Below are 144,179 nucleotides of genomic sequence, written 5' to 3' on the forward strand. Positions count from 1 at the left end.
CCTGTCAGAAACTAGAAACAAACCAAAACTCCCCACCCCCACAAACTTTACAATAGCCTCTACTTCTAATAGCAGGAGAATAAAACCTTGAGGGATCCTGTTAGGATTAATCCCCATCCTCTCACACAAGTTTCGCTCCAGTGTCAAGTCTCCTGCACAACCAAGGAAGACGTCAGGTCGCGTCAGGAGAAGATGACTTCTCAGAAATGGGGGTTAAAAAAATAACCCCCCTCCCCCCCAAAAAAACCCTAGGATAAACATTATTCCCTGCGACTTTCCTCTAGATGTAACCACTGCAACTGGTCACAAACGGGGAACCATATCCCCGTCTGCACTACATAAAACCATCCTTCCCTTTCTGGTACAAGTCTCGCTTGACCCATCTCTACTGAAGGGATGCTTTTCCAATGAAACTACCAGAAGCAGGGTTGATCCGGCACAGAGCGACCATATCTTTCCTGCACCAAATACGGCCTATGCGTGGAGTGGGAAAAAAAAAAAGAAAAATCTCATTTTATGCAGGGTCCTAACCCAAGGGAAGGCAAGTCTCCTAACCAGGGCTTCATCTTTCAAAAAACAGAAACAAAAACACCACCGTTCTCTGAAGCTATTCGTAAAAAAGGGTGCTTTATCCATTCTTCAACCAAAACATTAAAGCAAAATATTCCATATGAACACTGTCGTTCCGAGCACGAATTTCAGATAAGGGGACCGTATATGCATTGATTTATAATAGTCACAAGCGTGTCATTAGAAAACCATAGTGAAGTACATGGGAAAGGAGATGAACGTGAAATTTCTTTAAAGGTTTCAGAGTAAATACATTACACTGTCGTTCCACTGAACTGATCGTAAAATATTTCTTTGTTAGAGCTGTACAGAGTATTTTAAGTAGAAATAAATACTAGTACACGCTAGAAGAGAAGGTTTAATAATCGATAAAAATGTACAAAAATATTCAAATCAGAAATGCTTCAGAATGTGTACCACAGAAGTCAATATTTCTCACTGAGGAGGGAAAGGTAAAAGTTTTCCTCAATGAAAACCCAAACTGGGGGTGAGGGGAGAGGAAACGAGATTCATTTCTTTTTTTTTTGTCAAGACAGCTTTACCCCTAAAGTGTTTTACGTCAATATTGATTTTCTATTTTTAAGACAAGAATATTGCAACTGTCACTTAAAATGTGGTGTCCCGTTCTTTAGTAGGTCCTTAAGGCAACACTTTCAAAGTAATTTGCGATTTGATTTGATGTTAATATTTTTTTTTAACATCGTCTCAAAACAGGTGTTCAAATAATGCCCTCATCACAGCCCCCTCTCATCATTCAGGTGTTTAAAATTAACAATGGTGGTTATCTCTGCAGCAGCCTCTTGCCAGTGCCACTACAGTTAAGGGTCTGACGGCCTGCCATTGTAAACCCCCAATTTTAGGATGTCTTCGCCATAAAAATTCACATCAGTCTAAACTGGAAGTGCACAAAAAAGCCGTCTCATCTGTTGCTGGTGCTCATTTACCACTAAACATCAAAATTGGTTTCATTATATCCCCAAAATCCATCTTCTGCAAAGCCAATCAAACCGCTGGAAAAAAAAAAAATACCAACCCCCCCCCCCCCCCCCCCCCAAAAAAACCATAGCATTGTTTTGACTTGAGAACACAAAAGGAAGGAACGGGAAGAAGCAGCGAAGCGCTCAGCCACAGGGCCCTCTAAGGGGGACCACGGCAGCTGGGATCTTCTTGTGGTTCTCTGGACAGACACAGAGGGGTTTTCACCTTGGTGTTGGAATTTCCTTTGCCTTTGCAGATTTAAAAGTCAAATCCTTTGCAACGTTCCTGAAATTCACTTCTTCCTGTGATACACTTAAAACCCAGTGTTGCTTCAATGGAACTTAAAACATCAGAATCCCTGTCCTGCACTATGTACGTTTCTCTTTATTTTGTCATTTTGTAAACATATATTTGGTATAATTATTTTATTGATCATCATCCAGCTGTTCCAAGAGGGTCCTTCTCCGCTTTTCTAATTCCCCTTCACTCAGTTCACTGCCAGAAGTATCCCAATTACCCTGGAAAGACATTGAATTAACAGTATTTAATGGTTTTGTACGTGACAGACATTTCCTATGTTTAATCTATTTTCACTCACAAATGGAATTTTGTGCTCCACTGCTGGGTAATAGCAACATTAGAAAATGAAGAGGATACGCTCTAGACTTACGGTCTTCCAAAGCCTCCTTCTTTACTTGAAAGCAATGGAACGACATGAAAAGCTTGAGTATTTTACGATGCGAAAATTCTGAACTAAGTACACGACTTCCTTGCCCTGGAGGCCGCACGTTAACACAGACTGCAGTCCTAAACATTCCTTTAGTTCTATCAAATCGAGGGCTTTTCATTTCCAAGTACCAACTGTAGATATACTCTTCGAAACCAAAGTTAACGAAACTGGACTTACAATCCAGTGCACTCTCCCAAGCGCTCGGCGCAGGGCTGCACGCCATAAGCACTCAATAAATACTAGTGCAAAAGGTATAGCGGACAGTGAATTCCTGTAATATCCCTATCCCCAAACCCAATATTTGCACCTTCGGGGATTGGCCGGTAATGTGAAGCAAATCAGTAATACAAGATGAGGAGGAGGGGTGAGTTTGAAAATTCTCCCCTTTTGGCCGGTAATCATTATCGGTGCCATGCTCTAAAACAGGAGGCTTGTCAAGTGTGGTCATTGTTGTTGTTATTACTAATCGAAGTTAATTATTATTAAAAACAACAACAGTATTTGTTAAGTGCTACGTTTCGAGCACTGTTCTCAGCACTGGGGAAGGTACAAGATGATCAGGCCCAAGCCAGGCCCAGCCCCACATGGGGCTCACAGTCTAAGTAGATGGGAGAACAGGAATTGAATCTCTGTTCTACAGATGAGGAAACTAAGGCACAGAAAAGTTAAGGGACTTACCCGTGATCCCACCGCAGTCCTCTGACCCCCCCCAAAGCCCATGCTCTTTCCATTAGGCTAAACTGTTAAAATGAGGTGCCAAAGAGTTTCCAACTCAGGGTAATTCGAAGTTTCTCCTTTCTGTTCCAATCTCAAGCTAACTGGATTTGACTGCAGAAAACTGTTGTGCTGAGACAGACTACCTCGAAGTAGATAATCGAGTAGTGCAACCCACTACTTGGTTAGGTTTAAGACAGCACTACCTCAAATAAGGAAACCGGACTCACGATTTGGACGGGAATACCTTGGCAACTACAACTCTGGCTCAGTAATGCAGCCCTCAGAACCACGGGTTGCGCAGACCCGTGCACGTCTGCTGAGCACGGTACAAGACAAGTCCGACTGACACAATTCCTTCCCGTTAAAGGTTTGAAATCTGCAACTGTGATGGAACTAACACCGTAAAGTAACAGTGAAGGAGGTGGTGAAGATCCAGCCAGGATCATCACTGCCCGGGGTAGAAAATTGTCTTTGCACATTATCGGTCTCTTATTTCTGCAGCAAACATGCATGGTATCGCAGACTAGTTACTGAATTCGGCACTGGGACGCCCTCCTTCAGGCAGCTATCTGTGAAACGACCCAGTGGATTCGATGGGGCCCAGGCCGGACTCTTCAGCTGGGGGCCAATGCAGGGAGGGGCTCCCCGAAACCGAGGGCTTCTCCTTTACTGATGAGGTTTGTAATCATCATCGATGATATGCTTTCTGTGTGCAGAGCACTGAACTAAGCGCTCGGGAGAGTACAAGAAAATTGGTAGACATATTCCCTATCCAGCACAGAAACAACCCTGTGTCTGCATTTCTGGGCAACACTGAGGCTGAGAACATTTCAGTTCCGACTGTACTTACGCTTAACCTGGGAGATTTAAGACCTTTTCCCCCTAAAGCAGCTGTCACTGATGGCCCCCAAGATGGTAGCCCCGAGGACTCACTATAACGCAGCCAATTTTGGAGGCAAGTCGGGAAACAGGGAGCACATTTCAGGGGATGTGATTCCAGGTGCCTCCTAAGTAGCTGAACGAATCTGTTGGACCCTCAGGAGTCGTTCCTTAAAAATTATTTCAAAGCTCTAAATGTTCATAAGCACCAAGAGAAACCCTAAACATCCTGGAGGGTCCTTGTCCAAAAAGACACCCACCCCAAGAATGCTGGAAACCTTATTTCACTGGCTTTATTCATTAGATGAAAGAATCCTATGACTCTCAACTTCAAATATTTAAAAGGTCACTACTGTTTTTAAGTAGGAAGCCAAAAATCTGAATCTACAATACCCGGAAATTCTGCTTCCTTTTAGGTTTCAATCATTCGGCTGGAATCCACATATTTCATTTGCATTTTTTTTAAGAGGAAGCTCACGTTCTAATACGCTTTCCCGACTCTCGTACCCTGTCTGTGAAAGGTTTTAAGGGCTGCCCTTTTGAAACTCAACAGTTTCCAGTCTCAGGAGAGTAAACATCAGGGGAAAAAGAGCCTTGAAACTTCACTGTCGCTTCGGATTTCTACATTAACTTCCTCACTACAGAATTCCTACTCTCGCTGTCACCGCGATGAAACTCTCCTGGGTACCGCCGCCTAAAGTCTCCCTAGATCTTCACTTTCATCTACTGATCAACCATGGGGAACAGAGAAATATTTCAGAAGAAAAGATTTACAGCATCAATTCATACCTCCTTTAAGCCACTTTCCTATTGGCAGTGTACAGATTTAAGTACACTAATAGTACTTATGGGCAAATAAAAGGGGAAAGTCCAACCGTGGCCTTTGCAATAATTAACCAATCCTATACCTATGTTTCGAGAGACGTAAAACTCAACCAGTGAAACCTTAGAAATACTCACAGAATCCTTTCCGGTCTTTTTTTTAGGTGATTTGTGTTTTGACTCAGACCTCTGTCTAGCTCTATCTTTTTCGTTTTCTCGATCTTTCTCTTTCTTGTCTTTCTCCCGTTCAGCATCAGACTCTGGAGAATCCTGTATAAAGAAAGCACGTTTCCAGTTTTTTTGGGGTAATGATACAAATGGAAATTTCATCACTTAGAAAAAGGGAAGATACGTCTTCCTTGTCATATTTTCACTTGCTTCAAAAGTACAAATGATTGAATGGTTTCTAAACCTGATTACTTCTATCTGCTAAATTCACAACCTAGTAACTTTGTTCACCCAATCACTGCTTCACTGTGAATTTCATCTGCAAATTCAGATAAAATCCAACAGTAATGTTTTGTCAGAACAGAATCAGGAATCAAGAGCTACTTCCATATTGTCCCTGAGGGCGTTGAAGTTAGTGAAGTTAGGCAATGCCCCAAATGAAGACATTTACTTACAGACTTGTGCCTCCTTTTTTTGCTCTTCTTCTTATGCTTTTTTGACTTCTTATAACTTCTCTCTGAGTTACATAAAAACAAGGAGATATTATATATGGGGACCAGCTAGCTATCAGTCATTCAAATGGAGGAAATTATGAAAGCTCACCAGACTCTGCACTTGAAGAACGCTCTGAAGCAGAGCGGGATTCTGAACGCTGCCTCTTTTTCTTTGAATGGCTATCATCATCATCTGACTCTGAACCCTGGAAGAATGAATTAATCAGAGAATCAGGGAAAAATCATAAGAAGTGGTGAAGCAAAAAGCCAGGATCGTTCTATGAATGGGCTTACCGATCGAGAGCGGGAACGCTTTCTGTGATGCTTTTTAGATTTCTTAGAGTGTTTCTTGTTCTTTGAATGGTGATGCTGGCATTCATGCTGTAGTTTGAAAGGGGGGGAAAGCATGAAAAACCATCAGGAATTATGATTTTTTCAACCAGGAAATCTCAATAGATGAAGAGGATTCTTTCCCCCCAGTGGAACACCAATGGGTAAGACATGATCAGAAAAGCCACAAGCACATTAACACAGAACTTACATAAAATTTTATACATACGCCTATACTGACCATAGATTATGCTGACGTCATTTTTACTGTCACTTCCAATTATTGTCCTTAAGGTGATCATTTAACCATTTCCGTCTACTCTGCCCCCCCTTGAACCACCTAATATCATTGATCAAGACTTAGATCCCCAAGTGTGCAGCAGAATGGGGGATGTGGCCAAGGTGAAGATTGCTTTAGGCGAACAAATGTCCTACGCTGGATTAAATGACTCTGCCTCTGAATTTTTGCAATCTATTTAAAATGTGTGATCGACATCTCAATTTACACACATTTCACACACCTAAATTAATTCTCTCCTGAACAAACATGAAGTCAAATTTCCACTGGAACTTTTCTATATTTGAATGAAATAGTCCTTGTATGTTTATAAGTTTTTCTTCACGCTCTGAAGGCCGCTCACCTACCTAAACATGACTGGTTCAACAATACAGTGAGTGAGAATTCAACAAAAATCACCTCGAGCACGTGCATGAAATCTTTAAATATTCTTTTTCTTTCAGACTCTAAAGTGATGTCTTCAAATGCAGGTTCCTTCACAAATCTCTCCCGAATCTGAAATAAGAGCACATAAAACAGATGAAATAAGATCTAGAAGAAACTTCACATACACACAAGCGCTCAACCATGAATCCTATTTACGATCCAAATCCCTTCCTGAATGGAAGATGAAACATTCTACAGAAAGAACCCAGTCTTACCTAATTTTTTGCCTAAAATGGATTCAACTTCCAAACTATTTGGGCTCTAGGTCACTTTATACGTGAACCGTACTACTTTTCTCTACATAAAACGGCTATGAAAAAACCCAGCTGGCCTATCGCTTTTATAACCAACTTCAACAACGACTCTACTCAAATTTTTCCACTGAACAAGCAGTCAAATCGAAAACAATAATTTGTTTTGTAACCTCAGACCTGCTAGCTCACTGACCAATAGGTCTGGTACAAAAACATTACCTATATCTAGAGAGAGTATAAGTGTATTTATACATACATCTTCCCAGACGGCATCTAACTCTATTGGAGGAGCAGCTTGCTTCAACATACTCTTGAACGCAGACTCTTTCCTCTTCATTTTACGAGCCTCTTCTTTTTCCCTTTCACGTTCCCGGGCCTCGGCTTTTTCCAACAACTAAAGAAATGAGAATCCAATTACTCGATAGTGGCAGTTCCTCAGTCAGCTGGCCTGGCTAGTTAACTAGCAGCCCCTAACAATATTCACCAGCCTCTCCAAGTAGAAAAATCACTTCTGTAGCACACAGACTGGAGAGTTTTGGGAAACTCTCCCAAATATTTCTTTGGGTTCTTGAAAATATTCCCAAAAGTCACTACGCTTACTTACAAACTAGTTCTTTTCAAGGTTGAAACTTACACTGTTGAAAGCTAGTTTGATATTTCCAGCATCTAACGTGGTAGATCTTTTAGTTGAACTGATGACTGCAACGAAGTCTTCAAAAGTGGTATTCACTTCAACCACAAATCCTTTATCCTGTAAAATAATTAAATTTCTTGACGTAACTAGGGTTCGATGCGCATTTTAGTTTCTTATATTTGACCGCATTATGGGCAGTTGTGGGCCAGCCGTGTCCCGAAAGTTTCCTTTACCTTTAGAATATCTTTTATTATCTTCTTTTCATCATGATAGCGTGCCTTTAGATCCTCAACATAAAACTTGAAAAGATCAAGTGCAGTTGATCCTAATGAAAAAACTAGAGAAGTCAAAAGCTAGCTCTAACCAAAGAGCTGCGATTACTTTTTCCAATAAAAAAAAAAAAACCAACAAAACACCAACACCACCACAGAACATAAACTCCCCAAAACACAATCACCTTCCCTTTTACCAATTTCACCCATAAACAACTAACTGGGGAAAATAAAAGAATCTTACCCGGCTGACCAAGCATGTTAGTAAATCTAATATCAGAACTTATGGTTGGGTACAACTCCATCCAAGATGACATAGAATGCAATTGGCCGTGTTCATGCAGTTCATCCAAAAATATCTAAAAGACACGTTTAAAAATGTGTGTTTAATCTTACGCCAAGACAGATTGAATGGTCTGCAGCTATTGTGATTTTTTTTCTTTTTCCTGCAGCCTTACTCCTCTTCAGTTTGGATCCAAATCCTGGCTCCTTTTTGGAGAGAGCTCCTCTTTAATGAAATCTCATTTTAGTAAAGGAGCATCCCAAATAATGTTCAATACTTGCTCATAACAGCCAAGGATAAAGTATCAAATGTTGTAGCCCCTGTCTAGAATGAGGATCTCATTTTTGAACAACCTTATTCTAGAGGTCACCTCTGCATCTCTGACACGTCGTGAACTGATGCTGAAGACAGATTTGACACCATAATTTCTAAAAAAACCAATAAGAAAAAAAAATCAAAAGTATAATTTACCTGAAAAGATTCCCTATTTTTACGCTGCCGTCTTCTTTCCCGGAGCAAGCTTTTTTGTTTTTCTTCTTCTTCTTCTTTCTCCAGGGCCCGAATATGTTCTTCAAAACATATCAATGCATCTTCTTTATCCATGTCTATGGGGGAAAAAAAATTGGTCCAAGTCATCTTGCTGTAATTATCGTAACAAGTTATGAAGGAATATGGTAAAACCTTCTTTTAAAAAAGCAACTCAAAGTAAAAGTTAAAATCTGGTAATTAGTCCTGTCTTTCTAAAAATAAAGTAATAGGGTTTGATCAATAAATATTTCTACATCCATAACTACTAGCCTGAAAGTATTTGCTGGCCAACTTCATTACTGCTAATTTTTTTTGGAGCTTTGAGAATTTCCAGTTTAGTCACTTGAAGTTCCGGAGCAACAGAAGCACAGGTTTCTCTCTTTATTTTTTAATCTTACTCTAAGTGCCAAAAATATTTAGTAGGGAGCTCTAGTAGAATCATTAATTTAGAAGGTATTGCTTGACGTTTTGCAATACTTTTGCTGCAATCTTTTAAATTGAATTTAAAACATGAAAAAGGTGATGTAATGCTTGTTCTCTTATGGAAAAGATAACAAAAGGCAAAAATGCAAGTTTCTGCATCCTGGCTATGGTGTCACCAGTGGAGACAAGATCGGACCAGAAATCTCGGACACCTTTCATCTTGAAAGCTTTTTAAGAACGGCCTCGCCTTTCTAGTCGAGGCTAAAAAGACCTGCAGACAGGAATGTACCTAGGGATCCCCATCCAACTGTGCAGCTGGTGTAGAATTTTGGCTAGAATGCTGCTAGGGAGTCGGGTAGCTTTAGGATAAGAGCCTGATATGGATTCAGGACGACGTGATGCCAGAGGAAACAAATGTGTATTATGTGCGCTGCCGAAACCGGCGAGTACTTCAGGGCAGATTTTCCTGAACGCAGCAATTTGCAAGAACACGTTCCTAGCACTAAAGGAGAACCGGGTGTGTTTCAGCCTCTTAATATAAGCAGCTTAAAGGAAAATGTTGTGTAGTCGGAAACCCTGGAGTCCTTGCTGAGAATTAGGCATGCATCTGTCCAACTTGGTTTAATCATTCACCTACATGGAAGCAGGGAGTTGGACCAGTTGATCTGGCAGTCACTTACAACTCTATAATTCTGAATTAAATTTTCCTTACTCTGTAGCTCCTCATCCTCTGCAAAGGTGGGATTATCCATGAGATACTGCTGTGCCTCAGACCAAGTGGTAGAATACGTAACATTCGCCATGTTGTCAAGAATATTTTTCAGCGCTTCCCAATTTCTCTTTCGTAACTGCTTTGCTTGTTCCTGGAATAAAGGAAAATATTATTTTCTCGACAAATCCCACTTCGAGGAATATGCACGCCTTGACTGAATGCTACATGGGGGGGCACAACCATTCCTCCAGCCACAGTGTGCTCTATCCAGATGGACACAGGCTAATTCCCTAATACCATTCCATTTATCCAAAATGCTTAGTGAAAACACGTGTTATGGAAGGACGGGGTGTATGCGAAAGGCGCTCCATCTCTTTTACTTGCCTGGGGCCTGCACTCATACTAATGGTAGTCAGTGACGACTACGCCCTTGGTCGTGTAAGCCTTAAGCACTCTGTTACTCACTACTCAATAAGTCCCACAGCGCTACACATAGCCTTATACACTGCGATTTCCCCTATCTGTAATTTGCTTTCATGCCTGTCTTCTCCCATATACTGTAATCTCCTCGTGGGAAGGGATCATGTCTACTGGCTCTATAGTACTGTACTTTCTCAAAGGCTCACTGTGCTTTGCATAGAGGGACCACTCCGGAAATATTGTTGATAGATTATTAAATCTTTATTGGGTGCCGAATGTTGCTCTTAAGAGACGGCTGTGGCAGAGACATCTTTTGTTTCCTCAGTGCCCCGATGAGACAAATAAGCATGAAGTGCCAATTCTGTTCGATACTCTGCTCTCCTTCAGTTAAAATTAAACCCCCTTATATTTGAAAAAAACTTTTTTTTTTTGTCAAATAGCATGATTTTGATATGGAAATCTGGTCATTTGTCTCAAAGGAAATATACTGATTTTGAAAATTACTGGAAGAAACATCCAAAACACTCTAATTAAAAATGCTAAAGTGCATTTATGCCAGGCTGTAAGAACTGGGTGAATCTTTTTGTTTTTCAAAGCAGCAGTTGAGGGCAAAAATTCCATAAAATTCAGTAACTCCAACTAAACTAAAAATGAGATTCTTTTGGCAAATCACCCGAGTTTTTCTGTACATGCTTGAAATATACCAAAGTTCAACAGTGGAAGACGGAAAGCACTATGCTAATGAAAATGCCTGTACAACTGGAAGAAAAATTGTGTTTGTGTGTTTGGGGGGAGGGAGGGTGGGAGACGATTGTTGAGAATTCAAAACTACCTTTTCTTTTTTTGACAAAAAGAACAAGACATCTTCATAAATTTCCAGCCGGTCCCGCTCTGATATAGCATTCCAGACCTCCATCTCGCCAAACATTTGTTCGGCTTTTCTGTTTGTCAAGAGAAAAAAGAAAAATGATTAGGGAATGACTCACATAGAACGGCTCTGGCCTGAAAATAAGAAAAGCATTCACCTACCCAGTCCCGAGCATACTATATAGAGTGGGAAAAAAAGGGATTAATGGATCAGGGTGACTTTTCAGTCCGTTGCCCCTTCGGGAAAGGAGAGTAAAAATGGAAAGAAGAAGCCCAAGGATCGAGCAAAACAATGACTGACTCTCCTCTCCCCGCCTCAGCTGATCAGGCCGCGGTCCCGGCACTTCAGAAATGTTACAGTGGGTACATACGAAAGAAGCACAAGACACATTCCCAGCCCGCTGAGCTTCATTTTTATGGGGACGCTCTTTATTGTGGTCCCAAAATTGACAATTTGGGCCTGGAGGGTGCAATGGAAAGAGTCACACCAGCAGAGGAACCTAAACTCCCAGGACAATATATTGTGAATGGGACTTCAATTTAAGTCATTAAAGGCTTGGAATAAATGGACAGTACCACCATGTAGCAACCCTTGTTCTAAAGCTAATTAACTCGTTTCAGTTTTTTATTAATAGACACTTGGCTGGCTTTTGTTCTCCCAGTAAAATTACACGCAGAGATGGAGAGTTAAATGACCAACTTCTAATACTAGATTGAATTAAATTTTATACTAAGTCCCTAGTGTCTTTTAGTCAAACGAAAAATTCTATGTTAAAAGACCAAAACAAGATTAAAAGGGAAATAAGGAGGCTAGGGTTTTATATCCATAAATCTTACTTGTATCGAGTTGTGGAGGTCATCTTATCATGGTTCTCAAGGAAACGCTGAAAGGATTCCTTAGCTTCTTTGTATTTTGATCTGGCTTCTTCTTTCTCTTCCTTCTCTGTCTGGACTTTGTAGGCATTAAATGCTTGTTTCTTTTCACTCAGCTTTGCTAGAGCACTGAATAGCAAGAAAAGGAATATTAAATGAAAATTACATTTGAATTGTCAAAGCAAATACGATATTTACAAGCTACAGGCCCGAATAACCAGCTGCAGGAAATCTGTGCCCATTTGGAGGAAAAGATTTGTTTCCTATAAATGTAACGACACTATTAAGTATAACTAATCTACTTTATTAGTACCAAGTAGACTAAAGCATTAAATTTGTGCCAGAAAATGACGTTACCGATATTTTAAGACTATAGAGAGTAATACTCTGAGGGGTGGGTCGCAAACAGGGCACCGGAGTGGGATGTTGAGAATTTATTATATTATGTAATTTTTTTAAAAAAAGATGTGGTAAGTTAATAGCTTCATTAACCTTCCCAGGACTACGAGGGATAGTTTTGATGTCTCAGAAGACCCTCGAGGGGCTAGAAGACCAGCCCGATACTTTTTGTACGATTACATCTGTCAGGCATGTTGTAAATTTACTTTATGTGAATGTGAACAACGAGAGATGAAGACAACTAAGAGGACATGCAAGTTTTAATACCTGTATCTGGGATCATTAATGATCATTTTCATTGCTTGTTCCCAAGAGGCATTGGATGGTACTCTCTGTGAAGACAATGAATGAATATAGTTAATATAGCACAGATGAATACGACTAAGGGCAGCACATTTTACTGTTCCAAAAAACTAGTTTCATGTGACAAAATAACAGGTTACACACTTGAGTTTTTCAAAATGTTCAAAATAAAGTGTTTCGAGATACCATTGTTCTCAAAACCTAACCATCTAAGTTTGCACAGGGTCTCAGATCCCAAATTGGAAAGTCTTCAAGGGAGATGTTACAGATAATCTTGGTCAAATTCAGGTGCGAAAATAATATTAGAGGTCATCTTAACCTAATCATATCACTAAGATGTACCTTCTCTTTCAGCAATTCTTTAAATGCTTGCTTTGCTTCTTCTTTTGTGTTCCAGGTATATGTTTTTTTGGCAGGCTGGTTATCATCTTCTTCCTTTTTGGGAGTATAACTGTAAAGAGTAATGAAAATATTTTCTTTCTGTAGGAAAAAAACTTCATCCAAGTTATAGAAAGAGAATGTATCCACTCTGTTCTCAGTTAAATATATATATTTTTTAATTTGCTAGTTAAATACAAAAGCTTCTTTAAGTTCTAGGGTTCTCAGTACATACGGGTGTATAAGAACACGGTGAAGAGGGGAAGGAGGACAGCTTCAACAACTAGGTTAATCCGTAACATCTTCCCCTTCCGGCAAAGGCAGTGGGAATCCAATGACTGAACTCACAGCCATTTTATATTAGAATCTGAAATACACATCCTCTGTTACAATTACAGTGTAGGACTTGTTACATTCCTAAGGAAGGAGAGAGGTAATATGTTCCCCCCTTGGCCCCCGATACCTCAATGGATATATCTGATTTAGAATAAGTAGTTGGTGACTTAAAAAGACAAACTAAGCCTACAGCAGTAAAGCATGAAACAGCATAGTTACCGTAATTTGCCTCCACTGCAAAATCCCCATCTCCCCCGTTTTTGAGGAAGAAATAAAAGATTATTTGTAAGCACTGATAGGGGCACATGCCAGGGTATAGAGAAAAAAAAAAAAGAAAAAGGAGAGTCAGAACATAGTACCGCTGGACGAATAGGCTGGTGTCATCCTCCAGGCTGGAAATAAAGTTGAAAAGGGAGGTTGCGGGGGAGGGAGGGCTGCAGGCAATACTTGGGAAAATCCAAGAGGGGAAAGAGATGCAATCTCAAATACTCTCTTCCCTCCCTTTTTTTCCTCGTGCTCCCCTTCCGACGGACCTACTTCTTATATGACCCCCGCCCCGTTTTGGAACTGCAAAGGTTAAACCGGAGAGCGGGGGGCAAGCCGTGCCGGGGATACAAGGCGGCTCCTTCCCCCACCGAAGCTTAATTCCTGCACTGGTACTTACTCCGCTGAAGCCTCCTGCTTAGACACTTCTTCCGACACACTACTGGCCGCCTCTACGCTCTGCTCCTGAACGGCGGGAGTACAGAGAATTTGTGCTTGGTCCTCCGTGGAGATTGTTGTGGTGCTCTCATTGTCTATGACGGTGGCGACAATGGAAGTGACCTCCCCCTCGCCGGCCGTTGGAGTCGTGGCGGTGACGATCGTAGCGGGGGCGGAGGAAGAATTGGCGTTGGCGTTGGCGGCGGCCGCGGCCGCGGCAGCGGCGGCCGCGGCGGCGACCACAGCGGCCGCCGCTTCGGCCGCAGCCATCGTACTCATCGTACTTGTGATTTCTGTTGTAGGGACAGGGGCGGATGACGTTGTGGGAGAATCTTCCTGTTTACTATTAGGGGCGTTGACACAGAGGAAAAAAAAAACAAAAAACAAACGATGTGATTCATTCAAAGGCCCCGGCTCGTAAAAGCACACATTACTGGTGGGTCTTCAGGGGTCTGTGGATCGTGAGAAACTCACGCGGGATAAAGTCGGCTTGAGGCCTTTCAGCCTATGTATTATTTGGATGAAGAAAATGGCAGGTGTCAAGGGGAGAAACCATTCCAGCTACTTCGGCCGACAGAATTATGAATAGTGATGGAGTCACCTGTTAATGATGATGGTATTTGCCAAGTTCTTACTACGGGCCAGGCCCTGTACTAAGCGCTGGGGTGGATACGGGCAAATCCGAGTGGGGCATGGAGTCCCCGTCCCATTTGGGGATCGCAGTCTCAATCAGTCTCATTTTGCAGAGAAGTGAAGTGACTTCCCCAAGGCCACACGGAGCCGGAATTAGAACGCATGACCCTCGGTGAACGGACAGGTCTCAGGCCCATGACCCCGCCTGAAGGAACCAGTGCTAGTCACAGAGGGCAATGACGAGCGAGGAGGTGGGAGCTGACGGAGCACACTGAGAAAGTGCCCGCAAAGGTTTTCCCCGGGTGAGCCCTAGATCCAGCCAAAGTGACCAGAGCGCACTGCCGACACCGTGCCACCCGACCATGACCCAGCACGCCCAGATGCCCCGATAGAGGGAGGCGGTCTTCTTCACCCCCATTAGCCGGATATTTTTCCAGGTTCCCGCTAGGCCCGTCCACCTCACACAATACCCCTCAGTCATAAACTTGCACTGCTGATGGCACTGAACAGAACTAGCCTCTAAGCCTCCGGATTCTCAGAGCAGGGCTCTTTCCCTAGACCAACCATCGGGGCTAGGGAACTCTGCGATGGCTCTGCCAAAAGACTCAATCTCTCACCAAGGCCAATGCCTTGTCCATTTCCATTTCCTTCAAAGTGGGAATCTGGCCAAAGGAAAGAGTGTGGGTCGCCACATTAACTATAAATCACGTAGTCTTTAGGAATCCCATTTCGACAGGATGTGGCCAACATCCCTAACCCTAAATGAAATGAAATTTAGTATGCAGAATAAAGATCGTGGCGCAACGGAATCTAAGGACTGAAAGAAATCTCAAGGGGCAGTATGTGGTGATTCACCTCCACTCATTAAACACTGCCGACAGCAGTAGCGGTGGGAATTTCCAATTAATGATAAGTCAATTTTCTCTACAGAAAAGCTCTAGGTAAGTGCCTACGCAGAACATCACACACAGGCAAAATAATACAGAAATATGAGGGACCGATTATTTCACTAAGGGCTCCTGTGTGAGAGCCAGCTATGTATAGAATCGCAAGGAAATTCTCTCTCCACAAAACCACTCCCCAGATAATAACAATTATGGTGTTTAAGTGCCAAGCACCATTCTAAGCGCCGGGGTAGATAGAAGGTAATCAGATTGGACAGCCCCTGATCCACATGGAGCTTACAGTCTTAATCCCATTTTACAGGTGAGGTAACTGAGGCACAGAGAAGTGACTTGGCCCATGGTCACAAGGAAGACTCAGCAAGGGCAAACACACACTAAAAATTACATACCTGGTTTCTTCAGCTTTGATCATAGCTATAAGAAAATAAAGAATATCATTCAAAACAAGGTATTTTATCAAAGAGCAATTAAACAGTGTGTTTCTGAAAAGTTCGAAGAGAGAAAGAAAGGAAATAGCCCCCCAGATTGTACGTTTCAAGATCCCCTGATTTTTCCACCTAGATCTCCGCCCAGAAAATTACAAAGTCTTTCTTAGGAAACTGCCTCAATCACTTCTATTTCTTCAGACTAGAAATCTCTCTCCCAGGCTCAGTCCCTGAGCTAGGAAGCATCCTTGTCATTGTATGACATAAAAACTTTTCCCTAAAGGCAGTTTATACTTAAATGACTTCAAAGTTCATGGGAAGTAGAGAACCACATTAGTAAGGTAACCTTTTAAAACACGAGTTGCAAATTGGTCAGGTGAATGCTACCTTAACAGTAAATTAAAAATCAAGTAAACCCATTTCCTCCTTCATCCTTAAATCTATTCTCTCCCCTTCTAAAAAGGTGCCACAAAACTTCTTTTAGTTCATCTTCCTAAATTCTTGAAAATCATGGCACCTATGCACAGATTTTACCTGAAGAATTAAATGTGCTTTCCCAGCCCACAAAGTTGAACCATCTAATTACTTCTTTGTTCATGCCATTCGAATAAAAAAATGCACTAACACTTTCAATTTACAGTTTAAGGAATGGTTACCTAAGTACATCTCTAACCAATGTCCTCACAAGTACAGTTAATCATCACTCATGGAGTTTTGGTATTACGACAGAGAATGAAAGAGATTCAGAAGAATGACAGGACAGGATATCCTTTTCTGAACAACTTGAGTTTAAGATGAGACTTATATTATCAGAACGTCTCCAGCAATCTAGGAAGTGGAGTAAATGCCAGCTTGTCAGTATGGACAAGTGGAAAATACATCTTTTCCTGGCTTAACTGTGAAACAAAATTTCAAGCCCAATTCCATTTTAATTAATTCTAACATGATTTGTTTGAACGTTATTGTAAGAATGCCCAATCATGGTTAGTATAGATTATTGAAATACTATAAGAAGTAAAATGACAGAAAATGAATTATCAAAGCAGCTCACCATGCAGGTTTGATTTTGTAATAAGACTTCCAGCAACAATGGTATTCTGGTATCCTAGTTTCAGTGGAATCAAATCAAATAAAAATCTATTTAATCTAGAGAATCGGGATCTATAGCAATAACAAGAAATAATAACCCACCAAACGTTTCAGCATTTATAAAATCTTGCAAGCACTTGATTTTTAACAAAAAGGATTTTTGTAAAGTCCTAGCCATGATGGTTAACTGCTTCAATATGAATGGTTTACATCTGTCAAGGCTTCTGAAGAGTAATTTCCCTAAATTACCTTCGAGATCCTCGAGTTCCTTGGGTTTTGCCCAACGTGATTCTTTTGTTTGAGAATTATAGTAGTAAGGCTTTCCAGAGTCAGACTTATACTCCTTCCAGGGACATTTAGACAATAATTGCTGATGGGAGGGACAAAATGAATTGGGTTAGTTTTTCTAATACAGAGAAATACTCAGCAAAAGCTTCAAATACAATTAAAATCAATATAAACCCAGCTATGTAATTAAAGACGAAGCTATAAGAGAGATGTGTGAGTTTCGGAACTGGATAGAATATAAACTTTTAAAACTTTGCCTCATCAAAGGAAATGGGAGTTTAGCTATATGAACTAGCCCATCCCAACTAGTTCAGATAATCAGATTTTGACATCACATGACTTGCCAATAATCAGTGAGGCAGTAAAGGAGTCATGGACTAAAGAATGTCAAAAACGAGAAGTCCCATTTTAGTACAGTTGTGACTGCACTGTTATGTGTTTTAGCATAAACAGGATCAGGAAGACTAAGCTATTTATAAAAGCAAACAGACTATAGAGTGTAAAGTGATCCCTTAAAATAACCGCTTGAAAGCAAAGTCTCAAACTACCATGAAATATGAGACTCTTTCCTGAATTTGGGGGATATGGGGGGACGACGACCGAAGGCTGAACCAGTAAGGACTGTGGCTGCAGAACTAAGTAACCTGGATTGTTGTCCTAATGAACTTTAAGCCAAATTGAAATGAAATTTAGTATGCAGAATAAAGATCGTGGCGCAACGGAATCTAAGGACTGAAAGAAATCTCAAGGGGCAGTATATGGTGATTCACCTCCACTGGAGCCTTTGCCGAATAACACAAACAGATTATTACAAACAGACAAGCATATATCTTATTTTAATTGCCACAAAAGATTCCTCAGCCCACTGCCCTATGCACTTCACACCCCAGAACCATGTTGACTCACAGTCAACTTCTTGGACACCCAAACCCCTGGAAACTTTGGCACATTGCACCAAAGGTGCAGCAACTGTACAGTTTATCTCCCTCCCTAATGCAGCATATTTTCCATGTATAAACTGAACTATGTTTCTAATTTTATCCATTTTAAATTCTGATTCCATCTTTAGAAGTACCAGCACCTTTAGAAGTACCAGCATTACCTTTCAATCTCCTATTTACAAGGTGTCCTCCCCTCCCTTACCAACTTTTGTTAGTGTCATTCACAAACGCTTCAAACCGTTTTCTGGCAAATATGAACATACTTCCAGGAGCCTGCAAATGCCCTCTCACTTCTCCTAGCACAAAGGAAATGAGCATCTGCACACCTCCAACGCAAATTTTCAAATTGCATGATACAAATGAGGGCGGAGTCATGGTGTGAAATGGGAGATATGGACAGAAGCTGGGTAAACGAAGGCATCACGTCTACTAAAATATGCTTTCTAAATAAATTCAGTCACCTGAATCACTGATTTCTCCCCTTCACCTCCATGGAATTCTGATTTTTTTCCTGAAAGATACCTCCACCCTCTGGTCAAGTAACTGCCCTTATGTAAGCTACTTACCAATGAAGTAACACTTGAGAAAATTTGGAGATTTAAGACCACATGGTATTTCATATTTGCTCAACTAGTCAACATCTAATTAAGCAACATTTAGAAACCTTAGTTCAGTCTGCAAGTCCTAATCAAGTAAGGTTGTAAGGTGGCAAACAGTATACTATAAAGTTACTAGTGCCTTTGACAAAAATTTTCAAAATTTACCTCAGCAGGTGTTTTAAGATCATCAGGCTTCTCCCATGTAGACTGCTTTGTTTCAGTATTGTAATAATATGTCCTTCCATCTGGTGATTTATGCTCAGTCCACATTGATTTCTTAAAAAAAAATAAGAAAAGAGTCAAAATGAAGGAATTTAAAATCAATAAAGAATACTGGGCAAAAATGTCAACATAAAATAGAATGGAAAATGCTAAAGCATGAAGAAAACGCTTTTCATTAAGTGGGACTTAGATTTCAAGCAACGAGCACCATTCGGAAGTCGAAATTTACAAAAAGAAGTTTTCTAAAATATCTAACTAAAGATTTTAATCATCTCGCTGATTTATACAGTTTGTCTATAAGTCCAGATACTACCAGAGAGAGCAAGCCTGCTTTCCATTCTAAGGCTGGAGCAGGTGTTTCGTGAGACCGGGGTTGGATAAATTCCATGCAAGGTTATGAGACTACAGAGTTTTAAAAGATAAGGATGGTTGTGACAGGTAACCGCCACATTGGTCCTCTTATTTATTTTTAATATCCACTACCTGAACCGAATTTTGGGCTGGAGTGCTTCACTGGTGTAACCCAGTATGCAACTGCTTATATTTCTGTAAACGCGTCTATCTAGGACCACGATGCAATGTCAGACACCAACAGTCACGGGTACCTGAGCAGCAGTAGACCTTACTTATCACGCCATTCATTCGATAGTATTTATTGAGCGCTTACTATGTGCAGAGCACTGTACTAAGCGCTTGGAATGTACAATTCGGCAACAGATAGAGACAATTCCTGCCCAATGACGGGTTTACAGTCTAATTGAGCCTGTGTACAGGCTCGGCACACAGTAAGCCCTCAATTAATACCACCGTGGGGCATAGGATCTCTGCCGCTAAATTCTAAGAGATATTTAGGTCTCTCTCCAGAGCGCACCCAGGTTCTCTACCACCTATCTCGATGAGTGCCACCGGGCATCGGGGAGACTGGACAGATGGTATGGGGAGCTCGTCGTGAACCACCAATGCTACTGCAAAAGGAAAACTAGCACCTGGACTGCTGAAAGTGACCACTGGAGTAAAGCTCCCAGAGTGTCAAGGGACAGAAAAGGTGCACTACTGAATTTTCACGGCCACAGCGTGCAAGCAAGTCTCAGCCTAACATTTTCCACCCACGGATACAATCGTTTCATTAGTACCACCGTCCTCAAATGGAAGGACAGCTCTGCTTGAAGGGGGGGGGGGGGGCTACTGATTAATTATTCAGAAGGAAAGTGAATCCATCTACAGTGCTGGGTATAGGGGAAAAGTAGTTTGCTTTAGTTTTTTTCCTGACGCTGGCAGGTGACAAAATGCCCTGAAAACTAAAAAGCCACAGGAACTGAAAATCAAGTTGAAACTGAAAATTTAAATTATGTCACAATTTTACATCAATCTACCTAAAGTGCCCATAGGATTTTAAAACTGACAAAAGCCTCCAACACTGGTGGTATAAACTCTATTTGATGCAGCAAATGCATAACTGAGGGAAACGTAAGGCACCTGAGACTTCTTCATTGGGGAACCAATTAAAACTAACACTGACTGGTATATGTTTCATATTGGGGAAATATCCAATGAAGCCTGAATATTACTTGCTAAAAGGAGCAGGGTGGCCCAGTGGAGAGTACACGGGCCTGAAAATCGAGAGGACCTGGTTCCGATCCTGACTCCATCTCTTGTCTGCTGTGTGACCTTGGCCAAATCACTTTCGCTGTGCCTCAGTTACCTCATCTGTAAAATGGGGATTAAAACTGTGAGCCCCAAGCGGGACAGGAACTGCAGCCATCCTGATTTGCTTGCATCTCCCCTAGTGCTTAATACACAGCCTGCTGCAAAGTGCTTAACAAATACCACAATTATGATGCAAAAATCAAGAGAGGCCCTATAGGAGAAGCTAAGTATCTGAAGCAAATCCAAAGTGAATCCTCTGAGTTTAAAAGAAATAAACAAAAAATAATGAAAGTGCAAACAGTTGCATTTTCTTTTGAAAATTCTCAGAAGTTACTCAAATATTATCGGCTCTGTTCCTAACATAGCCATCTGTGGTATGGGCCAACATTATTTTCCAATTAGCATCTTTTGGGAATTAGCGATGCTTAACATGACTAAATGCTAATCACACTAGATATTCTGTGAACAGAGGTCTTCAAAAGTCTGTGGCATTTGCCACTGTACCCATAAGGCAGAATTAAACAAAAAAAAAAAAAACCACACCAAATCTACAACTACTAGATTTACTAAAACGTTACCAGAAACTATAGTTTTCTTTCTTTTTTTTTTTTTTAAAGAACCCATATGAGTGGTGTTTGTTTTTTTTAAAGAAGTCATATGAATGTTTTCAAAGAGCATCAGTGCAGAAAACACAGACCACTGCCAGTATGGATTAAGATAAAGGAAAAGACACTCAAGGATCAGTAATAATTTAGGCCCAGCATTTTAAAAAATCCCCCCATACTGGAATTTAAGCAAATCAAACATGAATCCTGCAACCTCCATTTTCAAAGTCAAATGCATTTGTTTCATTTCCATTGTTAGCAGAATTGTTGAAGACAGAATTCTGGGCTGATGGACCATTAGCCTGGCCTAGAAGGGCATAGCTTATGTTCTTAATTACCTCTTGGAAGGCACTTCCCTTCCCAACTCTAGCCTATTTAAATTAGACCCTAAGGGCTAAGAAATCATCTACTCAAACAAATCACATAAACTGCAATTCCAAAGCTCTATTTCGGAAATCTCTTCATGAGTCAATGAGGTAGATATGGGCTAATGATCAGAAAAGGCGGTTTAGCACACGTAGTTTTAAAAATACCGAGGAAGCCAAACTTAAGTTTTAACAGGTTGCATCTTATTTATCTGTGTGCCTGTCACACCTAAAAACAAAAATAAAGGGAGGTGTGAGAATCGTTTTTTATTTAGGGGCTCAAATGGCCCAAACTGTCTCATGTCCCATGGATTATGACATTTCAGTTTATTGACATCATCCCCAACCTGTGCATAGAGCCTAGTACTAGGTGCTGCGGAATGGACTTGTCCCTGCCCTCAAGAAGCTTAAAATCTAATTTAATGGAGGAGAGGTGTTTCGCCTACAAGAAACCAGTCTCCTGTTCCCTTCCCTCCTAAGTCTGGGGATCAGATTGATCTGATCCAAAACGAGCTCTTCACGTGTGGCCCCGCCTGGCCCAAATCCCCACGAAGAACCGTTCAGTCTTCTGGATATGGGCTGAGCCCGTCAAGCAAGGCTGTCCAAGTGAACTGCCGATTGCTTGTATCTGCCCCTGTCCTTAGTACAGTGCCTGGCACTCAGTGAGCGTTTAACAAATACCATCACTATTATTATCTCCTGAAACGTTTCATTTTTTTTGCTTGTAGTAAGGAAAAATGAACTTGGTCAAATTATTTTTTCTGTCTTGGTGAATGCTTTCATGCATACCTTGCTACATCCCTATTGCTTACTTCTAGTTGTAAGAAAAAATTGATAACATTCAGTTCTGATATTGTGCTAGAAATTTTATTGGGGGAAGCCAGGCATACAGGAGTTGCACGACTTAAGAGTCCACAGCCTAACGTGGTGACTTCCGTGGGAAGAAGGCACAGCTCGTAGGGACGATCTCAGTTTAAACCTGGCGTGAGGCTCACAACCTGAGGGTACGGATGTCTAAGCTTGTATTCTCTGCTACTTCCTCGAACGACTGGCAACATTTTCCCAAATTCCCACGAACACACCATTTCCAAGACTGGATTGGTAGGTGGTTCTCCTAGAGAACGTGCATAACTATTGCACTCTAGTCCCTTTTACGTGGATGGGTTAGGAAGTCGAGTATTAACCCAGGATGCTAAATTCCTCCCAGAGCAAAAAATGAAGCGGTACCCAGTCAAAATATTGGTAGAACTGTAAATACGTGTCTACAGTTCAAGGAAAAAAGAAAAATTTCCACATAACATTTAACTCTCAATTATTGCCCGAGTAGACGAGAACGAATAATACAATGGAAGCGACGAAATTAGAACCCAAAGCCATCAGCTATGCAATTCTATATGCACAGTGCAACGTCCATTCAGCCCAGAATTTTGTCCTAAAAGGGTTGTGTAGAGAACCAGTGATGACAGCTAAAAGAGACGGCGGATGGGCCCTGGCTGGGAAGCAATCTGGGACAATGAAGCTGGAGAAGGAGACAGCTGAAACTTAGGCGCATTTCAGGGTGGAATAGAAGTGGGCGGTAGATGGTGAACTCATGAATAAAAAGTTGATTTTAAATTCCCTAACAAAATGACAGCAGAACCCCCATTCAAAAGAATCAAAAAAAGAGTTCCATCAATCTTCGTTTTCTGAGCTCGTGTATGCAACTACTCTCCAAGTGTTCTCAAAAACATCATTCAGGTGAAACCAAATTAGCCGACTTAACGAAAACCATCCAGAGATCAAAAATTGCTTTCAAAACATTACCGGTAAGGCGGACTGCATAGAAGTCTGGGACATATGAGACATCATCATTCCAGGCATGACTGAAGACATCATTCCGGACATCTACAATAAAAGTGTGGAAATGTTATCAAAAAGTAATGTCATTTTAACATGAAAAAAATGGAAATGTTAACACCGACACTAAAGAAAAACTAAATCAGTATGAAGCACTAAGATGGCAGCAGTCACCTACATTAATATCTCTAACTGAATCCCTATTCAAATACTCTCTGGAGTCATCTTGGTTCTTTTCTTTTTGGGTGGAATAGGAAAAGGAAAAGGTGGAACTGCGGCAACTAAGCATTCGCTTAAGGATTTTAAGGTGAGGGTGGAGGGGAAGAAAACAAACAACTAATAAGAGTGACAGAAAAGAAAAAGAAAAACACGATTACCGAAAAGGCAACATGTGGACAAGCCAAAGATTTATATTCTCTACTACAGGAACAGAGGGGCATCTTAACTCAGGGGCAGAAGATAGATTCTAGTCTCTGTTCCTCTAGACTGTAAGCTCCTTCATGGAGAGGGAATTTGTCTACCAACTCTGTTGTATCGCACGTTGTACCGTGCTCCGCATACAGTAAGCACTCAATTAAAAAAACCACTGATTGCTTGTTTGTCCCATGTCAGTCTCACCAGGCATTTTAATTTCATAAGCGTCAGTTCTGCCCTTCCCCATTAGGACTTTGAAATTATGAAATTAAAAGTGCCCCGAACTATTTCACAGAACTTTCTTCAGCCTAGCATCAAAAGGGGGAAAGAGAAGAATAAGTTTTTCAAACCTCGATCCTAATTCAGTCAGGAATTTGGGACCTACGGGACTGACCAGATGAGTAGAGGATGTATGCGATCTGAATTTGTAAATTCACCTAGCTACTAAAAATATGAAACCCAAATTGAAAAGTGGGAATTTTCAGAGGAAAAGTAAACCTACTGCCCAATTTATGACTGGGTGAGTTGAGGTCAGTATTATTTTAACCTGACTTTTTATGAAATTTGCTGTAAGTAAGAAAAGGAGGGCTGGTAAAACATTCTGGGTAAGTTTTTTTTTTTTATTTACTTAAAACACTCTCTAATTCAGGAAGTGTCAACAACTTGAATATCTGAATAATAAATAGAAGAATAAATGCAGGCAAAATAAATTCCCAAGGGAGTCTGCTCTCTGCTTATACCCAAAAAGAAGACCTCTAAAGACAATCAAGAGGGGCTTCAAAGCTTTTAGCATGTTAAATACACATTCAGTCCACACAGTTCCTAAGAGTTCAAAGCAGAGATCTAAAGGAATTGTTACCCATTAAAAACAGGAGCTGAAACAATATACCGTAAGGCCATCCATCAAAAAAACAAACATATTTACTTGATATGTCTACATAGCAACAGTCTGACACTGCATTCGGATGCAACGGATCCCATATTGAACACTCTAGTGTCTTTTAAAAAACAGACAGCAGACTTATAATTTTAGTCTCTGTAGATTCCAATGATCAAAATACAAGCTGGGAAAATTTTTTTTCCAATCTTACAGCACATAAAAAGTATAAATACAGAGGACTTATGAAGAGGGATTAACTCCAAACAACTTTTGGGAAAAGCACACATTTAACTGGAAAACGGTCTTTGAAAAAGTTTACTTATCCTCAAGCTGTTGGGAAACTTTCATGTTGCGGACCATCAGTCATTTTTTTCTTTAACAAAACAGAAGGTGGCCATTATTAACTTAATATTAATAAATCACACAAGATCAACATGCAATACGCAGCCTATATTTCCTCTAACAAGCCTATTTTTAATTGTCAACTAAAAGTACCGTTGAAAAATAATCAAGACCTAGGAAAAATGAATGTGAGAATTTCACGGTATCTGCAACAACTAAAATTCTTGGAATACTACTAAATAACCTAACTTTGTGCAGAAATCACTACATCAACTACCTTTAAAAATTGTTCAAACATGCTGACTTTCAAGATACGATGTAATCTACTCATAGATGATTCCAAATTTTTGCTCTACTGAATTACAGAACTCACTGTGAAAGTTATAAAATTTGATTATTATTTTCGTATTCAACACAAATCTGAAAAAAGAAAATGTTTCGTATTTCTAGGCTATCTTCTAAAATATTCCACCTGGCTAATATAGAAAATTCAGAAGGATCCTATTTCCTCTTAGGATCGACAGTTTTCATCATAGACGATGAGAAAACAAAAGCAGATGAGTGGTCGATATTTAGTGCCTAACGTTTGACATTCAATAAATACGCTAAATAAAAAAAGTCACCAAACTAGTTCAGTGAACATAAAACTCCTGAAAAAATTTAGACCATTTCAAGGAAGGGAAACGTAAAGGTAGGCCGGAAAATTTCACCGAATCTTCATGTCTTACTGGCCACAGATGCACATCTCATCCATCCGTTCTTCAGCTCCATGGATTTAATGTTCTCCCTAGTCATTACATAAATAATTAAAAAGCATTGGGTTGAGGAGGCAGAGACAGGTTATCACTGGGGAGAGATTGTTCTCACACATGCCTTCTCACTGGCTGATAACTGAGCTGCCTTGACTCCTCTTCCTCCCTCTAAAAAGAAAACAAAAAAAATCCTAACCCGCCCCCTGCAAAAAAAAAAAAAAAACAAGAAGAAAAGAAATGACGTTGACATATCACCAGACTGTCCGAGCTGCTTGGAACTGACCTGAAGACCCCAAGACAGTAGGACAGTGATGGGGAATAGTCTCTGCTCACTGAATAGATATGCAGATCTGTGATTTCACAGAAATCAAAGTAGGACTAGAAGTATAAAGCTTTATATGGTGTTGCCTGTAAGATGAAATCCTTGTTAAATTTGGGCTGGGGCCAAATGTCAGGTCTGGGCTAAGTTAGGCCCCAAAAGTTCTAAAGGAGTTAAAAAAAACAAAACACCAACCCCCATCCCTTCCCCCCAAAAACCACACTCTCTCCAAAGAGATATGACCTATATTGTCACGAACTGGGAATTAATTTCGTAATTTTTGCCCTATTTCATAATGCTATGATATACCTGAGATTTTAAGTGCTATTTTTTCCTTGGGAAATACATTTTTCACATTAAAAGAATCACAATCCTATTTTTGTTCAGATGCCATTTATAGAAAAACCACAATTTCATCAGCAAATATCATTCCATTTAAAGAGCCGCAACCGATTTTGGTGAAAATTTCTTTAAACTAGGAAGCTCCGGAGCCTCCGGAGCCTGAACAAATTCACGGCCTTTAGCTGCCTTCCTTTTGTTTCTTTCAAGTGCAAAATCTGAGAAACAAACACACCCAAGCCACAAAACCCCGTGATGTTTTTTAATGAAAATTAACGATGCTTTTGGCCAATTGACCTGAAAAAACAAGCACCGGTCACAGGTCTTGTTGTACGTGATTTCATAAATACTAAGAAGTTGGTATTTTCAAAATATGACTGGAATTGACACCGTGTGACTGTGACCTCAAGCGAGTCGCTTAACTTCTCTGTGCCTCAGTTTCCTCAGCTGTAAAATGGGGGTTAAATTCTCCCTCCCAGTTATACTGTGAGCCCCACGCGGGACAGGGACAGCGAACACCTGATTGACTTGTAACTACTCTGTTTGACAGATAGTAAGTGCTTAAATACCATTAAAACCGCTTTATTTTATTTTCTAAAAAAGGAGAAAAAAGAAATCTCATCGCTCAAGAACTAAGCTGGCATGTGTAAGTCTGGCTACCAGCAGTCCAGAAGGGATTTTTTCCAGTGGCGTCACAATTTACAGCCGAATACGAATGCACTGGCAAATCTGGCTGGAGACGGTCGCCGCTCTTTCAGTCTTCACTTTCTAGACCGAGAAACTGGGCATATACTAGGGGATCGAGATACCTTTCCTTGATGGGGTGTGGTACCACATCAAAACCAGGGGAAAATGATCAAGACAAAGGCTTTTCCACCGCAAGAACTGAGGCCAGCAAGCTTGGAAAGAGGTTGGACTAAGGAAGGTGAACCCGTGTGATTCACAGAAATGTCTTGGAGCTTAACTGGAGTTACCGTCACCATCTAAAATCATAAAATCATAGAGCGAAGATCTTGAGAAATCACCACCCATCAGTTTCAGCCTCCTGTCACCAGAGATATACTTAGAACCGTTCTGATAAGGGAACTAGCTCAGTCTAAAACCCCAGGTATCACCAATCCCGCCAAGAATCTGTCTACTCTAAATCCCTCCTACTGCAGAGACACCACTGTCTTCGTGCTCGGTGGGGTTTTGGAACAGATGGACGCCGTCCTCGAACAATCATCCTTCGTAGACCTGCGAGATTCCAAAGCCTGCCTTTTTTTTTCCCGGAAGCAACCGGTGCGCCCTAAAACTAGGCCACTCGGGCGTCTCAGCGGCGTCTAAATGAAGATGTATTCATAAAGCCGTGAGAAAGTCACCCTCGGAGAAAAGTTATACTCACACCACCTTTTGGTTCAGAAAACAAAATGCGGATAACCTACCTTATTTGAGACTCTCCTTCTGGGGGATGAATAAACTGATCTGAGCACATACTGCCGACTCGCTCAGGCAGGGGATCTGGGAGTTCATCAGGTTTCGATGGATTGGACCTGGGTCAGACAGGCCGGCCAGATTTCTAAGACTCCATCGACCAAAAACTCCTCCCCACTGGCTCTGAAGCACTCAATCCCCTTGCCCGCTCCTACCTCACTCTTCTCCTACTACAACCCAGCCCGCATACTTCATTTCTCCAATGCTGACCTTCACGCTGCGCTTCGATCTCGTCTATTTCGCTGCCGACCTCTTGCCCGCATCCTCCCTTTGGCCTGGAGAGCCCTCCCTCCTCGTATCCGACAGATTATTGCTCTCCCCCATTTCGAAACCTTATTGAAGGCCCATCTCCTGCAAGAGGCCTTCCCTAAGCCCTCCTCTCTTTTTCTCCCACTTCCCTTCTGGGTCGCCCTGACTTGCTCCCTTCGTTCACCCTCCCTCCCAGTCCCACCGCACAAACATATATATCTATTTACTTATACGTTCGTCTCCTCTAGACTGTGAGATCGTTCTGGGCAAGGAATGTGTCTGTCTGTTGTTTGTACTGTTTTCTCTCAAGCGCTCAGAATAGTGCTTTGCAATCAATAAGCACTCAATAAATACGAAAATGCATGAACTGCCGTCTTTCCACTTCCCAATTTCTTTTCATCAAGATCTCTTTCGTCCAGTTAGTTTCTTATTCAACTTATACTTTTCTCCTTAAAATCAGCACTTTTTTTTACCCTTTGGTTGCTCCCCCTCCCCCACGTCAAACAGCAATTCCTTATCGAGGGCTTTATAGTAATCACCTCTCCATCTCCTGTTGACCTTTTTGATTCAGGACACCTCCTTCCTCAACTTACTGTACCTCGACCTCATCTATCACACGACCGACCCCTTGCCCGAGTTCTCCCTCTGGCCTAGAATTCCCTCCCCTTTCACATATAAAAGCCCACCATTCTCCCCACCTTCAAGGCCTTATTAAAATCACATCTCCAAGGTCTTTCTCGACTAAGCCCTCCCCTGTACTCCCGCTCCCTTCAGAGTCACCTACATACTTGGGTCTGTATCTTCTAAGCCCCTGATATTCACCCCACCCTCAACCTCACAGCACTGATGTACAGACCCACGGTTTATTTTAATCTTGCTCCCCTTCTAGACTATAAGCTCCTTGCGGGCAGGGAGTATCTGTCGCACTGCTTGGCATAGTTTGAGCTCAAAACATGTCCACTCTGTCCTATCCTCATCATAAACTTGTGTTCAATCTGCGTAGCAGAAACAAGAGAATAAATAAAATCACGTTTATAACAGTCCTTTAGGTGTGTTCCAGGCCTCGTTCTGATGCTCTCAAGTTTGGCATTTCACATGGCCTTCCGACCCCCAAGTAGCTGCCCCACGCGGAGTCACAGAGGATTAAATTGGGCTCCTACATCACAGAACCTATCTGAAAGGAAATGTAATTAGAAAGAAAATAAAAATGGGGGGGGGGGGGGGAGAACGCTGTCATGGATCACTGCTCAAACTAAGCTGCTGACTTCCCCTCGCATCTTCCGTACTTCTTGGCAAAGTAGGGGCAGAAAACCTCTTTGGAGCATAAAATAGAGCTAACATTCCCAACACAAAAGCCTATAACTATCAAAAAATTAACATCAAGTATTTCTGCCAACCTCCCACATACTTTAATCGGTTCTAGCTCAGTGAGTGTGGGCATTCATCGATACAAAAACCCCAAAGTTCCGAAACTTCAGGCTCTGCAGAAACATTTCAGACAACAGAATGGCATCTGCTGGGAGTTGACACCGATTTCCTGATTAAGGACGATCCAGGTCTGGCTTCCCTCTGACCTCTGGCTTTCTGGACAGTCCACTGCTCGTTAGCCTCTCCACCAAAAGGCGGGTAGAAAAGAAATTCACGGAGACGAAAAACCAGCCATAGCCGACCGTACCTGCGGCTCGAGAACGGTACTTATGGTCACTGATGGAGAGCCCGGGGAGGGTGTGAAGCGCGACTTTTCTGTTGGCTGGAGAAGTGCGGGGCTCCGGGGTGTTGCCCGCGATATTTACAAGAGCCAAGAAGAAGGCCCCCAAAATCGCAGGGCCGAATGACTCGCCATTGACCTTGCACTTGGAAGCGAACATAGGAAGAAACCACAAAGCACGACTAGAGTGTCTGAATGGAAATGCTCTCTGGTGGGAAGTAATGCTACATGGAAAACGGTTACTGCAGCACCAGCACAGATTAAAAGCCCTCGAGGCAAATGTGACCAGCATCACAAAGGTTATATCCATCACCGTGAGGGTTACTTCAAAATACTTGAAAAAAAAGATTAAAAAAAAAAATATTCACATACGAAATGACTAGCCGGTGGCTTGGTTTGGAGGGAAGGGGGGGTGGGAAACAGTGCTGCGGCATCGGATAGCAAGGGGAAGCAGGTCAATCCCTTGCAAAACTTACCTCGATCGGCCCAATGGAAACAGAAGGCCCCAGAAAAGAGAGAAGCAGCTGGCAGTAGCAAATTGTTTTATTTTATCTTTCTGTGGAAAGAAACTAATTTTAAATAAGAACCAGAGCATGTAGAGAGAGAATAAATATATATTTTTAAAAGCCCAATATCTAGTTTGAGCAGCTCTACAAAGCAAGCAAGAGCTCCCCGCGGCTCAGTCGCCGCAGAGAACGGGAGAGACATCAGAGGACCCCCTCCTCCACCGCTAAGGGAATGACATTATGAAGGCACAGGGAGTCACTCTTTCAAGTCAACCGCCTCCGAGGGAAGACCGCCTTTCCAATTATTCTTCCGGCGTTGCCAGGGGAGGCACGGGGGGGGAACTACTCAACGTAGACGCAATCCTCTCCTATCCTGGGGATGCCCGGAAAGACGACCTCTTCCTCCGCCCGCTGGCCGGACGGTCCGCAGATCGACTTGAAATCGGAGCTTGAACAGACTCGAACGAAAGAGCACCAAGCTCAGTCCTTGAAATCTGGACAGCTTCAGTATCCAGAGTAACCCAGCGACTTTCGGGGTATCGCATACAGCACCTAGCACCCTGAGGGCACCCGAGTACAAGCCACCGATGCTGCCTCAGTTTTGGCTCTCTCTCCTACTTCACAGTCTAGGCTCTGAACTCCAGCACGAGTCCCCGAGCCGCCTCAGCGACACTTCAGACCGAACTCGAGATTTTTCAACGGAGACCCTACACTCAAGACGGAAGGGACTGACAGCTCTGAAGCCGGAGTGGAGGAGAGCACAACAGTGTACAATCTAAATAATGCCGTTTCAGTTAGCCCGTGTAGGAGAAACATGAACGATGAATGACCTACTTGTCCCTTTTCTTACGGAAAACCTGGGTTGGAGAAAGGAAGATGGAGGGACACGTCTTAAGGGATTCTAGGTGACACTTGCCTAAATTTCAGCGCAAACTGTTAACTGTTGACTTGGGAAGATCCACAAAATATAATGTGAACAGACTAGATTTCTAGCTCTGAGATGAGATCGACATGCTGGAAGACAAAACCATTACACCAAACGCACGACTAATTGCACACTGTTCCTTAAACAGAACACGCACACGCCTCACCTGTACCTACTGCTGTCAAAGTAAATTTTAGGTGTCTTAAAACGGGAAAGAATGAATTCAAGTTATCAGCGTGTCAGAATCAGAAAATGGGATAACGCCTGCAAGCCAACGTTGCACTGACCCTTTATTTTAACGGAAACACTAAATCCTCAATCCGTTTCCTGCGGCGTTTGAACGGTCTTACACTCTTTCCAGAGTGATGTCAGGAAGAACAAGGATAAAAAGCCGTCTTACTTGTCCCATTGCGTGTCCACCCATTGAGGACATCATTTGCGGCATCATTCCGTGTGGAACAGGTGGCATATTTGGTGGTCTCTGGCCCATTGGGTGAATTCCCATGGGAGGATAGTGCATGCCCGGGTGCCCCATCTGAAAAAGAATGTTCAAAAGGAAACATCAGCTTAAAATGCAATATACAGGAATGCTCGCTCACTCGTTCTAGCGGCACCACATCTGGCTTACTCCAGTAACCCTGAGAACGTGTTCCTCTCGTTCCATTTCACCGACGGAATTACACGCGCTCGTACAGCGCGAGGGACGCTCGCACCGTTCACGCTGGTGACGGGCCCAGCTCCAATAAGGAGTAGGTCACTAAAAATAGGACTGGAAAAGCAAAGTGTAGAATCAAGGACGGTGAACGCCAATTCACAAGTAAGGGAGAACCACCCGCTCCTGTCACGCCGAGGGGGAAGTGGGAGAGGGGGAAGACGCTGATCTTCAGCCGGGCCCAGCCCCATCCGGTAATAAAGGGCCACCCCAATTGCGGTACCTGAAGTGCGCATCACGGGCCAGGCGCCGTGCGAGGCGTTGGGATAGATACGAGATTATCGCGTACCTGCCCCAGCGCTTAGAACAGTGCTCGGCACGTAGTAAGCGCTTAACAAACGCCAGCATTATTATGATGTCGGACACAGTACTTGTCCCGCGTCGGGCTGAGTCGGAGGGAGAAGGGGGTATCGAAAGCCCCCGATGACACACGAGGAAACTGAGGCCTAGAGAACTGAAGTGACCCGCCCAAGGTCGCACGGCAGTCAAGTGGCAGATCTGGGATTAGAACCCAGGTCCCCGGGCTCCCCTGTCCTTTCCACTAGGCCACGCAGCTTGGTAAAGCAGGCACCTGTCCCCCTGACAGTACCCACACCGACAAGGTAGGCTGAAAAATAAGTAGCCCTTTAAAGTGTCATTTTGGAATAATAAAACAGGGTGGCAATAAAAAAGCAAAGACTTCCTTCCCAACCTCAAGGCAGGGGCTAGCCGTAAAAAGACATCCAAGAGCCGGGAGAGAACTATCGCTCGCACAGCACCCCGAGAACTAGTTAAGAAAAAACAAAACACTGGCCCCCGTGTACCTTTCCAAACATAATGGGCAGGGACCGTGTCTACGAATTTCGTCCTGCCTTCCTCTCCCCCAAGCGCGGAGTACAGTACTCTGCACATAGTAAGCGCTCAATAAATACTATTGAATAAATACTATTGAATGAATGCCCACGGTCAGCACTTAATAATAATAATTAGGGCACTGGTTCAGCGCTTACTATGTGCAGAGCACTGTTCTAAGCGCTGGGGGGGGGGGGGGGGGATCCAGGGTGATCAGATTGTCCCACGTGGGGCTCACTTTTTTTTAATCCCCCTTTTTACAGATGAGGTCACTGAGGCCCAGGGAAGCCAAGTGACTTGCCCGAGGTCACACAGCAGACGAGGGGCGGGGGCGGGATTAGAACCCACGACCTCTGACTCCCAAGCCCGGGCTCCTTCCACCGAGCCACGCCGCTTCTCTAACTACAACTGACCGCCGCTCTACACATACCTCATTAACGGGCAGGGAGAGTGTCTGCTAATTCTGTTGTATTGGTACTCTCCCAAGCGCTTAGCACGGTGCTCTGCACACAGTAAGCGCTCAATAAATACCACGGACTGAAAAATAAACGAGACAAGCTTCTTCGGAAAAGGTGGCCTCTGCAGGCGGAGGGCGACCAAACTCCAAACCTGCTGGGATCAGGGATTCTCTCTCCTTACGGCTCTATCGTACTTTCCAGGCACTTAGCACAGCGCTCTGCACGCAAGAGCGGGTGCTCAATAAACACGACCGAAAGAAAATACGAGACAAGGCCCCCGTCCAACTCGATTACTTTCTATCTCCCCCAGCGCTTAGAACGGGGCCGCTTGGCCCCTAGTAAGCGCTTGACGCAGCGTGGCGCAGTGGAAAGAGCACGGGGCTTTGGAGTCAGAGCTCATGAGTTCAAATCCCAGCTCTGCCCCGTGTCGGCTGTGTGACTGTGGGCAAGTCACTTCACTTCTCTGGGCCTCGGTTCCCTCATCTGTAAAATGGGGATGAAGACTGTGAGCCCCAGGTGGGACCACCTGATTCCCCCGTGTCTACCCCAGCGCTTAGAACAGTGCTCTGCACATAGTAAGCGCTTAACAAATACCAACATTTTAACGGATACCTTTCTTTCTCTTCTTCTTCTGTGCCTCATCCATTCATCCGCTCGTATTTACTGAGCATTTGCTGTGTGCAGAGCACTGTGCTAGGCGCTTGGAAAGGACAATTCGGCGGCGGGGACAATCCCTGCCCAACAACGGGCTCACAGTCGAGAAACCTCAGTGACCTCATCTGTAAAATGGAGCTGGAGTCTGCGCGCCCCGTGCGGGACAGGGACCGTGTCCCAACTTGAGGACCTTGCATCTACCTCAGCGCTTAGCACGCAGTAAGGGCTTAACAAATACCCTTCTTCTTCTTCTGTGCCTCGGTTGCCTCATCTGTAAAAGGGGATGGAGACGGTGGCCCAGCTTCATTACCTCGCATCTCCCCGCAGAGCGCTTAGCACGCCCTAAGGGCTTAACTAATACCGACGTCGTTCTTCTTATTTTTCTCGTTTTTAATTTTTACTAGTAAAAATACCAATTTTTATTATTGTTTTGGAGAAGCGGCGCGGCGCGGCGGAAAGGGCCCGGGCTTCGGAGTCAGGGGTCATGAGTTCGACTCCCGGCTCCGCCGCTTGGCGGCTGGGTGACCGTGGGCGAGTCGCTTCGTGGCTCAGTGGAAAGAGCCCGGGCTTCGGAGTCGGAGTTCGTGGGTTCGAATCCCCGGCTCGGCCACTCGTCAGCTGGGTGACTCTGGGCAAGTCACTTGACTTCTCTGTGCCTCAGTTACCTCGTCTGTAAAATGGGGATGAAGACTGTGGGCCCCACGCGGGACAACCCGATTCCCCCGTGTCTACCCCAGCGCTTAGAACGGTGCTCGGCACGTAGTGAGCGCTTAACGAATACCAAATACCAACGCTCTCTGGGCCTCAGTTCCCTCCTCTGTAAAATGGGAGAGTAAAAGTGTGTCAGCCCCACGTGGGACAACCTGATGACCCTGTATCTCCCCCAGCGCTTAGAACAGTGCTCGGCGCCTAGTAAGCGCTTAACCAACACCAACGTTATTATTTTCTGGGCCTCTGTGTCCTCATCTGTAAGACGGGGATGGGGACGGTGCCCCGACCCGATTCCCCCGCAACTCCCCGCAGCGCTTAGCACACCGTAAGGGCTTAACTAAATACCATCATCACTAGTGTCTTCTGGGCCTCGGTGACCTCATCTGTAAAACGGGGACGGAGACGGGGCGCCCCGGGCGGGGACGGTGCCCCGACCTGATTCGCCTGCATCTCCCCGCAGCGCTTAGCACGTAGCAAGCGTTTACCAAACACCCCTATCATTTATTCAGTAGTATTTATTGAGCGCTTACCCCGCCCCCCCCCCCGGTGCCTCCGTGACCTCATCTGTAAAAGGGGTGACAGGGACGGTGCCCCGACCTGATCCCCGCCTGCATCTCCCCGCAGCGCTTAGCACGTAGCAAGCGCTTACCAAATACCCCTATCATTCATTCGGTAGTATTTATCGGGCGCTTACTATTACCGTTCCTGAGCCTCGGTGACCTCACCTGTAAAAGGGGGACAGGGACGGTGCCCCGACCTGATCCCCCCCTGCATCTCCCCGCAGCGCTTAGCACATATTCATTCATTCATTCATTAAATAGTATTTATTGAGCGCTTCCTTTGTGCAGAGCACCGTACTAAGCACTTGGAATGAACAAGTCGGCAACAGATAGAGAGGGTCCCTGCCGTTTGACGGGCTTAGGGTCTAATCGGGGGAGATAGCACCTAGCAAGCGCTTTATCAAATACCTCTATCATTCATTTGGTAGTATTTATCAAGCGCTTACTATTACTGTTCCTGTGCCTCCGTGACCTCATCTGTAAAAGGGGGACAGGGACGGTGCCCCGACCTGATCAGCGTGGCTCAGTGGCAAGAGCACGGGCTTTGCAGTCAGGGCTACTTGTCGGCTGTGTGACTGCGGGCAAGTCACTTAACTTCTCTGTGCCTCAGTTCCCTCATCTGGAAAAAAATGGGGATTAAGCCTGGGAGCCCCACGTGGGACCACCTGATTCCCCCGGGTCTCCCCCAGCGCTTAGGACAGTGCTCGGCACACAGTAAGCGCTTAACAAACACCAACATTATCATCCCCCCCTGCATGTCCCCGCGGCGCTCAGCACGTAGCCAGCGCTTACCAAACGCCCCTATCATCTTTCCTTTGCAAAAGGGGGACGGGGCGGGTGCCCCCGACTTGCCGTGTGACCTCGGGCCAGTCACTTCCCCGGTCCGGGTCGGTCCTCCGTCCCCTCCTCTCGAAAAGGGGGGAATGAGGCCTGGGAGCCCCACGTGGGACCGCCCCGTGCCTGCCCCAGCGCTTAGAACAGTGCTCGGCACCTAGTGAGCGCTTCGCCAACACCCACGTGATGATGATGATGATGATTATTATTATTATTCCCCCTTCCTGCAGCGTTTCGCCCAGTGCTCGCGCCCCCCCGTTAGTGGGAAGGGGGAGCCGGGCCCGGCGGGGGCCGGGGACGCCGCCCCGCCTCCCCCGCCCAATGGTCCATTCCCAGCGCTTAGTACAGTGCCCTGCACGTAGGGAGTACTCAATACGGCTGGATTTAGGAGTGCACGGCGCCCCTCTCCGCAGCGCTTCGCCCAGCGTTTGCGCCCCCCGTTAGTGGGAGGGGAAGGGCCCGGGGACTCTTCCCCGCCTCCCCCGCCCACTGGTCCATTCCCAGCGCTTAGTACAGTGCCCCGCACGTAGCAGGCGCTCCATAAATAGGACTGAATGAAGAAATGAATGAATGAATGAATGAACGCACGTCGCCCCTCCCCGCGGCGCTTCCACCCCCGGCTAGTGGGAGGGGAAGGGTCGGGCGGGGACCAGCGACACGCTGCCTCACCTCCAGCGCCCGAGGCTCCATTCCAGGCGCTCAGCACAGCGCCCTGCGCGGAGTAGGCGCTCAATCGATCCGAGGGAATCCAAGAGTGCCCGCCGCCCCTCTCCGCAGCGCTTCGCCCAGCAATTGCGCCCTTGGTTAGGGGGAGGGGAAGCGCCTGGCGGGGACCGGGGGGGGGGGGGCTCTTCCCCGGCCCCGTGCTCCATCCCGGGCGCTCAGCACAGCGCCCCGCCCCTAGTAAGCGCCCCATCAGCACCACTAAATTTAGGAGTGCCCGCCGCCCCTCTCCGCGGGGCTTCCACCCCGGGTTCAGAGTGCGGGGGGTGGGGGGAGGGGAAGGGCCCGCCCGCAGCTCCTAATTCCAAGCGCTCCGCAGCCTCCATCAAGAGGAGCGAAGGAGGAGGGGGGGGGGGGGGCGCAGCGTTGGGCGCAGGGCTTGGGGGGCGCGCGCGCGGCCTTTGTGCGCGCGCCCCTCCCCCCCCCCCGGCCGCGGCCGGGCCTTACCGCGGGGCGTCTCCTCAGGTAACCGTCGGCCGGGGCCCGGGGCGCGGCGGCCGGGCTCCGGTCCGCGCCGGCCTGAGGCGGGGAGGGGGGGCGGCCCTCGGCTGCGTCACTCACCATCAGGCCTCCGCCGCCTCCTCGCTCGGCTCCCGCGCCCGGCCTCATCGTGGGGCTCAGGCCTCCGGACCCTCCTCCTCCTCCGGCTCCGCCGCCGCCGCCTCCTCCGCCTCCTCCGCCGCCGCCGCGCCGCCGGCCGCCGCACATGCCAACAAGCAGCGACGGGATTGGCTGTCGCGGGGCGGCGGCCGCAGGGAGCGCCGGGATTGGCTGGCGCGCGGCGGGGCCCGAGGGGAGGGGCGGCCTCGCGCCGCGGGGCGGGACCAGCGTCGCCAGGAGGCTGACGGGCTTCGCCGCCGTCCAATCGGGGCGCGCCGCCGCCGCGCCGCTCGGCGCCGATTGGCCCTCCGCCGCCTGCATGAGGAGGACGACGACGACGACGACGACGACGACGGGGGGGGGGGGAGGGGGAGGGGAGCTTCGGCGCCGAGGCCCCGCCGGGCCAAGTCCCAGCCGGGCTTCCCCCCTCCCCCCGCCTCCGCCGCCGCCGCCGCGCCCAACGGTCGCCTCGCCGACCACCGGGGACGGGGAGGGGGCCGCCGTCCCCCACCCGACGGTCGCACACGCCCACCAACCTGCCGCCGCCGGGCGCCGGGAGGGGTGGGGGAGGGGCGGTGGGGGGCGGGGAGGAGGCGGAGGCGCGCCGGGGCGCGAGCGGGACGGCCAGGGGCGGCGCGCGCCCGCGACGGAGGAGGGGAAACGGCCGACGCGCGCGCGCCCCCCCCCCCCCCGGCCGGGCCTCCACGTCAGGGCGGCGGCGGGGCGGCGCTAGGACCCGGCGGAGGGGGGCGGGCCGGCGGCGGCCGCCGATTGGCCGAGGCGCGGCGGGGGGCGCTTCCGCTCGCCGGCCGCCATGTCGTTCCTGGAGAGCGGGCGGCCGCGGAGGCGCGGGGCCGTCGTGGCCATCCCCTCCTGGGCGCGGCCGGGGGGCGGCGAGCGGGACGACGACGACGAGGAGGAGGAGGAGGGCGCGGGGCTGGCGCGGGATCTGCACGGAGAGTTGTGGGCGGCGGCGGCGGCGCCCCCCGCGGGCGGCCGGCAGGGGGCGCGCGCGGGCCCCGGCGCGGGCGCCGACGGCCGGCAGGGGGCGCGCGCGGGCCCCGGCGCATGCGCCGAGGGCGGGCGGCGGGCGGCCTGGCGGCCGTGGCCGCTGCGCCTTCTGGCCGTGGCCTGCGCCCTCCTCTTCGTCGCCCTCCTCGCCTTCCTCCTGGCCATCGTCTACCTCGTCGTGCAAGGTACCGCTCCCCTTTCTTCCCCCCCCCCCCCATCTTCCCCCTATCGATCGATCGATCGGCCCATCGATCCCGCCGGGGCGGGCGAGCGCCCCCTGCCGGCAGGCCGCCCCCCCGCAGGGACCCGCAGCACCCTCCCGCTCGTCTTTCATTAACTAAGAATCATCATAATAATAAATGCATCGGTCGTGTCCCACTCTTCATTCGCTAACTAATAATAATAAATGCATCGGTCGTATCCCACTCTTCATTCGCCAACTAATAATAATAAATGCATCGGTCGTATCCCACTCTTCATTCGCCAACTAATAATAATAAATGCATCGGTCGTATCCCACCCCAGTCTTCATTCACTAACTAATAATAATAAGTGCATCGGTCGTATCCCACCCCACACTTCATTCACTAACTAATAATAATAAATGCATCGGTCGTATCCCACTTTTCATTCGCTAACTAATAATAATAAATGCATCGGTCGTATCCCACCCCACTCTTCATTCGCTAACTAATAATAATAATAAATGCATCGGTCGTATCCCACCCCAGTCTTCATTCACTAACTAATAATAATAAGTGCATCGGTCGTATCCCACCCCACACTTCATTCACTAACTAATAATAATAAATGCATCGGTCGTATCCCACCCCACTCTTGTCGTATCCCACTCTTCATTCGCTAACTAATAATAATAAATGCATCGGTCGTATCCCACCCCACTCTTCATTCACCAACTAATAATAATAAATGCATCGGTCATATCCCACCCCACTCTTCATTCGCTAACTAATAATAATAAATGCATCGGTCGTATCCCACTCTTCATTCGCTAACTAATAATAATAAATGCATCGGTCGTATCCCACTCTTCATTCGCTAACTAATAATAATAAATGCATCGGTCGTATCCCACTCTTCATTCGCTAACTAATAATAATAAATGCATCGGTCGTATCCCACTTTTCATTCGCTAACTAATAATAATAAATGCATCGGTCGTATCCCACCCCACTCTTCATTCGCTAACTAATAATAATAATAAATGCATCGGTCGTATCCCACTCTTCATTCGCTAACTAATAATAATAAATGCATCGGTCGTATCCCACTCTTCATTCGCCAACTAATAATAATAAATGCATCGGTCGTATCCCACTCTTCATTCGCCAACTAATAATAATAAATGCATCGGTCGTATCCCACTCTTCATTCGCTAACTAATAATAATAAATGCATCGGTCGTATCCCACCCCACTCTTGTCGTATCCCACTCTTCATTCGCTAACTAATAATAATAAATGCATCGGTCGTATCCCACCCCACTCTTCATTCGCCAACTAATAATAATAAATGCATCGGTCGTATCCCACCCCACTCTTCATTCACCAACTAATAATAATAAATGCATCGGTCATATCCCACCCCACTCTTCATTCGCTAACTAATAATAATAAATGCATCGGTCGTATCCCACTCTTCATTCGCTAACTAATAATAATAAATGCATCAGTCGTATCCCACTCTTCATTCGCTAACTAATAATAATAAATGCATCGGTCGTATCCCACTTTTCATTCGCTAACTAATAATAATAAATGCATCGGTCGTATCCCACCCCACTCTTCATTCGCTAACTAATAATAATAATAAATGCATCGGTCGTATCCCACCCCAGTCTTCATTCACTAACTAATAATAATAAGTGCATCGGTCGTATCCCACCCCACACTTCATTCACTAACTAATAATAATAAATGCATCGGTCGTATCCCACTCTTCATTCGCTAACTAATAATAATAAATGCATCGGTCGTATCCCACCCCACTCTTCATTCGCTAACTAATAATAATAATAAATGCATCGGTCGTATCCCACCCCAGTCTTCATTCACTAACTAATAATAATAAGTGCATCGGTCGTATCCCACCCCACACTTCATTCACTAACTAATAATAATAAATGCATCGGTCGTATCCCACCCCACTCTTGTCGTATCCCACTCTTCATTCGCTAACTAATAATAATAAATGCATCGGTCGTATCCCACCCCACTCTTCATTCACCAACTAATAATAATAAATGCATCGGTCATATCCCACCCCACTCTTCATTCGCTAACTAATAATAATAAATGCATCGGTCGTATCCCACTCTTCATTCGCTAACTAATAATAATAAATGCATCGGTCGTATCCCACTCTTCATTCGCTAACTAATAATAATAAATGCATCGGTCGTATCCCACTCTTCATTCGCTAACTAATAATAATAAATGCATCGGTCGTATCCCACTTTTCATTCGCTAACTAATAATAATAAATGCATCGGTCGTATCCCACCCCACTCTTCATTCGCTAACTAATAATAATAATAAATGCATCGGTCGTATCCCACTCTTCATTCGCTAACTAATAATAATAAATGCATCGGTCGTATCCCACTCTTCATTCGCCAACTAATAATAATAAATGCATCGGTCGTATCCCACTCTTCATTCGCCAACTAATAATAATAAATGCATCGGTCGTATCCCACTCTTCATTCGCTAACTAATAATAATAAATGCATCGGTCGTATCCCACCCCACTCTTCATTCGCCAACTAATAATAATAAATGCATCGGTCGTATCCCACCCCACTCTTCATTCACCAACTAATAATAATAAATGCATCGGTCATATCCCACCCCACTCTTCATTCGCTAACTAATAATAATAAATGCATCGGTCGTATCCCACTCTTCATTCGCTAACTAATAATAATAAATGCATCAGTCGTATCCCACTCTTCATTCGCTAACTAATAATAATAAATGCATCGGTCGTATCCCACTTTTCATTCGCTAACTAATAATAATAAATGCATCGGTCGTATCCCACCCCACTCTTCATTCGCTAACTAATAATAATAATAAATGCATCGGTCGTATCCCACCCCAGTCTTCATTCACTAACTAATAATAATAAGTGCATCGGTCGTATCCCACCCCACACTTCATTCACTAACTAATAATAATAAATGCATCGGTCGTATCCCACTTTTCATTCGCTAACTAATAATAATAAATGCATCGGTCGTATCCCACCCCACTCTTCATTCGCTAACTAATAATAATAATAAATGCATCGGTCGTATCCCACCCCAGTCTTCATTCACTAACTAATAATAATAAGTGCATCGGTCGTATCCCACCCCACACTTCATTCACTAACTAATAATAATAAATGCATCGGTCGTATCCCACCCCACTCTTGTCGTATCCCACTCTTCATTCGCTAACTAATAATAATAAATGCATCGGTCGTATCCCACCCCACTCTTCATTCACCAACTAATAATAATAAATGCATCGGTCATATCCCACCCCACTCTTCATTCGCTAACTAATAATAATAAATGCATCGGTCGTATCCCACTCTTCATTCGCTAACTAATAATAATAAATGCATCGGTCGTATCCCACTCTTCATTCGCTAACTAATAATAATAAATGCATCGGTCGTATCCCACTCTTCATTCGCTAACTAATAATAATAAATGCATCGGTCGTATCCCACTTTTCATTCGCTAACTAATAATAATAAATGCATCGGTCGTATCCCACCCCACTCTTCATTCGCTAACTAATAATAATAATAAATGCATCGGTCGTATCCCACTCTTCATTCGCTAACTAATAATAATAAATGCATCGGTCGTATCCCACTCTTCATTCGCCAACTAATAATAATAAATGCATCGGTCGTATCCCACTCTTCATTCGCCAACTAATAATAATAAATGCATCGGTCGTATCCCACTCTTCATTCGCTAACTAATAATAATAAATGCATCGGTCGTATCCCACCCCACTCTTGTCGTATCCCACTCTTCATTCGCTAACTAATAATAATAAATGCATCGGTCGTATCCCACCCCACTCTTCATTCGCCAACTAATAATAATAAATGCATCGGTCGTATCCCACCCCACTCTTCATTCACCAACTAATAATAATAAATGCATCGGTCATATCCCACCCCACTCTTCATTCGCTAACTAATAATAATAAATGCATCGGTCGTATCCCACTCTTCATTCGCTAACTAATAATAATAAATGCATCAGTCGTATCCCACTCTTCATTCGCTAACTAATAATAATAAATGCATCGGTCGTATCCCACTTTTCATTCGCTAACTAATAATAATAAATGCATCGGTCGTATCCCACCCCACTCTTCATTCGCTAACTAATAATAATAATAAATGCATCGGTCGTATCCCACCCCAGTCTTCATTCACTAACTAATAATAATAAGTGCATCGGTCGTATCCCACCCCACACTTCATTCACTAACTAATAATAATAAATGCATCGGTCGTATCCCACTTTTCATTCGCTAACTAATAATAATAAATGCATCGGTCGTATCCCACCCCACTCTTCATTCGCTAACTAATAATAATAATAAATGCATCGGTCGTATCCCACCCCAGTCTTCATTCACTAACTAATAATAATAAGTGCATCGGTCGTATCCCACCCCACACTTCATTCACTAACTAATAATAATAAATGCATCGGTCGTATCCCACTCTTCATTCGCCAACTAATAATAATAAATGCATCGGTCGTATCCCACTCTTCATTCGCTAACTAATAATAATAAATGCATCGGTCGTATCCCACTCTTCATTCGCCAACTAATAATAATAAATGCATCGGTCGTATCCCACTCTTCATTCGCTAACTAATAATAATAAATGCATCGGTCGTATCCCACTCTTCATTCGCTAACTAATAGTAATAATACATCTGTCGTATTCCACTCTTCATTCATTAACTAATAATAATTATACATCGGTCTTAACCTAGTCTTCATTCATTAACTAATAATAATACGTCGGTCGTAACCCAGTCTTCATTCATTAACTAATAATAATAATACATTGGTCGTAACCCAGTCTTCATTCATTACTAATAATAATAATACATCGGCCGTATTCCACTCTTTGTTCATTAACTAATAATGCATCAGTCGTATCACACTCTTCGTTCATTAACTAATAATAAAAATACATCAGTCGTATCCCACTTTTCACTCATTAACTAGTAATAATAATACATTGGTCATATTCCATTTTTCATTCATTAACTAATAATAATAATACAGCGGTCGTATCCCACTCTTCGTTCATTAACTAATAATAGTGATACATTGGTCGTATCCCACTCTTCGTTCATTAATAATGATAATGCAGTCGTATCCTACTCTTCGTTCATTAACTAATAATACTAATACATCAGTCATATTTATTGAGTGCTTACCATTACTACTGCTAGTAATGTTGGTATTTGTCAAGCGCTTACTATGTGCAGGGCACTGTTCTAAGCGCTGGGGGATACAAGGGTCATCAGGTGGTCCCACGTGAGGCTCATCCCCATTTTACAGATGAGGTAACCGAGGCACAGAAGTGAAGTGACTTGCCCACAGTCACAGGGCTGACAAGTAGCAGAGCCGGCATTCGAACCCATGACCTCTGACTCCCAAGCCTGGGCTCTTGCCGCTGAGCCGTGCCGCTAATAATGCAGCAGTTGTATTTATTGAGGACTTACCATCACTACTAATAATAATTTGGTATTTACAAAGCGCTTACTATGTGCCAAGCACTGTTCTAAGCACTGGGGTAGACAGAGGGTAATCGGGTTGTCCCACGTGGGGGCTCACAGTCTTAATCCCCATTTGACAGATGAGGTGACGGAGGCCCAGAGAAGTGAAGTGACTTGCCCAGAGTCACCCAGCTGACAAGGGGCGGAGCCGGGTTTCGAACCCATGACCTGGGGCTCCCAAGCCCGGGCTCTTGTCACTGAGCCGCGCTGAACAAGTACCGTTATTACAGTCATTACGTGCGAAGCCGCTCCGCTTAGCAGATAGAGCCCGGGCCTAGATCGTGCCCTTCCCGGAGGAGATTTTATTTTAGAGCTCCGAAGACTGGGAGAGTGGTGGTCTGTTCTAGGCAACGGTCTAAAACGGTCTAGTTCTGGCCCAGAGTCACCCCCAGCTGCCAAGCGGCAGAGCTGGGATTCGAACCCATGCCCTCTGACTCCCAGGCCCGGGCTCTTTCCACCGAACCCCGCCGCTTCTCTCGGAAGAAGAGAATAAAACGGAGGGGTCTTCAGGGAGAGTCGAGAACGAGCCAAGGTGAATAGTTCTCCCTCCTTGCGTTGCTCGACCTCTCTCTCGTCTGTCCAGCCCCTGCCCCTCATTGAGGAGCCGCGCGGCTCAGTGGAAAGAGCCCGGGCTTGGGAGTCCGAGGTCGTGGGTTCGAATCCCGGCTCTGCCCCTCGTCAGCAGTGTGACTGTGGGCCAGTCACGTCTCCGTGCCTCGGTTCCCTCATCTGGAAAATGGGGATGAAGGCTGTGAGCCTCACGTGGGACCACCTGATGACCCTGTATCTACCCCAGGGCTTGACACGGTGCTCGGCACATAGTAAGCGCTTAACAAATACCGACATTGATTTACCCCCCCCCCGCCCCGTCTCGGATCGTCGTCCTTCCCCAAAACCAACGGACCCCGGACCGCGTCCAACGCCCGGCTCCAACAGGCCTCCCCCAGTTCATTCCTAGCCTATAAAATCAGAAAAGCCATCAGTTACGGACTGACTTACGACCATCCAGAGTAGATTTTTTCAATTACTGATGATGGTGACTTGAAATACATCTCTCTCACTTTCTTTCCTCCACCCCGCCCCTCCCCCAACCCGCTCGTTAGATCCTGCACAAGGTGAGCACTTAATAAATAGGATTGAACGAATTAGGTCGGAAGCTCCTTGTGGACAAGCAGTGTGTGTCTTGCCTGTTTTGCGCCCGTGAGCAGTCGATAAATGCTCTTATTACTGCTGAAAGTAGACGAGGAGGCATTAGCTTCCCTTGAGGGCAGAGGTTGTCGCCGCTATCTCTGTTGTACTCGTCCAAGCACCCAAGTGCTCGATAAATTCCATTCGTCAACTGAGCCCGAAACTTAACCCCCTTCTCTCCCCCCACATAATAATAATAATAATCACGTTGGTATTTGTTGAGCGCTTACTACCTGCAGAGCACTGTTCCTAGCGCTGGGGGAGGTACGGGGGGTAATCGGGTCGTCCCACGTGAGGCTCACAGTTAATCCCCATTTTACAGAGGAGGTCACTGAGGCCCAGAGAAGTGAAGTGACTGGCCCACAGCTGACAAGTGGCAGAGCCGGGAGTCGAACTCATGACCTCTGACTCCCAAGCCCAGGCTCTTTCCACTGAGCCACGCTGCTTCCCCAATGCAAGTGCTCGATAGATGCCATTCGTCAACTGAGTCCCAAACTTAACCCCCTTCTCTCCCCCCACACGCAAGTGCTCAATAAATTCCATTCATCAACAGAGTCCAAAACTTAACCCCCTTCTCTCCCCCAACTCCCCCCCCCCCAAAACCCCCCCCCAAACCAATCAAGAGGCGGTTGGGAAAATTCACAGCATTTTTTTTCCCTCCTTTCCAGTCACGTCTCTCCCAACTAACCTGGATAGAGGCTAATTCCATTGAGTTTTGGCGTTGGTTCTATACCTAGCTTCGTTTATTTTCTTCTTCCCGATCAAGAACGTTGGTTGAGTTCCTCGCTTGTCCAGAGGTCTGAGCCGGGGCCTGTGGAAAATTTAAAAAGATGATACTCGTCCCCACTTGAGGCAAAAAATAAGAATAGGCCCGAATTTCAAGCCACGGTTTCGCACAGAATGCTTGGCTGTGAGTTGGGACTGAGAGGTCTCTTTGGCTTCCTGTATTTTATTCGCGAGGAGCTCAGTTTTTGTTTCTGACACCTTCACTTAGAGGTGCTGTCACGTCATCCCCGCGGCAGGTAGGCGAAGGAGAGTTGCGATAGGAACGTAGCGGCGTTCGTCGAGCCAGGCCGCCTTTCCTCTGCTGAAAACGTCGTCCGTAGGTAATAAAGTAGATCTCCTCCCCGATGTGAGTCTCTCCTTGGTTTTGCAGAGTTGCGGGCTGAAAAGTCAAAGACCGAAGATGGTATGGAGACCGGTTTATTAGGTATGAGCAGCCGGCTTATTAGGGGCTCGCGGGGACTGGGGTTTGCCTCTCTAATTTGCCTCTCTAAATCAGCTGCCGATCTGTCCGTGCGCTTGCGAGTGGGAGGTGTGTTTCTGAAGGAAAATACCTAACTGCGGCGTACGTATCGAACGCGTTCCAGGAAGTTAGGTGCGTCGATAGTGTTTCAAGTTGCAGCTATGTTTTTATTTGAAAATATCCATCGTGCACCCTCAAGGTTTCTTGCTCTAACCCTTCCCATCCTTGTTCTTCTTCCTCTTTGTCAGTCTCTGCCTCTTTACTCTTCCCTCACCCCCTGGCCCCCCGATCTCTGCTCAGCCTCCCCCTGCGATCTTTCGGTCCCTCTCAGGTAGTCACCGCCAGCATATTATTAAGATTTCTGCCTGCCGTGAGTCAGACAGAAACTGTTCCTTTCACAGATTCAAGTTATAAAAATGGTATTTGAAGAGCACCTTCTAGGTGTTTAGCAGTGTTCTAAGCACTGGGGTAGATATGATCAGGTTGGACCCTGTCCCTGTCGCACGTGGAACTCACGGGGTGAATTGGAGGGAAGGGGATTTAATCCCCATTTTACAGATGATATGACTGCGGCACAGAGAAGTTTAGTAATCTGCTTCATTCATTCAGTTCAGTCGTATTTATTGAGCACTTAAACCGGTGTGCAGAGCCCTGGACTAAGTGCTTGGACTGTCCAATTCGGCAACAGAGAGAGACAATCCCCGCCCAACGACGGGCTCACAGTCTAAAACGGGGAGACAGACAGCAAAAGAAAACGAGTAGTCAGGCACCGGTACCATCAAAGGTCCTAAATACCATCGTTATTATTACTGTAAAGACATCTTCCTTAGGAAACGGAGATTTTTCTCACCGATCTAAGTCTCTCTTTGATTTTGCGGAATTGTGGGCTGAAAGTTCAAAGCCTGGAGATGGTTAGAGAAGCAGTGTGACGCAGTGGATAGAACCCAAGCCTGGAAGTCAGAAGGCCATGGGTTCTGATCCCGGCTCCGTCGCCTGTCTGCTGGGTGACGCTGGGCGAGTCACTTGGCTTCTCTGTGCCTCAGTTACCTGTCTGTAAAATGGGGATAAAGACTGTGAGCCTCATGCGGGACAGGCACTGTGTCCGACCCGATTGGCTTGTACCCACCCCGGCGCTTAGTACAGTGACTAACGCTTGACAGAAACCACAGTTATCATGTGAATACAGTTATCCAGTGTCTTTATCTTACAGTTTAATAGGAAGATTACCGGACTCTAGTGATTGGGAAAATGGGAGCGGGCGTAAGAGAATTCATTGTCCCACCGAAAGCGCGTACGTTCATCTAACTACAAGTATCTAAGAAGCGGCCTGCCTTTGTAGTAGTGTCCTCTCAAGGGTTTAAAGTTAGGGAAAAATCTTAAAAGCAACTAATCTGAAAAAGAAGGGGGTGAAACGAGAGGAAAAGAAAAAGTGCCACATACCAATCAAGGATTGACAAATACAGTGGCGCGAACCAAGAAGGAAATAAGATTGTGCTTATTTATAGCCCTTCCGTCGGCTTGAGATTCATTCGTTCGATCGTATTTATTGAGCGCTTACTGTGTACGGAGCACTGTGCTAAGCGTTTATCGTTCAACCGACTGCTGATTTCCCAAAGTCTCTCCTGACAAAATCTTGCCTGTTCTCCTACAGAGGGTAGCAAGGAGGCAGCGAGAAGCCGCCTGCCCTAGGGATTAAAGCCCGGGTCTGGGAGTCAGAAGGATCTGGGTTCTAATCCCTGCTCTGCCACTTACTTGTCTGCTCGGTAACCTTGGGCATCTCAACTCACTGGCCCTCATTTACCTCGTCTGTTAAAAGGGGGATTGAAACTGTGAGCCCCACGTGGGCCCTGGACTGTGTCCAAAATGACTAACTTGTATCGGCCCAGTGTTTAGTCCAGTGCCCGGCATATAATAATCGTTTAACAAATTCCACTTAAATTAAAAAAAAAAAGGAAACGTGCCTAAGAAATCCAGATAGGGAAGGGGAAGCCTCTGCTCCCCTGCTTATTTTACGACCAGGGTTCCCGTCTCAGAGACTTCTGAGGTGCCTGGACTCCAGATTATATTATTTTTAGTAATGATATTAAGCCCTTGGACAGATACAGGATTATCAAGTTGGACACAGTCCGGGTCTCAGGTGAATCTCACGGTCTAAGTAGGAGGAAGAACAGGTAGTTAATTCCCCGCTTTGGAGTCAAGAGAAGTGAAACCACTTGCCCAAGGTCACACAGGTAACTGCCAGAGCCGGGATTAGCACCCAGGTCTTTTGGCTCCCAGGCCCAGATCTCTTTTCTCTAGGTCACGCTGCCTCCGCCGTTTTTATTTCTTCACATCCCGCCTGGCCTAAAGCCACAAAATATGAAGACACAATGCCGGTCAGAAGCCTAGCAGCCCGCCTCTTCCCCTTCTGTCTGCTAGGTTAAAAAAGGCATCCACGTCGACTCTGTCACGGGTGGCAGAATGGGGCCGGGTGCTGATACCAAAAAAAAAAAAAATACTTTTCACTTACGGGTTCGGAGGCAATGCAGCTCTTTCCAGCGTTGGTATTGTAACTCAGAAAGTGACCAAGTATAAGTCGCATCAAGCGTCTGCTGTGTTCGAACGGGGGAGCCCAGCATACGTCGAGGAAATCAATCAATGATATTTACTGAGCACTTAATAGGTGCTTGACAGAGTACCAGAGAATTAGCCAGACTCGTTCCCTGCCCATAACGAGCTTACAGTCTAAATGATGATGACTCCATTAGGCGCTGTTAAGCCCAAGACTTTTGTAAGTGTAAAATTTGTTCATTCATTCAATAGTATTTATTGAGCGCTTACTCTGCAGAGCACTGTACTAAGCGCTTGGAATGGACAAATCGGCAACAGATAGAGACAGTCCCTGCCCATTGACGGGTTTACAGTCTCATCGGGGGAGACAGACAAAAACAATAGCAATAAATAGAATCAAGGGGATGGACATCTCATTAACAAATACTCATACGCAACTCAATCTCTTAAAGAAGTATAAATATCTTTTGCCGGCCCCACAAACCAAAACGGATTGATTTAAATCAAGATTATTTCAATCGTCAGCCTCAGTGCAATAATTATTTCCTACCAGAATTGTGTTCTTATGAGAGAAGTTCCACAAAAGAATCTCTTTACTACTGGTGTGCTCCTAGGAAAACCTCTTAACCTTTCCATGTGATAAGCACTTAGCACAGTGCTCTGCACACAGTAAGCACTCAATAAATACGATTGAATGAATGAACCTGAAGCCATGGAAGGGTTATAGAGCCCGTTTGTCCATAAAATACGTTTTCATCACATGCTTGGGGTAAAATGTCGTTGGGATATTAGGGAATGTTCTTCTGACAACACGCATCTGGCTGGGCGGAGTGCGATGTTTTAGAAGTAACAGTTGTGCACGTGGGTGCCCCGTTGGTCCAGTGCTTAGAACAGTGCCCAGCGGTCAGAGCAGTGCTCCAGCGCTTAAAACAGTGCTTGGCACATAGTAAGCGCTTAACAAATGCCATTATTTTTATTATTATTAAGTGCAGTGTGAATATTACCTAAGGGGGGCTTTTCAGGAATCTGGTAACCCTTGTAGTACCAGAGAACTGACCACCCTCGGACAATTATCCATTGAGATTTCTGGAATATTCTGATTAAGATGTTTTTCTCCTACGGAATTATTCCTTCTCTTCACCATATCCAGAAATTTCCTGGTCGAAATGGTCTCCCACTGCCCCCCCTTCCTCCCTCCCTCCCCCCCCCCCCCCCCGAGGGGGGAAAAAAGGGTGGTGGTCCTAATCTGGCAGGGGCCGCAGAAAGGGATCAAAATGCAGCTCAGCCCCTGCTCTCCAAACTTCCTGACACTTTGCAGGTGCCAGTGACCTCCCCCCAGCCCCTGCTTAGGACTTCACTCCATCCTCGGTTTGGATGCCCTGCCCCACCACTTCCTAGAGAAAGAGGGCCGCTGGAAAGTTGGAGCTAGGATCAGTCCCCAGGCTCCAGCTCTTCCCCATCCTGGCCTCGGAGCCTGAACTGACTCCCTTCCAAACCCTACCCCCTAGGTGCCCCACTAGCTACAAGCCTGTCTGTTTCGCTTCCTCTTTTCTTTTTCCCCTTCTCCCCTTTATGCAAACTTGCCCCAACCTCCCCCCGCCCTCAAACGAAAAGTCGGCAATACTGCCCTACGGTCACCCTGGGTTTCCTTGCTTCCCCTTGGGCGGTAAGGGCGCCGTGAACCGGAAACACTGGTGCGGACTTTGTGAATGCCGACTGCCTCCTGGAAACGCAAATGCCAAAAGCTTCAGGAACCGCTGGACATCCGGAATCCAAGACTCGGTGCGGCACCTCCGGGGTATGGGCCGGAGATTGCGATGCCCGGTCTGTGGTCTCCTGGAGAATCAGCATGGCCTAGCGGAAAAGTTCAGGTCTGAGAATCAGGGGAACCTTTGTTCTAATCATTCGTTCATATTTATTGAGCGCCTACTGTGTGCGGAGCACTTGTACTCGGCACTTGGGAGAGTACAACAGTAGACATGTTCGGTGCCCACAGCGAGCTTACAGTCCAGAGGGGGAGACAGAAATTAATGCAGAAAAATACAGTAGCTCCGCCACGTGCCTGCTGCTTAACCTTGGACGAGTCGCTTAACTTTGCCGTGCTTCCATTTCCTCATATGTAAAAGCGGGATTCGGTATCTGTTCGCCCTCTTACTTAGGACAGGGGACTGTGTCCGACCTAATCATCTTGTATGCCGTGCTTGGCACATAGTAGCACTTAACTAATACTGTTATTTATTATCATTATCATTATTATCGAGAAGCAGGATGGCCTAGTGGAAAGGTCACGGGTCTAGGAGTCAGAGGACCCGAGTTCCAATCCCAGATCCGCCCCTTGTCGGCTGTGTGACCCGAGGCAGGCCGTTTAACTTCTGTGCCTCGGTTACCTCATCTCTAAAATGGGGATTAAGACGATGAGCCTCACTTGGGACAACCTGATTGCCCTGTATCTGCCCCAGCACTTAGAAGAGTGTCTGCACAGAGTAAGCGCTTAACAAATACCAGCATTATTATTACTATTAGTACATTCACCTGTAAGGAGTACATTCACCTGTAAGAAGTGACTTGCCCCCAGTCACCCAGCTGACAAGTGGCAGAGTCGGGATTCGAACCCATGACCTCTGACTCCCAAGCCCGGGCCCTTTCCACTGAGCCACACTGCTTCTCTGTAAGTGAATGCCACGCCTAGACACGGAGATTACCCTTGTTTGGGGACCTGTGTAGATATTTGTGCGTGCAGGTAAGTCTTTTTGGTAATTCATAATTGGTTTGGGGTTTGTTTGATCCGTGAGCTCCTTGAGGGCCGGGATCTTGTGTTCTCACTGCTGTACCCTCCCAAGCGCTTAATACAGCACAGGGGCTCACTACGCTGTAAGCGCACACAGTAAGCGCTCAATAAACACGATCGATTGGATAAGTTGTGTGGCTTGCGTTTCTGCTTCGTCATCAACAGATTGTATTTACTGAGCACTTACTCTGTGCGGAGCACTGTACTGAGCACTTAGGAGAGTAGAATATAACTGAATTGATAGACCACACACTTCTTGCCCACAACAATCTTAAATCCTGAGTAGTGAAAGAGGATCCAAGAGCACGCATATGGGAGTCAGGAGGATCTGGGTTCTAATGCCGGCTCTGCTACCTGTCTGCTTTGCGACTCTGGGTAAGTCGCTTAACTTCTTTGTGCCTCAGTTACCCCATCTGTAAAAACAATGGGGAGTAATACTGTGAGCCCTACGTGGGGCACGGGCCTTGTCCAAGCCGATTAACGTGTATCTGTCCCAGCACTTAGTATAATGCCTGATACCTAGCAAGGGCTCAACAAGTATCATCAAAAAAGAGGCCATAAATCAGTTTGTGTACCCCGTGAACAAGATGGATCGCAGAAGAGAGCTCTCTGTATGACATTACTTCAATAAAATACACATCACCTGCAAAATGTCGTCTTGTGGTTTCTGACCTTTTCTGCTCTGGTGAAATGTGAATTCTCAGGAAGGACCTAATAATAATAATAATAAAAAATCGGGGATTTAAGTGCTGACTGTGTGCCAGGCACTGTACTAAGCGCTAGGATAGATACAAGCAAATCGGGTTGTTGGACACAGTCCCTGTCCCACTTGGAGCCTACAGTCTCTATCTCCACTCCGTAAATGAGGTAACTGAGGTACAGAGAAGTGAAGTGACATGCCCAAAGTCACACAACAGACAAAAATTCACAGTAATAACATTATTATTCACCAGGCATTTTCTCAAACAAATGCCTTTTTGATCTTCTTAACTGATAGCTCCAGCCCCCTAAGGCTTTCTCATTCCCAGTAAGGCCCTGAAGGAAAGGTGGTTAGATTTCCTACCCCCTTGCCTTAGTTGCAGATTTCCTGTCACTGAATGAGTGACTTTAAGAAGCTGAGAGAAGGGAAAAGGATTAAAACCACCAGACCAATAAGATGGCTCTCAACCTGTGGAGATAGCCAGATTTCAGTTAGGCGTTTCTCTTCACAATGCACAGTACCCATTCTCCCAACACTGGCCAGTTCATTCAAACGTAGCTCATTCTACACACTCAGACAGAGGGTACTATTAAATCCTTATCAAATGAGGTGCTGGTTTCCTCCCCCCAGAACAAAAGCCTAAATCCTTCTTAAACCTTCTCACTCCTTCCTGCGGCATAGGGATTCCCTCTCATCGATATTCAGTCCCCCATTATCTCTTTAGAGATAACTCTTTGTTTCCTTCAAGCCTTTGGCTGTTTTCCATCTTTATAACCTTTCCCCATTCCCCTCTATCCACATTCATCTACATAATCTCTCTATGGGCATCGACCTCAAATCTCTATTCCTAGGCCTTCCCAAAACGTCCCCCATAACCTCCTAGGCATTCCCAAAATATCCTCTTAATCCCAACGCGGTTCACTCATCCTTTTCAACTCTTTAGGCAGAACAGGCTTCACGTTCACACTCTTTGACCAGCGTGATGGGGAACCCAAGCCCAGCACATTCACACCATCTTTTTGGTATGTTAGAGCAGAAGAGAGAAGTTCTCAGCTCATTATCTTTTCTTCATGGGGTGGTGAGTATCAGGTAACAGCTAATTTGGATGCTCTCAGTTAACAGAGAGGGTGGTACAGTGCTGTGCACACAATAAGCACTCAATATGTCCCATTGATCGACCGATGCCTCAGAGCAGGGTTCACAGTCACACGCTTATGGGATGTGTGAACAAGAGTGTAATAGGAGAGTCAGGAAGTATTCATTCAGTTGTATTTATTGGGCGCTTACTGTGTGCAGAGCATTGTACTGAGTGCTTGGAAAGACAGCAATAGAGACAATCCCTGCCCACAAAGGGCTTACGGTCTAGAAGGGGTAATGCCTTTACCCACATCTCCGTTCCTCCATTAGTCCATTGTCTTAATTTCAATCCCACCTTTTAAAAAGAAGGAAAGAGCAACCCAAAATTGAAAGAAGCGTGAGGGTTGTTGAGCCCAGAGAAGGCTGAGGTGATTAAATAACTGTCTTAAGTTTAAGAAGGGTTTCTATGGCCAGGCTGTTGTCCAAGAGTTCATTACCCACCAAGGACCAAACAGGAGGAATCGGCATGTGGAACACTGTAGGTAAAGAGTGATAAAGCACTGGAATAAGTTACCAGAGAAGGCCGCGGAAGGTCTGGGGAGGACTTTCGGAAAGAATATACCATCATCTGTTTGTCTGGTTCTCCTGGCTGGGGCAGAAGACCAAACCAAATGATCTCTGGGGTACCGTTTCAGTTATTTCAGTTACGAGCCCCCATCCGCCATTCCTTTCAGCGCCCTTTACCCTAAACCTCCATTCACTGTTTCAAGTGTTGCTTGTGCCTCTCCTCGATACCCAAAGGCCGTCCACATTATTCGAATCTACACCTTGGAGAAGTTTCCTCAGTTCAATCTCACGGGTTTTAAAACACCACAGATGTAATCGTGGGCTCGCGGTTTGACTACAGTAGAGCAAGTCCCATCGACGTGAACCTGAAAATGGATCAAATCTGGATTTAATCGGTCTAGCGGGTAAAAGCTAAAGTTAGCCCCAAGCAATTTAAAATTGTTGTTGAACCAGTTGCTGTTGCTATTCCCTGTGTTCAAAAGTCACCCAGTTTGAATCTGGGGTGTGCCCATCCATTTACCACAAATATTTTACTAGCAGGGACTTATTTGAGTTCCATGCTATTATTATATATCTATTACATATAATATCATTATTATATTATTAATATTATTGATATTATTATGTTACATAGCAATCTGGTGCTATTATTAGGTGCCAGGAACTGAATTAAGCATTGGGGCGGATGGAAGATCATCAAGGTTGCACCAGTCCGTACCCCACATAGGGCTCACGGTCTTTATCCCTATTTTACAGATGCGGTCACTGAGGCACAGGGAAGTTGTAACTTGCCCAAGGTCACACATTAGACAAGTGGCCTAGCTGGGATTAGAACCTAGGTCCTTCTGACTCCTGAGCCCATGCTATATCCACTAAACTAAACTGCTTAGCTGATTAGCTTGTATTTACCCTGGTATATAGTACAGTGCCTGGTACATAGCAAGTGCTTAATACTGTTAAAAAGCTGCATTTATTTTTATTACTGTTATTTTTGTTATTATTTTTGTTAAGCATTTACTCTGTATCAAGCACTGGTCTAAACTCTGGGGTGGATACAATTCAATCAGATTGAACACAGTTCCTGTCCTTTATGGGGCTCACCATCTTAAATTAGAGAGAGTAGGATTTAATCCCCATTTTACCGTTAAGGAAACTGAGGCACAGAGTTAAAGAAAAGTTAAATCACTTGATCAAGATCACAGAGCAAGCAGTTGGCAGAGCCAGGATTAGAACCCAGGTCTTCTGACTCCCGGGTCCGTCTTCTCTTTTCACAGGCTCTGCTGCTTCTCGATATCCGCTTTTACTGCATATTTTTATTTAATCATTTAACTTCTTGGATATATGTAATGTTTTAGGCTTTTTATGATATTGGTTAAGCACTTACTGTGTGTCAAACACTGTTGTAAGCGCTTGGGTAGATATGTGCTTCTGCATGAGGTTTGGTGAATGGGTTCTAGTCTGGGACCTGTACTCCAAAGGACTAAAAAAGCATCCTTTTGGTCGCTTTCAGAATTCCAAATTTTTTCTGTAAAATGCTACAGATTGCTTTATTACCACCGATAGGTTTTTTATGTTTGTTTTTGGTGTCTGTCTCCCTCTCTCTCTTTAGGGTTCTGGACTCTACTTGTCATATCATTGACGGCAGGATTCTCATGTTGCAGCTTTTCATGGACAGTGACTTATTTTGATTCTTTTGAACCGGGCATGTTTCCTCCCACTCCTCTTTCACCGGCACGATTCAAGTAAGTATTTTCTGCCTCGCTGCTCCCTCTTCCCCCAAAACCCAGAGGGGAAAAATCCAAAATTAGATAGGAACTTGAATATGTGTACTCCTAATGAGTTGGGGACCCGGTCATTTACCCCCACATTTAGAAGTTAAATTTTAAAGGCCATGGTAGAGGTGGGTGGGGGGAATTAAATAAAATCTGCCGTGGCTTCCTCGAGCTTAACTTCAAGAGAATGAAAATAGCGTAACCTTCCATGAGTGTTGAATGGTTCTCTCAGACGTGGTCTGCAGAGAGAAGTGGTACTGATTGTGACCGTACAAATGGAATTCACCAATTTTCCATGGAATCCTATTGTCAGACATAGGGTATTTATGAGGGGCGGGCATCAATATTTAAAGATGATAATCGTGGTATTTAAGCACTTAGTGTGCTATGCCCTGTTGTAAGAGCTGGGGTAGATACCAGATCATCAGGTCCCACATGGGGCTCACAGTCTTAAGTCGGAGGGAGAACGGGTTTTGCGTTGGGCAGATGAGAGAACCGAGGCACAGAGAAGTGAAGCGACTTGCCCAAGACCACACAGCGGGTGAGTGGCGGAGCTGGGATTGGAACCCTGATCCTCCGACTCCCAGGCCCATGTTCTTTCCACTAGGCCACGCTTCTTCTCCAGGAGACCAGTAGCAGATGAATATTTGTGCTTTTTGAAAAGGTTTAATCCTCAGTAATGTGATGATACTAAATCACTGCGCTAGGGCACAACGTTTCTCATCATAATGGGTGGGTGATGGACAGCCGGGGTCAGCACCTAATGTCCGCGTGGCGGCTGGCTTCGTCTTACGGGCTTTGGCGCGGACAGGGCTGACACCACTCTTACCAAAACCGACCCTGTTCACATCCATTCCAAAGATAAATTCTAGGCCGGCTCCTGGGAACGCGGATTCGTTCATTCAGTCGTATTTATTGAGCGCTCACTGTGTGCAGAGCACTGTACTATGCGCGTGGTAGAGTACAGTATAACTCTAAACAATCACATTCTCTGCCCACAATGAGCTTATATTATAGTATGCATGTGTATTTATTATTACATAATAAATAAATTACAGATATGAGCATACGTGCCCTGGGGCTGGAAGGGGCGGTCAATGGGAACAGAACCACGAGCACTTTTCCGGGTGTGTTCTGTGCCTTCTCTCAAGTTTCATGCACTTGTATCATCCAAACAGACGATGAGAACTTTTTATTTAATATTTATCCTTAATGTGCATAATCTAGTTACATGATCAGATAGGAGTCCCATGATAGAGTGGCTGACATTTACTTTAGCCGAAACAAACTGTCGTCCCTTACTGCCCTCTCTGGGAGGGGATCGAGTAGCCTTTGCCCCCTTTAAACGTCTCTCTCTTCCCCCCCCCCCCCCCCCACCTCTACCGTGGCCTTTAAAAGATTTTTTCCTTTTTCTCCGTGACTCCCATTTGGTCTCCCCCTATCCCAGCCAACACCGTTTTAAATATTTTTTTAAAAGGGAGGTGTTTGCCTGCTGCTCTTCTCTCTCCCTTCCCCTCTCCTCCCCAAGCCCAAACAACCTCCCCCATCACCCCAGTCCAGCCTGGACCCCGTAGCCCTGTACATTGTTTTCCTCAACTCAGTTATTTGGTGGGGTTTTTTATGTTTTCTTTCATTTCTTACTTTAGAGAGTCCCCAAGTCAAGTCCCCAGAAGTTTGCTGAGAAATTAGTTGAAGGCTCGTAACCCGCCTTCTACAACACTTTGTACTTGGGGATGAGCACATCATACAAGCCAGAGCCTGGATTTTACCCGTTCTGCTTCCTAAGCCGTGGCTTCAAAGCATCCAGGCAGTTGCTTAGGCGCAAGCCATTTTACCACGTTCAAAATGAATGCATTTCTACTTGCCTGGTCTGTGGCCTGAAGATAAGGTCCGGAGCAGATGATGGTGTGTTCTAGCTTCCTACGGGAAATACTTTCACTACAAATTCAGAGGTGTTGGAAAGCAAGGAAAATACCAATTCCATAAAACTAGCCTGCTAGTTTATTTTCTCAGTCACGCTTCACAGATATCACAATAATGCTATTATTAGTAGTGGAGTAAAGGTCCCAGGTATTTGCATGATGGCATTTCTATGCTGCTTATGCATTTTAGTTTTTGTGTTTCCACACAGAGTTGGAGTAATTTTCTTCCCGTTCATCCTGTTAGCGGGGAGCAGGTGAAACCTACGTTTGAATCTCGTGTATTCTGAATTCACTGGTTAAATGGCAACACCGCCCCCCCCCCCCCCCCCCCCGTGGATCCAAATTTCTAATACAAATTAAGGAATGACATACAGGGTTGAATTTCAGCTTTAGAGACACGGGCAGATATTAAGACGTGCATTTTGAATTGCTTTTCCAAATGAAGTGGTTTTAACCCTGGTCCCTTACCTGTTCATCGTTACTGGATACGAAGGGGGCCTTAATTTGAAAATGACTATAGACTTCAGAGAGCGGGGTCCGCAAAATAATGTATTCTTAAAGGTTTTCAAAGCAGGTGAAATCTCCATTAGGTAGTGAACACCCTCCACCTGCCGTCTATGGGAGAAATATTCAATTTCTACAGAAATGTCAGAAAAGCTGTATATCCCAAAAGATGGCCAGTAGGGTGAGTACTTGTATAAGAAAACAGCTTCTCTACTCTTTAGCCTTTTTTTTCTTACAATCAGCTTCCATTTTTCTCCACAAAATTGGAAACAGAATTGTTTACGCACCCCGTTGAACTATCCGTATTTGAAAATCTTTTCTGTGTCTCTTAATGCAGAACAACCCATTGTTTCACTCTGAGCATTTGTCATATGTTCTTCGGGGCCTTTAAGCAGAAATTCAGCCTATATCTGAAGGACAGAATTACTGTAAAAGGAGAAGTTAGGTAAAGGTTAATTCATCCATACCAGAACACGTGAGGTTTTTTTTTTATAAAATGGGCTCACAGGTGCTCAAGGATAAATGGCTTGATAAAATCTGAGGAGAAGCTATTGGCCCACACACAAAAAAATCCTCTGCCTCTAGCTCCCTGAATCAAATAATAATAATAATAAATTATGGTATTTGTTAAGTGCTTACTATGTGCCAGACATTGTTTTAAGCGCTGGGTAGCTACAAGCAAATTGGGTTGGGCACAGTCCCTGTCCTACGTGGGGTTCACAGTCTCAATCCCCACTTTACAGATGAGTTAACTGTGACACAGAGAAGTGAGGTGACTTGCCGAAGGTCACTCAGCAGACAAGTGGTGGAACCGGAATTAGAACCCATGATCTTCTGACTCCCAGGCCTGTGCTCTATCCTCTATCCATTACGCCATGCTGATGCAAACCAAACTTAATGCCCTGGGAATAATTGGTCAGGCAGAAAGGCCACCTCTACTTTGGTAGAATGCAGTTTTAACCAGGAAGAGCTATTTTTTTTCAGTGGTATTTGTATGTGCTTACTATGTGCCAGGCACTGTACTGTATGTGCTGGGGTAGAGCTGTGTGACTGTGGGCAAGTCACTTCACTTCTCTGTGCCTCAGTTCCCTCATCTGTAAAATGGGGATTAAGACTGTGAGCCCCACGTGGGACAACCTGATTCCCTTGTGTCTACCCCAGCGCTTAGAAAAGTGCTGTGCACATAGTAAGCGCTTAACAAATACCAACATCATCATCATCATGTAAGGTTGGATCCAATCCATGTCCCACATAAGGGCTCACATTCTTAATTCCCAGATGAGATCACCGAACAGAGAGAAGTGAAGTGACATGCCCAAGTTGACACAGCAGACAAGTGGCGGAGCTGGGATTAGAACCCAGGGCCTTCTGACTCCCAGGCCCTTGCTTTATCTACTCGGCCACCTTGCTGTTTACACCTAGGAGCAGCAAATAAACAAAAAGCAAAACAAAGTATGTCATCCAAGCAGATTTCTAATTAGGGTCCCTGGAAAACCTTGTTAGTTTCCAGAGGGCAGAAGTCTAATTAATATCCAATCACTCCCATTATTCAGCATTCAATCAATCGTATTTATTGAGCGCTTACCGTGTGCAGGGCACTGTACTAAGCGCTTGATGCTGACACGTGCTCAGTAAATACTTGTTGATGACGGTATTGATGGTGCTAGATGCTATTCCTCAACAGGAACCAAAGGCTATGCAGGTTGTGGGGCTTGAGAGGACAGAGAGGGTAATAGTTCACCAAATAAAGATTAAGGTGGAAATAGCTCTGTGCCGAAAGGAACCTTTGCAAATGACTCTTCTAACCAATGCATTAATCTAATTTAGGCTAGCTAGCAAGTTAAAGCTTTGATCTGTGTAGAGAGAGATTCCCATTAGAAAGCAAAATAGGACATCTTTTCCTTGGTATGATTTTGGAATGCACTGTCCCTTTTTGTCATACTTGTTATCTGTGTATCCATTGCAGTCGTGTACGTGGCGATAGGCTGTTTACCTTCAGGACCTGTTCCCTAAGGAAAAATAAGTAATGAACCCAACCCTAGAAGATGTATCTGCTCAATCAGCTGTTCAAGGTTTTCTGCTCAAAGAGATGTTGTCATGTTGATTTATCTAGCAAGCTTCTGTGGCAAAAAAAGAACATTTGAATGTCAGGCAGTAAGCAGCTCTCCTGAGGGGAAAAGACATTTTTCATTAGTCCCCTTAACGAGCAACTTTTTAAGCAAACGAAAATAATCGGTGCAGTGTCGACAGCGGTGTCGGTAAAACACCGTGAGCCGTGGTGGCAAGGTAATTTTCCCAAACCTGGATCTTCCATTTCTTTGGTGATACGGTACCCACACGCGCGCAGCAGGGTCCTGCTAGTTATATAAGCCCCGTATGACAGGAAATGTGCCGATGAAAACAAAACGAGCACACCATTTCATTTTTCAGTCTGTCCTGTCGAGTTCCCGCAAAACCTGTAGCGTGTCACGTCTTCACCCCGATGACCTGAGCAAAATGAGGTCCGTAGAATTAGATTGGGAATCCGTGGGTATCGCCACTCCGGTCGAGAAGCCGGAGAATGCGGATCGCCACCTCCGTGCCGTTCTGCGCCTTTGCTCTTTTGTCCCAAGTGCCCTGAGCTGTCATCCCTTCTCGGATGAGGAACGGTGGAAAAATCAAACCGAAGGGAGCCGGTTTTGCCACGACAGTCATTGCAGTCGCTGTCTGTTGACTCCTCGAAACCGCCCCCTCCCCTTCTCTGCCTCACATTTATTTCCCGTAGACTGTTTTAAAGATCGGACTCTTGGTTTTTCTCTCCCGGAGGGTCGACTGTAAATTCAAGCAGAATAGAAAGAAGGGCATGATTGGCCCTTGACTGAGGGCCAGCATAAATCCCACTACGGTGCCAGAAAAGTGGCTATTTTAATATGTAAATTAGAAGTTTCTCTTCCAGAGCACACTATCTGACAGCGAGTTCAGTGCATTGTGTCTACTCCTCTTTTTATAGAGCTTTTGGAGATCTGCCTTGTGGTGAAAGCAGATTCTTTATTACTATGGACTAATGAAACAGATGTCAGATGGCTAATTGCAGGAGGAAAGAGAAAGCCGCTGATAAAAGAAGGGGGTAGATAGAGATCTTGGCGGTGGTAACGGAGCATCGCGAACCTGGCATTAACCAGCGCCGAGCGATTCTTTGGAGCCATCAGTTCTAGAACCTTCACTGTCCCTATTGAGAAAGTGTGGCTTCCAGTACTAAAGGGTTAAGTCATCCCTCATTCACAGAAAAATTGGACCCCATTATTTTGAATGGAAATATAATGACGATGGGGGTGGTGCAGCGTTTTTAGGAAATATACGAAATAGGCCTCCTGTCTCTTTGCTTTTGTGTAGCTGTGTAGGTAGGGAAATTGGCTTTCCCATTTGCCCGTCCTACTCAGCAGTGACTTGGAGGGTGGGGATTAGGGGGAGGGGAGGCGTAGACGTTTTGGGGCTGTTGCGGGGGGAACACTGATGTCCGGGGAAACGCGTGAAGAGGCCCCGAAGGGCCTTGGATAGCGGACTCGACAGAGTGAATGACGGGCCTTTCGCCACAATGAACAGGCCCTGTTCGCAGCCCTTTCTTGGTGATTCCGGCACCTGTGAACATAAGCTGCGAATAACACATAATTTTGTGTTAATACCAGGGCACGTATAATATTGTAATTCCACTCTTATCTCGTGGCCGGTGAGAAACCAAAATTAGGACCTTTCCTACGCTGCTGCCGGGCTCCTCCGCTCACATCAAGCCAGCATCGAAACAGCGGGGCGCAGTGGATAGGGCACGGGCTCACGGTCTCAACCCGCATTTTACAGATGAGGAAACTGAGGCCCAGAAAAGTGAAGTGATTTGCCCAAGGTCACACAGCAGACAAGTGGAGAGCTGGGGTTAGAACCCAGGTCCTTCCGACTTCCACGGTCTAACCATTAGACCACGCTGCGGGTTTTTTTGGTTCATGTTTGCAGTCTGAGTTAATAGACTGCAATTGTCTATTTCTTCACACTTGTAGGTAATATCACACCAAAATCAAATTAGTTTTGAGTGTATTGTTGTAGCCCCAAACCAATTGCATTTCTTTCTTTACAGTATGAGATTCGTAATGAAATTTTCACTCTTTTCCAAACCGTCTTGTGTTTAATAGGGTCGTTTCCTCTTGCTGTTATTTATGCATTGCTGCCGTACAGCATTTGTTAATGAAATTTTAAGCTTTGTTCCTTCTAGTGGATAAAACCAAATAAAAATGCAGACGCAGAATCAAATTGTTCTACCTTCCTCTGAAGCCTTAGACCAAGAACCTAAAAATTGAGAGTATTGTTTTGCTAAATTAAATAAATATTTTCTCCTCTTCACCTAATATATGAGGGTATGAGCTGAGTAAAATGGCAAGTAATTTTTACAGAAGTAATGAAAAGGTCAATAAAGGGTTATTCTGTTCTAAGAATGCTTAAAGACGGTGAGCTAATAAATGAAAGATTTATCAACACTTCACTGATTTTTCTTTTTTATTCAACCTCCTTACAGATTGTCTAGACCCCACTAAATTAATGCACCTTTATTTGGAAAAGTTGTCACAGAATTCTCCTAGCAGCGTAGGGAGAAGTATTAACTGTAGCAAGAAAATCATTTCAGTTAAGATATGGAAATAGAGGAACTCTGACAAAGAACTCAAGAAGAAGATTGTAAAGCAGGGTGAACTCTAAGCCACAAAGCAGGAACCAGTAGTTTCAGAATCAAAGTGATGGTATTTGTTAGGTGCCTACTCTGTGCCAAGCACTGTTCACAAGGTAATCAGGATGTCCCACGGGGGGTTCACAGTCTTCTTCCCCATTTTACAGGTGAGGTAACTGAGGCACAGAGAAGTTAAGTGCCTTGCCCAAGGTCACACAGCAGACAAGTGGCAGAGCCGGGTTTAGGACCCACGTCCTCTGACTCTCAAGCCCCTGCTCTTGCCGCTAGGCCTCGCATAGAAAGAAGGAAGAAGGGGGAAGGAAAGGTCAGTTTGAGGGGAGAGAAACCACAACTGCACTATTAGAAAGACGAAAATAGAGACAGCAGTTAGAAACTGAGCCCTGCGATAAGCAGGAACCTGGGCTGCCCTACAGTAACAGGGATGAAGGGGCAAAGCGAGGGTGAAAAAGTGCAAACACCTGTAGCTTGGGAGATGGGAAATACTCAGAATGTGAGGAGATAAAGTCACGGGCAAGGATTTCACCGAGAATAAGTTCAAGATACTTATGTGGGCGGTATTGCCAAGGTAGAAAGTTACAGCTCCTCACACATGGATATTTAGCTGAGAGAATTAAGAATCCAGAATGATTGAAGCAGAGAGGAGAGACAGATGGAGCACCCGAAGAGGGATAGAAGAGATACTAAGTATAAGGTCTCTTTCCCTTCTGGGCAAGTTGAATCAGGAATAAAGAATGTAGATATCCGGGCATGGCTTAGTATCAGTATGAAGTGAAAGTTGAGGTAAAGTGGTTAAATCTGGAGAGCAGAGAAACGTTTAAAATTAAATGCGCCTTAAAAAGGAGGATAATCCAGCGGAAAATGACGGTGGAAAATGTGATCAAGTAGTTCCATTTACCCAAAATATGCACCCACCAAGGTCTGAGTCCCTTTTTAGATCCTTTCACCCAAGTGTATTAGATAAAAAGTCGGGGATCTAAGCCATAATTATCTTGTGCGTGATCAGATGTTCTATTTATGGGATCATAGCTTAAGCTGTAAATGTAGTCATAAAACAATCTAATAATATTACAATGAAAGAAATTTCAGCAATCTGAAATGTTTGCTACCCATTCCCTAAAAGTGATTGCAGCGTATCAGTCAATAAGTGGTATTTATTGAGCTCATATTGTGTACAGGGCACTGTACTAAGCACTTGAGAAAGTACAGTATACCATTTGGTGGACATGTTCCCTGCCCACGACCACCTTATAGTATAGAACGGATTATATTCTGGTTACAATAAGGTGTAATAGGCATCGAGTAATTGATCGTCACAGTAACCTTGTTTGAGTTTATATTTTATGTCTTTAGTGAGATCGATCTAGTCATATGAAATGTTTCTTTTTAGGGCAAGTTTGTGAATCAGTACTGTGCTTTAAAAAGTTAGGATGAGAATCACATTAAGTACAAGATATAAAGGGGTGAATGCAAGGTATTAAACCATCATCCTGAACATGTGAAGTTTTTAGTTCCCAAAGAGCTTATTTGGTGTCAGTTCTACTTTCAGCACTTTGGGTATGCGTTAGCTTTTTGAGGCTTAGATTATTTCTTATAAATAATAGGAAACACAGAATATTTATTCTACATTCCGATTATACCAAACATGTACATTCAGTGGCTTCAGTGGTATCGGTCATTCAATCAAGCGCTTACTAAGTGCAGAGCATTGTAGTAATTGCTCAGAAGAGAACACTGCAACAGAATTAGCGGACACGTTCCCGGGGAGACAGACATCGATATGAATAAATAAGTAATTGATAATGTGTAATTTAAAGATATGTACATAAGGGGTGGGATGTAGGGGGTGGGAAGAATATCAAATGTCCATAGGTCACAGATCCATTTTCATCTATGCACTTGGAAGGGAGAGCGAGCTGGGGGGGAAGGGCTTAATCGGGGAAGGCCTCTTGGAAGAGATGTGACCTTAATAGTGCTATGATGTGGACAGAGTGGTGGTCTGGCATGTATGGAGTTTGGAGAAAATGGTTTAAGGGAAAGAAGTTTGGAGGAAAATGTTATAAGGGAGATGGGGCGATAAACTGGAGGGAGCCATGGAGTCATGGGTGGTTTTTGTTTTTTCTTTTTAAGTTGGGAATTCAGTCGTATTTATTGAGCACTTACTGTGATCCATAAACATGTCTGAAAGCAGTGGGGAAGAAGCTGTTGGAAAGTGAACAGTTGAAGTCACTTTGGAGGCAAGTCTAGTTGGAGGGAAGAAGGAAGGGGGTGAGTGCTTTCAGAAGGTATGAAGGGATGGGGTCAGAAGCACAGGTAGAGCAGATTTAGAGAGGAGGCTAAAGATTTCACCTTGAGTTACTGGAGGAAATATAAGGAGAGTGGAAGCGTGGGGATTTGAAGAGGAGCGGGGAAGATCTTAGGGATAGCGCACCTGATAGTTTCAGTTTTGTTAATGGAAGTATGTGCCCAGATCATTAGGGGAAGTAGATGATGATGATTATGGTATTTGTTTAGTGCTTACTATGTGCCAAGCACTGTTCTAAGCACTGGGGGAGATTCAGGGTAATGAGGATGTCCCATGTGAGGCTCACAGTCTTAATCTCCATTTGATAGACGAGGTAACCGAGGGACAGAGAAGTTAAGCGACTTGCCCAGGGTCACACAGCGGACAAGTGGCAGAGCCGGGATTAGAACCCAAGACCTCTGACTCCCAAGCCCACGCTCTTTCCACTAAGCCACGCCGCTTCTCAAGAGATGATGGGGGTGGGGAGTGGATAGGAGGTTTTAGGAGGAGTATTCATCCACGTCCGTATTTGTGGTTCTTTAATGTCCTTAACTTTTGTTCATAAGACCAGGTAAACTGTCCTACTCATGATCCTAGTTTTGAAGCTCACTAAAGTTGGATAAGATGAAAATGAGTTCCACCTGCCCAAGTTTGACATTGCTCACCGTTAAACGACGATGTAGCTTTGCTTATTAAACATCAAGAAGAGATATTTTGTGTCCGACAGACTTTTCTATATCCAGCAACGGTCCATAGATCATTTTTCTTCTTTGCTTTAAAGCAGCTTCGCAAGCACCCAAAACTCTGAAGCCAAAACCCTCTCAGCTCAAGCACCCTGGTCTTCTTGTGCCTGTTCTCTAATCAGTTAATCAGCAAAGAGTTATTGAGTACCCTGAGTCTTTCTCCTCATTCTAATCTGGAACAAGTTCAGTAGTTCAGTCTGATGCCTACAGTTTAGTGAACGTGATAGAAATTCTTTATTTGTCTATTAAATGTCAGAGCACTGTATTAAGATTTTGGAAAAAAAAATGCCCAGATGAGAATTAGACACTGTCCCTGGCCCTTAAGGGGAGACTATATCCTTCATGTAGATATTTGGGTTCCTTTGATCTGATTTATATTGCTAATTCCTAGAGATCAGGAATCAAATTTAATTCATTCGGTTCAACACTGCATGTCAGTATTTGCCTAATTGATGGTTTTGATAGTGATGATGAGAAAGCTGATGAAAAAGAAATGTAAAATAGGAGTCCCGATAACTTAAAGTCTTTTCTAAAGCTTTTTCTTCTTGTCTTGGTCTCCTACTGCTATTACCACCCCGTAATCTCCCCACATACTTTCAGGAGTTTTTAGCAAGAGAGTGTTTTCTTCCAAGTCGGGATCTTAACGTTTCCTGTCAGGACGAAATATCCCTTTCTCCCAGAGTCATATTTTTGACTCGTCACCTCCGGAAATTCAATCAGTGATGTTTATCAAGTGCTGTCTGTGTGCAGAACACTGTTCTTAGCGCTTGGGAAAGTACAGGATGCCAGAGTCGGTACACAAGATCCCTGCCCTCAACAAGTTTACAGTTTAGAAACTCCTTGGCACTTGGTCATTTTTCTGTCTACATTTCCATTCTCGGTTATCCTTTTCTACATTCTGTGTAGCTGTCACTAGTGTTTTGTGTTTGTGGACTTTGTATTTGTTTTGCATCCCCCATTAGAGTGTTAAACTGCCCAGGTATGACCGTCACCAGTTATCTGAAAAATGTATTAAGCACGGGTTTTTATGCGAAGCACTGCACCGGCCCCTGGGGAAGTTACCTTGAGTGAGCAAGCCATGGACCCTGACCTTGAGTAGTCTATAATAAAAAGAAAAAAAGCAATGCCGTTTCTTCCACCTAGTCTTGTCTTAGGCCATCTAGTCGTCTTCGACCCGCAGAGACACCGTGGACCTAGTACAGAACCTTAAAAATCATGGAAGGAATTCCGCTCGATTCATGTGATTGGCCAATAGAGAGTATGGTATTTGTTAAGTGCCTATCATGTGTCCAGCACTATTCTAAGCACTGAGGTAAATACAAGTGAATCAGGTTGGACAGAGTCCCTCTCCCACGTAGGGCTCACAGACTGCGGCTGCAGACCAGCTAAAACGTAGTTTCCTTTCTCTTCCCACCCCGCCACAACTCTCTCCACAGTATCTTCTTTTTTTCTCATCGAAGTCTGTAGTATTGGGTCTAAGATCCCTGTAAACCAGAATGGTGCGAGGTTTTTTACTTATTCAGTCGTATTTATTGAGCGCTTACAGTGTGCAGAGCATTTTACTAAGCTCTTGGAAAGTTTGTCGGCAACAAATAGAGACAATCCCTACCCAACAGCGGGTTCTCAGTCCCCCCCGGGGGTGACAAATAGCAGGGATGAGGGTTAGTCCAAACATAATTTAAATACACAGTAGTACCCAGAAGTAATGGATAACAAGAAACCGAAGTAACTCGATTGGATTCCTATCCAGTCAGGCTATGTTAAATTAGAGGCGATGAGGGGAAAAGATCTATATCCCATTACCGTTCCTTTGAACATCTGGCCACCTAACCGTCAAGTGTTGGCAGCTCCTTTCAGGTTTTAGACATTTTAAGGAAAATGGTAGTGTTCACGGGACAAGGACTGACAGTTTGATTATTCCTTTTTCTCCAGGAGACTGACCGGTCATTCTTTCCACATGGGCTATAGCATGGCGATCCTGAATGGCATTGTGGCCGCTGTCACCGTCGCCTGGTCCCTCACGTGAATCAACACTGGGTCAATCCTGCGGCCAAAGCATCTTCTGCAGAACGCACATAATCGACTACAACTTTTTATAACACTGAAGACTGCCCTCTTCAGCTTAAGGGCCACGAGGTCTGCAGAGGCTGAGATTTATAGCCGCGTTCTGGGTTCTTTTTGCTTTCTTAGGTGCCGTTTTGAGAAGTTTAACCTTGTCTGTGTATATTATGTAGGTAGTTCTCTGAGTGTCGTTTCTTGAATCTTCATATTTGGATTTAAGATCTGACTTGGAAAGACACCCCCTAAATGTGGGAGTGATGTTGCAGTTAGTTGAGCAAGTGCTGGTAACATAAATAGGAAAAGTTTTCTCAGCAGCACACTATTTTAGCAAAGAAAACAATACCTCCTACTTCTACGTTTTTAAATTTAAATGAAATTGGTAGAAAAGTGACCAGTAGTCAGAATGACTTAGGAAATTCACTCACTGAGCACGAGCTGTATTTATAGAAATGTTTTTCTCCACTGTTTTGTTTCTCTGTAATGTTTTTTCACTCTATTTTCATACTTTCTAGGGTGTTTGGAATAGTGCTCTTCTTAAATAGCTGCCAATTTAGGGTTTTGCAAGCAAAAAATTCATTTCAGAATTTAGTAACTGGTTCAACTTGAATATTCTCACTTTTTATTAAGGCTTGGGTGTTTTAAATGTCATTTTTTAATCCCACCGTCTGACCTTAAGTTTTTTTGTGCATTTTTACTAGTGAAAGGAACCTGAGTTCCTTCTAATACATGAGTCGGGAACAAAAAAAAGGGAAGCGGCATACACAGGTTGAGGCTGTCCAAGGCAAAATGTGTATCTGTCTGAAAGAGAATTGCAGATCCCCATTACTGTCATCAATAAAAATGAAAACCACCTCATTTTTAACTCCCTGAAATGGGAATTTGGAACAGGGGCTTTCTGTGGCAAGTGGATGAGAACATCTGGACCCCTTTGGCTTGGATATAAGATCGCATCCTAATTGCCCGAGGAGCCGGCCTCATTATTTTTTGGTTCACCTCGAAAAATTTGAAGGATCTGCCACTTTTGATCTCCGTCGGCCAACGCCATCTGGGAATAGAAGAATCGATCACATTTTCTGAGCTCTCAGTGTGTACTGAGTGCTTGGGAGAGTGCAATTGATATCAAAGATGGTAGACCTGTTCCCTGCCCACAAAGAACTTACAATCTAGAGTAGGGGGAACCATGAGGAGGTTTATTAAACAAAACATCGCTCTCTGAAACCCTGTTTTGTTTTGTTTTTGCACCAAGGTAAGAAACAAAAATGATAGGAGTTCCAACAGGTAGCCATCCCAGCCTCCTTCCTTTCCTATGGGGAGTCAGGTCTGAAATTGCTCTTCATCTCCACCCTGTCACATCTTAAAGCCACCTAGGACAGGGCAGGAGCAGCGAAGACCATATCAAAAACCCGAAATGCGGCGATAGCTAGGTCCACGTGCTGGTTATCCTGGGATGGTTTTTGACTGAAGCAGTTCCGCCTGACATAAGACGTAACTCTCCCCTCTTAACCGAGCAGTGCCTGAGCGATGCTCATCTCCAGAATGAAAAGGGGCCAGGATAGGCATGCTACTGCATTGTCATGGAAAAAATGGGCAAGTTTGCTAAAGACTCTCCCTCTGGGACACACACCCATTCGTGGATACAGTCTCACTGTCAACTGCGTCACCTTTGAATCGAAGCACAACTCTATATAGCTTGTCACCGTAGGTTACGTTTGGGCAGATTTGTACAAAAATGGATTTTTTGCAATGGAAAAATTCTCTCAGAGGATATATTTACCTTCTTGCCATGTTAGCCACTGTGATAGAAGTAAGGGAGAGAGCAAAACTGGAGTTGAAAATAATTTAAAATGTATTTAATATTGGTAAATTTTCAGCCATGGCCTATTTCTACTTCAGTTCTAAATGTATGTATGTTTAATTCAAGTCCTTTTGTGGTATTTATTATAAACTTGGAACATTCGTGCATATTAACGTTACCGTTGTTTCTATTTTAAACACAGATTGAAGCCGAAAGTGATAATAAACTGTTTGATATTTACCTGTGTTTCCGGTGGGTTTTTTTTTAATTGGCGTTAGTTAGCCTCTACTTTCATAATAATCGAGTTGTCACTGATTGTTCTGTCCCTTGTTGCCCTTCTTTTACATACAGATTTCTTTTATCATTAAGTGAATTGTGGACTCACTTCTATTCTAAAAGATGGGAGTGGTTTTAAACCCTCGATTTTCTCCTCCTTAGTATCAGAAATTTAGGAAGAGTTTATAGCATTATGCTACTCTGTCCAACAAGGCAGAATGGAAAACACTCAGTAGTTCTAGAAGTCTTTAAACATAGAGGCTATGTGTAATAATTTGAGGAGGTTGGTGGGTTTTGGGTTTTTTTTTTTTGGTGGGGGCGTTTATGGAAAAAATGGCAACTGTTAGAGGTCATCAAAGTTTATAATGTATTTTTACATTTTATCTAAATATATATGATGGGGGATATATTTCCAAATTGTATCTAGCGTGGCATACCAGACCCCAGTTTTCTGGGACACTTCTCCTGCCCTAGTGGGACACCATCCTTATATCCAAGTGCTTATTACAGTGCTCTGCACACAGTAAGTGCTTAATAAATACAATTGATTGATTATATGGCCGGGCCCTAAAGCAGCCATTCGCATTCTTTCCTAAGGGAATTCCCTCTTTCTTCCCCATTGCGTCTTAGAGGCCCGGAGTTGGATGGCTTGGTGGTCAAAAATGTTGATAAGGATCCCTCTCCAGCTGAAATTCCTCCCACCAGGAGATGCTCTGTATGTCCTATAATTCTTAGAGGGGTATTTAGCTAGGGGCTACTATCTCTCCCACCTCACTCTGTAGTCATTTTAGGCTTTGCATCTTTCAGTAGTCCCCAAATAGTTTATCATAGACCTGGTAATGGAGCTTTCACCATAAGAAAGACCTCATCGTCCACGCTATTTACTGAGTGCTTACTGTGTGCAGAGCACTGTACTAAGCACTTGGGAGGGTACCATACCGGAGTTAGTAATAATAATAATGTTGGTATTTGTTAAGCGCTTACTATGTGCCAAGCACTGTTCTAAGCGCTGGGGTAGACACAGGGGAATCAGGTTGTCCCATGTGGGCCTCACAGTCTTAATCCCCATTTTACAGATGAGGTAACCGAGGCACCGAGAAGTTAAGTGACTTGCCCGCAGTCACACAGCTGACAAGTGGCTGAGCCGGGATTCGAACCCATGACCTCTGACCCCAAAGCCTGTGCTCTTTCAACTGAGCCACGCTGCTTCCCTGTCCACAGTGAGCATAGTCTAAAGATGAGCTGACAGTCTGGCCTCTCGTGTTGATAAGGGAAAAGGTTCAATCTTAAAATCCTTCAAAAATTAGTAGGAGAAATACAAGGTACTGTTTTCCTTCCATTATTTCTGCAGGGGTCAAATGGTTAGAAAAACTATTCATTACTCCTCAGAAATAACTTACAAAAGAAGTGTTATTTTATACTAGATATTTAGTATTGCAATGCAGTACCTCTTAGTGGTTTAGAATGGAAAGATTAACTGTCAGCTTTTCTATTATTGTATTTTGCAAGTTTTTCATGCCGCTTAGGCTCCTTAAATCTTCTGAGATAGTTCGTGATTAATTTCAGTGTAAGAGATTAGTTTTGTCATTCTTAATACCTATTCTTTTTAGTTACAGTAAACTTAAGCAAGAGGGATTTCAAGCTCTTTATAACATGTTTAATACGAATTCCTTTTCCTCAGATGCACACCTGCATACAATGCCAAAATATTTTCCTACAAGCCAGCTTCTGAGGTTGCTTTTTTTTAGTCTATCATTACTTTAAAATTTCCAACTCTCTCAGTCAGTCCTCAAGCACGGTAATGTGCCTTACCATCACCTGGGCTTCAATTTAATCATCTGTAGAATGGGGATTAATTATACTTAGTTATTTTATAATTTATTGATATATTATTTTCCCCAACCATCTATGCATACATTATTAACCAGTTAATCAATGATATCTGTTCATCGTCAATGGTATCGAGTGCTTACTATATGCAGAGCCCTGTACTAAGCACTTAGAGCACGATGGAGTTGGACGTGATCCGGGCCTTCAAGGAGCTTACAGATGCAAGGTTCAGAACTCATTTAAGAAAAGCTTTTATTTTGATAACTCTCATGAGGGAGATGGAGATTAATTAATATTTGTAAAGCACTTTTGGAGAGGAGAGACTGGGCTATTCAGTATGCTGCAGGCAAAACTATTGGACCGTGAGATTAATAAATCATTTGCAAAGTTTGGGGGGATGTGTAAGAATGCTAATTATTTAATAACCAGAACTGATCTTATCAGAAGGTAGTCCATTTCTTACATTTTGGAAACGCATTAACTCTTAAGGCCCACGAGAATTCATTTTAAAAAATCTTCCAGTTCACTCAATCAGTTGTATTTGAACACCTAGAAGTATTTGACAGAGCGTTAAGCACTTGGATCTCTGCCTTCAAGGAGCAGCGGAACCTAGTGGAAGAAGCACGGCCCCGAGAATCAGAGGACCTGGGTTCTAATCCTGGCTCTGCCACTCACCTGCTCTGTGTCCTTGAGCAAGTCACTCAACTTCTCCGTGCCTCAATTTCCTCAGGATTCAGTGACTTCCCTCCTACTTAGACTGTGGATGGGGACCGAGGCCGCCCTGATTAACATGTATCTACCTCAGTGCTTAGAACAGTGCCTGTCACATAGAAAGCACTTAAATACAATAATAATAATCTTACCATCAAGGCAGTAATTTAGAACAGGATTTTAGATAGCCAATCGTCTAGCTCACGTCCTTCCGAGATGCTTCCCTGGAAGACAAGATGTAAAAGTGTTTGAATTTACGGGGTGAAACGTTACTAAGAGGCTGGCTGAGTGGAGATTTTATTCAGAATTTACCACTTTCCCTCATCTACACTGAAAATGCTTAGACCTATAGGAACCACGAGAGGGTCATCAGTTTATTATGGGGAAGTCCATGTGTCCAAGATGTGGACAGCAATTTAGAATGCCAGACCTTCCCTTCAAGAACTTTGCTACCTCTTTTTCCAGTGGGAAAGTAGAGATGTCCATCATATCAGTCCTTCAATACATTTGAGTTTGTTCCCCTTAAATCCATGATATCGACCCCATTCCCCTCCCCACAATTATCCTCATTATTCCTGAGCACCAACTGCAGTTGATTCAATATAGTCAATAGTAATACATGTGACATTTATTTAGCTCTACCTGCAAATCGAGTGCTACGTTTGATTCCCTGGCACACAGTTAAGCACTTAACGAATACCATAATTATTATTATTCAAAATAATCAGTTTGAACATAGTCCTACCCTTGATACTTACAGTCTAAGAAGTGGTCTAGTATCAATTCAGCATCTATAAATAAATAGAATTATCGATATCTACACACATCAGAACAAATAAACAGGCATTTATATAAATAGAATTATAGATATTTCAAATACATATACATTCCCCACCCACTTGTTATTTATTAATTTGAATATTAGGGCAAGGGCTGAGGTATCTATGGCTCAAAGTGTTTCTGTGGGTAACTGTGTGCCTCAGTTACCTCATCTGTAAAATGGGGACTAAGACTGTGAGCCCCACGTGGGACAACCTGATTCCCCTGTGTCTACCCCAGAGCTTAGAACAGTGCTCAGCACAGAGTAAGCGCTTAACAAATACCAACATTATTATTATTAGTAAGTGCTTGACAAATACCATCATCATCATTATTATTATAGCCCAAGTGGTGCCCACAGAAAGCTTGGCAGGTTTTTCTCCTGGTTTTCTGCTGCCATGAAAAATTGATTGGGTTTGAAGTTATAACTTGTGACCCTTTGAGTTGGTGGTGTTCTCTCTAACACGATTTCTTTCCCTGGGAATTCAAGGGGATTTGGAGTGGGGGACGATTCAATCAGTCAGTCAATCAGTGGTACTTATTGAGTGGGTGCTGACTATGCGCAGAGCACTGTAATGATAATAATTATTGTTAAGTGCTTACTATGTGCCAGGCCCTGATCTAAGCACTGGGGGAGATAGAAGGTAATCGGGTTGGACACGGTCCCTGTCCCACACAGGGCTCACAATCTTAATCCCCATTTTACAGGTGAGGGAACTGAGGCACAGAGAAGTGAAGTGACTTGCCTAAGGTCACACAGCAGCCTGGGAGAGTACAATACAACGGAGTCAGTGGACACATTCCCTGCCCCTAAGGAGCTCACAGTCTAGAGGCTCAGAATTTTCCCCAGGTACGAGGGCTGTCGTTACCAGAGGCTCCCCAGAATCCACAGGCCCCAACCTAGGCTTTTAGAGTCAGCCAAGAATTTTGGATCCAGGCTGGGGAAGGTCATCGGGATTCTTCAGTTGATTCTTCAGAGCGTAAGCTGCATCTTGACAGCCCACGATTGTTGATGATGATGATGGTATTTGTTAAGCGCTTAACTGTATGCCAGGCACCGTACTAAGCGCCGGGGTAGATACAGGCAAATCGGGTTGGACCCAGTCCCTGTCCCATGTGGGGCTCACAGTCTCGATCCCCATTTTACAGATGAAGTAACTGAGGCCCAGCGAAGTGACTTACCCAAGGTCACACAGCAGACAGGTGGCTGAGCCGGGATTAGAACCCATGACCTTCTGACTCCCGGGCCCGGGCTTTATCCGCTACGCCAGGCTGCTTCTCACATTGTTCATCATGACTGCGCCTTCTGCAGAAGCACCCTTGTTCTGGTATTATCTCGTTACTCCTCTGTCCTTAACATCACCTGTTAGGCTTACACTTGGGCTATAATAATAATGATGATGATGGTATTTGTCAAGCACTTACTAATAATAATAATGTTGGTATTTGTTAAGCGCTTACTCTGTGCTGAGCACTGTTCTAAGCTCTGGGGTAGACACAGGGGAATCAGGTTGTCCCACGTGGGGCTCACAGTCTTAGTCCCCATTTTACAGATGAGGTAACTGAGGCACAGAGAAGTGAAGTGACTCGCCCACAGTCACACAGCTGACAAGTGGCAGAGCCGGGATTCAAACCCGTGACCTCTGACTCCAGAGCCCGTGCTCTTTCCACTGAGCCACGCTGCTTCTATGTGCCCAGCACCGTTCTAAGCGCTGGAATAGATACAAGGCAATCAGGTTGTCGCACATGGGGCTCACGGTCTTAATCCCCATTTTACAGATGAGATGACTGAGGCATAGAGAAGTGAAATGACTTGCCCAAAGTCACACAGCGGACAAGGGGCGGAGCGGAATTAGAACCCGTGACCTCTGTCTCCCAAGCCCGTGCTCTTTCCACGAAGCCACGCTGCTTCTCCGTGTTGGGCTGGGCTCCTGGCTTCTGGAAGCGTACACTCTAAAAGGGACAAGATCAACGTGAACAAACGTGCAGAAGGTCACCAGGGTCGCCCAGGATATGACATGTAAGTAATAATGTTGGTATTTGTTAAGCGCTTACTATGGGCCGAGCACTGTTCTAAGCGCTGGGGGAGATACAGGGTCATCAGGTTGTCCCACGTGAGGCTCACAGTTAATCCCCATTTTACAGAGGAGGTCACTGAGGCCCAGAGAAGTGAAGTGACTCGCCCACAGTCACACAGCTGACAAGCGGCGGAGCCGGGAGTCGAACCCATGACCTCTGACTCCGAAGCCCAGGTTCTTTCCACTGAGCCACGCTGCTTCTCAATAACTCTTCCCCGACGGTGAATCGAACCCACCCCGCGGCAGAGAGAGCGCCCGAATGCTAACCACTAGACCACCAGGGAAGGCGTAAGCGTTCTCCTTCTATCTGTAGCAATCGCACACACCCAAACAAGTCAGTCAGTCATATTTATTGAGTACTTCCTGTGTGCAGAGCACTGCACTAAACTCTTGGGAGAGTACAGTACGGGGCAATTACAGTGACACTATCAATTTAAGCATAAAAGAGTGAGGTGTTCAGGGAAACCATTTTCAGGAATGGTCCCAATCTGCGTTTTGAAGAGCTCTTCTCTTTTATAATCAACCAATCTCCAACTCCCTCCTAGGACCCATTTTAGTATTTGTGTGTCTTGTTTAGTTTTTCCTATTAGATCCAAATCTGGCAGGGTGGGCTAGTGGAAAGAGCATGGGCCTGGGAGGCAGCGTGGCTCAGTGGAAAGAGCCCGGGCTTGGGAGTCACAGAGGTCGTGGGTTCTAATCCCGGCTCCGCCTCTTATCGGCTGTGTGACTTTGGGCAGGTCGTTTCGCTTCTCGGTGCCTCAGTTACCTCATCTGCAAAATGGGGACTAAAACTGTGAGCCCCATGTGGGACCTGATTACCCTGTATCTACCCCAGTGCTTAGAACAGTGCTTGGCACATAGTAAGCGGTTAACAAATACCATCGTTATTATTATCATCGATCCCCGTTCTGCCATTTGTCTGCTGCGTGATCCGGGAAGTCGCTTAACCTCTCTGTGTCTCAGTTTCCTCACCTGTTAAATGCAGATTTAAGTACCCTTTCTCCTTCCCCCTTAGGCTGAATACCGTGTGGCCCAGGAACTGTATCTGATCTGTTAATCTTGTATCCACCCCAGTGTTTAATTCAATGCTTGGCACGTAGTAAATGTTTTATTATTAATATTTTTGTGACTAAATTTTGCTTTCATAAGCAGTGAACGTGATCATTACCACACTGTATTTTGTGGCTTATTTCTCATAAAGTCGTATTTATCGAGTGCTTACCGTGTGCAGAGACCTGTTTTAAGCACTTACAAAAGTACAATATAACAATAAACAGACACATTCTCTGCCCACCACAAGCTTTCAGTCTAGACCTAGTGTATTTCTGAGGTGTCTTGATGGGGGTAGGTCTCGGTGTATTGGATTTGCCTGATGTTTTTATATTTTCCCTATCTTGGGCTTTGACGATAGCTATTTCTTCTGCCTTCTGAAAAATGCATGTCCAATCTCAAAACACCCTCATTAAATATGGAAGTCTTAACTAGGATGCAAATTCCAGAAGATGATATGGGGGAAAAAAGATAGAGCTCTTCATTTTTAAACTGGCAGCTGGGGACTTTCTAGCCCGTTAATTTAGCTTTGCAACAGCACTTAAGTAGGCTGGCTGTGTGTTCCCTCATAAAAGCAGTTAGTTTAGTTAAATTCAACACTTCAGAACTGTTGGTTTGAGAGGAAGGAGAGCTTCAAGATGTGGTTGTGTGCACAGAACTGGATTTAGATACTTGTCCGATACTCAAGGTCTCAAATGCATTATTATGCCTGAATTATCTGCATATTTGAGTGCAAAAAACCTGCCCAACTGAAATATCCAGAGAGTTGGGTCACAGTGGATTTTGAGGGATGAATTATCAGAGCCGGACACAATCCAGTGCATTTTACACAGGCCCTAAGACCAGGATTTCCCCAGCAGGTCAACGGGTTAGTCCAGCTTTGGTTACAAGAGTTTCTCCCCACTTTTCATAGACATTCAAAGAGGATAAACCCCTTAGAAAACTGTGGATCCCACTCAGTCGGCTAGTGACGTTTGTCGTGGTTTGATCAGAGTGGAAGTGAACGTAATAATAATTGAGTTTGTTAAGGGCTTATTTTATGCCAAGCAACTCTTAGTCTTGAGAGGGATATGTCTTCAATCAGCATACAGTTGGATACCTCGCAGAGGTAGGAGTAAAGGGGTGATGTGTCTCTAGCGTAAGCTCGGTGTGGGCAGGGAATGTGTCTGCTACTTCTGTGGTATTGTACTCTCCCAAACAGTAGTGTTCTGCACTTAATAAGCGCTCAATAAATACCACTGATCGATCGATCGATGTGGCTGTACCCTCTGAGCTGAAAGAATCTTGTCAGTTACTCATCATCACTAACTTACCTGTCTGAAAATATGAGTAATTGTTGCCATTATTCCTGAGCACTAACTGCAGTCGATTCAGTGTAGTTAACAGTGATAAATGCAGCATTTATCTAGCTCTACTGTGAATCAAGCGCTATGTTTGATTCAGGATAATCAGTTCGAACATAGTGCTGCCCTGCCGCTCACAATCTAAGAATGGTCTTGTCTAGGTTACCCAGGTTTCCTGACTCAATCACATTTATTGAGCACTGACTGTGTGCAGAGCACTGTACTAAGAATTTGGGAGAGTGGCATTCCCAAGCACGTTCCTTGCCCACAGCAAACTAAAAGTCTAGAGGGGTAGATAGACATAAATATAAATAAATGAATTACAGATGAGTAAGTTCTGTGAGGCTGAGAGAAGGGTGAATAAAAAGTGTAAATCCAAGTGTAAGGGTGATGCAGAAGGGAATGTGAGAGAGAACATGAGAGCCTAGTCAGAAAAGGAGGCTTTGAAAGGGGGGAGAGTGGTTGTCTACACTCCCAGCTACCCTTTCTTCCCTCAGAGTCCCATTATCACTCCACAGGATCCAACCAGCTCATAATGTAGTTCAAGAAGGACTTGGGAGACCTTCCCGGCAGCTAAAGCATCCCCGTTTCCCCTCACCTGAAGACCCAGGTGAGGGTAGTTGGCCCACTCATCTCCCGAGAGGCTGTGCAAAGCATTTGGGAAATCACAGCTCCTCTTCCAGGACACCAGAGAGCCCACGTGGCTACTGGGAAGTTCTGGAAGTGCTCGTAAGCTGGTCCGAGAAGCTATATGATTTCATTAGAGGTTGCTAAACGCTCTAGAGAATAATCTCAGCGCGAGTGATGGCCCCTTGATTAGATTCAGGGAAAAAAATCTGCTCTGCACAGAGTAAGCACTCAGTAAAATTGATTGACTGACTGATTGATGAAAAAGTCCCCATTAACAGGCCAGTGTGGAATGCCATGAGGAACCTTGCCCACCTGAGAGCTGAGAATCAACAAGGAGCTCATGACTCAGTCACAGAGCTCCTCCTCACTCTGGCCTAGTAGGGAAGGCCTAGCACTATTTGCCTCCAGGAGTGAAGCTAGAAGGAAGCAACGTGGCCTAGTGGGAAGAGCAAGGACCTGGCTTCTACTCCCAGCTTCACCACCTGTCTACTGGATGAAGTTGGGTGAGCCATTTCATTTCTCTGTGCCTCGGTTACTTCATCTGAAAATGGGGATTAAGACTCTGAGCCCCACGTGGCACAGGGACGGTGTTCAACCTGACCATGCTGTATCTGCCTTGGGACTTGGTGGAGTGCCTGGCGTGCAGCTGGAGAAGCAGCATGGCTCAGTGGAAAGGAGCCGGGGCTTGGGAGTCAGGGGTTATGGGTTTGAATCCCGGCTCTGCCACTTGTTGGCTGGGTGACTGTGGGCAAGTCACTTTACTACTTGGTGCCTCAGTTACCTCATCTGTAAAATGGGGGTTGAAGTCTGTGAGCCCTATATGAGACAACCTGATTACCCTGTATCTACCCCAATGCTTAGAAAAGTGCTCTGCACATAGTAAGCGCTTAACAAATACCAACATTATTATTATTATTATTATGCAGCTAGCTCTTAATAAATACCATTTAAAAAAAAAGGCAGTTAAAATCTGATGTGTAAAGTCCTTGAAGAGTCAACAGGCCAATAAAGTGCAAATTCCTGAAGCCACTGAGACCTACTTGCAGAGAAGGAAGACCTGAAACCTCAGATGAACAGAGGTACAAGGTGCCAGTGTGAAGTGGACACATATCAAAGTCAGCAAGTCTATAAAGAGGGGAGCCTCCTCTCTTTGAGTTCAAGATCCTGCTGCTTCCGGCTTCCCACCTGCTACCGGTGGCCGTCCAAGTGGGGGGGACAGTCCCCAGGGTAAGCCTGCTTCTTGCATCTAATCCAAGCATTTATCCTATCCCCTCTTGATTACCGCATCCGCCTCCTTGCTGACCTCCCCGCCTCCTGTCTCTCCCCACTCCAGTTCATACTTCACTCTGCTGCCCCGATCATTTTTCTACGAAAATGTTTAGTCCGTGTCTCCCCTCACCTCGAGCATTTCTAGCGGTTACGCGTCCACCTCTGCCTCGAAGAGAAACTCCTTCCCACTCGATCACCTTGCCCCCTCCTTCCTTACCTCCCTGCTTTCCGACTACAATCCAGCCTGCACGCTTCACTTCTCTACGGCGTGGCTCAGTGGAAAGAGCCTGGGCTTCGGAGTCAGAGGTCATGGGTTCGATTCTCGGCTCTGCCGCTTGTCGGCAGTGTGACTGTGGGCGGGTCACTTAACTTCTCTGGGCCTCAGTTACCTCATCTGTAAAATGGGGATTAACTGTGAGCCTCACGTGGGACAACCTGATTACCCTGTATCTCCCCCAGCGCTTAGAACGGTGCTCTGCACATAGTAAGCGCTTAACAAATACCAACGTTATTATTATCATTGTTACTGCCGGCCTACTCACTCTACCTCGATCTCCTCCATCTAACGCCAACCTCTTACCCACATCCTGCCGCTGGCCTGGAACTCCCTCCCTCTCCATATTCGACAGACGATCACTCTCCCCACCTTCAAAGCCTTATTCGAAGCACATCTCCTCCTCCAAGAGGCCTTCCCCGACTAAGCCCTTATTTCCTCTTCGCCCACTCCCTTCTGCATCACCCTGGCATTTGGGTTTGCTCCCTTTTCTCACCCCTCCTTCACCCTCACAGCACTTATGTACATATCCATAACTTTATATTCAAGTCTGTCTCCCCCTCTAGACTGTGTGGGCAGGAAATGAGTTGATAGACACAGTGTGGATAACAGAGTTGTATTGTGGTCTCCCAAGGGCTTAGTACAGTGCTCTGCACACAGCGAGAGCTCAATAAATACAATTGATTGAGGTGAAGGGTGTAGCCGGGGAAGCCTCCTGCAACCGTTCTGAATCAACTTCCTTGCCCCCTTTTTGAAGCACTGCAGGGACTCTTGGTCGCTTATAGCCACAGAGGTCATTGGTTCAAGGAGAGAAAATTGAGGGCCGGAGTGAGGAGGGAGAAGGCTGGGAGGTGGAGGGGGAAGGGAAGGGGAGAAAGCTGATCCTGAACTGGGTTGGGCTTTATCCCAAAATCCCACACTTTGTTGAGCACATTTTCATTTGGAATATATGTGACTTAGTGGAAAGGGGTCGTGGGTTCTAATCCCCACTCCGCCACTTATCAGCTATGTGACTTTGGGCAAGTCATTTCACTTCTCTGTGCCTCAGTTACCTCATCTGTAAAATGGGGATTAAGACTTTGAGCCCCACGTGGGACAACCTGACTGCCTTGTATCTACCTCAGCACTTAGGACAGTGGTTGGTACATAGTAAGAGTTTAACAAATACCATCATTATTATTATATCAAGAGAGAAAAGTCTGTAAATGGGAATTTATATTACTTGAAGCATTCTTTTGCTACAAAAATAGTATCCATTTTCCCGATGTAACTCAGAACAATGAAGATGTCTCCCTGGTGGTATTTCCTTTTATTCATCTAAATAGAATAAATATAGGTAAATGGTGATTTTATTGTCCAAGCAATTTTCAGGTAGACAGAACCTAATTTAGATATAATTAAATAGGACATATGTAGAAAGGTTCTTAATTGGATTTTTAAAAAATTGTCATTTATCTCGTGAGTCCAGCGACAAAGAAATGAGAAACCATGGAAACTACTACAGAAGAATATTTTTACTCAGACCATTTAGGCTTGAAGGAAGGTTGAGAGGGAAGGTAATTTTTCTCTCTGAAATTCAGAGACATTTAATGAACAGATTTCCATGGGGGCAGTGGTAGCTAAACCTCACCAAGCAGCTTCCTTAGTTGGGACAGCGCAAGCAAGAGAGAGTGGTGTCCGATCAACCAATCAGTTAACGGTGTTTATGGAGCTCTTACTAGTGCTTAGCATAGTGCCTGACACATAGTAAGCATTTAACAAATACCGTTATTATTATTATTATTTTGTTCAGAGCACTGGAAGAGGACAATACAACAGAGCTGACACATATTTCCTGCCCAAAATGAGCTTATCAGTGGGCAAAAAATAAAACCTATCCCACAGGTCACTTACGGACAGAATAAACCACGGAGCCACACTGCTTCTCCATGTAATCACTGCCCTCTGTGGACAGAGAGATCGACATAATGAAGGCAGGAAGAAGAACAAAGTTACGCGGGAAAGGCCTTCAAATGTATGAGGATGGAGGTTGAATAAATAACCGAATGTACAAGTGAATATACAGATACAGAACAATCGGTCGTATTCAAGTGCTTACTATGTGCAGAGCACTGTACTAAGCGCTTGGGCGAGTACAACAGAATTAGCAGACAAGTTTCCCGCCCATATCGAGCTTACAGTTTAGAGGGAATATGCGTAGGTATGAAGTGCCAAGACTAACAATGACTTATATAAGAGCTGAGGGTGGTGCGGTTGATGTGACTGAGGTTGGGGGGTCATGGTGAATTAATCCAGGAAGGCTTCCCAGAGGAGGCATGTTAATCCCAAATTGTCATCTTTCACATCGAGGGGAATTTTCAGCCTGAAAGCATCCAGATCGGGTGTTGACAGATCACCCTTTTATGGGATCACCCTTATTATTCGTGTTTGAGGCTGAATAATATGAGGAAAACATCTGCCTCAGGTAGACTTGGTCTTCATCAGACCGAGGAAGACTAAAGGAGATTTTTGGTTTGATGTATACAACTCAGTTATTTTCGAACAGTGACTAAATTATCTAATAATACACAAATCTGACCTAATAGCAGCTTCACATTTTGTGTCTTCATCAATGTTGCCAAATTCTGACTCACCTAATCCACAAACCAGATAACTCACCAAACCGAGACAACCTCCACCTATGTCTAAAGAAAGATTTAAGGATTAAGAAGCTCGAATGAGCTCGTCTACCAATAAGACTAGAAATAGATACTAGATCCCATTTTCTGGTTCACCACAAAGCGGTTGCTCATAAATGAGGGGAGCTAAACTTTTTCGTGTCAGAATAATGGAAGAAGTGTGTTTTGTGGGGCAGCAAATTTCATTTTTATGATGCTAGTTGACATATTCATTTTCTAAATTCTACAACGCATCATTAGGGTGAATTACTGTGGTGTTTGGTAATTTTCCTAATAATACTAGCACATCCAGAGCAGTTTCCATATTTCAGTTGAACCTGATTGATCCTCCGAACATCTCTATTAAGCCAGTAGCTGTTTTTCCTGGTGTACTGATAGAAACAATCACTGCCTTCTCCTCTCCTCAGTCTCTGGCCCAGCTGGGGAGGAGAGCAAAGAGGAATGTGGTTTTACTGCTTCTAAATCAATCCTGAGAGGGGGACGTATGACCCGGCCTCACCCTCCACTGGGGAACTAATAATAATAATGATGGTATTTGTTAAGCTCTTACTATGTGCCAAGCACTATTCTAAGCGCTGGGGTAAATACAAGGTTATCAGGTTGTCCCGCGTGGGGTTCACAGTCTTAATCCCCATTTTACAGATGAGGTAACTGAGGCACAGAGAAGTCAAGTGACTTGCCGAAAATTACACAGCCGACAAGTGGCGGAGCCGGAATTAGAACCCACGACCTCTGACTCCCAAGCCCGGGCTCTTGCCCCTAAACCACGCTGCTTAGAGAGCAGGATGACCTAATGGCAAAAGCACAGGGCTGGAAGTGAGGAGACTTGGGTCCTATTTCCTCTCTGCCACTTGCCTGCGGTGTGACCTTGGAAAAGTCCCTTAACTTCTCTGTGCCTTGACTTCCTCATCTGTAAAATGGGGATTCAATACCTTTTCTCCCTCCCTTCTGGATGGTGACTGGTCCCCATCTGAGTATTTTGTATCTAACCCGGCGTTTGTAACATATTACAAATATTGCATTATTACACACAGCATTGTGGTGATCATGTTTCTCTCCCTCATCTCCAGTAAACCCATGGAGGATGGCCGAGGCCTAGGACCATAACACAAGCTCACCATCGCAATAATAGAGGCTCAGCTTGATGGCTAGATTCCTTGGGGCTCTGCACATTGTAAGCACTCAAAAAATACAATTGATTGATTACTTCATTTGTTCCCCATAAGTGTTCAGGATGTACCTAGCGGAAAGAACCCGGGCCTGGGAATCAAAGGACCCGGGTTCTAATCCTCGATCCGCCACTTGTCGGCTGTGTGATCTCGAGCAAGTCACTTTTCTGTGCCTCAGATACCTCATCTGTAAAATGATTAAGATTCTGAGCTCTAACTAGGACAGGTACTCTGACCAACCCGATTATCTTGTATCTATCCTCGTGCTTAGTACAGTATCTGGTACAGAGTAAGCACTTAACAAATATCCTTTTTTTTAAAAAAAAAGTTTACAATCTCAAACTCTCTGGTGACAGGTACATTTCCTATTCTAGGACATTAATGTTTAATTGTATGCCGTTCAGTTTCCTCTCTCTCTTCCACACTTCTGTGGAAGAGAATATGAAATCAACAGACACTTTTAATCAGCTTGATGGGAAGTGGTATTTAACCACTTTATTCAGATGTGATTCATCTGTATTGTACTACCCTATTATATTGTACTATTCCAAGGCCTCAACAAATACCGTTGATTGGCATGCAAAATCAATCCATCAATCAATAAGAGCCCACCCCAGAGGAGGCATTCTACAAGCCTCGGAGGCAGTTCCAGGGGACTTCTAAGACCGTGTCCCTACCACTGAAATCTCCTAAAGGGGAGACCAAAGACGCTTCATCCTGCAGAGGGATGGGTCCATTCAAATATGGATGTCCGTATATCAAATATCCATTCAAATAGGAAGCAGCATGGCATAGTGGCTAGAGCACGGGCCTGGGAGTCAGAAGGTCATGAGTTGTAATTCCGCCTCCGCCACTTGTCTGCTGTGTGACCTTGGGCAAGTCAGTTCACTTCTCTGGGTCTGGTCCCTCATCTGTCAAATAGGGATTGAGACTGGGAGCCTCAATGTGGGACAGGGATTGTGTCCAACCCGATTTTCTTGTAGCCACCCCAGAGCTTAGTTCAGTGCCTGGCACAGAGTAAGTGCTGAACAAGTACCACAATCATTATTATTATTATTAATAAATATCACCCCTCTCCCCCCAGTTCTAAAGACTAAACTAGGTGGCTTCTTCCAAGGTAGTATGGGTGATTAGGGTCCCTCTCACTCCGAGGCTAGTGATCTGGAGGTCTACAACCCCTAGTGAGTGACATGGGATGATGAGTAAGAAAATTTTTCCTTAATAAGCCATTGGTTTTCTGAGGTGAGTCTTTTTCATAAAATTATTATGTTCCGATGCTACCCTGGGGCAACGCAATATCACACTTTCCCAGAGTTTGTCAAACCTTTCTCTCTCCTTCCGTGTTAAGCGAGGTGCTCATTAGAGAACCATGAGTCAGGTTACAGACCCTTAGAGCACATATTGATTTCCTCTGATTTAGCTCCAATGAGTTCCTGATTACTAAAAAAACCTAAGAGACACCTCACCCCAGATGCGGTCCGTAATTTATCCTAACAGAAATTTCAGGAAAGACTATTCTCAGCACAAAGTTTTTGAGTCGTTTTGTTTTCATGAGAATCATAGAGATCCAAACTCGGACGAATGCCTGCACTCCAGTTTTCAAAATAATAATACTGACTGATAATAATGGGAGCTTTTAAACCCTTACTGTGTTTCAAGAGCTGAGGCAGATAGTCAAACTGGACAAACCCCTTTCTCAGATGGGGCTCACAATCAAAGAGGGAGGAAGACTTGGAACACCCTCCCTCTTCATAAGCGACAAACGATTGCTCTCCCTGCCTTCAAAGCCTTATTGAGGACAAGTCTCCTTCAGGAGGCCTTTCCTGATTAACCCCTCCTTCCCTTTTCTCCCACACCCTTCTGCTTCACCTTAACTTGCTCCTTTTCTTCATCCCCCTCTCCAAGGCCCACAGCGCTTATGTCCATATCTGTAATATTATTTATTTATACTAGCATCTGTCTCCTCCCCTAGACTACAAGCCTGTTGAGGGCAGGGAATGTGTCTGTTATATTTTTGTATTGTACTCGCGCAAGCACTTAATACAGTGCTCTGCACACAGTAAGCACTCGATAAATACGATTGACTGACTACAATATGATAGGGTTGGTAGACACGGTCCCTGCCCACAGTGAGCTTACAAAAGACCCTATGTGGGCTACCAACTAGGCTTATTGATTCCATTCCAGGGGCATTGATTGGGTTTCCTGCACTAGTAGCACAGAGGAGGGCAGATTGTCATTCGTTCATTCATTCTATCTATTTTAGTGTGTACAAAGCACTTTACTAAGTGCTTGGGAAAGTACAGTATAACAGTAAACAGATGCATTCCCTGCCCATAGTGAGTTCACAGTAAAGAGGAGGAGACAGACATTAATATAAATAAATAGATATATCCGTATATGCTTTGGGGCTGGGAGGAGGGGATGAATGAAGAGAGCTAGTCAGGATGACACAGAAGGACGTGGAAGAAGAGAGGAGTGGAGATGTGCCTTCAATAAGGCTTTGAAGGGGGAAGAGCAATTGTCTGTCTGATATGAGGAAGGAGGGTGTTCTAGGCCAGAAACGGGATGTCGGCGAGAGGTTGGCGGCAAGATAGACGAGACCGAGGTACAGTGAGAAGGTTAGCATTAGAGTAAGGAAGAGCACCGTCACAATCCAGTTTGCACAAAACCTTGTTCAACTAGGTAAAATGAGGGCAAAAATCAGAGGGGAGTGGCCAGAAAGGTCAGAGAGCCGAGAGGTCAGGAAAATGAGGGAAGAAGAAAAAGGGAAGGGGCCGAAGGAATGAGAGAAAGGAAAGTTAAACAAGAGGGGAAAGGCAGAGACGAGAGCAGATATTTGCTCTGCACTGCTCTTCCCTCTGTCTGGGCCAGGCCACCGAGAGTGACAGGGCTGCCACGGTCCAGGAGTCCCCACTGAGTGACAGTGATGGATACTCCATCGCAGAGGTCTGGACGGTCACCGAGAGGCCTCGATGGCCCAGATATGGAAGCGGAGCCGCTGGCTCTCAGCCTTGGATGTGGCCTGGGTGGCAGAGAAGCGGCATGATCTAGTGGATAGAGTGCGGCCCAGGAGTCAGAAGGATCCGATTACTGATCCTGGTTCCGCCATTCGTCTGTTCTGTGATCTTGGCTAAGTCACTTCCCTTCTCCATGCCTCAGTTACCTCATCTGCAAAATGGGGATTAAGACTGTGAGCCCCACTTGGGACCGGGTCTGTGTCCAAACTGATTAGCTTGTATTTACTCCGGGACTTACTGCGGTGCCTGATATGTAAAAGATCAAATGCTATTAAAAAAAGAGAGGATGCTCAGTAGGTGTCCCCTTGGACCCATGCTTGGGGTAATCACCCTGGGAGTAGCCTTTCAGGGTCTCAGCATTCAGCCATCCACAGTACTCCCTTTTTTCCCCTCCTCCTCTCTCTTTCCCCTCTCCTCGAGAACTCCCCATTGTAGGAAGGGAATGTGTGAGCTCAAATCTTCCTTCCTTCAAGACCCCTCCCATTGGCAGAGACATTCACACCTTTCAGCTAGAGAAGCACTGTGGTCTAAGTGGAAAAAACAAAGGCCTGGTAGTCAGAGGACTTAAATTCTAATTTCAGTCCTGCCACTTGCCTGCTGGGTGACCTTGAACAAGTCACATCACACTGTTCTGGGCCTCAGTTTCCTCATCTGTAAAATGGGGATTCAGTATCTGTTCTCCCTCTCAGACTGTGAGCCCTATGTGGGACTTGATTGTCCTGAATCTGCCCCAGATCTCAATATAGGCTTGGTACAGAGTAAACATTTAACAAATATTCCAATTATTAGTTTTAACTAACTGTTCATTTTTCATGATGTTGTAGGTAACAAACACATCCCGACCCACCAAAACTTCTCAAGTTTTGGGATGGTCCCACTAACCTGCGATGTCCAGACAGTTTATCCATTCAGTCAATTGTATTTATTGAGCACTTTCTGTGTGCAGAGCACTGTACTAAGCACTTGGGAGAGTACAATATAACCAACAGACACATTTCCAGCCCACAGAGAGCTCACGGTCTAGGTCCTGCTGCAGGTCAGCATTTCCCAGTCACACGAGCCTCCAAAGGAGTGTGGCCATGGTGAGCTGAGGACAGGGCTAGAGGTGGCATGAGGCTGACCGTTCCAACAGTCACACGTGGCCCACTGTGGCCCTCAATTCACCTTGACCAGGCTTCGTTTGGAGGCTCAGGTGCCTAACTACACGTGGTGATCATTCCTTCAGTTGTTCAGTGCCCTCCACGCCGTTTAACCTAGTTGACCCCACCCATTCCTCAAGCAGAGGTGGCCCACTGAGGATCTGGTGGCTCCAGAGGCCTCTGAAATCAGAGGGAAGCTAAGAGGGGCAGGTGGAGAAGAGGGTGAGGAGTGGAACATAACCTCAGCACTTCGAACAGTGCCTGGTGCATAGTAAGTGCTTAAAAAATAACATTTTTTTTTTAAAAAAAGAGCATCTCAATTCTGCTCTGAAGGGAAGCAGCGTGGCTCAGTGGAAAGAGCCTGGGCTTCGGAGTCAGAGGTCATGGGTTCGACTGCCAGCTCTGCTACTTGTCAGCTGTGTGACTGTGGGCGAGTCACTTAACTTCTCTGTGCCTCAGTTACCTCATCTATAAAATGGAGATTAACTGTGAGCCTCACGTGGGACGACCTGATGACCCTGTATCTACCCCAGGGCTTAGAACAGTGCTCCGCACATAGTAAGCGCTTAACAAATACCAACATTATTATTAATGATGGGAAGAACTGAGATTGCCCAAGCATTATTGTTCCCATTTTCCACAAGGAACAGCTGAGGGACTAGGAAAGGAGAAGGAGGAGATAAAATGAGAATCCAGGACTGTTGCTCTTTCCTGTGGCCTCCCCACAAGATCCTCGGTCTTATATAAGCACTTTCAAAACCAGCCAGGACTGCCTGTTCCACTGGGATTGCTCTCTCGCTACCGACAATCTGATTTTTGCCACCATTGATCTTAACGTCTAGGTTATTGTTTTGGCATCACGGAATCTGTTTGCTGCTCTCTGAAGTCATTTTCTCTCTCACACTTGCTAGGGTCTGAGCCCGACTGTGTCACTGCTCATTGCTCAGGGCCCTGAGATGTGGAGATAAAATAACTCTGGGTTTGCAGACTATTCCCTCAGGTACCTTTCTCCGGTAAGAGCGGCCGCCTTATGGCCTGATGTAATTCTGCTCAGTGCGGGAGCTAATGCTAATGCCCCTGCCCGTTCCTAGGAAAGCGACGGTAAGTGGGCTGGCAGCTCTTGTCTCTGGCTGCCGCCTGAAATCAAGTCCGACTGCCTCGGCGGGACTCGGGGTGGGTGACAGCTTGTCCAAAATGAAGAAGAGGTGACTCCACTGTTGCGGGCAGCACGGACTCTGCCCATTTATGTCAGCAGATTCATTGCTCCCGAAGTGTTTGGAGCCGAGCACAGGGGCTGGCCTGCTGTAGGGATGAATTATGAGCTATGATACTAGAGGGAAAAGTGTTTCATGGTTCTTTGTATCGAAATGGTGAGCGTCACCGCTCCCCAGGGGAGACTGCCTTGCTGGACGATGACCTCTGACCTTCCTCGTCTGTGCAAAGCAGACATCCGCTCCGTCTGGGGAGATGGGGGGTTAATCCTGAGACAAACGGCTGAAAGGGCCGCACTGCCATGTTCGGGTCCAAATGCACCTTTCAATTCAATCATATTTATTGAGCACTTACTATGTGCAAAGCACTGAACTAAGCACTTTGGAGACAATACAGCAATAAGCAGACACGTTCCCTGCCCAAAATGAGCTTAATTAGGCAGCGCTGTTGCGACTCCAGCCTGTCGCTCAGAATATTCAGGTAGGAACACAGTCTAGTGGAAAGAGCTTGGGCTGAGAGGCAGGTGATCTGAGTGCTAATCCAGGTCCTGGCCTGCTGTTGAGTGACCTCCGCCTCTCTGGGCCTCAGTTTTCTCATCGGCAAAATGGGGCTAAGATAGATTGTGAGCCCCGAGTGGGACAGGGGCAGTGTCTGCCCCATAACCTTGCATTTACCCGAGTGCCTCGTACATAGGAACGTGGTTCCACGGGCCGGGAACAATGAGATATGTTGGCAGAACTGCATCCGGAAGACAACCAACAGACACCAGCATCCGCCTTGGCCCTTGGAGCCCAATTAATTCACACGTTCATGAGCAATTAATTCACCCCGCATTTTCCTTCCCAAAGAGCGTATTCTCGCTGGATCCTCGTATCGCCGAGAGCCGAGCGGGACGTGGACCTCTCTGGTCGACAACGATGGAATGACCTGAATGTATATTTCCCTGAAAGAAAAGTGGGCTTGATTGCATGGATAATTGCTCTGTGGCTTGTGAAGTCCCTAGAACAAAAAAATCTATTTCAGAGAGTCTAGGTTCAAAATTTCCCCTTCATTAAAAATAGGGTAAGAGAACAGTGAGATCAATCAATAAGTGGTATTTTTTTTGTCACTTACTATGTTCCAACCCCTTGGGAGAGTACAGTACAGGAGAATTTGCAGACATGTTCCCTCCCCGTAATAATAGTGGTATTTAAGCGCTTCCTATGCCCCAGGCATTGTACCAAAAGCTGGGCTGGATACAAGCAAATTGGGTTGAGCACAGACCGTGTCCCACATGGGGCTCACAGTCTCAATCCCCCTTTTACAGACGAGGTAACTGAGGCCCAGAGAAGTGAAGTGACTTGCCCGAGGTCACACAGCAGACAAGTGACGGAGCTAGAATCAGAACGAGATCCTCTGACTTCCTGGACCGAGATGTCTCCACTAAGCCATGCTTTGCTTCTCTTGAAGACTGAAAGAGACAAAGAAGCCAGGAGAAAGGGATGATTCATTTATTCAATCCTATTTATTGAGCGGTTACTGTGGGCAGAGCACTCAACTAAGTGCTTGGAAAAGTACAACAGTAAACAGACACATTCCCAGCCCACAACGAGCTTACTGTTTAGAGGGGGGCAGACAGACATCAATCCAAATAAATAAAATTACAGATATGGCTTCCTTCAGGGAAAGGTTACAGACAATGTGAATGTTCCAATCTGAAGGATGTATCCTGGCAGAGTAATAACAATAGATCCTTCCCCTGTCATTAAACGCTTCACTCATCCCATTCTCTGCCGGTGGTCAAATAAAAGCCGCCTTAAGTCAAATCATCTGACTTTTATGCTCTCCATTTATTGTTTAAAACACAGTCCCTACACTTATCCCACTCCCAAGGAATTAACAAGATACTTTAACTGAACTATCAAAAATTTGCTGATCTTTGGACTACGCACTCCTGGCTCATCTTTAACTTTTCTGCATAGTGCTTACGGTGGGAGATGGTAAATATGGACAACACAGTCCTTGGTTACTGGCAGAAAACAAATAGTGACAGCTGTGCTGGGATTTCTTTCCAATTTAAATATGGTTTCTTCTTTGTTTCTGTCATCCTTCGATCTAATAAACTCTATGCACCAGCCTCCAGGAAATGAGCGATTGTAGGACCGGTACTCTGCTTGGCAGGAACACGGAAAATTAACTGACACAGCAGCGTAACCCTTTTTGAGTCAGAAGAACCTTATTACGCCTCAAAATATCTTAATTGTTTTTTTGGAAATAACTGCTTTTCGAATTCAAATCTCTTTAAGGTTGCAAGTAAAATGGATTTAAGGAGAGGTGTTCTTTCCCTGTTCCTGGCCCTGCCCCAGCAGAATGTCCAATGAGCTGATTTGTGAGCACCCAATCCCAGAACTTTCTACGTTCAAAGAAGTTTGTTTATGGTAGTTTGTCTGTGCATCAGAGCCTTCAGTCTTAGCATTTGGGTTTGGTTTTGCTTCCCTGTTTTTTCCCCACTGTGTTTAAGTGAAAACTTAGTTTGGAACTCTGAGTGTTTGAGAAGTATCGGGAGAGATGCTGAATTTTTCTTCCCCTCCTCTGCCTTTCACTGCGGGGCACGAGGATGTGAGGTTGAACTCTAGACTGTAAGCTTGTCCTCTGGACTGTGAGTTGTTTGTGGACAGGGAATTTGTCTACCAGCGCTATTGTATTGTACTCTCCCAAGCACTTAGTACAGTGCTCTGCAACAGTAAGCACTCAATAAATATGATGGATTGATTAACAGTGCGCTTATATTTGACTCTGTGAGCTGAGATGTTTTTAGGTACCCAGAGCCTCTCACAGTGCTATTTGGCTGATTGTTTCGATCACATACTCTTCCTTTCAGGCCCAGGAAATGGGGTCTGTCCTGGGAATGAGTTTAATTCACACAACTAGCACTTTACTACGGTAAATGTCTTCATCAAATCCTTGGGCCATTCTAAATCTGTCAGTTTTGATGTGCACATGATAAAAATAAATTTATGTGGTGCTTGAAAGCAAAATTCACGAAGTTCGACTGTTTTCATTTGAATATATTCTCAGGGCCATTACTGACTTCAGATGAGCCGTCCATAGCATGCACTTAACCTTCTACCACCGCTATTTTGTAAGTCAGAGATCTAAGGATGGCATTTAAAAAATAAATAATTCCAATAATGCTGTAAAACCCTACGAATTATTCCTTAGTTTCTTTTCATGAACATATGTTAAAAGCTTACTGGAGTTTACAATTGTTCCAGGATTTCATGAATCTTACCAATTTCACACCCTGCTCCATCTCTCCCCCCCCCCGCTGCCAAGATGATGGGTTCCCACCTTCTTCTAAGCCCTTTAGGTTTCTCTACCCCTAGGACTCAGCCTTGAGTCCACAGAAGATTTCCTTGTGCTCACGTTAGCCAAGGGATACTGTGGCAAGAGAACAAGACAGCCGAGTTCCTTTTCAGTTTCAGGGAAGAGCGATCAAGGGAAAGGAAGAGACAGCCAAAAAGGCAGACCTTTTATGATCTTCGCACCATTTTGGAATGAGAAAGTATCCTGAGGTACCAAAGGTTTCAGTGACTTTTTGGGTCTTTCCCCGGTTAGGATTAGAATCTAAGGATAAACTCTGTTACGTATCAGCGGGAACTGTGGCAGAGACGGGAGGAAAGCCCCTTTTGGCCACATAGGACCCTCTGATGGCTAGATCCTGCCCGAACGGCATCTCTGTCCAACGACAAGTAATCGGTTTAATGCCCCCTTTATTCCATCTAGGATCTGATCCGTCTTGGCCTTGGGGCCTCCAATAAAAGAATCCGGTCCTTCACCCAACAAAAGAGAGTAGCTCAGATGCAGCCCGCTCTAGATGCTGCTGCCCAGAAAGTCGCAAGCATATCTTCAAAAGTTGCCATGGCAACACCACCCACCTCTGACATCGAGGAAGGTAGAGGTCCCGGCTGTGGGGTGTTTGAATGTTGCTCTGATTCATGTCTTTGTTTCTGTGCTACAAAGAATGAGAGGACAAAACAAAAGGGAAGAATTCTAAGTACCGATTCACAAAATGGCTTCTTATACTCAGGAAGCAATTCAGCTGCATACATTGGTCTGTTTTGGTTTTTTTTTTAATCCTAAATGAAATTTCTACCTGGAGGAATAATTGGTGGTTAAACTGAAGGTGATTTGGCAACGCATAGGATGGAAGAGCGCACTAAATCTGTATGGTTAAGAGGGATAGAAAGAGTGGGCAGGAAACATATATCTGTTTCTTGTTATATGGTACTCTCCCAAGCGCTTAAGTGCTCAATAAATACGAATGAATGAATGACTGCTCATCAAGGGTTTAGGGGATATAAAATTCTAATCCTGGCTGCACCACTTGTCCGCTATGTGACCTTAGGCAAGTCACTTCACTTTTCTGTGCCTTGGTTACCTCATTGGAAAATGGGGATTAAGACTGTGAACCCCATGTGGGACAGGGACTGTGTCCAAGCTGTTTAGCTTGTATCTATGCCAGTGTTTAGTATATATATATGTGTGTGTTTGTGTATGTTTATGTATATGTGAATATATGCATATATACATATAATATATGTGGCTTGAAGGACATTCAAACCTCAGTTTGTTCACTTGGCTATCTCACAACTTTCCTCCATCAGTTATTTACAAAGGCAGAATGTCAGTGAGAGAATCAAATATTGTCTCAGGTTTCATGTGTTCTGATAGTCAATTACCTATCTATGGTATCCATCTATCTAGATGTACACACACATATATATATATATATATATATATATATATGTATAGAGAGAGAGACAGAGAGAGTTCTCTTTTGAAACTCTCAACTTGATAAATGGTCAACTTGAAAATCTCATGGGAGTGAGAAGGATGAGAGTCAGTGCCTTGGGCAAATCTGGGAAGGCCTCTTGGAGGAGGTGGGTGACTTGCAGTGAGGGGAGGGACAGAGGCCATGCTAAGCAGGGCATGAGCCGGGGAGGTGGATTAGAGGAGGAGGAAGATGGGGATAGAATGGTGAGCCCTTCAGCCTGCTGAAGTGGAGGGGCCCAAGCAGGAGAGGTGTGGTGGGGGGCGGGGGAAGGTAAGGACAGTGGATGGAGCCCTGAAGCCTAGACTTAGAAACTTTGATTAAATCCAATTTCTGCCCTCTCCAACTTCTTCCCTCCCTTTTAACTGCTCCATGGGCACTCGATAAATAGGATCACTACTTCCTGTTGGACGTTACGTTTCATCAGGCCTTTAAAATAACCTTTCCCAAACAAGGAATGGGGGACTAGACGTAAGCCAAATAAATAACTTTATTAAAACCTCAGGTTCCTCCGTTCAGCACAAGAAATGTTTTAAAGACTCAGAGAGCCTGACCTCAAATGAAGAGTAATACTTACTGAACGCTTTCTGCGTGCAGAGCACTGTACTAAATGCTTCGGAGAGCATAATGCAACAGAGTTGCTGGATATGTTCCCTGACCACAAGAAGTGCAGTCTAGAGAGCGTGAGAGACAGTTCCATAATTTATGGATATGTTCGTAAGTGCTGTGGGGCTGAAGGTGGAATGAATATCAAGCACTTAGAGGGTACAGATTCTAGGGCAAGAGTGTTGCGAAAAGGAGAGTAAGTAGAGGAGATGAGGGCTTAGTTACTAGAGTACCTACTCTGTGCAGAGCACTGTACTAAGTGATGATAATGATGATGCTGATGATATTTGCTAAGCGCTTACTATGTGCCAAGCACTGCTCTAAGCACTGGGGTAGATAAAAGGCAATCAGGTTGTCCCACGTGGGACTCCCAGTCTTAATCCCCATTTTACAGATGAGGTGACTGAGGCACAGAGAAGTGAAATGATTTGCCCAAAGTCAAACAGCTGATAAGTGGTGGAGCCGGGATTAGAAACCATGACCTCTGACTCCCAAGCCCAGGCTCTTTCCACTAAGCCACGCTGTTTACATCCCTGCCACAGTTCCTCTGATATGTAGCAGAATCTATCCTTAGATTCTAATCCTGAGTGAGGAAAGACCCAGAAAGTCACTGAAACTTTTAATACCTCAGGATTGGTCACACTGCCTCATTCCAAAATGGTGGATGAGATCATAACAGCTCTGCCTTTTTGGCTGCCTCTTCCTTTCCCTTGATCGCTCTTCCCTGAAACTGAAAAGGAACTTGGCTGCCTTGTTCTAGTAATAATAATAATGGTATTTTGTTAAGCCCTTACTATGTGCCAAGCACTGCTCTCCCTTGACTAACATGCACACAGTAAATCTTTCTTCTCTGGACTCAAGTGCTTGGGAGAGTTCAATAGCATTAGTAGACAGTATCCTTACCCTGAAGGAGCTCACTCAAACTATCATATTTATTAAGTGTTTATTGTGTGCAGAGCACTGTACTAAGTGCTTGGGAGAGTACAATAGAACAGGGTTGGTAGACATGCCCACAACGAGCAGCTCACAATCTAACGCACCCATAATCAGGAAAAGGAGGCTTGGCCCTCCCCATTGGTGGGTTTAAGGTTGTGGAGTTGAGTGTGTGTGTGTGTGCCCTTTTAGTGGAGATTTGTCTTTTTCTCTCTGTAAGACAAAGGCCTCCCTAATTATGGGCCAGCAGAGTTAAAGTGTTTTGCCACTCCATTAGAGTGTAGAATAAGTACTTAATGTGCAGCTGTGGCACCTGGCTGAGACGGAAGCGTGAGTCCTAGGTGTAAACTACCTGAACGTTCCGGGTCATTTGGTTTTCACGAACTAGATTAAACGTTCTTTATTGTGGAAAATCTCGATGAGTGAAATCTCAGGGCCCTGAAGTCGCCAGGTTGAAATAAATCCAAGCGAAGCCGTAAATGTCACTGGCTGATTCTGAGGTGAAGTTCAGACCAGAGCACAAGACTACCCTTTTTTGCCATAATCTGTAGCCCTGTCTGGGGAGAGAGTCCTGTCCAAAGGTGGACCTGGGATCTGAGAGGGAAAAAGAGTTCCTCGATCTTGTGGTGTGGTAATTTGTCATCAATTTTCTAATGGTAGAGGAATTCAAATTTAACTGTCGTTTATTATCTTCAATGGGAATGAGCTTGAACAATTAGGAAAACCTGACGGGTTTCCAATACACTTCCGCCTGTTGCTCAAAGTGCTTTCAGTTGGTGCAGAATGATAACGGCGGTGGTGATTTGCTAAACTATGTGGCCAACGCTGCTAAACGCTGAGATAGGTACAATATGATCAGAACCAAGTCTCTGTCCCACATAGGGCTCACGGTCTATGATGGATGGAGAACAAGTTTGTAATCCCTGTTTTACAGGTCCCTGTTTTACAGATGAAGAAACTGAGGCACAGAAGTTAAGTGATTTGTCCAAATCGTACAGCAGGCAAATGGCAAAGCCGGGATTAGAACCCCACAAAGTGGACAATGGTTTGTCTCTAGGATTTTGCACTAGCCAACTTGTTCTGGCTTGGGTCCAAGGCCCAGCCAGGTGGCACATGATAGAAGCAGCATGGTGTAGTGGATAGAACATATGCTCGGGAGTCAGGTCATGGGTTCTAATCCCGGCTCCACCGCTTGTTTGCTACGTGACCTTCGGCATGTTCCTTCACTTCTCTGTGACTCAGTTACCTCATCTGTAAAATGGGGATTAAGTCTGTGAGTCCCACGTGGGACAGGGACTGTGTCCAACTCGATTTGCTTGCATTCACCCCGGCACTAAGTACTGTGCCTGACACAGAGTAAGAGCTTAACAAATACCATAATTATTGTTATTATTATTGAATTCTGCAGATTAGATGGTTCCTGCTCCACTGGCTGGTTGTCTAAGGTAGAGTAGTTTGTGCCCTTGTGGACTCTGGCTTCTGCTAAGGACTCTGACATAGTTCCAAAGGTCCCTTGCTTATCTGAAAGCCAATGGCCACCGTCTTTGTTCTGTTAAAGTTGGCTGAAGAATGTTGCTCCATGGAGGAAAACGAGCATTGACCGGTGGTATTTATTAAGCACTTACTCTGTCCTAGGACTCTACTGAGCACTTGGGAGAGTATGATGCAGTAGAATTGGTAGGCATGATCCCTGCCCCTTAGGGGAGGAAACACTATAACCTCACTAAGAACCTTCCCAAGCCCTCCGTACCGAGGAAAATGTAACCCTTTTGAAGGAGGGTAGAAACAGCATGGTCTAATAGAAAGAGCATGGGCCTGGGACTCAGGGGACATGGGCCCTACTCCCGGTTCAGTCACTTGTCTGCCGTGAGACCTTGAGCAAGTCACTTAACTTCTGTATGCCTCGGTTCTCTCATCTACAAAATGGGGAATCTCTTCTCCCTCCAATTTAGGCCTCTGGGGGACCAGATTATTTTGATTCTTACACTGTGCTGAGTAGAGTTTAGCACATAGGAAGTGCTTAACAAATACTACAATTATTATTATTATTTTGAAGTGGTAGAACCCCCCCCCTTTCCCTCTGCTCCCCCTCCCCTCCCCCCACCCTCTGCTCCTCCCCCTTCCCCCTTCCCCTCAGCACTGTGCTCATTTGTATATTTATTTATTACCCTATTTATTTTGTCAATGAGGTGTACAGCCCCTTGATTCTTTTGATCTTGATAATGTTGTCTTTTTGTTTTGTTCTGTTTTGCTCTGCCGTCTGTCTCCCCCGTTTAGACTGTGAGCCCGTCACTGGGCAGGGATTGCCTCTATCTGTTGCCCAGTTGTACTTTCCAAGCACTTAGTACAGTGCTCTGCATGTAATAAGCGCTCAATAAATACTACTGAATGAATAAATGAATGAGGAGAGGAAATGTTCCAGAGGGCTGCTGGGAGCCCGGGAGAAGAGCGCAATAATAACAGCAACAGTGTAGAGGATGAATTTGTTTCAGGTGCGCGATGCACTCATGTCATTTATTCATTCAGTCAGTCATATTTATTAAGCGCTTACTGTGTGCAGAGCACTGTACTAACTGCTTGGGAAAGAACAATACAACAATAAACAGTGACAATCCCTTGAGTGAATTTCTGCTGCAGTGGAAGTTCTGTTGCTAAGTCCTGGATGAGTTCATCCATTCATCTTGCAAATGTTCAGCTTTCATTGCCTTATTTTTTTCCATGCTTTTGACCTTAATCTCTGAAGCACGAGGCAGTTTGGGCCCTCTCCATATTAGATGTCGCTACGCTGATGTGAATGGAGAGGAGCAGGTGGCTATCACAACTGAAGTATTGACCTTTGTAAGCCACTGGAGAAAAATAAGCTCTGATCAAAGTGTGTGCCATCACTAGGCTTATTTCTTCAAGCTTGAAAATACAATTTCTTTTTCTAATTCCTCTGCTTCTTCCAGAAAACAAGAAAGTACTATTTCACATATCTGAGAGGTGGATGTTTTCGTTTTTTGGCATCTCAGGAAACTTCAACCTAAGAGTCAACTCCTGAGCTTGAACTTTAGGAGGGCCATAATCAGTCAGTCATCAGTGGTATTTATTGAGTGCTTACTGAGTGTGAGCACTGGCCAACCATAATGAAAAGGAGCATCCCGACTCTGCACCTTGTCAGCTGTGTGACTGTAGGCAAGTCACTTCACTTCTCTGTGTCTCAGTTCCCTCATCTGTAAAATGGGGATGAAGACTGTGAGCCTCACATGGGACAACCTCATTCCCCCCTATCTACCCCAGCGCTTAGAACAGTGCCCTGCCCGAAGTAAGCGCTTAACAAATACCAACGTTATTATTATTATTATTTTGCATCCAGCTTCCTTTGGATAGATAGCTTTCAACATCCCTTCTGTTTCCTCAGACCCATTTTCCCACCCAGTGAGTCAAGCGGGGAAGAGGAAGGGTCTGTGAATCAGGAGGTCGGAGTTCTAATCTCAGCTCTCTCACTGCTGAGTGACCTCAGATAAATCATTTCACCTCTCGTGCCTTGGATTCCTCATCTGTAAAATGGGGATAACAAAACCTGCTCCCTCTAGGACAGGTGGTTGAACCCATACCCAAAGGACCCACGTTCCAAATTGCTTCAGAAAATCAGAGGTTCAATTCAATAGTATTTATTGAATGCTTACTATGTGCAGAGCACTGTACTAAGCGCTTGGAATGTTCAAATCGGTAACAGATAGAGACAGTCCCTGCCCCTTGACGGGTTTACAGTCTAATCGGGGGAGATGGACGGACGAGAACAATATCAATAAATAGAATCAAGGGGATGAACATTTCATTAAAACAATAGCAAATAAATAGAATCAAGGTGATGTACATTTCATTAACAAAATAAATAGGGTAATAAAAATATATACAGTTGAGCGGACGAGTACAGTGCTGAGGGGATGGGAAGGGAGAGGGGGAGGAGCAGAGGGAAATGGGGGGGGGGGAGAGATAAATAAAAGATAAAATAAGTCCAGAGCCTTCACTTTGCCAGGAGAGGCTGCGCCTGCCCATTCCATTCGTACATTCAATTGTATTTATTGAGCACTTACTGTGTGGGTAGCACTGAACTAAATGCTTGGGAGAGTACAATATAGCAATTAACGGACACATTTTTTTCCCATAATGAATGGCAGTGGGTCAGAGGTGGCAAAACTGGCTTCAGACACTTGACTTCCCTGGGGGAAGGAAAAATCCACCGCTTCCTCCCGTTCTCTGTGGCATCACGTATTGCTGCGTGAGCATGCAGTTGAACATGACGTCATCCTCTAGAGCGCTCTGTGTGCACGCAACAAAACGTAATGGCATCATATGGAACAGGAGAGGATGGTGTTAAATCTGGGAATCTACCTGGGAAATTTAGGAAGCCATAAAATTCTGAGAGACCTTGGTAAGAGAGGAGAGGGATAAAAAAGAGTCTGCTCAAGGTCCAACCTCAAAGTAACAAATTCATTAGAGAATCGGGATGCTCTGTGGCAGAGTGGGGACGGGATCAATGGGGCTTGGGCTAAATCATATTCGAACCAATGACAAATGGCCTCTCAGGGCCTCATTCTGGAGAGTGGAGAAATGAGCCCCAAGGAAATGCGCCATAAACACGGGAGGCTGCAATCCTAAATGCACTTCAGCATCACAACATCACAATTTAGCATCCCAACGTCAAATGTGACTCCCTCTGGTATGTGAGTGGGGAGAGGATTACCACAATACTAGGAAATGTTCCTCCAGAAGACTGTGAGTCCCATGTGGGACAGGGACCGAGTCTTACTTTATTAATTTGTACCTACCCCAGCACTTAGAACAGTGTTTGACACCTTGTAAGTGCTTAACCAATACCACCACTTGAGGAGACCCATTCTGAGACTCTGACTGAACCCCAGATGGGACACTTTTGAAGTCTGAATTTCTAAGCTTGTACTGGCCATTCTGAGATGTATGGTCAACTGATTCGTGAATGTCAGCAGTCTGCATCAGGAGAGCAATTGCTCAGTGTGGGAACAGATAAATGGAAGGTGGAGACTTTTGTAACTTTTGTAAACAGCATACCTGCCCTTCAGAGCTCTCCCTCTGACCCACGGGACCACTATTATTGAGGTTTCTTAGTCTGTTTTTCCTAATCAGTGTCTTTTCCCTTATCTCTCTCTCTCTCTCTTCCCTATTTCTGACCAATTCACATCAAGGTCAGGCTTTTGGGGTCCCAAAACAGGGACTGAACAGATGTTGAGGGCCCAAAATATGCTTTTCTCTGGCAGAATTCAGAGGGAGTTTTATTCCTGTGGTGGGTTTTTCTTTAGTTAACTGTAGCCCTTTCCCCCCTTATTCCTGCTCTGAAAAATTCTCCTTGATTTTAGGGCAAGCGTCGTCCTTTAATATTTCTGTCCTCCAAGATGCCTATTTTTAGATGTGTTGAGTTGGCAGGTGTGAACAGCCTTCCCTTCAAAGCACCTGATTGCCAGAAAGATACAGGGAAGGCTGGAGAGAGTTCAGAGGAGGGCTTCCCAAGTGATTAATGAGGGCGAGGGGTTGATGAATGAGGAGAAATTGGCACCTAAAGGGGCAACTAGGCTGTGAGGGCGTTATCGCCTCCTGCAAATGAGTTGAACGTGAAGGTGCTGGGAAGTTGGGGAAGAAACCGCGATTGGGAGTTGGGTGGAATTTGGGAGCGAGGTGTCCAAGTTGGAAGGAAAATATCTTGGGTCTTTGACATGAGAGGGTGTACTTAGAAGTCTCCCAGAGATAGGATTTGAGCTGATCTTGTCGTGGGCAGGGAAAATATCGATCTACTCTGTTGCATTACGCTCTCCCAAGTGCCTAGTGCTCTGCACAGAGTAAGCACTCAAATATCATTGATTACCATGAGTCATGCATTATGCTAAGCAATGGGGTAAATGTAGTACGATCAGATCAGGCAAAGTCCCTGTTCCACATGAGACTCACCGTCTAAGGGAGAGGGAGAACAAGTATTTCATCCCCCCTTGACAGATGAGAAAACTGGGGCACTGAGTGGTTAAGTGATTTACCCAAGGTCACACAGCAGGCAAGTGGTGGAGCTGGGTTCAGATTTCCTGACTCTGTGGAAAGAGCCTGTGCTCTTTTCACTAGGCCATGCTGCTTGTAGAGAGAGAAAGATAAGAGCTGACCAGGAGTAGGGCAGAGAAGGAGGTGGGTAGAGTTAGCTTCCCCTCTCTCTTGGGATATCGTGCTTTTGGACCCTTTCTCCCTTCCAGGCCTTCCTGTTCCCCTCCCTTGAGTCAAGCTGCATCGTCGGACAAAATGTTCAGTTGCCCCAAATCCACCCACATTCAGAAAACACCACCAATTTATCTGTTGCTGCCACGACTGTGGAATAGGGAGATGACCTGGTTTCTAATTCCGGCTCCTTTACTTGGCTGCTGTATGACCTCGGGCGTGTCATTTACCTTCTTTTTGCCTAAATTCCTCAGCTACAAAATTGGGATAAGATACCTGTTTGTCTTCCCTCTTAGACCGTGAGCCCCATAAGGCACAAGGACTCATTCAAATGTATTTACTGAGTGCTTACTGAGTGCAAAGCACTGTACTAAGCACTTGGGAGAGTACAAATAGCAACAGACAGACATTTCCCGCCCACGACGAGCTCATTGTCCAGACTGTCTGATTTGCTGATACTGTATCTTCCTCAATGCTCATGATGTTAAGACTTATGTACATATCTTTAAATTTTACATTATAATTTTTTTTTATGTTATTGTCTCTCTCCCTCTCTGAACTGTAAGCTCAAAGTGGGCAAGGGGACATGTCCACCAACTCTCCTGTATGAGACATTGGTGAAACTGTTGAAGGAGCTGGGTGAGTCTGTTATAGTGAGCCCCGGTTTCAGATCCATATAGGAGTTTGGACACCTCTTGCGCTTAGTACGAAACTTGGTCCCCCATGATCACCAAATTATACCTCTCTCACAAGTGATGCTGGTCTTTTATACTTGGATTTTACTTCTTCTACCTGAGCTCATTTGACTGGGTTCTGCCAGGATAGCAGAATTCAGGAACAACATTAAATTTGGTGTTACTAATGAAAATCTTGGTGTGTAAGCAGGTACATAACCTCGGTTTTCTTCGGTCATGATAGAGATCATGACTAGTTCCTTCCCTCCTGTGGAAGAACTCCTAACACTGCAATTCAATCATCTCTCAGTCTTCGTTTTTCCAGGCTCTTTAATCCACGCTTCTTGCAACGTAGACAAGCATCATCAGTCCAATTTAATTCTACCCTGGAGGTTGCAAGGGAAAATAAGTAAAAAAAAATCCTCTTTCGATTGCAGTTTCCCTGTGCTGGGTTTGAACTAGAGAGTAGAGGAAAGCTTGTAAGTAAACCCGGAGGGGACGGTCGCTTGCTTTTGGAGCGTCTGTTGTGAGTCCTTTTGGTTGAAATCCGAGCGGATATCAGAGGAAAAGTGGGATGCTGCCAACCCGACAGACGGGCCCCGAGCAGATGCTCAGTGAGCACTTATCAGCGTGCGTTCATGTTGACCCACTCCTGTGCCTGGCCCCTTCTCAGAATAGAAAGTGACAGATGTGCCTGAGGATGCGAAACTTTTGTGACTTGCTGCTGGGCAGGGGCCATGAACTCCCTGGGTATCTGTTTCTTTCCTGTGGCTCTTTCTTGCTGGGAAAGCTACATTCAGTCAATCGGTTATTTACGGAGTGCTTACTGTGTGAAGAGCACTGTTCTAGGCACTTGGGAGATTACAGTATAACAATATAACAGACATATTCCCTGCCCACAACGAGCTTACAGTCAAGGTATATTTACAGTCTACTTCTGCCCTCGGTGCCGCTTAGAGATTTAACAACTTTTTAAAAATGGTATTTGTTAAGCGCTTACTATGTGTATGACTGTACTAAGTGGTGGGGCAGATAAAAGCTAACCAGGTTGGACACAGTCCATGGTTCTCTGTCTGATTCCCCATTCTCTGAGGTACCGAGAAGTTAAGGGAGCTGCCCAAGGTCACAGAGCAGACAAGTCACGGAGCCGGGCTTAGAACCTCAGTTACCTTGATCTGTAAAATGGGGATTTAACTGTGAGCCCCGTGTGGGACATGGACTATGTCCAGCCTGATTAGCTTGAATATACCCCAGTGCTTAGAACAGTGCCTGTCACAGAAAACAGAGTAAGCGCTTAAATACCGTTATAAAAAAAAAAGGAGTTTTCCATTAGACGGGCTTCTGCGGAATATCTCTCCCGTGCCCTCAGGGAACGAGTCCTGTGCAGTGCCAGAAAATCAGTGGTATAATAATTGTGGTATTTGTTAAGCACTTACTGTCAGGCTATGTACTAAGCGCTGGATTAGACACAAGCAAATCAGGTTAGAGTCCCTGTCCCACGTGGGGTTCGCAGTCTCATTCCCCATTTTATAGATGAGGTAACTGAGGTCTAGTGAAGTGACTTGCCCAGGGTCACACAGCAGATAAATGGCAGAGGCGGGATCGGAACCCACGACCTTCCGACTCCCAGGCCCGTGCTCTATCCACTGCGCCATGCTGCTTCTCTATTCGTTAGTGTTGTACTGTGTGCAGGTCACTGTACTAAGCTGTTGGGAGAGTACGGTGTAATAGATTTGGTAGACCTGATCTTTGTTGGCTTATTGACCCTTATTTGTGATGGAGCTTGAGTCTGCCCATAATTCTCTCATCCAGCAATAACGGAAGCGGTAGCACAAACCTGGGAATCGCGGCGTGTCCGTGTGGCAGAAGGGGATGGCCCCCACCAACAGAAAATTGACAACGGGTGGCAAAGGGCCAAATGAACAACCCGAGTCTGTCGAAACCTTTGATAGCGGCAGCCAGCCCAGGTGCGGGACTTCCGATGTTCAGGAACGGTTTACGGGAGAAGAGGAGGGATTCGGCAACTATCTGTGAGAGGGCAACTATTGCTCTTTAGCGTTTCCTTGTAATTTCACCCGGTCTGAGAAGCATATTCCTTTCTACTGACCCCGCTTCCTTACGGCTGGATCCAACGGAGGATAGACGGTCTTCTCGGTGCCGAGATGCATGGGATTCTCCTTCGTAGATGTCCAGCTGTAGCGGAAACCATAGCAACCCAATTACGAATGGCACTTACCGTATGAAGAGAGGTGACTTGAAGGCACATCAGAGCGAACAGGTTCTTCCTTGGAACCCAGCCTGGCCTGTTTTGAGGGGGCTATTTAACACAGACATGGGGGGAATTACCCCGATTTCCACTGTTCTCCAAAGGGAGGAAGCTTCCTTTTTAGGGTTAACCTGGACTTCTCCACCAGGGTGATGGGTGAAGCTTCCCTGGCGTCAAACTGATGTCATAGGCCGAAGGAGAGGAAGGGGGCGGTGGGTGGGACAACCATTCCAGGCCCCAAGCTGGTCAAGGGAACCGTGACCGTGACGTGGCCTCGTGCCCAAACTTCCGAGTGTCCTCTGGATGTCAACCCCACCTCCAGCTGGCACTTGATTCATACTGGGAGAAGAGCCAGGGACGGCGTCTCCTCCCAGTTACAGATCCATCTCCTTGGAGGAGGGGAGAGAGAGGGGGTAATGAGTGGGTATTATATATTACTTATCCAGATGCCGCCTCTGGGACATCTTCTTGGCTCTTCGTGGATTTGACTGGTTATTTTGAACAGATTTCTGGGGCTGAGGACTATCTGTCCCAGAAACAGTTGGGTCACGCAGCGGTCCTCTAGATTATAAGCTCGTCCTCTAGACCGTAAGCTCGTCGTGTGCAGGGAATATGTCTGTTTATTGTCATATTGTACTCTCCCAGCACTTTGTACGGTGCTCTGCGTACAGCGGAAGCTCAATAAATACAACCGAATGAATGAACGAAGTTCCATGCTGCCCAGATTGTATGCCACCTATGCCTGGTGAGGTGTAGTTAATAATGATAATAATAATACTGTTGGTATTTGTTAAGCGCCTACTATGTGCAGAGCGCCGTTGTAAGCACTGGGGTAGATACAGGGTAATCAGGTTGTCCCACGTGAGGCTCACAGTCTTCATCCCCATTTTACAGATGAGGTAACTGAGGCACAGAGAAGTGAAGTGACTCGCCCACAGTCACGCAGCCGACAAGTGGCAGAGTAGGGATTCGAACCCATGACCTCTGACTCCCAAGCCCGGGCTCTTCAGGGCAGATAGCTTAACCCATTTCTTTTTAACAGGCTACTAGGACACAGGTACATTGATGAGGATGTGAAGGGTGTGACACCAGCTTCAGCCAATTTATAAACGAATCAAGTACAGTCAATTTACCTAGAAGGAGGATTTTCATTTCGTGTGTAATGAAAAGAGCGGCATAGCAGAATTAGGGAACGTTCCTCTGACAACAGGCATCTGTCTGGCTTCAGTGTCATGTGATGTCAGAAGAAACAGATGCGCGTGTGTGCCACGTCAAACACGGCATAAGTATAACAAGATTTCCTTAATGTGGGACTCATCGGGAACACGGCAACAGCATTCTAGTAGAAGTGATTTTACATTTTGGTAAAATATAACCATGAGTATATTCATGAACTAAAAGGATCTTTCTCCACTCAGTGGGTTGGTCTTTCTGTCCCTTCGGGTCAGTGCGTGAGACTCTTTCTCTCCTCTTCCCCCCACCTCATCCCCTCTCAGGAGAGTTGGATTCTAATCCTGCCTCGGCCACTTACCTGCCGGATAATAATAATAATAATGTTGGTATTTGTTAAGCGCTTACTATGTGCCAAGCACTGTTCTAAGCGCTGGGGTAGATACAAGGTAATCAGGTTGTCCCACGTAGGGCTCACGGTCTTCATCTTCCATTTTACAGATGAGGTAACTGAGGCACAGAGAAGTGAAGTGACTTGCCCAAGGTCACACAGCTGACAAGCAGCAGAGCCGGGATTAGAACCCATGACCTCTAGCCCCCAAGCCCGGGCTCTTTCTACGGAGCCACGCTGCCCCTGGGCAGTTCACTTAACTTCTGTGGGCCTCAGTTTCCTCATCTGTAAAATGGGGATTCAATGCCTCTTCTCCCTCCTACTTAGACTGTGAGCCCCATGTGAAACAGAGACCGTGTGAGACCCGATTATCTTCTATCTACCCCAGTGCTTAGTACAGTGCTTGGTGTATAGTAAGTGCTCCGCCATTGTCCCAATTATTATTATTACGAGCACAATGTTAAATGTAGAAGGTGGAAGGGAGTGTGGTCCAGTAGAAAGAGGATGGACTTGAGAGTCAGGAGGCTTGGCTTCTTGTGCCAGCTTTCACTGGCTAGTTGTGCGAGCTTGGGCAACCTCCCTGAGCCTCAGTTTTCCCATCTGTAGAATGGGGGTAACACACCTCTTAAGTTCTGAGCCTTTTGAGGAAGAGCTACTGTGAGCCCTTCCCAGACTGAGCTTCCCTTCTCCCTCTACTCCCTCTACCCCCCTCCCTTCACCTCTCCGCAGCTTAACCCTCTTTTCCCCCCATTTTCCTCCGCTCCTCCCCCTCTCCCTTCCCCTCCCCTCGGCGCCGTACTCGTCCGCTCAACTGTATATATTTTCATTACCCTATTTGTTTCGTTAATGAGATGTACATCGCCTCGATTCCATTTATCTGCTACTGTTTTAATGAGATGTTCATCCCTTTGATTCAATTTATTGCTATTGTTCTCTTCTGTCCGTCTCCCCCTATTAGACTGTAAGCCCGTCAAAGGGCGGGGACTGTCTCTGTTACCGATTTGTACATTCCAAGCGCTTAGTACAGTGCTCTGCACATAGTAAGCGCTCAATAAATACTATTGAATGAATGAATGAATAATCGGATTATTTTGTATCTACTCTAGGGCTTCTAGAGAAGTGATCAAGGTCGCAGTGGTTATTTAAGGACTCTGATACAGTTAGACGCTCAATAAATAGCCCTGCTTCAGGAATATCCACTTGCATAGTGGGCTAAATTCTATCCAGTGGTAAGGAGTTATCTGGGCACATTGAAACGTTAAGTTCACAAAACCTAAAGCCCTGTAAGTTTCATTATAATGGGTAAGGATTGGAAAAATGCAATAAAGGCTGTGAGTGCTAAGCTGCTTAGATGGGGAATTTTTCTTTGTTGAAAGTTAAAAAAAAAAAAAAAGATTCCTCCCACTCCTCTCCTAGGAAATGTAATTTCTGAAGGCAGTAAACAGACTGCAAGGCATAAGCTTTTTTATTTAATGGGAAAATAATTTGATGATATTTTGTTTTTTTTAAATCAAACGTGTTCCCTTTGGCAGAATAGGAAGCTGAGATGTCCGTCTCTAAGAGGAGTCTTCCAAATGGCATTAAAGCAAAACCAGAGCACCAGATAGCAAAGATTCAAAGCTCCAATTGGCATTTTTCAAATTGAATGTCACCATAACTTCCTCTGGATAACAGATATGAACATCATTATTTTAATACGCATAGGACGTGCACATTCAGAAGCCGAAGTTTCGATCGAATGTTTGGGTCTCAGGCAGTTATGGCACTGAACACCCCCGAGCGTGATGCACTTTACTGATCTTGACGCTCTTTTGGTTGCCTTCTCATAGAGGTATTTATTGAGCACCCACTGTATGCAGTGCACTGTAAAAAGGGACTGAAAAATAAACGAAATGCAAACTCCTTATGGAAATATATCACGCTAGTGTTGCGTGATTTGGTGGGATTTGATCTCCCCCACTGGACTGTAAGGTCCTTGAGTGCAGGGATCATGTATACTAGGAGAAGCATGGCTCAGTGGATAGAGCACGAGCCTGGGAGTCAGGAGGTCATGGGTTCTCATCCCGGCTCTGCCACTCGTCTGCTGTATGACCTTGGGAAAGTCACTGCACTTCTCTGTGCCTCAGTTAACCTCGTCTGTAAAAGGGGGATTGAGACTGTGAGCCCCATGTGGGACAGAGACTGTGTCCAACCCAATTTGCTTGTATCCACCCCAGCGCTTAGTAGCCCACTGTTGGGTAGGGATTGTCTCTATCAGGTGCCAAATTATACTTTCCAAGTGCTTAGTACAGTGCTCTGCACACGGTAAGCTCTCAATAAATACGATTGAATGAATGAATGAATACAGTGCCTGGCACATAGTGCTTAACAAATCCCACTATTATTATTACTAAATCTATTAGACTTTCCCAAGCAGTTGGTGCCGGTGTGCTGCACCAGTGGGTACTCAAATAATAATAATAGTGGTATTTGTTAGTGCATACTATGTACCAAGCACTGTACGAAGTGCTGAGGTAGATACAAAGATGACCGTAGTCAGATCCTTCATGAGGTTCAGAGTCTAATTTTATGGGAGAACAGCTATTGAATCCCTCTAGACTGCAATGTCTGTCTCCCACTCTGGATTGTGAGCTTGTTGTGGGCAGGGAATGTGTCTGTTTACTGTTGTACTCTCCCAAGCGCTTAGTACAGAGCTCTGCACACAGTAAGTGCTCAATAAATACGATGGAATGAATGAATGCTCCCTCAGCCCCTGGCTCTCTTCTGTCCTGCCGCCCCTTCTCACTCAGTCCTCAAACAGATGCTCCCTCGGCCCCCGGCCGCTTTTCTGCATCTCCACTCGCTCTGACGTCCTTCCAAAGAGGCAGAGACAGAACCTGCCTGCAATGTTCCAGCCATCTTGGCTGATGCCGCCAATGGGGGTGTCAATCACTGCCATCCCTGGGGCAGGGAGTTTTCTAGCAGCTTTTCATCAAGGCTGCGCCTTGAACATTTGTCAGTTTATCTGGCTTGGCCTGCCAACCCACCGCAGTCATTAGGTAGATTCTCCAGAAAATGGAAAAGAATAGTCTGGCTCGTTCTTTGGAGTTTAAAGCTTGGGAGCCAACACGGATGAATCGCTCAGAAGAAACGGGATGCATCCTCCCAGAGGCAAACGTTGTTGTGACTGGCGCAGGCTGGAAAAAAAATGTTTCTGGTCATCTGAATTGGCTTTTGGGAGGAGCAGGATGGGATTTTTACAGAGAGGGAAAGAAATAGATGTCATTTTCTCTAGCATAAACATTTCTCTAGCAAAGCATAAACATAGCAGGGTCTTAGACACAGTCAACTTGTATAGGTGAAGTGCTCCTCTCCTTAACGATCAATTAATCAATGTTTTTTGAAAGTGTATGATTATAATATAATTGCGGTATCAGGTGCTTACTGTGTGCCGGGCACTGTACTAAGTGCTGTGGGGATACAGACAAATCAGGTTGGACACGGTGCCGGTCCCACGTGGGGCTCACAGTCGGACTCCCATTTTACACGTGAGATAACTGAGGCACAGAGAACTAAAGTGATTTGCCCAAAGTCACACAGCAGACAAGCGGCAGAGCCGGGATTAGAACCTATGTCCTTCTGACTCCCAGGCCCGAGCTCTACCCACTGCTGTTTCTCCTAATGATTTCCATACGATGTGCCAAGCATGGTCCTGAACACGTACAACTATAATGGGAATAAGAGACTTGCTTTCCCTCTCTCTTAAACTGTGCCCCTTATGGGACTAGACCTTTGTCTGATCTGATTATCTTCTACCTCCCCTAGAGCCTTATTAAAATCACATCTCCACCGACTAAGCCCTCATTTCCTCTAGTCCCTCTTTCATCTGCTTTGCGCTTGCGGTTGGATTTTCACTCTTTAGCCACCCAGGCCTTATGTACAAACTTGTAAATTGTTTATAATAATGCCTGTCTCCCTGTCTAGACACTAAACTCCTTGAGGGCAGGGAGTAAACGCTCAATCTATACTATCGATTGATTGGTTGATTACTCCAGCGCTTAGGACAGTGCTTGGCACACAGTTAAGCCCTTGATAAATTCCATGTCTGTAATGGAGTAAGAGAGTAAACTGTAAATTCCCGAAGGGCGCTGATCGTGTGTCTGGTTTCAGATTCCGTAGGCTCAATAAATAATAATAATTATGGTATTTGTTAAGTGCTTACTATGTGCCAAGCACTGTTCTAAGCGCTGGGGTAGATACAGGGTAATCAGGTTGTCTCACATGGAACTCACACTTTTAATCCCCACTTTACAGATGAGGTAACCGAGTTTCAGGGAAGTGAAGTGACTTGCCCAAGGTCACACAGCAGACAAGTTGCAGAGCCGGGATTAGAACCCACGTCCTCCGACTCCCAAGCCCGGGCTCCTTCCACTAAGCCATGCTGCTGCCCTAAATAAATACCACTGACGGTGATGTTGAGACAGTCCTTGCCCTCCGGAATCTTGTAATCTAAGGACACTCCTATCCCAACCTTTTTTCATTTTTGATTTTATTCTCTGTGAACCCAAACCCCTTCTGCGGTTAATGAAAGCCCTTAGAAAAGTAGTGATAATAATACCAATGATTGAGTTCGGAAAACGCTTACTGTACGCCAAGTTCTGTACTAAGAACTGGGGTAGATAAATATAATCAGGTCAGACACAGTCCCTATTCCACATAAGGCTCAGAACCTAAGTCACCGACTAATGTGTAGCTTAGAAATCGGGTTTATGGAAATTTGGGGTAAGGAGTATGAAACAAAAGTCTCTTACAGGGGCCCGCAGGTTGGAAAATACCCTATTTACCTCCATTCCTTTAATATCTTATTTATTGAGCGCTAACCGTGTGCTAAGTGTGACTGTACTAAGTGCTTGGAAGAGTACAAGATAACAATAAAATGACACGTTCTAAGCCTTAAGTGGGCTGGGGTAATAGCTGCTAAACGGTGATCGTGAACAGCTTCGTTACCAGCCTCCAAATTCAGAATTGTCACACCACCATCTCCGCCCAAACTGCCTCATTACCACTGCAGGGCCAGATCCCTCTTCCTGGATGGGGAATTCATGTTAAGGTGTAACCTTCCGACTTCATGTTTAATTGGCCCAGATCTTGTTCTTTACTGTGATTCACTCTGAAGACCATGGCATCGCGCCTGATTTTTGCAAAGGTTAATCTAAAAGAGCAGTGAATGATACAGATTAAACACTCGCGACATTCTGCTTTCACATCCACTGTAGCTAAAATATTTATACTTTTAACCGAAATGAATTTTGAAAACCGGTGCCCCTTTGATAGTTACTCCTTTAATCAACAGCTTTAATTAACTAGTTTGCCCATGAGGAATCCTTTAAAAATCTACCGTAGAGGGGGGTTTTCTAAGGCAAGATCTTAGCCGTTTGGAAGTTGGTTTCTAAAATACAAAAGAATCTGTTGGTAAAAACACAATTTTGACCTTTTGGGATTGCTGGGTAGTAACTAGGGGTCTTGGCCACCCCCTCCACCCCCCCCCCCCCACCAGAGAGGTGTTTGATGATAATCAGCTGGGTTTATGGGTTGATCTAGCCTCCTACTTAACTAAATGAGGGAAGCAGCGTGGTTCAGTGGAGAGAGCCTGGGCTTCGGAGGCAGAGGTCATGAATTCGACTCCCGGCTCTGCCACTTGTCAGCCGTGTGACTGTGGGCGAGTCACTTCACTTCTCTGGGCCTCAGTTACCTCATCTGTAAAATGGGGATTAACTGTGAGCCTCACGGGGGACAACCCGATTACCCTGTTTCTACCCCAGCGCTTAGAACAGTGCTCTGCACATAGCGCTTAACAAATACCAACATTATTATTATTATTATTAAGATACACGTTCAGTCCAAAATGCCCACGAAGGACTGCTCCCCCCACCCCATGAGATCTCAAGCCTGACAAACATCCCTTTTCCATCAAAACTGAGCCAGTAGCTTCTGTGTGAACTGATCCACTGCATCTGAGCCTGCCTCTACGATCTTGCCACCTTCTTAGGGAGAGTGTCGCTTTTTTCTTCTTCAATCAATCATATTTATTCATTTATTCAGTCGTATTTATTGAGCGCTTACTGTGTGCAGAGCGCTGTTCTAGGTGCTTGGGAGAGTACAATGCAACGGGTAGTCAAGAGCCTGAGTCAGGTGAGCTTACAGTCTAGAGGGGGAGACAGATAATTAGTATATATAAATAAATTAGGGATATACTGTGGGGAAGAGAGGGGTGAATAAAGGGTGCTGATCCAAGTACAAGGGCGACGCAGAAGGGAGTGGGAGAAGAGGAAATGAGGGCTTAGTCGGGTAAAGCCTCAGAGGAGATGTGCTTTTAATAAACCTTTGAAGAAATCCTTGTACACCTTCAGTGGAAGAAAGGGTTATACTGAAACTGCACAACTCAACATGTCTAACATTTTACAGTCACGTTGAATAGAACTAATGAAATGAGCAGGAATTCTGAAACTCAGGGTTTTTTTTTTTGAGGTGGGATAAACCCCCCCTTTTCCTCTGCTCCCCCTCTCCTCCCCATTGCCCCGACCCACCCCTCCTCCACACACACCCCACAGCACTTGTATATGTATGTGCACATTTATAATTATAATTCTATTTATTTTTATTAATGATGTGCATAGCTCTATAACTCTATTTATAACGATGCTGCTGATGCCTGTTTACGGGTTTTGAGATCTGTCTCCCCCCGATCTAGACTGTGAGCCCGTTGTGGGCAGGGATGTCTCTGTTGCTGAATTGTACTTCCCAAGCGCTTAGTACAGTGCTCTGCACACAGTAAGTGCTCACTAAACGCGATTGAATGAATGAGAGAGATTAAGCCATCTTTATCCCGACTCCCACTCCCTTCTGCACCTATGCATTTGGATCTGGACCCTTTAAGCACTAATTATCCACCCTCCCTCATCCCCACGGCACTTACGCACATACCTGTAATTGATCTTATTGTCTGTCTCCTCTTCTAAGCCGTGAGGTCCTTGTGGGCAGAGAACATGTCTACCAGCTCTCTAGTATTATACTCTTCCAAGCGCTTGGTCCAGTGCTCTGCACACAGTAATGCTCAAGAAATACCACTGATTGAGAAAGAGCTGGGTGCCTACTAATACCTCACTGTCAGAAGCAACCATGGATGGATGGGGAGGAAGAGGGGTAGGCTATACAGTCAGCTCCCATCCCTGCCCCCAGATCAATCAATCAATTGTACTTATTGAGCACTTACTGTGCGCAGAGCGTTATCCGGAGAAGCAGCGTGGCTTAGTTGAAAGCACACGGGCTTGGGATTCAGAGGGCGTGGGTTCTAATCCCTGCTCCGTCACTTGTCTGCTGTGTGACCGTGGGCGGGCCTCTGAAGTTCTCTGTGCCTCAGTTACCTCGTTTGTGAAATGGGGATTAGGACTGTGAGCCCCACGTGGGACAACCTGATTACCTTGGATCTACCCAACCGCTTAGAATAGTGATTGGCACAGAGTAAGTGCTTAACAAATACCATAAGTATTATTATTGTCACTAAGCACTCGGGAGAGTACAGTATAACAATAGACACTTTCCCTGCCCCCATTCTAGCATGGGAGACAGACACTACTATAAATAAATAAATTACAGATATGTTAATAATAATAATGTTGATATTTGTTAAGCGCTTACTATGTGCCGAGCACTGTTCTAAGCGCTGGGGTAGATACAGGGTAATCGGGTTGTCCCACGTGAGGCTCACAGTTAATCCTCATTTTACAGATGAGGAAACTGAGGCACAGAGATGTGAAGTGACTTGCCCACAGTCACACAGCTGACAAGGGGCAGAGCCGGGATTCAAACTCACGACCTCTGACTCCCAAGCCCGTGCACTTTCCACCGAGCCACGCTGCTTCAGATATGTTGATGTGTTGTGGGTCTTAGAGGGGGGATGAATAAAGGGAGCAAGTCAGGACAATGCAGAAAGGAGGGGAAGAAGAGGAAAGAACCCAGAAAACCCATTCATTAGCAACAATGTCCTCTTCGTTATAAAATTGATCCCTATCTTCTCCAGAATAATCTCTCAGCCTTGGATTTAAAAAAAAAAAAAAAAAAACCACCTAAAGTCTGTCGGCAAAACTAGTTCACAGATTATCAGTGCTTTTAAAGGTTCCTCTTCCTTCCCAGATCCTCTCTCCTGTCCCTCAGGTCCCCAGAAAGGTAGGAACAGGAGGTAATTCCCGATATACTGTTTACAATTGAGGGCTGGCACCCTACCATCCTGAGGGCATCTTGCCAGTGGAAACCTGTCTTGGCACTGGATGGTTCATTAAGCCTCATCAGAAATTCGAAACCTTGGCATAAACAAATCGATCTACCGTCACCACGGGTCCTGGACTCCGCTCCCTAGTTACTCCCACAAAAACCATTCGCACGGCGAACTGGGAGGAGTGAGAGAAAAATACCTTCAAAGGTTTCTGTCGACCTAACCCATATTTAGCTGTGTGCCTAACGTGAAACGAATTCATTTCAGAAGGACCAGGCGTGGCAGACTTCAAAAAGGAACTCACAAAACGCCAGGGTGTAAATACCAACAGAATCTGGTATTCAAATAACCTTCCGGAAAGCATCAAAAAAGAACTCGCAAAGCGCTTGTCACCATAAACGTGACAAGGATAGGCTGTCCTGTTGAAGACTAGACTGCAAGCTCCTTGTGGGCAAGGGAAAGTGTCTAGCCTCTGTTAGATTGTATCCTCCCAACTGCTTAGAACAGTGCTCTGCGCACAGTAAGTGCTCAATAAATACAACTGATCCATCGATTGACTGGTCCGGCTGGGCTATCTGCCTGCCCAGCAGGTTGGCTTCCATCCACACCGTTTTCGCAGGGTGATGGCTTCAGATGGCTGTCTGAAGTAGCAGCGTGGCTTAGTGGAAAGAGCATGAGCCTGGGAGTCCGAAAGACCTGGGTTCTAATCCTGGCTCTGCCACTTGTCTGCTGTGTGACTGTGGGCAAGTCACTTAACTTCTCTGTGCCTCAGGTACCAAATCTATAAAATGGGGATTAAGACTGTGCGCCTTATTGTGGGGCAGGGACTATGTCCAATCTAATTAGAGAAGCAGCGTGGCTCAGTGGAAAGAGCACGGGCTTTGGAGTCAGAGGTCATGGGTTCGAATCCCGGCTCGGTCACTTGTCAGCTGTGTGACTTTGGGCGAGTCACTTAACTTCTCGGTGCCTCAGTTACCTCATCTGTAAAATGGGGATGCAGACTGTGAGCCCCACGTGGGACAACCTGATTCCCCTGTGTCTACCCAAGCGCTTAACAAATACCAACATTATTATTATTATTATTATTAATTAATTTATATCTACCCCAACACTTACAATAGTGCGTGGCACATAGTAAGTGCTAATCAATTATTATTACTATTATTATTACAGCTTCCTGAGCAAGCTGCTAACAAAATGATTGCGCTGGTCTTGCGGATCTGTTCTATTTTCTCTCTTAGGCCCAAGATCTCCAGTCTAAGTGTGCCGTGGAATATGGCAGTTATGAGATCCTTAAGGGACATCTTGTTTATTCATCCCCTCTGCTCCAGCCCCACAGCGCTTATTTACATATCTATAATTTTATTTATTCATATTAATATCTGTCTCCCTCTCTAAAGCACACTGTGGGCTGGGAAGTGTCCACGATGAGCTTACAGTCTAGAGTTTGGTGGCAGTAAAGTTGGCCTCCCAACTCAGTAAACTATCATTCCTTCATTCAGTAGTATTTATTGAGCACTTACTGTGTGCAGAGCACTGTACTAAGCGCTTGGAATGTACAATTCGGCAACAGATAGAGCCAATCCCTGCCCACTGACGGGCTTACAGTCTAATCGGGAGTGTGGGAGGGAAACAGATGGACAAACTTGGTTTATCAATCCCTCAAGAGGAACAGTATTGTTCTCTAATGGAGTGTGTATTTGTGTGTGTTTGTGTATGTGTGGGCACACCAATACTCCTGAAGTGATGTAGCACTGGAATATATCACTGGGTAGCAATACACAATCACTCAGATGATCTCAGAGAAGGCAGTGGGCCAATAATTACACGATTTTTTTTATAGCTGTCAGATAAAAATCATGTTATCCTTATGCCATAAATCCGTCATCCGCACCCTTGAACCGAGAGGGAGGCTGGGGCTGACTTATCTCTCGTGCTGTTTCAAGTTCTGAGTCCTCTTGAAGTAAATGATGATGCACTGTGCAAATCATCAAGGAAATGGCATTTAAGAGAGGTGGGATAAAATGAGAATGTGAGAGTTTAAAAATATCGCAAGGAAACGTTTCAGGGAGGGAAGACGGCTTAATAACGGATTCTTATTGAAGCCAGAGGATCTGAATCTCATCAAGGGCAGATGAATGATTGCCCTGAGGTACTCCCACTGCCTCTGAACGGCAGCTCATATTTTCAGTCGCGAGGTTGGCGTTTTCCACTGGCACGATAATGAGGCGGACCCTTCGTCGGGAGATCCATCGGCTCTCTGGAGTTTATTTTCTTGCAGCCCGTTACAGAATACGCAGTAGCAATAGCTCCTGCTGACTTATTAAGGAAAAAAATCGGAGAATGGGACAGAAGGAATTTTAGCTGTAGAAAGGAAATGTGCAGGTTGCCGTTTTTCATCCATCGCTTCCCCCCAGAATCCAGAGCCAGATGACAAAGTTAATAATCCAAATAAATCTAGAGGGGTGTAAGAGTGGGACATAGAATCCCCTAATCACCTAATTTAAATCATTTGGAAGATGAATTTATAGAAATTTGGCTTCCAATCAGGCATAAGCTTGCTACGAGACTGGAAATATTTCTGCTGGAACCTCGTTTTAGGAGACCGGGAAAAAGGATTTTGGAGAGATAAACAGGATTAAAAAGGATTTGACTAAATTTTCTTCTATTAGACTGTAATCTCCTTTAGGGAAGGGAATATCTTTCTTCTTTTGGGGTACATCCACCCAATAGTTTATCATAGTGTTTTCATTCCGTGTTTGATACGTATCATTGATTTTTAATCATTTAGTTTCGGGTTTGCACTCATTTACTCCTTGGGCAATTTTTGAGGTCGGAAATGTTTTTGATAATCAAGCAAGGGTGATTTGGGGGTGGGAGGGAGAAATCTGGTAATATGTTTGAAAATTAGCTCAAAATCTACCAAAAACGGATCCATTTTTCCTTTGTGTTTTAGGTACCGGGCAGTGAATTGATTATTACCCGCTGCCAAAATAGGAGTTGGAAATAAAATAAAATAAGGGAAGAGCAAGCACTTATTCAAAGATTGCATCTTATTGGACAAATGCTCTCATTAATGACTGTTCCTATCAATTTTCAGGAAAATATGTCCTCAGAGACCGTCTTATGACAGTTCTTGTGAAACTTCTGACCATCTTCATTGCAGAAAATGTACTATTCCACAGTTTCAGAGTGTAAAATCAGCCTTTCCTTTGGGTTTCCTGTCCGTAGCAGGAGCACAATTTAACTAAGGACCAAAAGGTCTCCATAGCAACCACTGAAAAACTTTGGTGTGCATCCCCACAGGCGAAGGCAAAGAAGTTCCAGGGTAGGCTGTGTTGCAGCATCCCGGAAAACTCACGATTCCTTGGGTTTAGGTGAAACAGGAAAGGAGAGCTTATTGTACTGGAAAAGTGGGGAGAGTGTTTTCTGGGATCCCACATGTTTTGTGGGTCACACCTTCTCTTATCAGAGTGCAAGAAAGTTCGTATATATATGTATATATATATCCATCTGTAATTTATTTTAATGTCTGTCACCCCCTCTAGCCTGCAAGCTCATTGTGGGCAGGGAATGTGTCTATCAACTCTATTGGTCTAATGGATAGAGCACAGGTCTGGGAGTCAGAAGCAACTGGGTTCTAATCCCAGATCTGCCGCTTGTCTGCTGTGTGACCTAGGGCAAGTCACTTACCTTCTCTGTGCCTCAGTTACCCCATCTGTAAAATGAGAGTTAACGTTATGAGCCCCATATGGGACATGGACTCTATGAAACCTGTTTAGCATGTATCTATCCCAGTGCTAAGTACAGTTCCTGGCACATAGTAAGTGCTTAACAAATACCATAAAAAAATTGTACTGTTCTCTCCCAAGCACTTACATTGTGCTCTGCACTGAGAGCTCAATAAGTGCCATTAAAACACAAAATAAACAAACAAAAACCTCAAGCCTAGGTCCCTGATTTTCACTAGACCAAAAACAGGGCACTATCATTATAAAAAAAAAAGGATATGATCACCCCTGGGAGGAGAATATGACATCTTCTTACATGATAAGACATTGGGGTGGGGGAGGAAGAATCACCATTTTTATCTTTATCATCTTCATTGATTAATTAATTAATTACTAATTAAGTAAGTAGCAATTCTGGGTTAGAATACCCTTCTTCTAGGTACCCAATTCTTTGGGGATTGGAATGAGGGAAATAAAACTGACTGGTTGAAGTCTGATCCCCACAAGTGAAGTTTAATCAATGCCAGTTTGATATTAGGTCCCGGTAAAAGTACATTGTTTCATAACATTTCTTCAAAAAAAAAGTAGGCAGAAAAAATATGCCCTTTGGGGGTAAAAAAAAATTCTGCAAACTTCTAGTTCAGGATATTAATATTTGTGATGTCTAGAAAATGCTTTCCCCTCTGTGAATTAGATTTTTGACAGCTGGACTAAGGAAATGGATCTGTGTAAAAAGGCCAAAAACGGGGGAAAAAAATCTTCATTTCTCCATCTGAAGAGAATGTGATGTGTAGAATTGAAATAAATACCGGCAGTAACCTTAAAAAATATTCCAACCCAACCTATGTTCTTTTTTTCTTCTGTGTAGAAATGAATACTGCAACAGTCCAAAGTTTTAAAAGCAGCATTGGATGACATTAAGCCTGAGCTCACTTTTCCCGAGCTTAGGTTTCCCTGCCTGACGGTAAAGTGGCACTTTGGGGGAAGTATTAACTTTTTCAGCCCCCCTGTCTCCCCCGCCACTCCCCACCCGACCCACACACAAAGGATTCTTTAGACATGAAGGATGAGTGTTAACTTTGGCAAGCCTCAAGCCAAGTCATTTTTGGACCATCCAGCCCAGTAATCTGTCTTCTGACAGTAGAACCAGAAGATCAGAGAAGTATGTGATTCTCCTGAACAAGATCAGGGATGTTCATCACAATCAACAGCATTGATGGAATGCTTACTTGAGAAAAGCATTGTGCTAAGCTACCACCATACCTTAACTTCTTCTCTCTGTATCCCTAACTGGAGTAATGACAGATCTCTGAACCCCCAAAAAAAGTTTAAATAATCAGAAATGATTTTACAGTTTCTGTTTGTGGACTCAAAGGAAAAATAGGACAAACTTGGGCTGCATAGTGCTTTATTTACACAATTTTATCCCTATTTCACTACAGTGTTTTTGGAAATTATTCCATGAAATGGGAAGAAAGCACTGTTGTTTGTTTTTTAATTTAATAAAATGATAATTATCCTCTAATTTGACACGCTAATCTCTGTGGAAATGTATTCATTTCCGTTCATAGGCCTGTACAATGTTACAGCTAATTCACAGCAAAGCTACAAATACTTTTCATAATGACTTTAATATAGTTCATTTGGAGGTCGAAAATGATGTTTCTAAATGTCAGAGACGTACCGACGTTAAAAAAATCTCCCATTTCTATTTCTAATGACCTTGATTGTTACAGTTTCAGTAACTGCTGTTTTCACTCCAGCTGTATTTAAATGAGTACACTGTGTAATATTGTTTTACTGCTGGTCTAGGATCACTTTAATCAATAGGATGGAAATGTAATTGAAGGAATATAATTAAGAATTATGATAGTTGACTCAGGCGGTGAGTAGTACATTTCGAAAAGCAGGGTTGAATAGTGAGGGCGTCGAAATTGACTTAGACTTTGTTGAACTTGCTGGAAGCAGTGAACGAAATCCAAGTAGGTTTTCTGTAACGAAATGAGGATGTAGGGATGTTCATTTATTCTAGTTTCTTAAGTGATTATTGGTTTACCACCCGTTGCTAAGGTTTGGATGCTTCTCGAAAATGTGAACAAACAGCTCATGAGAGCTTTTAATGTTTTACCTCTTTGCCCTCTCCTTTGCTCTCTATCTAGCGCTGGTCACAGAGTCATCTTCAATCACTCTTTCAGGGGTATTTTTTGAGTGATTACTATGTCTGGAGAACCATACTAAGCACTTGGGGAAGGGGAGGGCGGGTAGGGGGAAATGAGGGCTTTGGGAAGGCCTTTTGGAGGAGGTGTGGTTTTAGATGGACTTCCAAGGTGGGGAGAGTGTGGATCTGTCGAATATGTTGGGGGAGAGAGGTTTGAGGCCAGAGGGAGGATGTGGGAAAGGGGTTGGCGGTAAGATAAAGAAGATCGAGGAACAGTGAATAGGTTGGCGTTAAAAGACCGAAGCGTGCGGGCTGTGTGGTAGTTGAACAACGAGGTAAGGTAGGCGGGGGTGGGCTGAGTGCCTTAAAACCGCTGGTAAGGAGTTTTTTTTTAGAGTGGAGGAGGATGGGCAATCATTGGAGGCTTCTGAGGAGTGGAGAGACACGGACTGAACTTTTTTTGGAAAAATGATCTGGGCAGCAGAGTGAAGAATGGAATAGAGAGGGAAGAGGCAGGATGCACAGAGCTCAGAGAGGGGGCTGCCGCAGGAGTCAAGCCTTGGATGCTTGCTTAGAGCAGCTTGGGAGCAGTTTGGACGGAGAGGAAAGGGAGGATTCTAGAGACGATGTGAAGGTAGAACCAACAGGATTTCATGACAGATTAAATGGGTGGGTTAAATGAGAGAGATGAGTTGAGCATGATGAGAACGAATCCCAGCTCCGCCACTCGTCAGCTGTGTGACTATAGGCAAGTCACTTAACTCCTCTGGGCCTCAGTTCCCTCATCTGCAAAATGGGGATTAAGACTGTGAGCCTCATGTGGGACGACCTGATTACCCTGTATCTACCCCAGTGCTTAGAACAGTGCTCTGCACATAGTAAACGCTTAACAAATACCAACATTATTATTATTATAATGTCATGGACTGTGAGACAAAGAAGATGATGGTGATGTCTAAAGTGATGGGAAAGTCAGGGGGAGGATGGGGTTCGGATGTGATGAGGAATTTTGTTTTAGACCTGTTAAGTTTGAGGTGCTGGCGGGACAGTCATGATGACCTGAAGGCAGGAGGAAATACAAGACTGCGCTGAAGGAGAGAGGTCAGGGCCGGAGTTGTAGATTGGAGAATCAACTCCATAGAGAAGGTAGTTGAAGCTGTGGGAGCGAAAGAGTTCTCTAAGGGATTGGGTGTAGATAGAGGTTAGAACTAGAACTAAGCCTTGAGAGACTCCCCGAGGGCGTGAGAGGCAGAGTTGGACCTTGCGAAAAAGACTGAGAGTGAGCGGCCAGAGAGAAAGGGAGGATAGCCAGGAAGGGGGACATGGACAGCCAAGCCAAGATTAGATAGTGTTTCCAAGAGAAGGGGGTGATCCACAGTGTAGAAGCGGGGGAGAGGTCAAGGAGGATTAGGATGGGGTAGAGGTCATTGGATCATCAATCCCTTAAGTTCTATTACAAAAATAATAATATACTTACTAAGTTCTTAAGTGCATAAGCATCGTGCTAAGAGCTGTGTATTTACAAGAAAATCAGATGGAGGGCAATTTCTGTCCCTTTGGAGGAGTTAAGCCCTAGGATGCTGATTTAAAAGCATTCAGGTTACTGAAAAAAGTCAGTCAGTCAATCAGTGGAATTTATTAAGTGCTTACTGTGTGCAGAGCACTGTGTTAAGCGCTTGGGAGAAGACAGTACAACAGAGTTGGTAGACATACTCCCTTGTCCACAATGAGTTTACAGTCTGGAGGTGGCATTAGGCATTAATATAAATAAATTATATGTTTGTACATAAATGGTGTGGGGCTGAGGGTGGGGTAAATACCAAGTACCCAAAGGGTACAAATCCAACTACATAGAAGACGACAAGGGAGAGGGAGTTGGGAAAAGAAGGCTTAATTATGGAAGCCCTCTTGGAGGAGATATTACCCTGTATCTACCCCAGCGCTTAGAACAGTGCTCTGCACATAGTAAGCGCTTAACAAATACCAACGTTATTAACATTATCATTACCTTAAGTCCCTGGAAATTTGAATTTCCAGACTCCCATAATTAGGCTCCTGGTCAGTTGTTCACTCTTGATCTTTTAGTTTAAGGCAAAAGTGGAGAAGCAATACATTAAAAAACCTCTGTCCTTGCACACTTATCTGTTGTCAATATTCCTTTCCTCTGTCTGTGGATGGAAGGAATGATATTTTCCCTAGTCCTTGATGTAACTTGATTGAAGCATTTTTGGATATCTCAGATTAATGCACCTCCTTTCTTTTTTTTTTTTAGTGGTACTTAAGGGCTCATTATGCTCCAAGCATTGTACCAAGCGCTGGAGAAGATACAAGATAGGTTGGACACCTTCCCTGTTCCACACAGGGTTCACAGTCTAAGTCCTTTCCAGCATTTACTTTGCTGATTATCACCCTACATAACATGAGTATTTCTCTGTATTCTTCAGGAGTCTTCTGGCCGATGTCCACTTTTTGTAGCTTTTCTATTTGCCCTTCAGATCCCTCAGGAAGCATTGGTTTAAGCATCTTGGCATCCTGTTTCCTTGGCAGCTTTGCATGCCCATTATTATGTCCACTGAGGTTCCTCTTTGGAGGGCTGTGATGAATGAGAACAATAATCAATTAAAAACCTATTCATTACACTCTATTAAATGAGTGATCTATTGAAATTCATGAGGTGAACATAGAGTATACTTAAGTGATTAGAATAGTCCAGTGAATTAAATTCATCATGCACTGTGAAATCCTTGGAAGCGTGGACAAAGAAAATGACTTTCATATAACACAAGGTCTAGTTTTTAAAGGAATTGAAACTTGATAATGAAATAAGAATAGCGTTGGGAATGCCAACAACTTATTAAAGTACATCCCACTTCATATAATTGGATAAACCACAAAAGAATGGAATTTTGATAGAACACAGTAGACATTCTTAAATAGAATATGGAGTTCATTGAAAAATTACCTAGAGTTCCCAGGCAGGTTGTAAAACGGTGACAGTATAATAATAATAATAATAGTAATTATGGCATTTGTTAAGCGCTTATTATATGCCAAGCCCTCTACTAAGCGCTGGGGTGGATACAAGCAAATCGGGTTGGACACAGTCCCTGTCCCACATGAGGCTCACAAGTCTCAATCCCCATTTTCCAGATGAGGTAACTGAGGCTCAGAGAAGTAAAGTGACTTGCCCAAGGTCACACAGCAGACAAAAGGTGGAATAGGGATTAGAACTCATGACCTTCGAGTCCCAGGCCCGTGCTCTATCCAATACACAATGCTATTTCCCAAATGCTTCCAAAGTATCAAATGTTTATTCCCAAAATGATAATCTCAGACAGAAAAAAAAAGATGTATTTGTCACAGTGGTCTACAAATTGAAAAAGGAGTTAAAGGGGCTGCCATAAGGGAAAGCATGACATTGAGATTTATGAAGAGGAATCCAGAAAGAAGGTGTTTTCTCACTCAGTTGTCCATCGACCTAGGAAAGCATTGCATCTGGTTATGGGGCTCTAAAGTTTTGAGAGTTTTTGGGTCAGAATTTTGAAGAAAAGCAAGGAAAATGATTGAGTGGCTGCCAAGGATTAGGAAGAAAGATTAAAGGAATTGAGACTCTAATTTGGGGAAGATAAAGTTGAGAGGAGACTTATAAACTATCTTCTTCAGGTATACTGAGGATGGGGAATCTGCTCAAAAGAAGTCCTGGACACTCCACTGGAGAGATATTTAAAACCAGCCCAGTTTTGGAAAAATTAAGAGTGGTCCTGACTACCATCAGGAGAAGACCATAATGGCCACTGATGGACCCTACCAGGGACTCAGATTTGGTCTTAAATATGAGTTTTGCTTGAAGCAACGTGGTCTGGTGGCTAGATCTTGGTGGGGGGTGGGGGGGAGGGGCGCGGAGGGAGTCAAAAGGACCTGGGTTCTAATCCTGGCTCTGCCACTCAGCTGTGTGACTGTGGGCAAATAGCTTAACTTCTCTGTGCCTCAGTTACCTCATCTCTAAAATAGGCAGTAAGAAGACTGTGAGCCCCATGTAGGACATGGATTGTGTCCAACCTGATTAGTTTGTATCCACCCCAGAGCTTAGAACAGTGCTTGAAACACAGTAAATGCTTAACGAATGTCTTAAGAAACAAAGAAGTCAGGGCAGAAACTCTCCGATTTTTAATCTATGTACCCACTACCCTAATCCAGGGCTCTGCACGTAGCAAGTGTTGGGATAATGATGATGATGATTACATATATAATTTAAACTGGGATGCTGATTTCTCATGTTTGTCAGAGAAAATGACCCTTTTTTTATGAAATTGCTGTGTGTTAGATGTGTTGAGGACAAACTTGGAAAAGGTTGGATGCTAGAAACGAATTATTACGGTCCTCTAAACTGTAAACTTGTTGTGGACAACACGTCTACCAACTCTGTTACATTGTACTCTCCCAAGCATTTAGTACGGTGCTCTGCACACAGTGCTCAATATATACCAGGGATGTTCTGTATTTGTTAAGCGTTTACTGTGTTTCAAACACTATTCTACGTTAATCAGGTTGGTCACAGTCCCTGTCCCACAGGGAGCTCATAGTCTAAGTAGGAGGGAGACTAGGCTAATTGAATCCCCATTTTTCAGATGAGGAGAGTGAGGCACAGAAAAGTTAAGTGACTTGCCGAAGGTCTAGGATTAGAACCCAGATCCTCTGGCTCCCAGGTCCTTGCTCTTTCCACTAGACCGCACTGCTCCTTAAGTGTCAACAAGGCTGACCGACAGAGAAACACATCCAACATTCAGGCTAATGATCGTTGTTACAACAGTTTGCCTGAGCTATAACTTTATCGTTAGTATTGTCCTGCCAGTCAGACTCAATATTTACCTGGAAACTGTGGCTGAAGAGAGACTTGTAACAAAATTGTTTCCTCGCGAGTTGAAAGATTGATGAGAAATTTGGCACCTAGCAAAATCTCACTTAGAATTAGTTCTCCCAAGGTCCGCTGGGACTCATGGCTAGAGAGATGCAAAGTAATTATGATTTGTTGAATAGAAAAAGAAAAAGCCGCAACATGGGGAGGGTTGAGGAATTTGCATCCGGCACGCGGACTGAGGTAGCAAAGGTCATGTCAATGAAAAGAAATATTCGTTGTTTCTCAAATGAAATCACTTTTCCTGTCCCTTGGAAAGATGACTTGCCGACACCTGAAGAATGAAAAACAAGGGACCGGTCTCATCACTTTGACATGAAAAACCAAGATAGGATTTTGGGCAGTTCCTTGGGGAATACACTCTGGTTGCTCTGGAGATTCACAAGAACAAGGCCTTCACCTTCAATGTATGGCTACAGTGAATGCTGTGGTTGTGGTGGGAATGCATATACTTCATCAAACAGTCAGTCAGTGGTATTTGAGCACTTTTTCTGTCAGCAGCACTCTACCGAGTGCTTGGGAGAGGACAATACGACGGAGTTGGTAGATGCTATCTTTGCCCACAAGGAGCTTGCAGTCTACCTTAATAGACATTAATGTAGATTAGGGAGAGGAGAATAGTAGGGCATAGTGATATTTACATAAGTACTGTGGGACTGGGGCTCGGGGGTATCCCAGGTTGACGCACATGGATGGTTGTTGTTGGCGTCTTTGCAGCTGATGTAGTAGCTTGGGTGGGAATTTCTATCTGACCAGGTTCAAAGGGGGTCTGGCACTCAAGTCTTTAGGGCAGGCGATGGGGGGGGCCGAGGGGGTGAATATTAATAATACCTGTGGTATTTGTTATATGTGCCAGGTGCTGTACTAAGCGCTGGGGTAGATACAAACTGATTGGGTTGGACATAAGTCCCTGTCCCACATAGGGTTTACAGTCTTAATCCCCATTTTACAGATGAGGGGACTGAGGCGCAGAGAAGCGAAGTGACTTGCCTTAGGTCACTTAGCAGACAAGTGGCGAAGCTGGGGCTAGAACCCGGGTCCTTCTGACTCTCAGGCCGTGCTCTGGGCCTCTGTAAAATGGGGATTACGCCAGCGAGCCCCACGTGGGACAGGGACTGTGTCCACCCTACTTACCTGTATGTACCCCAGCACTTAGAACGGGGCCTCTCCTATAGTGAGCACTTAAAAAATACCATGAAAAAAAGTTCCGCACATAGCGGTCATCTTTAATGATGCCTCAGTTCCTTCATCTGCAAAATGGGCATTCAATAATTGTTCTCCCTCCTATGAGCCCTTTGTGGAACCCGGCTATCTTGTAACTATCCCAGTGCTTAGTTCAGTGCTTAAACAAATACCACAATTTTTATTATTTCAGGGCTATGCAGTCCTTCATTCATTCAATCGTTTTTATAAGTGCTTATTGTGTGCAGAGCACTGTACTAAGCTCTTAGGAAAGTACGATGCAACGGTAAACAGTAACATTCCCTGCCCACAATGAACGCACAGACTACAGGGGGGAGACAGATATCAATACAAATAAATAAAATATCAGATATATACATAAGTGCTGTGGGGCGGAGTGGGGGGAAGAGCAAAGGGAGCAAGTCAGGGTGTCACAGAAGGGAGTGGGAGATGAGGAAAAGTGGGGCTTAGTCTGGGAAGGCCTCTTGGATGAGATGTGCCTTCAATAAGGCTCTGAAGAGGGGGCGAGTCATTGCCTGCAGTAAGCTGTCGAGAAATATTGATGCTGTTGGTGCTATTGCTCATTTCCTAGTATGACTTTAGGCTCCTTGCGGGCAGGAAACACTTCCACCAACTAGACCAAGAGGTTAATACAGTACAGTCAGTCAGTTTTATTTAACGGGCACTTCCTGTGTGCAGAGCACTGTACACTGGACTAAATGCTTGGGAGAGTACAGTAGAACAATAAACAGATGCATTTCCTGTCCTCAGTGAGCTACAATTCCCAGTAAGCACTTTTTACGCTGGTCCTGGTTGCGTGGTCCATTAGTATGAGCCATCAGCAACGTTGCTTATGGCTTTATTTTCAAAGAAGCAATGTCGGCCAGTGGCAAGAGCATGGGCCTGGGAGTCAGAGGGACCTGGGTTCTAATCTCCGCTTCACCACTTGTCTGCAGCGTGACCTTGGTCAAGTCACTTCACTTCTCTGTGTCTCAGCTACCTCAACTGTAAAATGGGGATTTAGGACAGTGAGCCCCATATGGGACAAGGACTGTGTCCAACACAATCACCTTGCATCTACCCTAGTGTTTAGTTCGGTGCCTGACACATAGTAAGAGTTTAACAAATGCCACAATTATTATTATGTTTTACATGTACGCCTGTAGATCCCCTTCTCTCAGTGGAGTCTCTTTTACCAGCTAAACATATGCCATGAAAGTATGTTGACACTCTGATGGGAAGATTATCCATCCCAGGTCCTCCCCTAAAAATCAGATCTAATGGACTATCATTCTCATTTCTCTTTGATTGACCTCTGGACTTGCTTGATATGAAATGGCCATCGGGTTAGATTTTTCTACCGGACTTCTCCGGAGCAGTTAATGGGATTTTATGAAATTTATTTTTACAGATGGAAATGCAGTGCGGAGGGGCTTTAGGGGAAAGAAAGGGGGTTAGGGAGACCAAAGGGAGGGATTTGGAGGAAAGGTGGGGAGGGAGGCAAGGGTCAATGATTTAATTTCTCGGGTTGTTTCCCACCCATTGAATCGTCAGCTCCCAGAGAGGAGGAAATGTCTGTTTTATGGCTATCGTACGCTCTCAAGCATTTCATTCATTCAGTCGTATTTATTGAGCGCTTACCGTGTGCAGAGCATTGTTCTAAGCTGATAGGAAAATATAATACAACAATCAACAGTGACATTCCCTGCCCACAATAAGCTTACAGTCCAGAGGTGACTTCAATCAGTAGTATATATTGAGTTCCTTCCGTGTGCAAAGCCCCACACTGAGCTCTTAGGAGAGAACAAGAATTATAAAAAGTGGGAAGTGAACTTTGTCCGACCTGATTAGCTCAAATCTATTACCACGCGTGGTACAGTGCTTAACACATAGTAAGCGCTTAACAAATACCATTAATAAAATGGACAAAAACATGCTTCCTGACTTGTAGGAGCTTATAGTTTAGCTGCAAGTGCCTCAGTAGCCGGCAGCCACTGAACGCTTAGTACGGTGCTCCGCAAGAGTAAGCCCTGCATAAATATGGTGGATTGAATCATCATGGGGCACTCAGATACCGTGGGCTGTGTCCTTGTGACTTTGCCTATTTCTGGTCCATTTCTCCTGAAGTTCACAGATGCAGGCCTCTCTTCCTCTGCCTGGAGGGGCTGAGGCCCAATCGGGTTGGAGGAAGGAATTGTGGTACTCAAAGGACCGTCTCCTTCTGGAATTTACACCCCCTCCGCATCTGTGTATCCTTCAGGTGCTCAGAAAGAAGGAAAGGCCTCCTGCAACCTGAAATTCTTCCAAATGAGTGGAAGTGTCCAAGCCCAGGTGCTGCCTCTACCAGCACTTGAAGGGATGGTTTTAGCAGATCGTGACTCGGTCTATTTTTGGAGGTCGCATGTGAATATTGATTCGTCGTGCCGCCGAGGCAATGGGAGAGACACATTGAGACTTAGCTTGTGCTCCCTGGTACCATATGCTGTGCGATTTTCTTTCTCATTAGCAGGCGTTTAAAGACTGATATATGGTAATTAAATGTAGATTAAAATGTGACAAGATTTAATACGGACCTCCAAGCTGCCTAGGTAACTACAATTAGGGGGCCCTAGATTTCGTGCACATTTTTTCTGTTATGATCCGTGGTGTTTATTTTACCATTAATTAGATAAAAGATGGATGAGGGGTTTCTGTCTGTCTCTGTGGCTGATTTACTCACTGTTTTCCGAGTGGGGAGAGAATTTCTGTGCTTATAGAAAACATTGGCACTCTCACTGATTGAGTGAATGACAAATTATTCCCCAAAATACCCACTTGTACCAGCATTATGCAAGCGTAGTGGGAAATCTGCCTGGGCCTTTTATCCCTCCCATTATTAATTTGCACTCATAAATCTCAACTAGATTAACTAGGATAGCAACCTTCATTCTAGTATGGAGTGTTCTATGTAGTTCTAAGAAGTTGAACCCTTTGGGGGGTCTAATCAATCCGAACATTCTGTTACGTATATTTTCAATTAGTGTTAGAATCAGTACATATTTTAATTTTCATTTAGCTCTTAAACTTGTTTTTTGGTAGGAAGATTTTAATAGCCAGGAATGCTTGGAACTGTATTGTATTTTTTTTAATGATTTCCTATCAAAACAAAAATCACCCCAAATAGGCATGAAGAATAGAGACCTGTTCAGTCTGTTATAAAATTGGAAACTGTTTCTCTAATAGCTTAGCATTGGCAATGTTATTATTATCATTAGCTTGCATTTAGATAGCACTTAATTCTTGCCAAGGACAATCTCCTTAATGAGCTTCTTTTTCTTCTTTCTTGAAACAGTTGGTTTTGGATCAAACCAGAAAGGATTGTTTTAAGTAAAAGGAAGGATTGTTGCTCGGGTAATGCAGGTGAAAAACCAGCCATTGGGGGAATTATGCAGGTCTTACAGTCAAAAAGCGTTTTTTTTTTCTTTCCTTTATGTGGTCTAAATTATCTAGGCATGTATGCAACCCTTCATTTCACTTACATGGATTTAGTCTTATTCTTCCCCCTGAGACTGTAAGCTTGTTGTGGGCAGGGAACTTATCTGCCTACTCTTTTGTACTCTCCCAAACGCTTCATACGGTATTCTGCACGTCGTCAAGTACTCAACAAATACCACTGATTGATTGATTGATTGGTCGATTGAGTCCACGAACTGGGAGTAGAAGTCTCAGCCCTATGCTTAGTATTAATTAAGCACGTAAGACCTTGAGCTAGGTCATTTTTGGTTGGCCTGATGATTCCATCTGGTTCAGTGTCCTATCTCTGACAGAGGCAGTGAAGTGACTGGAACCATCATATAACGGTTGTCCTCTTGTCCGCTTGCTTTCCGATCTCCTCTTTTATTCATTCGTTCATTCAATCATATTTATTGAGCGCTTACTGTGTGAAGAGCACTCTGCTAAGTGCTTGGAAAGTACTATTCAGCAACAGAGACATTCCCTGCCCACAACGGGCTCACATTCTAGAAGGAGGGAGACAGACATCAAAACAAGTAAACAGGCATCAGTAGCATCAATATAAATAAATAGAATTAAAGATATATGCACATCAGTAATATCAATAAATAGAATGATGAACATGTACATATTTACACAAGTGCTGTGGGGCGGGGAGGGGTTAGAGCAAAGGGAACCAGTCGGGGAGATGGGGAGGGGAGAGGGAGCAGAGGAAAAGGGGGGCTTAGTCTGGGAACATTTATAGAACATTATAAGCAGGAGGAATTCCCTTTGGAGTGATAAAAATGGGCCCCTTCCTGGAGGCAGGGGGCTGGACCAGATGACCTCTCAAGCTTCTTCCTGGTTTTAGAATGTGCTATTGTATGAAATGTCTTTCGAGTACTAGATCCACGTAGTTGACCTTGTGTCAAACATATCAGTCAGTCAACCATATTTATTGAGCACTTACTGTGCGCTGAGGACTGTACTAAGTGCTTGGGAGAGTACACTATAGCAACATAACAGACACATTCCCTGCTCACAATGGGCTTACAGTCTAGAAGGGAGGCAGACATTAATTACAATAAACAAAACTACAGATATATGCATAAGTGCTGTTTCCCTTGAATTTATGCCCTGTCGGCCGAGAAAACTTTTTTTATTCTTTTTATATAAGTGCTCCCATGATTACATTCTGGGATATTTTCCAATCTCCACATGTTGCATCTCGAAAAGCTTTGTGTTTATCTGCACTTTGGGACTCTGTCCTATGTATTTTCAACACTTCTGAAGGATATTTGGATAAAAGCAGGAGCGACCTCCTATCTTGTGTTCTCTGGCTGAGTTCCCAATCCTGGCATTGTCATCTCCTCTGGCCCCAGTGTCAAAGAATAAAAATGATGCTCTGGGGGCCCAAGTGAAGAGGAAGATGCACAGGATGCTTTGTTGTCACGAAAAAGAGAGAAACCCTACTTTCACTGGAAAGGGATTAACATGCAGACAATTAAACCATTTATGCCGCGTGACTTAGTTGCTTGTTTGGAGGCAGGATACTGAACTAGAAGAATTCTTGAAGTCCTTTCCAGCACCAGGATTCAATCAGTGAGTCATATTAATTGAGGACTTATTGGGTGCAGAGCACTGTACTTAGGGCTTGGGAGAGTACAATACAGCAGATACATTCCTTGCCCACAACGAGCTTAAAGTCTAGAGGACGAGTTTACAGTCTAGAGGATTCTCTGAAGGTCCGACTATGGAGAGGAGAGGCCAAAGCTGTTTTGTTATGGCTGGTAAAGTCAGAGGTTTTCATCAGAGGATACAAGATCGCCTGAGGATTTCAAGGATTTGGGGTTGGAGTTTGGCTATCAAGACAGCAAGAGTCTCTCGCTGGCCTCCCTCACAGAGGGGAGAAATCCGAGGGGCCCAGGAAGAAGCCAAGGGCAGCGACGGAATCAGGTCAGACAAAAACCCTCTGCTGCTGCTGCCTCTAATCTTAAACCCTTTTGCTTTTTCCTCCCCGTCATTTATTTTAGCATCTCTCTCCCCTGCTAGGCCGTAAGCTCCTTGAAGATAAGGATCCTGTTTTGTCGACTCTATTGTATTCTCCCAAACACTTAGCAATGCTCAGCACAGAATCTTGTCTTATGCTGTCGAGTTGTCTCTGAGCCATAGTGACTCCATGGACACATCTTTCCCAGAACGCCCCTTTCATCTGCGATCGTTCCGGTAGTGCATCCACAGAGTTTTCTTGGTAAAAATACCAAAGTCATTTACCATCGCCTTCTTCCACGCAGTAAGCTCGTGTCTCCACCCTTGACACTCTCCCATGCCACTGCTGCCCAGCGCAGGTGAGTTTTGGCTTGTAGCAGATTGCCTTCCACTCGTTAGCGATGGAATGGCAATGCCTCTGCTTGACTCTCCGGTAGCCAGAGTGGTAGAGTACTGGAACCAGGTATGATTCTGAAAAGGGCAGCGCAGGATAAGTACTCAATAAATACTACAGATTGACTGGAGATGGGTGGGATGTGATGAGGGGGTCGTGGGAAGACCCGGGGTTGGGGTGAGGAGGGGAGCTGGGACACTTCAGGTGCCTCAAGACTGCAGCAGTACTCTTTTGGAAAAATAGTTGAAACCCTCTGAGTGAAACAGTAGAAAACTGCTATGGCAATCCCATCAACTCCTCTGCCAAACAGACATCTGCATCAAGCATAGCCCTCAAAGGAAAAAAAGAATTCAAATTCAGGGATCATTTTCTCGCTTTTCTATTAAAGATTCCTTGCAACAAATGTTCTGGGAATGCTCTAGTCAGGAAAGCCAGGTCTTCTTAGATTTATAACATGATAAAGCTCCCTTATCCTTCCTCCTGCGAGAAGGAATTCTGTCTTGCCACTCTGACTCTTTCCATTCTAAGAGGCGATTTCAAAACCCCGTGGGAACCAAAATTACTCCAAATAATCCCATTTTCAAGCCGCCAATAAAAGATAATGCCTTGGAAGTTGGATCCTATTTCAATAATAAAACCACCCACTGGATATTGAATTCTCACAAAAATAGTAGGGCTCTGTTGTTTCAAAGGGATTATTTTTCTTTGAAAGACCATCTTCTAGATGGAACCAAGGCAGAATAAATTTCATTTCATTCTCTACACTGCGATCTCCAGTAATGGTCATCTTCATCTCCCCAAAATATATAATGTAGACGGGAGAGAGGTTGCCAACTGTTTTCATCCTATCTTGGGGCTATTTTTCAAAGAATTCCCCCTCCCTCTGGCACCAAATGCCCTCGAGAATTTGGTTAGCAATGACTCTGCTACTGGTCTTTCACCCTGGGGGCGGAAATAGCAGATGTTGGCAATTGGGCTGTTCTTATCCTTTATATAATCAGGAGTCCCAAGTGTATAATCAGGAGTCCCAAGACAGTGGGAAGAAAAAAACTGACAGAATTTTCTGAGAGTTTGGCTTTATTGAGCTCCTGTTCTGGTGCAGTGGTGTTTTCATTTGTTCGATATGTTTTGTGATTTAATGCCTAATGGCAGTACACAGAGAAAAGAAATGTTAATTATTTTTAGTCTGTTTGTATGTCAATTTTTTGTGTGGCTGAGTTTCTCCTACTGATGGTATCCAGGCAACAGGCTTGACGAAGACCAAGGACTACAGACTGCCCTTTGTATAAATTTTTATTAAGTTTTTTTAATATTTTTCTATAATTAGCATTTCATATCTTTCCCAAATCATTTATTATCTAAATCCTGGTATGGGAGCTAAAATTAAATGAGCAGATGGATGAAATTAGTTCTTTATCATCTCTCTTTTTCGTTCAAATTACTGGAAGCGTTCAAATGTCTGCTTTGAGCAACCACTTCATTCTGGAGTTGTTACTTATTCTCTGTGTCTTCCTGCTCCGGCTGACATTCGTCCATTTGTGAGATGAGAGAGCCACCTTCATTCCCAAATCAGTACCTTATGGGTTAGAACCCAGTTGGCAACACCTAAAAGATTCTTGTTACAGTGCCTCACTTTGGAACTTGTCTGAGAGCTCGGTGCCCACAGGATTGTTGAGAGGAAGAAGAGAATCCAAGCCAACTTCCACGAAGAGCTGCAGAGTGGCAAGGGGCTAGGGTGGAAGTAGATGGAGTATTTCTAATATACGATATGTTTATACAATGTCCCCCTCCCCCACCCAGATGTTCTTAAATGATCTCAATGGCATTACAGAAGGTAATAATCTTCCTTTTGGAGATATAGGCTGTGATTAGAAGATGGATGAGATCCGACACATACCAGTAACAGCCTCTGACACAGTTTTCATCATTGATTTTCGTTCCTCCCTTCTACTTGCTCCACTGTACATTTTCTTCATTATGGATGCACCAGAGATAAATCTCTTGTTTATTTCTCATGACAGCTTGTGAATAATGGTGTGGAACTTGGAGTGGAAGTAGATGCAAGGTGCGGGTGAAAGCTGTGTCTTGGCTGGAAATGAGAACACAGAAGAAAAGGAGACAGAAAATTGGCGAGGGTGGCCGACTTTTGCCATGTGGAAGGCCCTCCAGAGGGTTGGTTTCGGGGACCTGGCGTTTTTTGCCTCTGGAATTCTAGTACCGAGGGATTACAAGGCTCTTTCAGGGATGCTGGTTTCTTGGGGCAATGCCGGATTCTTTGCCTGTGTACTGGCCTCCTTGCCTCCCACCTCTCCACTCTTCAGGCTACCGGCAGGTCAATCAGTAGTATTTATTGATTGTAAGGAGAGTACTCTACCGAGTGCGTAAGAGAGTGCAATACAGCAGACTTGGTAGGCATGTCCTTGAGCACAAGAGTTTACAGTCTAAAGGAAGACAGACATTAAAATAAATAAATTATGGATATGTAATTTACATGATAGTTGCAGGTAGTATTTTCTGAAAATGCTGATCTGAGCACATCACTCCCTTCCTCAAAAATCTCCAAATGGCCCTCCATTGCTTCTCGTGCACAGTGAAATTTCCTGGCCATCAGCTTCAAAGATCACCCTCAGAGCCTTGTTCGGGGTGGGTGGGAGGGATCTGAAGATCAACTTCTACATAGGCACAAAGTTCTGCTTTACACATCTACTCCTCTGTTCCACAAGCAGAATGATGGCTCTGCCCTTAGGTGTTAGCAGGGAGTCTAGTTTTTTGCCTCTGGCTTTTCATTATATGGAGTCTCCAAAATTTATATTCTTAGGATTCTTGGATACAACTTATAGATTTGATACATTGAAGGGATTTGTAACTGTCCTGCTTTCCTTCAGTTGGATCATAGAAAAGATGTATTTCAAAGGAAAAGGGACCAAAAAAGCAGAGGGGAAGGATGCTTTGGGGCTGTCGATTAGAGCGGCATTGGTCCGGCTTTCTAATGGCCATTCCTCTACTTTTTAGCTGGTTTGCCCGCTTCCTGGTTAGGACACTGGATTGTTTTATACCTGGTATGTTGATTTTCAGGGCCAGACTCTCGCTACCTGCAGTAAAGGAAAATTTATTCATCCCCCATCCCAGCCCCACAGGACTGATGTACATATCTGGAAATTATTTCTATTAACTTCTGTCTCCCCTTATAACCTGTTAGCTCATTATGGGCAGGGAATATGTCCATTTATCCTGATACCGTACTCTCCCAAGGGCTCAGTACAGTGCTCTGCACACAGTAGGTGCTCAATAAATACAACTGACTGACTAGAGTTCCTGGGCTCTGAGGCAGAGTCTAAGTTCGAACAGACCCAAAAGGGAAACACAACAATTGGAGAGCAATGGGTGGTGGGAAAATGTCAAGGTATCGCAGAGAAATGCCCCAGGTCCGGGCCGATTCTGACTGAATTGGTTGGACTTCCACAAAATGGTGGTTCTATGGTGCCATCTTGTCACACTGTGTATTGGTGTAGTGTGACATCCCTGGGCCCAGGTTCTTTTAAAGCCATCTTGGTCACTGTAATGCTGAATGTGCCTGTGAGAGGAGAGCTCTTTTTCCAGGGCTCCACCCAAGTAGCAGAATCTGGGATCCTTTGTGTTCTATAATTAAGCTCTTGTTCCCTGCAAAGTGTAGCCTCAGCAATACTTTGAACGTATGGTGGAAGTTACTTTGCAATTGGTGATTTGTAAATTTGCTTCTCTGTAGATTTAGTCTTTTTCAACAAACTTAAAAAAAATCAATTTCAACACATGGCAGCAATCCAAACTGGAAAAAAAGGCACTTTGCTCAACTATCCATCCAGTGCTCATCCCTTGGGGAGAAAACCTCTTCTCCCTCCTGGGGGAAAACTAGTCTTTTGTATATGAGGGCTTTTAAAAGTCACCATGAATGCAGGATTTCCAAAATGGAGAAAGAAAAGCGAATGAAATTGTAATCTGGAATAAATGGATCTCACCCTCTGCCATTCCCTATGAGGTGCTGCGATCCCTGCTAGATCGTAAACTCCTTGAGGGCAAAGATAATATCCTTTAGACTCAAAGCCTGTTGTGGGCAGGGATTGTCTCTCTTTATTGCTGTATTGTACTTTCCAAGTGCTTAGTACAGTGCTCTGCACAGAGTAAGCACTCAATAAATACGATTGAATGAGTGAATATCTACTAATTCTACTGTCCTCTCCCAAGTGCTTAATACAGTGTTCTCTCTGCAGGAGGCATTCAGCATACTCTCTTGATTGATTCTGACTCTGGGGCACGTCCTCTTTCCAGGAGGCAATACTGCCTCCCAGGGGGCTGTTTCAACATCCCCGAGTGGAGGCGAGGAGGGGAGGGGGAAGGACGAGATGGGGAAGGGGACGTTAATTGAGGTTCAGCAGTACTGGAGGCCCTCAGAGTTAGGGTCCATCTTCTCACACAATCATCACCTTGGCTGGCTGGTTATAATAGTAATATTAGCAACAATAACAATAATAATAATACTTATGGTACTTGTTAAGCATTTAAGGTGTACCAAACATCGTCCTAAGCACTGCAGATACAATGTAATCAGGTTGGACACAGTCCTGCCCCACAGAAGGCTCACATTCTAAGTAGGAGGGAGCACAGATATTGAATCACCATTTAACAGATGAGGGAGTAGAGGCACAGAGAAGGGAAGTGACTTACCCAAGGTCACACAGCAGACAAGCGGCGGAAGCGGGTTAGAACCCATGTCCTCTGACTCCCAGGCCATTGGTCTTTCCACTAGGCTCCGCTGGTCCTCATTTTGGTAGGTTAACGTGGTGGCCCCGCATAGTTCGGTAATGGTTTCCAAAGGGCCGGCTTCTCTTGAAGCAAGACATCTGGGCAGATGTTTTTTGGGGTTGGGGAGGGTGGGGATAGTGGTGGGGGAAAAGCTATAACTAAGATCTATTTTGATTTTAGCGTGGATTTATTTCTGGAACCCGCACAGCAAGCTGGAGACCATGCCTGCTGAGCAAAGCCAGAAAATGTACTTGAAAATCTTGAATAATAAATGCGCCTCTCTTCAGCTCGGCTCTGCCCTTGGGCATTTCGTATTAATCAGTTTGGGTGATTTTGAGGGCCCGTTTGGATTTACCCTGGGAGACCGGTTGGGGTGGAGCCGTGTTGCTCCGAATGGAGGTTGTGACCCTTTAAGTCCGAGTCGGGCAGACTCATGTGCCGATCCCTCCCCCCCGCAGGGATCGAGGGTAGGGAGGGTGGGGCCTCGTGGGAGGGGGTCAAGGATGTATAGCGTGGGACCATCCTTTGTCCGACTGGGCCGAGGCCCGGACAGACGAGAGAACGGCGAGGGATCCTGTCTGTCGGGGACTGGATATTCGGGGTGTATTCTCATAGCCCATTTACTTTTATCGTCAGTGATGTAAAACTGTCTTTAAGATAATCAAACATCCTGGAAGACATCCAAGGAAGTTAGGGGCAGGGATCGACGTATGTACAACAGGTACATGCTAAGCAGTTTGTGCTTTGATAAGGAAATTATGCCAAAGAGAATTGAACTTTTAATACACCTAAGTCAATTCACTTAACTTCTTTATGCCTCAGTTTCCTCATCTATAAAATTTAATTACTCTTTCTCCTTTTTACTTAGACTGTGAGCCAAGAGACAAGGACTGTGTCCAATCTGATTAAGTTGTATGCCCGGTGCTAGCCCCACAGCATTTTTGTGCATATCTGTAATTTATTGGTATTAATAACAATGATAATAATAATAATGGTATTTGTTAAGCACTTATTCTGTGCCAAGCACCATCCTAAGCGCTGGGGTAGATATAAGATAATCAGGATGTCCCACTTGGGGCTCACAGTCTTAATCCCCATTTGACAGATGAGGTAACTGAGGCACAGAGAAGCTAAGTGACGTGCCCAAAGTCACAGAGGATAAGTGGCAGAGACTGGATTAGAACCCATAACCTCTGACTCCCAAGCCCATACTCTTTCCACAAAGCCACACTGCTTCTCCATCCCTCTCTAGGCTGTATTCTGTATATTAATGTCTCTGTCCCTCTCTAGACTATAAGGTCGTTTGGGCAGAGAATGTGTTTTTGTTTTATTGTTGTATTCTCCCGAGCAGCTGATACAATGCTCTGCACACAGTAAGTGCTCAGTAAATATGATTGACTGACTGACTGATCTACTGTAGTGCTTGGCCTGGTATTCATTCAATAGTATTTATTGAGCGCTTACTATGTGCAGAGCACTGTACTAAGCGCTTGGGATGAACAAGTCGGCAACAGATAGAGACGGTCCCTGCCGTTTGACGGGCTTACAGTCTAATCGGGGGAGACGGACAGACAAGAACAATGGCACTAAACAGCGTCAAGGCGAAGAACATCTCGTAAAAACAATGGCAACTAAATAGAATCGAGGCGATGTACAATTCATTAACAAAATAAATAGGGTAACGAAAATATATACAGTTGAGCGGACGAGTACGGTGCTGTGGGGATGGGAAGGGAGAGGTGGAGGAGCAGAGGGAAAAGGGGAAAATGAGGCTTTAGCTGCGGAGAGGTAAAGGGGGGATGGCAGAGGGAGTAGAGGGGGAAGAGGAGCTCAGTCTGGGAACGCCTCTTGGAGGAGGTGATTTTTAAGTAAGGTTTTGAAGAGGGAAAGAGAATCAGTTTGGCGGAGGTGAGGAGGGAGGGCGTTCCGGGACCGCGGGAGGACGCGACCCGGGGGTCGACGGCGGGATAGGCGAGACCGAGGGACGGCGAGGAGGTGGGCGGCAGAGGAGCGGAGCGTGCGGGGTGGGCGGTAGAAAGAGAGAAGGGAGGAGAGTTAGGAAGGGGCAAGGTGATGGAGAGCCTTGAAGCCTAGAGTGAGGAGTTTTTGTTTGGAGCGGAGGTCGATGGGCAACCACTGGAGTTGTTTAAGAAGGGGAGTGACATGCCCGGATCGTTTCTGCGGGAAGATGAGCCGGGCAGCGGAGTGAAGAATAGACCGGAGCGGGGCGAGAGAGGAGGAAGGGAGGTCAGAGAGAAGGCTGACACAGTAGTCTAGCCGGGATATAACGAGAGCCCGTAATAGTAAGGTAGCCGTTTGGGTGGAGAGGAAAGGGCGGATCTTGGCGATATTGTAGAGGTGAGACCGGCAGGTCTCGGTAACGGATAGGATGTGTGGGGTGAACGAGAGGGACGAGTCAAGGATGACACCGAGATTGCGGGCCTGCGGGACGGGAAGGATGGTCGTGCCATCCACGGTGATGGAGAAGTCTGGGAGCGGACCGGGCTTGGGAGGGAAGATGAGGAGCTCAGTCTTGCTCATGTTGAGTTTTAGGTGGCGGGCCGACATCCAGGTGGAGACGTCCCGGAGGCAGGAGGAGATGCGAGCCCGAAGGGAGGGGGAGAGGACAGGGGCGGAGATGTAGATCTGCGTGTCATCTGCGTAGAGATGGTAGTCAAAGCCGTGAGAGCGGATGAGTTCACCGAGGGAGTGAGTGTAAAGGGAGAACAGAAGAGGGCCAAGAACTGACCCTTGAGGAACTCCAACGGTTAAAGGATGGGAGGGGGAGGAGGCTCCAGCGTAGGAGACCGAGAATGATCGGCCAGAGAGGTGAGAGGAGAACCGGGAGAGGACAGAGTCCGTGAAGCCAAGGTGAGATAAGGTATGGAGGAGGAGGGGATGGTCGACAGAAAGAGCATGGGAGTCAAAAGGACCTGGGTTCTAATCCTGAATCTGCCACATGTCTGTTGTCTGACCTTGGGTAAGGCACTTTGCTTCTTTGTGCCTCATCTATAAAATGGGGATGAATAATAATAGTAATAATAATGTTGGTATTTGTTAAGCGCTTACTATGTGCAGAGCACTGTTCTAAGCGCTGGGGTAGATACAGGGGAATCAGGTTGTCCCATGTGAGGCACAGTTAATCCCCATTTTATAGATGAGGGAACTGAGGCACAGAGAAGTGAAGTGACTCGCCCACAGTCACACAGCTGACAAGCGGCAGAGCTGGGATTCGAACCCATGATCTCTGACTCCGAAGCCCAGGCTCTTTCCACTGAGCCACGCTGCTTCTCTGAAGCATGAAGACTGAGCCCGACGTGGGACAGGGACTATGTCCAACCCAATTAGTTTATATCTACCCCAGCATTTAGTACAGTGCCTGGCACATACTGAGCAATTAGCAAATACCACAATTATCATTATTATTATTATTGTTGACACTAATCAATCAGTGGCATTTCGAGTGCTTACTATGTGCAGAACATTGCGCTAAGTACTTGGGAGAGTACAATACAAGAGAATTAGCAGACTCTTCCTCTCCGATAATGGGCTTACAGTCTAGAGAATTTCTATTTGGTCTTTATTGCCAAACCACCTTACATTAGTTATTTCAATTTGCTCCCTGTAATACCTCTGTGAGGTAAGGTTCAGGTATTATCATCCCCATTTTATAGATGGGGAAACTGAGGCACAAGGAGGTTAAGTTTCTTGCCCAAGGCCACAGTCCAGACAGGTGACAGAGCTGGGAGTAGAACCTGGGAACTCTGACTTCCAGGGCCGCAGCGCTCCCACTATGCCACACTGCCTCCCCGAGCTTACTGTCTAGAAGGGTAGACTAGACTGTAAGCTTGTTGAGGGCAGGGAACATGCCTACCAACTCTGTTATATTGTACTCTCCCAAGCGCTCAGTACGGTGCTCTTCAGAGATCAAGCGCTCAATAAATATGATTGATCGAGAGAGACGTTAACTGTGGCAAATAGGAAACAGTTAAATGTTTATTACTGTTATTATTATTATTTAGTGGAAGGGTAGGAGAAGTATTTGGAGGTCAATAATAGGGACAAGAGACATGGTGTACAGGGCAGACCAGAACCCATTGACAAAGGTAGCATTTTGAACTCTTGCAAAATGCCCCAAACTGAAAACCGTTATTACTCTAATTTCTTTATTAAACGGCACCTTGGCTATCAATCCTCTTAATTCCACTTATGAAGACTTCCTAATTAGACTTCTCCTAATGTACCCAGAGATTCCGTTCATGTACTCATGCATTATACTTAAAATAAAACACCTCCATTAGGATCATAAGACAAAAGGGCAAGTAGATACCAGGAGAGCTTGACTTAGTGGAAAGAGCACGGGCCTGGGAGTGAGAGGACCTGGGTTCTAATTTCAGCTCTGTCACATGCCCGTTGGGTGCCTCGGGCAAGTCACTTAACTTCTCTGTGCCTCAGTTACCTCAACTGTCAACTGGGGACTCAATACCTCGTCTCCTTAGACTGTGAGCCCTGAGTGGGACAAAGTCTAACCTGATGATTTTGTAACTTCCCCCCTCATTTAGAATAGGGCTCGACACATAGTAAGTGCCTAAGAAGTACCACGATTATTATTAGTGTTATTATTTTCATTGCTACTGGCACAAAGTGCATTGCCAGTTAATATTCATAGACAGATACTGTTGTTCTTGTCTTGTGCTGTCGAGTCGTGTCCGAACCGTAGTGACGCCACGGACGCATCTCCCCCAGAACGCCCCACCTCCATCCGCAATCGTTCCCGTAATGGAGCCGTGGAGTTTTCATGGTAAAAATCTGGATTGCCGCCTTCCACGCCGTAAACGAGTCTCCGCCCTCGACTCTCTCCCATGCTGCTGCGGCCCAGTTTGGGTGAGTTTTGACTTGCAGGAGATTGCCTTCCACTCTCTCACCGCTGCCCGAGCTCGGAATGGAATGGACAGGCCTCTGCTTGACTCTCCCTCCTATTGTCGAGACTGGTTGAGGACTGGAAACTCTCCAGGTGCGACCCTGAGAGGAGGATAAATATTGAAACCTCCCATATCTTAGAGGAGTAAGCGGGTCCTTTTCTGATCCCACAGCCAACTCAAAGCAATCTAGCGCAAAGAACTGGACCACGGACTGTGAGAGGGAAGGGGGTGGGAAACAGACCCGCAGAGGCTAGCCGGTTCAGCAAGATCGCTGCATCACTGTAAGCCTCTTGTGGGCAGGGATCACAATTACCGACTATTGGATTGTAATTTCCCAGGAGTACAGTGTTTTGCACGCGGTAAGAGTTCAAAAAATGCCACCGTTAGAGTGATAGGTTGATTTGAGAGGGATTCATTCGATCGTGTTTATCGAGCGTTACCTGCGTGCAAAGCATTGTACTGAGCCCTTGGGAGAGAACGCTATAACAATAAACTGACCCATTCCCTGTCCACAACAAGCTTACAATCTGGATGGATGATTGGCAGATGGGGGAAAGGCAGAAAGAGCTACTCTTCTCCCCGAATTGGGATTCCCTTTTGATCTGGCTGAGTCCTGAGGATGGGAGAAAAGAAAAGTACAGTGCTCTGCACAAAATAAGCGCTCAATAAATACTATTGAATGAATGAAATCATGAAAGACCCCCAGCTCACTCTTTCTTGCCTTACGAGTGAGGTGGCTGATGCTTCTGGTTTCCCGAGGCAGGCTCTAAGTGGCATATCTATGTGCCAGACTTCCTCAAATGTCATCTGCAATTTTCTAAATGACTCTTCCCTTCCAGGTTGACTCTCGAGAGAAGCCCTGCCCTGTATTTTCTGTTCTCCACACAGCAGCCCCCTGCACTTGATTAGCTGATCAAAGCGACCTGGAGGGGATATTTAAAGCTATCCCGGCCCAATTTTCTCTTTCCGTAACAAGGCGGTGTTACGGTGCAATCAACAGATGATGGTCGGGAAGGGAGGAAGAAATCATTTCAGAGGGAGGATGAGAGAAAAATAAAGGAAGGATCAGACACACAAGCAGCCAGGATGAGGTGCATCAGATGGCTCGGTTACAAAGGCAGAGAAAATTGGGAGATGAGAAGAGCTCCAAAAAGAGAAAATAAAAAGGGAAAGGAGTAGGAAAACGGTAAGAGCAACAGGGAAGAAAGGCCATTAGGCAGCAAAAAAGAAAGCTAAGGAGTGAAACAGAATGCAGGGAGACAACCAGTGAGTCTACAAGGGTTGGATTCAAGTCTTTCGCTGGGGGAGAAGGAACCAGACTCCTGCCAAGGTGAAGCACTATTTTTCTCATGTGAGGAATATATGCAGAAGAAAGGGAGAAACCACTGGGAAAGAATTTATCCCAGCCCTTCCGGTTAGTGACGACAACCTAATTTTCCTTCAGATTACATCGGGCATGATGGCTGTCGGTGAAATTGAATCTCTCCGTGCTAAGGGATCTGTCTGTTTTCTGGGTTTGTAAATTGGATAACAGAACAGCCGTGGCCAGTACAGTACACCGTAAGGGCTTTGGTGGCAATTAAAGAGCAGAGAGAAAAACACTTTTAGCATAGCTCACTCAAGTTTGAGAGAGGGAGCTGCTGGGTATTAGTTTTCGGGATGAAAATAGTGCCCCTGGGTGTACCCGGTGAACGGAATGAAGAAATGAGACTTCTCTCTGAAAATTCTGA

General features: G+C 44.9%; 2 protein-coding genes across 5 annotated transcripts; one reads left to right on the forward strand and one right to left on the reverse strand.

Annotated features, from left to right (window-relative positions):
- Positions 1-608: 608 nt before the first annotated feature.
- Positions 609-37,402, reverse strand: PRPF40A (pre-mRNA processing factor 40 homolog A). 4 transcript variants are annotated; one of them, XM_029071728.2, is made up of 24 exons: positions 37,303-37,402; positions 31,659-31,793; positions 23,319-23,399; positions 18,842-18,952; positions 17,098-17,218; positions 16,811-16,864; positions 15,724-15,748; positions 13,759-14,139; positions 12,723-12,831; positions 12,345-12,409; positions 11,643-11,807; positions 10,771-10,879; positions 9,519-9,669; positions 8,327-8,460; positions 7,817-7,931; positions 7,534-7,625; positions 7,301-7,417; positions 6,923-7,060; positions 6,386-6,481; positions 5,653-5,739; positions 5,468-5,564; positions 5,320-5,381; positions 4,835-4,966; positions 609-2,066 (listed from the first exon to the last, which is right to left on the reverse strand). In XM_029071728.2, the coding sequence occupies exons 1-24, from the start codon at positions 37,348-37,350 to the stop codon at positions 1,974-1,976; spliced, it is 2,718 nt and encodes a 905-aa protein (XP_028927561.1). In that variant the 5' UTR covers positions 37,351-37,402; the 3' UTR covers positions 609-1,973. The 4 variants fall into 4 exon arrangements, with proteins under 4 accessions (XP_028927561.1, XP_028927560.1, XP_028927563.1 ...); XM_029071727.2 differs by having other exon boundaries at positions 7,534-7,637; XM_029071730.2 differs by lacking the exon at positions 16,811-16,864.
- A 753-nt stretch (positions 37,403-38,155) lies between these two features.
- Positions 38,156-70,330, forward strand: ARL6IP6 (ADP ribosylation factor like GTPase 6 interacting protein 6). Its single transcript, XM_029072232.1, has 5 exons — positions 38,156-38,218; positions 38,345-38,537; positions 46,533-46,586; positions 55,914-56,046; positions 68,167-70,330. Exons 1-5 carry the CDS (start codon positions 38,156-38,158, stop codon positions 68,258-68,260), a joined length of 537 nt encoding a protein of 178 aa, XP_028928065.1. The 3' UTR covers positions 68,261-70,330.
- Positions 70,331-144,179: the final 73,849 nt, after the last annotated feature.

The sequence above is a fragment of the Ornithorhynchus anatinus genome, chromosome 9 (genome assembly GCF_004115215.2).
Source record: "Ornithorhynchus anatinus isolate Pmale09 chromosome 9, mOrnAna1.pri.v4, whole genome shotgun sequence".
Taxonomy (NCBI): Eukaryota; Metazoa; Chordata; class Mammalia; order Monotremata; family Ornithorhynchidae; genus Ornithorhynchus; species Ornithorhynchus anatinus.

Coding starts and splice junctions, on each gene's coding strand:
- PRPF40A (XM_029071727.2), bottom strand. CDS start 37,350: ATGAGGCCGGGCGCGGGAGCCGAGCGAGGAGGCGGCGGAGGCCTGATG. Junction 12,832..13,758: donor AAGCAGGAGGCTTCAGCGGA/GTAAGTACCAGT, acceptor TACTCTTTACAG/TTATACTCCCAAAAAGGAAG. Junction 10,880..11,642: donor ACCTCCACAACTCGATACAA/GTAAGATTTATG, acceptor CTTGACAAACAG/AAAAGCCGAACAAATGTTTG.
- ARL6IP6 (XM_029072232.1), top strand. CDS start 38,156: ATGTCGTTCCTGGAGAGCGGGCGGCCGCGGAGGCGCGGGGCCGTCGTG. Junction 46,587..55,913: donor TATGGAGACCGGTTTATTAG/GTATGAGCAGCC, acceptor CTCTCTCTTTAG/GGTTCTGGACTCTACTTGTC. Junction 56,047..68,166: donor CTTTCACCGGCACGATTCAA/GTAAGTATTTTC, acceptor CTTTTTCTCCAG/GAGACTGACCGGTCATTCTT.